The following is a 144,179-nucleotide window of genomic DNA, read 5'->3' on the forward strand; positions in this document are numbered from 1 at the left end:
CATAATCTTAAGGACCTAGCTCATGTCCAAGGCACCAAAGCCAGCTACAAATTCAATCATCAATAACTAAAACTTGAATTGTACTACTTCTTACGGGCTATTGCATCAACTTAGAAGCTTCATCTGTGTTCTACTATGGTGCTTTTAGTGTCTCCACATACCGCAGCACGCGACATAGCTTTGCAGACGATAAATGTAACCGTTTCAGACAGTAGAGCGGCCAATGTGACGATCTGGCTTTAAGTCGATTCGATAACAAATGCCGAAAGCGGACGGATTTCTAAGGTTATTACTACATATGAACACTTTTCACATTCTCCCATTCAACTCGGCTGCTAGTCCTCCTTTCATGCAGAATCTTAAGGACCTAGCTCATGTCCAAGGCACCAGAGCCAGCTAAAAAGTCAATAATCGAAAACTAAAACATGAATTGCACTACTTCTTACTGGCTATTACATCAACTTAGAAGCTTCATCTGTGTTCTACTATGGTGCTTTTAGTGTCTCCACATACCGCAGCACGCGAGACAGCTTTGCAGACGATAAGTACAACCGTATCAGAGAGAAGAGCGGCCAATGTGACGCACTGGCTTTAAGTCGATTCGATAAAAAATGACGAAAACGGACGGATTTCTCAGGTGTTTACTACATATGAACACTTTTCACGTTCTCCCGTGCAACGCGGCTGCTAGTCCTCCTTTCATGCAAAATCTTAAGTTCCTAGCTCATGTCCAAGGCACCAAAGCCATCTACAAAGTCAATCATCAATAACTAAAACTTGAATTGTACTACTTCTTACTAGCTATTACATCAAATTTGAAGTTTCATGTGTGTTCTACTATGGAGCTTTTAGTGTCTCCACATACCGCAGCACGCGACATAGCTTTGCAGACGATAAATGTAACCGTTTCAGACAGAAGAGCGGCCAATGTGACGATCTGGCTTTAAGTCGATTCGATAACAAATGACGAAAACCTACGAATTTCTAAGGTTTTCACTACATATGAACACTTTTCACATTCTCCCGTGCAATTCGGCTGCTAGTCCTCCTTTCATGCAAAATCTTAAGTTCCTTGCTCATGTCCAAGGCTCCAAAGAAGGGTAAAAAGTCAATAATCGAAACCTAAAATTTGAATTGTACTACTTCTTACTGGCTATTACATCAACTTAGAAGCTTCATCTGTGTTTTACTATGGTCCTTTTAGTGTCTCCGCATACCGCAGCACGCGACATAGCTTTGCAGACGGTAAGTACAACCGTTTCAGAAAGAAGAGCGGCTAATATGACGATCACGCTTCAAGTCGATTCGATAACAAATGACGAAAACGTACGGATTTCTCAGGTTTTTACTACTTTTGAACACTTTTCACATTCTCCCGTGCAACTCGGCTGCTAGTCCTCCTTTCATGCAGAATCTTAAGGTGTTAGTTCTTGTCCAAGGCCTCAAAGCCAGCTTAAACGTCAATAATCGATACCTAAAATTTGAGTTGTACTACTTCTTACTGGCTATTACATCAACTTAGAAGGTTCATCTGTGTTCTACTATGGTGCTTTTAGTGTCTCCGCATACCGCAACACGCGACATAGCTTTGCAGACGATAAGTACAACCGTTTCAGGGAGAAGAGCGACCAATGTGACTATCTGGCTTTAAGTCGATTCGATAAGAAATGACGAAAACGGACGGCTTTCTAAGGTTTTTACTACATATGAACACTTTACCCATTCTCCCGTGCAACTCGGCTGCTAGTCATCCTTTCAAGCAGAATCTTAATGTCCTAGCTCATGTCCAAGGCACCAAAGCCAGCTAAAAAGTCAATAATCAATACCTAAAACTTGAATTGTACTACCTCTTACTGGCTATTACATCAACTTCGAAGTTTCCTCTGTGTTCTACTATGGTGCTTTTAGTGTCTCCGCATACCGCAGCACGCGACATAGCTTTGCAGACAATAAGTACAACTGTTTCAGAGAGAAGAGCGGTGAATGTGACGATCAGGCTTTAAGTCGATTCGATAACAAATGACGAAAACTGACGGATTTCTCAGGTTTTAACTACATATGAACACGTTTCACATTCTCCCGTACAACGCGGCTGCTAGTCCTCCTTTCATGCAAAATCTTAATGTCCTAGGTCATGTCCAAGCCACCAAAGCCGGCTAAAAATCATTAATCGATAACCAAAACTTGAATTGTACTGCTTCTTACTGGCTATTGCTTCAACTTATAAGCTTCTTCTGTGTTCTACTATGGTGCTTTTAGTGTCTCCGCATACCGCAGCACGCGACATAGCTTTGCAGACTTCAAATATAACCGTCTCAGAGAGAAAAGCGGCCAATGTGACGATCTGGATACAAGTCGATTCGATAACAAATGACGAAAACAGACGGATTTCTCAGGTGTTTACTACATATGAACACTTTTCACATTCTCCCGTACAACGCGGCTGCTAGTCCTCCTTTCATGCAAAATCTTAAGGTCCTAGGTCTTAACCAAGGCACCAAAATTGGGTAAAAAGTCAATAATCGATACCTAAGATTTGAATTGCAGAAGATAAATGTAACCGTTTCAGAGAGAAGAGCGGCCAATGTGACGATCTGGCTTTAAGTCGATTCGATAACAAATGACGAAAACGGACGGATTTCTCAGATTTTTACTACATATGAACACGTTTCACATTCTCCCGTACAACGCGGCTGCTAGTCCTCCTTTCATGCAAAATCTTAATGTCCTAGGTCATGTCCAAGCCACCAAAGCCGGCTAAAAAGTGAATAATCGACAACTAAAACTTGAATTGTACTACTTCTTACTGGCTATTACTTCAACTTAGAAGCTTATACTGTGTTCTACTATGGTGCTTTTAGTGTCTCCGCATACCGCAGCACGCGACATAGCCTTGCAGACGATAAGGACAACCGTTTCAGAGAGAAGAGCGGCCAATGTGACGATGTGGCTTTAAGTCGATTCGATAAGAAGTGACGAAAACGGACGGATTTCTCCGATTTTTACTACATATCAACACTTTTCACATTCTCCCGTGCAACTCGGCGGCTAGTCCTCCTTTCATGCAGAATCTGAAGGACCTAACTCATGTCCAAGTCACCAAAGCCAGCTAAAAAGTCAATAATCAATACCTAAAACTTGAATTGTACTACTTCTTACTGGCTATTAAATAAAATTTGAAGCATGATCTGTGTTCTACTATGGTGCTTTTAGTGTCTCCGCATACCGCAGCACGCGACACAGCTTTGCAGACGATAAGTACAACCGTTTCAGAGAGGTGAGCGGCCAATGTGACGATCTGGCTTTAAGTCGATTCGATAACAATTGACGAAAACGGACGGATTTCTCAGGTTTTTACTACATATGAACACTTTTCACATTCTCCCGTGCAACTCGGCTGCTAGTCCTCCTTTCATGCAAAATCTTAAGTTCCTTGCTCATATCCAAGGCACCAAAGAAGGGTAAAAAGTCAATAATCGAAACCTAAAATTTGAATTGTACTACTTCTTACTGGCTATTACTTCAACTTAGAAGCTTTTTCTGTGTTGTACTATGGTGCTTTTAGTGTCTCCGCATACCGCAGTTCGCGACATAGCTTTGCAGACGATTAATGTAACCGTCTCAGAGAGAAAAGCGGCCAATATGACGATCTGGCTTTAAGTCGATTCGACAACAAATGACGAAAACGGACGGATTTCTCAGGTTTTCACTACATATGAACACTTTTCACATTCTCCCGTGCAACGCGGCTGCTAGTCCTCCTTTCATGCAGAATCTTAAGGTCCTAGGTAATGTCCAAGGCACCAAAGCCAGCTATAAAGTCAATAATCGATACCTAAAACTTGAATTGTACTACTTCTTACTGGCTATTACATCAACTTAGAAGCTTCATCTGTGTTTTACTATGGTGCTTTTAGTGTCTCCGCATACCGCAGCACGCGACATAGCTTTGCAGACGGTAAGTACAACCGTTTCAGAAAGAAGAGCGGCTAATATGACGATCACGCTTCAAGTCGATTGCATACAAATGACGAAAACGTACGGATTTCTCAGGTTTTTACTACTTTTGAACACTTTTCACATTCTCCCGTGCAACTCGGCTGCTAGTCCTCCTTTCATGCAGAATCTTAAGGTGTTAGTTCTTGTCCAAGGCCTCAAAGCCAGCTTAAACGTCAATAATCGATACCTAAATTTTGAGTTGTACTACTTCTTACTGGCTATTACATCAACTTAGAAGGTTCATCTCTGATCAACTATGGTGCTTTTAATGTCTCCGCATACCGCAGCACCCGACATAGCTTGCAGACGATAATTTACAACCATTTCCGAGAGAAGAGCGGCCAATGTGACAATCTGCCTTTAAGTCGATTCGATAACAAATGTCTAAAACGGAAGGAATTCTCAGGTTTTTACTACATATGAACGCTTTTCACGTTCTCCCGTGCAGCGGGGCTGCTATTCCTCCTTTCATGCCAAATCTTAAGGTTCCACCTCATGTCCAAGGCACCAAAGCCGGCTAAAAATCAATAATCGATAACCAAAACTTGAATTGTACTGCTTCTTACTGGCTATTGCTTCAACTTATAAGCTTCTTCTGTGTTCTACTATGGTGCTTTTAGTGTCTCCGCATACCGCAGCACGCGACATAGCTTTGCAGACTTCAAATATAACCGTCTCAGAGAGAAAAGCGGCCAATGTGACGATCTGGCTTTCAGTCGATTCGATAACAAATGACGAAAACGTACGGATTTCTCAGGTTATTACTATATCTGAACACTTTTCACAATCTCCCGTGCAACGCGGCTGCTAGTCCTCTTTTCATGCTAAATCGTAAGGTCCTAGGTCATGTCCAAGCCACCAAAGTCGGCTAAAATGTGTGTAATCGACAACTAAAGCTTGAATTGTACTACTTCTTACTGGCTATTACATCAACTTAGAAGCTTCTTCTGTGTTCTACTATGGTGCTTTTAGTGTCTCCGCATACCGAGGGCACGTGACATAGCTTTGCAGACGAGAAGTACAACCGTTTCAGAGAGAAGAGCGGCCAATGTGACGATCTGTATACAAGTCGATTCGATAACAAATGACGAAAACACACGGATTTCTCAGGTGCTTACTACATATGAACACTTTTCACATTCTCCCGTACAACGCGGCTGCTAGTCCTCCTTTCATGCAAAATCTTAAGGTCCTAGGTCTTAACCAAGGCACCAAAATTGGGTAAAAAGTCAATAATCGATACCTAAGATTTGAATTGCAGAAGATAAATGTAACCGTTTCAGAGAGAAGAGCGGCCAATGTGACGATCTGGCTTTAAGTCGATTCGATAACAAATGACGAAAACGGACGGATTTCTCAGATTTTTACTACATATGAACACGTTTCACATTCTCCCGTACAACGCGGCTGCTAGTCCTCCTTTCATGCAGAATCTTGAGGTCCTAGCTCATGTCCAAGGCACCAAAGCCAACTAAAAACAAAATAATCGATACCTAAAACTTGAATTGTACTACTTCTTCCTTGCTATTACATCGACATAGAAGCTTCATCTGTGTTCTACTATGGTGCTTTTAGTGTCTCCGCATACCGCAACACGCGACATAGCTTTGCAGACTATAAATAAAACCGTCTCAGAGAGAAAAGCGGCCAATGTGACGATCTTGCTTTAAGTCGATTCGATAACAAATGACGAAAACGGACGGATTTCTCAGGTTTTTACTACATATGAACACTTTTCACAATCTCCCGTGCAAGGCGGCTGCTAGTCCTCTTTTCATGCAAAATCGTAAATTCCTAGGTCATGTCCAAGCCACCAAAGTCGGCTAAAATGTGTGTAATCGACAACTAAAACTTGAATTGTACTACTTCTTACTGGCTATTAGATCAACTTAGAAGCTTCATCTGTGTTCTACTATGGTGCTTTTAGTGTCTCCGCATACCGAGAGCACGCGACATAGCTTTGCAGACGAGAAGTACAACCGTTTCAGAGAGAAGAGCGGCCAATGTGACGATCTGGCTTCAAGTCGATTCGATAACAAATGAGGAAAACGGACGGATTTCTCAGGTGTTTACTACATATGAACACTTTTCACATTCTCCCGTGCAACTTGGCTGCTAGTCCTCCTTTCATGCAGAATCTGAAGGACCTAACTCATGTCCAAGTCACCAAAGCCAGCTAAAAAGTCAATAATCAATACCTAAAACTTGAATTGTACTACTTCTTACTGGCTATTAAATCAAATTTGAAGCTTGATCTGTGTTCTACTATGGTGCTTTTAGTGTCTCCGCATACCGCAGCACGCGACATAGCTTTGCAGACGATAAGTACAACCGGTTCAGAGAGAAGAGCGGCCAATGTGACGATGTGGCTTTAAGTCGATTCTATTACAAATGACGAAAACGGACGAATTTCTCAGGTTTTTACTACATATGAACACTTTTCACATTTTCCCCCGTATAGCTCGGCTGCTAGTCCACCTTTCATGCAGAATCTTAAGGTCCTAGCTCATGTCCAAGGCACCAAAGCTAGCTAAAGAGTCAATAATCGATACCTAAAACTTGAATTGTACTACTTTTTACTGGCTATTACATCACCTTAGAAGCTTCATCTATGTTCTACTATGGTGCTTTTAGTGTCTCCGCATACCGCAGCACGCGGCATAGCTTTGCAGACGATAAGTTCAACCGTTTCAGATAGAAGAGCGGCCAATGTGGCGATCTGGCTTTAAGTCGATTCGATAACAAATTACGATAACGGACGGATTTCTCAGGTTTTTACTACATAAGAAAACTTTTCACATTCTCCCGTGCAACTCGGCTGCTAGTCCTCCTTTCATGCAGAATCTTAAGGTCCTAGCTCATGTCCAAGGCACCAAAAAAAGCTACAAAGTCAATAATCGATACCAAAAACTTGAATTGTACTACTTCTTACTGGCAATTACATCAACTTAGAAGCTTCATCTGTGTTCTACTATAGTCCTTTTAGTGTCTCCTCATACCGCAGCACGCGACATTGCTTTGCAGACGGTAAGTACAACCGTTTCAGAGAGAAGAGCGGCCAATGTGACGATCTGGCTTTAAGTCGATTCGATAAAAAATGACGTAAATGGACGGATTTCTCAGGTTTTTACAACATATGAACACTTTTCAAATTCTCCCGTGCAACTCGGCTGCTAGTCCTCCTTTCATGCAGAATCTTAAGGTCCTAGCTCATGTCCAAGGCACCAAAAAAAGCTAAAAAGTCAATAATCGATACCAAATCTTGAATTGTACTACTTCTTGCTGGCTATTACATCAACTTAGAAGCTTTATCTGTGTTTTACTATGGTGCTTTTAGTGTCTCCGCATACCGCAGCACGCGACATAGCTTTGCAGACGATAAGTACAACCGTTTCAGAAAGAAGAGCGGCCAATGTGACGATCAGGCTTCAAGTCGATTCGATAACAAATGACGAAAACGGACGGATTTCTCAGGTTTTTACTACATAAGATAACTTTTCACGTTCTCCCGTGCAACTCGGCTGCTAGACCTCCTTTCATGCAGAATCTTAAGGTCCTAGCTCATGTCCAAGGCACCAAAAAAAGCTAAAAAGTCAATAATCGATACCTAAAACTTGAATTGTACTACTTCTTACTGGCTATTACATCAACTTAGAAGCTTCATCTCTGATCAACTATGGTGCTTTTTAACGTCTCCGCATACCGCAGCACGCGACATATCTTTGCAGACGATAATTTACAACCATTTCCGAGAGAAGTTGCGGTAAATGTGACGATCTGCCTTTAAGTCGATTCGATAACAAATGACGAAAACGGACGGAATTCTCAGGTTTTTACTACATATGAACCCTTTTCACATTCTCCCGTGCAACGAGGCTGCTACTCCTCCTTTCATGCCAAATCTTAAGGTTCCACCTCATGTCCAAAGCATCAAAGCGGGCTAAAAATCAATAATCGATAACCAAAACTTGAATTGTACTGCTTCTTACTGGCTATTGCTTCAACTTATAAGCTTCTTCTGTGTTCTACTATGGTGCTTTTAGTGTCTCCGCATACCGCAGCACGCGACATAGCTTTGCAGACTATAAATATAACCGTCTCAGAGAGAAAAGCGGCCAATGTGACGATCTGGCTTTAAATCGATTCGATAACAAATGACGTAAACGGACGGATTTCTCAGGTTTTTACAACATATGAACACTTTTCAAATTCTCCCGTGCAACTCGGCTGCTAGTCCTCCTTTCATGCAGAATCTTAAAGTCCTAGCTCATGTCCCAGGCACCAAAGCCAGCTAAAAAGTCAATAATCAATACCTAAAACTTGAATTGTACTACTTCTTACTGGCTATTACATCAACTTAGAAGCTTCATCTGTGTTTTACTATGGTGCTTTTAGTGTCTCCGCATACCGCAGCACGCGACATAGCTTTGCAGACGGTAAGTACAACCGTTTCAGAAAGAAGAGCGGCTAATATGACGATCACGCTTCAAGTCGATTGCATACAAATGACGAAAACGTACGGATTTCTCAGGTTTTTACTACTTTTGAACACTTTTCACATTCTCCCGTGCAACTCGGCTGCTAGTCCTCCTTTCATGCAGAATCTTAAGGTGTTAGTTCTTGTCCAAGGCCTCAAAGCCAGCTTAAACGTCAATAATCGATACCTAAATTTTGAGTTGTACTACTTCTTACTGGCTATTACATCAACTTAGAAGGTTCATCTCTGATCAACTATGGTGCTTTTAATGTCTCCGCATACCGCAGCACCCGACATAGCTTGCAGACGATAATTTACAACCATTTCCGAGAGAAGAGCGGCCAATGTGACAATCTGCCTTTAAGTCGATTCGATAACAAATGTCTAAAACGGAAGGAATTCTCAGGTTTTTACTACATATGAACGCTTTTCACGTTCTCCCGTGCAGCGGGGCTGCTATTCCTCCTTTCATGCCAAATCTTAAGGTTCCACCTCATGTCCAAGGCACCAAAGCCGGCTAAAAATCAATAATCGATAACCAAAACTTGAATTGTACTGCTTCTTACTGGCTATTGCTTCAACTTATAAGCTTCTTCTGTGTTCTACTATGGTGCTTTTAGTGTCTCCGCATACCGCAGCACGCGACATAGCTTTGCAGACTTCAAATATAACCGTCTCAGAGAGAAAAGCGGCCAATGTGACGATCTGGCTTTCAGTCGATTCGATAACAAATGACGAAAACGTACGGATTTCTCAGGTTATTACTATATCTGAACACTTTTCACAATCTCCCGTGCAACGCGGCTGCTAGTCCTCTTTTCATGCTAAATCGTAAGGTCCTAGGTCATGTCCAAGCCACCAAAGTCGGCTAAAATGTGTGTAATCGACAACTAAAGCTTGAATTGTACTACTTCTTACTGGCTATTACATCAACTTAGAAGCTTCTTCTGTGTTCTACTATGGTGCTTTTAGTGTCTCCGCATACCGAGGGCACGTGACATAGCTTTGCAGACGAGAAGTACAACCGTTTCAGAGAGAAGAGCGGCCAATGTGACGATCTGTATACAAGTCGATTCGATAACAAATGACGAAAACACACGGATTTCTCAGGTGCTTACTACATATGAACACTTTTCACATTCTCCCGTACAACGCGGCTGCTAGTCCTCCTTTCATGCAAAATCTTAAGGTCCTAGGTCTTAACCAAGGCACCAAAATTGGGTAAAAAGTCAATAATCGATACCTAAGATTTGAATTGCAGAAGATAAATGTAACCGTTTCAGAGAGAAGAGCGGCCAATGTGACGATCTGGCTTTAAGTCGATTCGATAACAAATGACGAAAACGGACGGATTTCTCAGATTTTTACTACATATGAACACGTTTCACATTCTCCCGTACAACGCGGCTGCTAGTCCTCCTTTCATGCAGAATCTTGAGGTCCTAGCTCATGTCCAAGGCACCAAAGCCAACTAAAAACAAAATAATCGATACCTAAAACTTGAATTGTACTACTTCTTCCTTGCTATTACATCGACATAGAAGCTTCATCTGTGTTCTACTATGGTGCTTTTAGTGTCTCCGCATACCGCAACACGCGACATAGCTTTGCAGACTATAAATAAAACCGTCTCAGAGAGAAAAGCGGCCAATGTGACGATCTTGCTTTAAGTCGATTCGATAACAAATGACGAAAACGGACGGATTTCTCAGGTTTTTACTACATATGAACACTTTTCACAATCTCCCGTGCAAGGCGGCTGCTAGTCCTCTTTTCATGCAAAATCGTAAATTCCTAGGTCATGTCCAAGCCACCAAAGTCGGCTAAAATGTGTGTAATCGACAACTAAAACTTGAATTGTACTACTTCTTACTGGCTATTAGATCAACTTAGAAGCTTCATCTGTGTTCTACTATGGTGCTTTTAGTGTCTCCGCATACCGAGAGCACGCGACATAGCTTTGCAGACGAGAAGTACAACCGTTTCAGAGAGAAGAGCGGCCAATGTGACGATCTGGCTTCAAGTCGATTCGATAACAAATGAGGAAAACGGACGGATTTCTCAGGTGTTTACTACATATGAACACTTTTCACATTCTCCCGTGCAACTTGGCTGCTAGTCCTCCTTTCATGCAGAATCTGAAGGACCTAACTCATGTCCAAGTCACCAAAGCCAGCTAAAAAGTCAATAATCAATACCTAAAACTTGAATTGTACTACTTCTTACTGGCTATTAAATCAAATTTGAAGCTTGATCTGTGTTCTACTATGGTGCTTTTAGTGTCTCCGCATACCGCAGCACGCGACATAGCTTTGCAGACGATAAGTACAACCGGTTCAGAGAGAAGAGCGGCCAATGTGACGATGTGGCTTTAAGTCGATTCTATTACAAATGACGAAAACGGACGAATTTCTCAGGTTTTTACTACATATGAACACTTTTCACATTTTCCCCCGTATAGCTCGGCTGCTAGTCCACCTTTCATGCAGAATCTTAAGGTCCTAGCTCATGTCCAAGGCACCAAAGCTAGCTAAAGAGTCAATAATCGATACCTAAAACTTGAATTGTACTACTTTTTACTGGCTATTACATCACCTTAGAAGCTTCATCTATGTTCTACTATGGTGCTTTTAGTGTCTCCGCATACCGCAGCACGCGGCATAGCTTTGCAGACGATAAGTTCAACCGTTTCAGATAGAAGAGCGGCCAATGTGGCGATCTGGCTTTAAGTCGATTCGATAACAAATTACGATAACGGACGGATTTCTCAGGTTTTTACTACATAAGAAAACTTTTCACATTCTCCCGTGCAACTCGGCTGCTAGTCCTCCTTTCATGCAGAATCTTAAGGTCCTAGCTCATGTCCAAGGCACCAAAAAAAGCTACAAAGTCAATAATCGATACCAAAAACTTGAATTGTACTACTTCTTACTGGCAATTACATCAACTTAGAAGCTTCATCTGTGTTCTACTATAGTCCTTTTAGTGTCTCCTCATACCGCAGCACGCGACATTGCTTTGCAGACGGTAAGTACAACCGTTTCAGAGAGAAGAGCGGCCAATGTGACGATCTGGCTTTAAGTCGATTCGATAAAAAATGACGTAAATGGACGGATTTCTCAGGTTTTTACAACATATGAACACTTTTCAAATTCTCCCGTGCAACTCGGCTGCTAGTCCTCCTTTCATGCAGAATCTTAAGGTCCTAGCTCATGTCCAAGGCACCAAAAAAAGCTAAAAAGTCAATAATCGATACCAAATCTTGAATTGTACTACTTCTTACTGGCTATTACATCAACTTAGAAGCTTTATCTGTGTTTTACTATGGTGCTTTTAGTGTCTCCGCATACCGCAGCACGCGACATAGCTTTGCAGACGATAAGTACAACCGTTTCAGAAAGAAGAGCGGCCAATGTGACGATCAGGCTTCAAGTCGATTCGATAACAAATGACGAAAACGGACGGATTTCTCAGGTTTTTACTACATAAGATAACTTTTCACGTTCTCCCGTGCAACTCGGCTGCTAGACCTCCTTTCATGCAGAATCTTAAGGTCCTAGCTCATGTCCAAGGCACCAAAAAAAGCTAAAAAGTCAATAATCGATACCTAAAACTTGAATTGTACTACTTCTTACTGGCTATTACATCAACTTAGAAGCTTCATCTCTGATCAACTATGGTGCTTTTTAACGTCTCCGCATACCGCAGCACGCGACATATCTTTGCAGACGATAATTTACAACCATTTCCGAGAGAAGTTGCGGTAAATGTGACGATCTGCCTTTAAGTCGATTCGATAACAAATGACGAAAACGGACGGAATTCTCAGGTTTTTACTACATATGAACCCTTTTCACATTCTCCCGTGCAACGAGGCTGCTACTCCTCCTTTCATGCCAAATCTTAAGGTTCCACCTCATGTCCAAAGCATCAAAGCGGGCTAAAAATCAATAATCGATAACCAAAACTTGAATTGTACTGCTTCTTACTGGCTATTGCTTCAACTTATAAGCTTCTTCTGTGTTCTACTATGGTGCTTTTAGTGTCTCCGCATACCGCAGCACGCGACATAGCTTTGCAGACTATAAATATAACCGTCTCAGAGAGAAAAGCGGCCAATGTGACGATCTGGCTTTAAATCGATTCGATAACAAATGACGTAAACGGACGGATTTCTCAGGTTTTTACAACATATGAACACTTTTCAAATTCTCCCGTGCAACTCGGCTGCTAGTCCTCCTTTCATGCAGAATCTTAAAGTCCTAGCTCATGTCCCAGGCACCAAAGCCAGCTAAAAAGTCAATAATCAATACCTAAAACTTGAATTGTACTACTTCTTACTGGCTATTACATCAACTTAGCAGCTTCATCTCTGATCAACTATGGTGCTTTTTAATGTCTCCGCATACCGCAGCACACGACATAGCTTTGCAGACGATAATTTACAACCATTTCCGAGAGAAGAGCGGCCAATGTGACGATGTGGCTTTAAGTCTATTCGTTAATAAATGACAAAAACGGACAGAATTCTAAGGTTTTTACTACATATGATCCGTTTTCACATTCTCCCGCGCAACTCGGCTTCTAGTCATCCTTTAATGCAGAATCTTAAGGTCCTAGCTCATGTCCAAGCCACCAAAGCCGGCTAAAAAGTGAAAAATCGATAACTAAAACTTGAATTGTACTACTTCTTACTGGCTATTACATCAACTTAGAAGCTTCATCTGTGTTCTACTATGGTGCTTTTAGTGTCTCCGCATACCGCAGCACGCGACAAAGCTTTGCAGACTATAAATAAAACCGTCTCAGAGAGAAAAGCGGCCAATGTGACGATCTGGCTTTAAGTCGATTCGATAACAAATGACGAAAACGGACGGATTTCTCAGGTTTTTACTACATATGAACACTTTTCACAATCTCCCGTGCAACGCGGCTGCTAGTCCTCTTTTCATGCAAAATCGTAAATTCCTAGGTCATGTCCAAGCCACCAAAGTCGGCTAAAATGAGTGTAATCGACAACTAAAACTTGAATTGTACTACTTCTTACTGGCTATTAGATCAACTTAGAACCTTCTTCTGTGTTCTACTATGGTGCTTTTAGTGTCTCCGCATACCGAGAGCACGCGACATAGCTTTGCAGACGAGAAGTACAACCGTTTCAGAGAGAAGAGCGGCCAATGTGACGATCTGGCTTCAAGTCGATTCGATAACAAATGAGGAAAACGGACGGATTTCTCAGGTGTTTACTACATATGAACACTTTTCACATTCTCCCGTGCAACTTGGCTGCTAGTCCTCCTTTCATGCAGAATCTGAAGGACCTAACTCATGTCCAAGTCACCAAAGCCAGCTAAAAAGTCAATAATCAATACCTAAAACTTGAATTGTACTACTTCTTACTGGCTATTAAATCAAATTTGAAGCTTGATCTGTGTTCTACTATGGTGCTTTTAGTGTCTCCGCATACCGCAGCACGCGACATAGCTTTGCAGACGATAAGTACAACCGCTTCAGATAGAAGAGCGGCCAATGTGGCGATCTGGCTTTAAGTCGATTCGATAACAAATTACGATAACGGACGGATTTCTCAGGTTTTTACTACATAAGAACACTTTTCACATTCTCCCTTGCAACTCGGCTGCTAGTCCTCCTTTCATGCAGAATCTTAAGGTCCTAGCTCATGTCCAAGGCACCAAAAAAAGCTAAAAAGTCAATAATCGATACCTAAAACTTGAACTGTACTACTTCTTACTGGCAATTACATCAACTTAGAAGCTTCATCTGTATTCTACTATGGTGCTTTTAGTGTCTCCGCATACGGCAGCACGCGACATAGCTTCGCAGGCGATAATTACAACCGTTTCAGAGAGAAGAGCGGCCAATGTGACGATCAGGCTTCAAGTCGATTCGATAACAAATGACGAAAACGGACGGATTAATCAGGTTTTTGCTACATATGATTACTTTTCCCATTCTCCCGTGCAACTCGGCTGCTAGTCATCCTTTCAAGCAGAATCTTAAATTCCTAGCACATGTCCAAAGCACCAAAGCCAGCTAAACACTCAATAATCGATACCTAAAACTTGAATTGTACTACTTCTTCCTTGCTATTACATCAACTTAGAAGCTTCATCTGTGTTCTACTATGGTGCTATTAGTGTCTCCGCATACCGCAACACGCGACATAGCTTTGCAGACGATAAGTACAACCGTTTCAGAGAGAAGAGCGGCCAATGTGACGATCTGGCTTTAAGTCGATCGATAACAAATAACGAAAACGGACGGCTTTCTCAGGTTTTTACTACTTATGAACACATTTCCCATTCTCAAGTGCAACTCGGCTGGTAGTCATCCTTTCAAGCAGAATCTTAATGTCCTAGCTCATGTCCAAGGCACCAAAGCCAGCTAAAAAATCAATAATCAATACCTAAAACTTGAATTGTACTACTTCTTACTGGCTATTACATCAACTTAGAAGCTTCATCGGTGTTTTACTATGGTGCTTTTAGTGTCCCCGCATAGCGCAGCACGCGACATAGCTTTGCAGACGATAAGTAGAACCGTTTCAGAGAGAAGAGCGGCCAATGTGACGATCTGGCTTTGAGTCGATTCGATAACAAATGACGAAAACGGACGGATTTCTCAGGTTTTTACTACATATGAACACTTTTCACATTCTCCCGTGCAACGCGGCTGCTAGTCCACTTTTCATGCAAAATCGTAAGGTTCTAGGTCATGTCCAAGCCACCAAAGTCGGCTAAAAAGTGTGTAATCGACAAATAAAACTTGAATTGTAATACTTCTTACTGGCTATTACTTCAACTTAGAAGCTTCTTCTGTGTTCTACTATGGTGCTTTTAGTGTCTCCGCATACGGCAGCACGCGACATAGCTTTGCAGGCGATAAGTACAACCATTTCAGGGAGAAGAGCGGCCAATGTGACGATCTGGCTTTAAGTCGATTCGATAATAAATGACGAAAACGGACGGATTTCTCAGGTTTTTACTACATATGAACACTTTTCACATTCTCCCGTGCAACTCGGCTGCTAGTCCCCCTTTCACGAAGAATCTTAAGGTCCTAGCTCATGTCCAAGGCACCAAAGCCAGCTAAAAAGTCAATAATCGATACATAAAACTTGAATTGTACTACTTCTTACTGGCTATTACATCAACTTCGAAGCTTCGTCTGTGTTCTACTATGGTGCTTTTAGTGTCTCCGCATACCGCAGCGCGCTACTAGCTTTGCAGACGATAAGTACAACCGTTCCAGGGAGAAGAGCGGCCAATGTGACCATCTGGCTTTAAGTAGATTCGATAACAAATGACGAAAACGGACGGATTTCTCAGGTTTTTACTACATATGAACACTTTTCACATTCTCCCGTGCAACGCGGCTGCTAGTCCTTTTTTCATGCAAAATCTTAAGGTCCTAAGTCATGTCCAAGCCACCAAAGCCGGCTAATATGTGAATAATCGACAACTAAATCTTGAATTGTACTACTTCTTACTGGCTATTACTTCAACTTAGAAGCTTCTTCTGTGTTTTACTATGGTGCTTTTAGTGTCTCCGCATACCGCAGCACGTGACATAGCTTTGCAGACGATAAATGTAACCGTCTCAGAGAGAAAAGCGGATAATGTGACGATCTGGCTTTAAGACGATTCGATAACAAATGACGAAAACGGACTGAATTCTCAGGTTTTTACTACATATGAACACTTTTCACATTCTCCCGTGAAACGCGGCTGCTAGTCCTCCTTTCATGCAAAATCTTAAGGTCCTAGGTCATGTCCAAGCCGCCAAAGCCGGCTAAAATGTGAATAATCGACAACTAAATCTTGAATTGTACTACCTCTTACTGGCTATTACTTCAACTTAGAAGCTTCTTCTGTGTTCTACTATGGTGCCTTTAGTGTCTCCGCATACCGCAGCACGCGACATAGCTTTGCAGACGATAAATGTAACCGTCTCAGAGAGAAAAGCGGCCAATGTGACGATCTGGCTTTAAGACGATTCGATAACAAATGACGAAAACGGACGGAATTCTCAGGTATTTACTACATATGAACACTTTTCACATTCTCCCGTGCTATGCGGCTGCTAGTCCTCTTTTCATGTAAAATCGTAAGGTCCTAGGTCATGTCCAAGCCACCAAAGTCGGCTAAAAAGTGTGTAATCGACAACTAAAACTTGAATTGTACTACTTCTTACTGGCTATTACATCAACTTAGAAGCTTCTTCTGTGTTCTACTATGGTGCTTTTAGTGTCTCCGCATACCGAGGGCACGCGACATAGCTTTGCAGACGAGAAATACAACCGTTTCAGAGAGAAGAGCGGCCAAAATGACGATCTGGCTTCACGTCGATTCGATAACAAATGACGAAAACGGACGGATTTCTCCGGTGTTTACTACATATGAACACTTTTCACATTCTCCCGTGCAACGCAGCTGCTATTCCTCCTTCCATGCAATATCTTAAGTTCCTAGCTCTTGTCCAAGGCACCAAAAAAGGGTAAAAAGTGAATAATCGACAACTAAAACTTGAATTGTACTACATTTTACTGGCTATTACATCAACTTAGAAGCTTCTTCTGTGTTCTGCTATGGCGCTTTTAGTGTCTCCGCATACCGCAGCACGCGACATAGCTTTGCAGACGATAAATGTAACTGTTTCAGAGAGAAGAGCGGCCAATGTGACGATCTGGCTTGAAGTCGATTCGATAACAAATGACGAAACAGGACGGATTTCTCAGGTCTTTACTACATATGAACACTTGTCACACTCTCCCGTGCAACGCGGCTGCTAGTCCTCTTTTCATGCTAAATCGTCACGTCTTTGGTCATGTCCAAGCCAACAAAGTCGGCTAAAAAGTGAATAATCGACAACTAAAATTTGAATTGTACTACTTCTTACTGGCAATTACATCAAATTAGAAGCTTCTTCTGTGTTCTACTATGGTGCTTTTAGTGTCTCCGCATACCGAGGGCACGCAACATAGCTTTGCAGACGAGAAGTACAACCGTTTCAGAGAGAAGAGCGGCCAAAATGACGATCTGGCATCACGTCGATTCGATAACAAGTGACGAAAACGGACGGATTTCTCAGGTGTTTACTACATATGAACACTTTTCACATTCTCCCGTGCAACGCAGCTGCTAGTCCTCCTTCCATGCAAAATCTTATGTTCCTAGCTCATGTCCAAGGCACCAAAAAAGGGTAAAAAGTGAATAATCGACAACTAAAACATGAATTGTACTACTTCTAACTGGCTTTTACTTCAACTTAGAAGCTTCTTCTGTGTTTTACTATGGTGCTTTTAGTGTCTCCGCATACCGCAGCACGAGACATAGCTTTGCAGACGATAAATGTAACTGTTTCAGAGAGAAGAGCGGCCAATGTGACGATCTGGCTTTAAGTCGATTCGATAACATATGAAGAAAACGGACGGATTTCTCAGGTTTTTGCTACATATGAACACTTTTCACATTCTCCAGTGCAACGTGGCTGCTAGTCCTCCCTTCATGCAAAATCTTAAGGTCCTAGGTCATGTCCAAGCCGCCAAAGCCGGCAAAAAAATGAATAATCGACAACTAACTAATGAATTGTACTATTTCTTACTGGCTTTTACTTCAACTTAGAAGCTTCTTCTGTGTTCTACTATGTTGCTTTTAGTGTTTCCGCATACCGCAGCACGCGACATAGCTTTGCAGACGATAAAAGTAACCGTTTAAGAGAGAAGAGCGGCCAATGTGACGATCTGGCTTTAAGTCGATTCGATAACAAATGACGAAAACGGACGGATTTCTCAGGTTTTTACTACATATGAACACTTTTCACATTCTCCCGTGCAACGCGGCTGCTAGTCCTCCTTTCATTTAAAATCTTAAGGTCCTAGGTCATGTCCAAGCCACCAAAGCCGGCTAAAAAGTGAATAATCGACAACTAAAAATTGAATTGTACTACATCTTACTGGCTATTACTTCAACTTAGAAGCTTCTTCTGTGTTCTACTATGGTGCTTTTAGTGTCTCCGCATACCGCAACACGCGACATAGCTTTGCAGACGATAAATGTAACTGTTTCATAGAGAAGAGCGGCCAATGTGACGATCTGGCTTTAAGTCGATTCGATAACAAATGACGAAACCGGACGGATTTCTCAGGTCTTTACTACATATGAACACTTTTCACATTCTCCCGTGCAACGCGGATGCTAGTCCTCCTTTCATGCAAAATCTTAAGGTCCTAGGTCATGTCCAAGCCACCAAAGCCGGCTAAAAAGTGAATAATCGACAACTAAAACTTGAATTGTACTACCTCTTACTGGCTATTACTTCAACTTAGAAGCTACTTCTGTGTTCTACTATGGTGCTTTTAGTGTTTCAGCATACCGCAGCACGCGACATAGGTTTGCAGACGATAAATGTAACCGTCTCAAGGAGAAAAGCGGCCAATGTGACGTTCTGGCTTTAAGTTGATTCGAAAACAAGTGACGAAAACGGACGGATTTCTCAGGTTTTTACTACATATGAACAATTTTCATATTCTCCCGTGCAACGCGGCTGCTAGTCCTCCTTTCATCCAAAATCTTAAGGTCCTAGGTCATGTCCAAGCCACCAAAGCCGGCTAAAAAGTGAATAATCGACAACTAAACTTGAATTGTACTACTTCTTACTGGCTTTTACTTCAACATAGAAGCTTCTTCTGTGTTCTACTAAGGTGCTTTTAGTGTCTCCGCATACCGCAGCACGCGACATAGCTTTGCAGACGATAAATGGAACCGTTTCAGAGAGAAGAGCGGCCAATGTGACGATGTGGCTTTAAGTCGAATCGATAACAAATGACGGAAACGGACGGATTTCTCAAGTTTTTACTACATATGAACACTTTTCACATTCTCCCGTGCAACGCGGCTGCTAGTCCTCCTTTCATGCAAAATCTTAAGGTCCTAGGTCATGTCCAAGCCACGAAAGCCGGCTAAAAAGTGAATAATCGACAACTAAAACTTGAATTGTGCTACTTCTTACTAGGTATTACTTCAACTTAGAAGCTTCTTCTGTGTTCTACTATCTTGCTTTTAGTGTTTCAGCATACCGCAGCATGCGACATTGGTTTGCAGACGATAAATGTAACCGTCTCAGAGAGAAAAGCGGCCAATGTGACGATCTGGCTTTAAGTCGATTCGATGACAAATGACGAAAACGAACGGATTTCTCAGGTTTTTACTACATATGAACACTTTTCACATTCTCCAGTGCAACGAGGCTGCTAGTAATCCTTTCGTGCAAAATCTTAATGTCCTAGGTCATGTCCAAGCCACCAAAGCCGGCTAACAAGTGAATAATCGACAACTAAAACATGAATTGTACTAATTCTTACTGGCTTTTACTTCAACTTAGAAGCTTCTTCTGTGTTCTACTATGGTGCCTTTAGTGTCTCCGCATTACGCAGCACGTGACATAGCTTTGCAGACGATAAATGTAACCATTCCAGAGAGAAGAGCGGCCAATGTGACGATCTGGCTTTAAGTCGATTCGATAACAAATGACGAAAACGGACGGATTTCTCAGGTTTTTACTACATATGAACACTTTTCACATTCTCCCGTGCAACGCGGCTGCTACTCCTCCTTTCATGCAAAATCTTAAGGTCCTAGGTCATGTCCAAGCCACCAAAGCCGGCTAAAAAGTGAATGATCGACAACTAAAACTTGAATTGTACTACTTCTTACTGGCTATTACTTCAACTTAGAAGCTACTTCTGTGTTCTACTATGGTGCTTTTAGTGTTTCAGCATACCGTAACAAGCGACATAGCTTTGCAGACGATAAGTACAACCGTCTCAGAGAGAAAAGCGGCCAATGTGACGATCTGGCTTTAAGTCGATTCGATAACAAATGACGAAAACGGACGGATTTCTCAGGTTTTTACTACCTATGAACTCTTTTCACATTCTCCAGTGCAACGTGGCTGCTTGTCCTCCTTTCACGCAAAATCTTAAGGTCCTAGGTCATGTCCAAGCCGCCAAAGCCGGCTAAAAAGTGAATAATCGACAACTAAAACATGAATTGTACTACTTCTTACTGGCTTTTACTTCAACTTAGAAGCTTCTTCTGTGTTCTACTATGGTGCTTTTATTGTCTCCGCATACCGCAGCACGCGACATAGCTTTGCAGACGATAAATGTAACCGTTTGAGAGAGAAGAGCGGCCTATGTGACGATCTGGCTTTAAGTCGATTCGATAACAAATGACGAAACCGGACGGATTTCTCAGGTCTTTACTACATATGAACACTTTTCACATTCTCCCGTGCAACGCGGTTTCTAGTCCTCCTTTCATGCAATATCTTAAGGCCCTAGGTCATGTCCAAGCCACCAAAGCCGGCTAGAAAGTGAATAATCGACAACTAAAACTTGAATTGTACTACTTCTTACTGGCTATTACTTCAACTTAGAAGCTTCTTGTGTGTTTTACTATGGTGCTTTTAGTGTCTCCGGATACCGCAATAAGCGACATAGCTATGCAGACGATAAATGTAACCGTCTCAGAGAGAAAAGCGGCCAATATGACGATCTGGCTTTAAGTCGATTCGATAACAAATGACGAAAACGAACGGATTTCTCAGGTATTTACTACATATGAACACTTTTCACATTCTCCCGTGCAACGCGGCTGCTAGTCCTCCTTTTATGCAAAATCTTAAGGACCTAGGTCATGTCTAAGCCACCAACGCCGGCTAAAAAGTGAATAATCGACAACTAAAACTTGAATTGTACTACTTCTTACTGGCTATTACTTCAACTTAGAAGCTTCTTCTGTGTTCTACTGTGGTGCTTTTAGTGTCTTCGCATACCGCAGCACGCGACATAGCTTTGCAGACAATAAATGTAACCGTCTCAGAGAGAAAAGCGGCCAATGTGATGATCTGGCTTTAAGTCGATTCGATAACAAATGACGAAAACGGACGGATTTCTCAGGTCTTTACTACATATGAACACTTTTCACATTCTCCCGTGCTATGCGGCTGCTAGTCCTCTTTTCATGTAAAATCGTAAGGTCCTAGGTCATGTCCAAGCCACCAAAGTCGGCTAAAAAGTGTGTAATCGACAACTAAAACTTGAATTGTACTACTTCTTACTGGCTATTACATCAACTTAGAAGCTTCTTCTGTGTTCTACTATGGTGCTTTTAGTGTCTCCGCATACCGAGGGCACGCGACATAGCTTTGCAGACGAGAAATACAACCGTTTCAGAGAGAAGAGCGGCCAAAATGACGATCTGGCTTCACGTCGATTCGATAACAAATGACGAAAACGGACGGATTTCTCCGGTGTTTACTACATATGAACACTTTTCACATTCTCCCGTGCAACGCAGCTGCTATTCCTCCTTCCATGCAATATCTTAAGTTCCTAGCTCTTGTCCAAGGCACCAAAAAAGGGTAAAAAGTGAATAATCGACAACTAAAACTTGAATTGTACTACATTTTACTGGCTATTACATCAACTTAGAAGCTTCTTCTGTGTTCTGCTATGGCGCTTTTAGTGTCTCCGCATACCGCAGCACGCGACATAGCTTTGCAGACGATAAATGTAACTGTTTCAGAGAGAAGAGCGGCCAATGTGACGATCTGGCTTGAAGTCGATTCGATAACAAATGACGAAACAGGACGGATTTCTCAGGTCTTTACTACATATGAACACTTGTCACACTCTCCCGTGCAACGCGGCTGCTAGTCCTCTTTTCATGCTAAATCGTCACGTCTTTGGTCATGTCCAAGCCAACAAAGTCGGCTAAAAAGTGAATAATCGACAACTAAAATTTGAATTGTACTACTTCTTACTGGCAATTACATCAAATTAGAAGCTTCTTCTGTGTTCTACTATGGTGCTTTTAGTGTCTCCGCATACCGAGGGCACGCAACATAGCTTTGCAGACGAGAAGTACAACCGTTTCAGAGAGAAGAGCGGCCAAAATGACGATCTGGCATCACGTCGATTCGATAACAAGTGACGAAAACGGACGGATTTCTCAGGTGTTTACTACATATGAACACTTTTCACATTCTCCCGTGCAACGCAGCTGCTAGTCCTCCTTCCATGCAAAATCTTAAGTTCCTAGCTCATGTCCAAGGCACCAAAAAAGGGTAAAAAGTGAATAATCGACAACTAAAACATGAATTGTACTACTTCTAACTGGCTTTTACTTCAACTTAGAAGCTTCTTCTGTGTTTTACTATGGTGCTTTTAGTGTCTCCGCATACCGCAGCACGAGACATAGCTTTGCAGACGATAAATGTAACTGTTTCAGAGAGAAGAGCGGCCAATGTGACGATCTGGCTTTAAGTCGATTCGATAACATATGAAGAAAACGGACGGATTTCTCAGGTTTTTGCTACATATGAACACTTTTCACATTCTCCAGTGCAACGTGGCTGCTAGTCCTCCCTTCATGCAAAATCTTAAGGTCCTAGGTCATGTCCAAGCCGCCAAAGCCGGCAAAAAAATGAATAATCGACAACTAACTAATGAATTGTACTATTTCTTACTGGCTTTTACTTCAACTTAGAAGCTTCTTCTGTGTTCTACTATGTTGCTTTTAGTGTTTCCGCATACCGCAGCACGCGACATAGCTTTGCAGACGATAAATGTAACCGTTTAAGAGAGAAGAGCGGCCAATGTGACGATCTGGCTTTAAGTCGATTCGATAACAAATGACGAAAACGGACGGATTTCTCAGGTTTTTACTACATATGAACACTTTTCACATTCTCCCGTGCAACGCGGCTGCTAGTCCTCCTTTCATTTAAAATCTTAAGGTCCTAGGTCATGTCCAAGCCACCAAAGCCGGCTAAAAAGTGAATAATCGACAACTAAAAATTGAATTGTACTACATCTTACTGGCTATTACTTCAACTTAGAAGCTTCTTCTGTGTTCTACTATGGTGCTTTTAGTGTCTCCGCATACCGCAACACGCGACATAGCTTTGCAGACGATAAATGTAACTGTTTCATAGAGAAGAGCGGCCAATGTGACGATCTGGCTTTAAGTCGATTCGATAACAAATGACGAAACCGGACGGATTTCTCAGGTCTTTACTACATATGAACACTTTTCACATTCTCCCGTGCAACGCGGATGCTAGTCCTCCTTTCATGCAAAATCTTAAGCTCCTAGGTCATGTCCAAGCCACCAAAGCCGGCTAAAAAGTGAATAATCGACAACTAAAACTTGAATTGTACTACCTCTTACTGGCTATTACTTCAACTTAGAAGCTACTTCTGTGTTCTACTATGGTGCTTTTAGTGTTTCAGCATACCGCAGCACGCGACATAGGTTTGCAGACGATAAATGTAACCGTCTCAGAGAGAAAAGCGGCCAATGTGACGTTCTGGCTTTAAGTTGATTCGAAAACAAGTGACGAAAACGGACGGATTTCTCAGGTTTTTACTACATATGAACAATTATCATATTCTCCCGTGCAACGCGGCTGCTAGTCCTCCTTTCATCCAAAATCTTAAGGTCCTAGGTCATGTCCAAGCCACCAAAGCCGGCTAAAAAGTGAATAATCGACAACTAAACTTGAATTGTACTACTTCTTACTGGCTTTTACTTCAACTTAGAAGCTTCTTCTGTGTTCTACTAAGGTGCTTTTAGTGTCTCCGCATACCGCAGCACGCGACATAGCTTTGCAGACGATAAATGGAACCGTTTCAGAGAGAAGAGCGGCCAATGTGACGATGTGGCTTTAAGTCGAATCGATAACAAATGACGGAAACGGACGGATTTCTCAGGTTTTTACTACATATGAACACTTTTCACATTCTCCCGTGCAACGCGGCTGCTAGTCCTCCTTTCATGCAAAATCTTAAGGTCCTAGGTCATGTCCAAGCCACGAAAGCCGGCTAAAAAGTGAATAATCGACAACTAAAACTTGAATTGTACTACTTCTTACTGGGTATTACTTCAACTTAGAAGCTTCTTCTGTGTTCTACTATCTTGCTTTTAGTGTTTCAGCATACCGCAGCATGCGACATTGGTTTGCAGACGATAAATGTAACCGTCTCAGAGAGAAAAGCGGCCAATGTGACGATCTGGCTTTAAGTCGATTCGATGACAAATGACGAAAACGAACGGATTTCTCAGGTTTTTACTACATATGAACACTTTTCACATTCTCCAGTGCAACGAGGCTGCTAGTAATCCTTTCGTGCAAAATCTTAATGTCCTAGGTCATGTCCAAGCCACCAAAGCCGGCTAACAAGTGAATAATCGACAACTAAAACATGAATTGTACTAATTCTTACTGGCTTTTACTTCAACTTAGAAGCTTCTTCTGTGTTCTACTATGGTGCCTTTAGTGTCTCCGCATTACGCAGCACGTGACATAGCTTTGCAGACGATAAATGTAACCATTCCAGAGAGAAGAGCGGCCAATGTGACGATCTGGCTTTAAGTCGATTCGATAACAAATGACGAAAACGGACGGATTTCTCAGGTTTTTACTACATATGAACACTTTTCACATTCTCCCGTGCAACGCGGCTGCTACTCCTCCTTTCATGCAAAATCTTAAGGTCCTAGGTCATGTCCAAGCCACCAAAGCCGGCTAAAAAGTGAATGATCGACAACTAAAACTTGAATTGTACTACTTCTTACTGGCTATTACTTCAACTTAGAAGCTACTTCTGTGTTCTACTATGGTGCTTTTAGTGTTTCAGCATACCGTAACAAGCGACATAGCTTTGCAGACGATAAGTACAACCGTCTCAGAGAGAAAAGCGGCCAATGTGACGATCTGGCTTTAAGTCGATTCGATAACAAATGACAAAAACGGACGGATTTCTCAGGTTTTTACTACCTATGAACTCTTTTCACATTCTCCAGTGCAACGTGGCTGCTTGTCCTCCTTTCACGCAAAATCTTAAGGTCCTAGGTCATGTCCAAGCCGCCAAAGCCGGCTAAAAAGTGAATAATCGACAACTAAAACATGAATTGTACTACTTCTTACTGGCTTTTACTTCAACTTAGAAGCTTCTTCTGTGTTCTACTATGGTGCTTTTATTGTCTCCGCATACCGCAGCACGCGACATAGCTTTGCAGACGATAAATGTAACCGTTTGAGAGAGAAGAGCGGCCTATGTGACGATCTGGCTTTAAGTCGATTCGATAACAAATGACGAAACCGGACGGATTTCTCAGGTCTTTACTACATATGAACACTTTTCACATTCTCCCGTGCAACGCGGTTTCTAGTCCTCCTTTCATGCAATATCTTAAGGCCCTAGGTCATGTCCAAGCCACCAAAGCCGGCTAGAAAGTGAATAATCGACAACTAAAACTTGAATTGTACTACTTCTTACTGGCTATTACTTCAACTTAGAAGCTTCTTGTGTGTTTTACTATGGTGCTTTTAGTGTCTCCGGATACCGCAATAAGCGACATAGCTATGCAGACGATAAATGTAACCGTCTCAGAGAGAAAAGCGGCCAATATGACGATCTGGCTTTAAGTCGATTCGATAACAAATGACGAAAACGAACGGATTTCTCAGGTATTTACTACATATGAACACTTTTCACATTCTCCCGTGCAACGCGGCTGCTAGTCCTCCTTTTATGCAAAATCTTAAGGACCTAGGTCATGTCTAAGCCACCAAAGCCGGCTAAAAAGTGAATAATCGACAACTAAAACTTGAATTGTACTACTTCTTACTGGCTATTACTTCAACTTAGAAGCTTCTTCTGTGTTCTACTGTGGTGCTTTTAGTGTCTTCGCATACCGCAGCACGCGACATAGCTTTGCAGACAATAAATGTAACCGTCTCAGAGAGAAAAGCGGCCAATGTGATGATCTGGCTTTAAGTCGATTCGATAACAAATGACGAAAACGGACGGATTTCTCAGGTCTTTACTACATATGAACACTTTTCACATTCTCCAGTGCAACGCGGCTGCTAGTCCTCCTTTCATGCAAAATCTTAAGTTCCTAGGTCATGTCCAAGCCGCCAAAGCCGGCTAAAAAGTGAATAATCGACAACTAAAACATGAATTGTACTACTTCTTACTGGCTTTTACTTCAACTTAGAAGCTTCTTCTGTGTTCTACTATGGTGCTTTTAATGTCTCCGCATACCGCAGGTCGCGAAATAGCCTTGCAGACGATAAATGTAACTGTTTCATAGAGAAAAGCGCCCAATGTGACGGTCTGGCTTCATGTCGATTCGATAACAAATGACGAAACCGGACGGATTTCTCAGGTCTTTACTACATATGAACACTTTTCACATTCTCCCGTGCAACGCGGATGCTAGTCCTCCTTTCATGCAAAATCTTAGGGTCCTAGGTCATGTCCAAGCCACCACAGCCGGCTATGAAATGAATAATCGACAACTAAAACTTGAATTGTACTACTTCTTACTGGCTATTACTTCATCTTAGAAGCTTCTTCTGTGTTCTACTTTGGTGCTTTTAGTGTTTCAGCATACCGCAGCACGCGACATAGGTTTGCAGACGATAAATGTAACCGTCTCAGAGAGAAAAGCGGCCAATGTGACGTTCTGGCTTTAAGTCGATTCGATAACAAATGACGAAAACGGACGGATTTCTCAGGTTTTTACTAACTGTGAACACTTTTCACATTCACCCGTGCAATGCGGCTGCTAGTCCTCCTTTCATGCAAAATCGTAAGGTCCTAGGTCATGTCCAAGACACCAAGGCCGGCTAAAAAGTGAATAATCGACAACTAAAACATGAATTGTACTACTTCTTACTGGCTTTTACTTCAACTTAGAAGCTTCTTCTGTGTTCTACTATGGTGCTTTTATTGTCTCCGCATACCGCAGCACGCGACATAGCTTTGCAGACGATAAATGTAACCGTTTGAGAGAGAAGAGCGGCCTATGTGACGATCTGGCTTTAAGTCGATTCGATAACAAATGACGAAACCGGACGGATTTCTCAGGTCTTTACTACATATGAACACTTTTCACATTCTCCCGTGCAACGCGGTTTCTAGTCCTCCTTTCATGCAAAATCTTAAGGCCCTAGGTCATGTCCAAGCCACCAAAGCCGGCTAGAAAGTGAATAATCGACAACTAAAACTTGAATTGTACTACTTCTTACTGGCTATTACTTCAACTTAGAAGCTTCCTGTGTGTTTTACTATGGTGCTTTTAGTGTCTCCGGATACCGCAATAAGCGACATAGCTATGCAGACGATAAATGTAACCGTCTCAGAGAGAAAAGCGGCCAATGTGATGATATGGCTTTAAGTCGATTCGATAACAAATGACGAAAACGGACAGATTTCTCAGGTTTTTACTACATATGAACACTTTTCACATTCTCCAGTGAACGCGGCTGCTAGTCCTCCTTTCATGCAAAATCTTAAGTTCCTAGCTCATGTCCAAGCCGCCAAAGCCGGCTAAAAAGTGAATAATCGACAACTAAAACATGAATTGTACTACTTCTTACTGGCTTTTACTTCAACATAGAAGCTTCTTCTGTGTTCTACTATGGTGCTTTTAGTGTCTCCGCATACCGCAGAACGCGACATAGCTATGCAGACGATAAATGTAACCGTCTCAGAGAGAAAAGCGGCCAATGTGATGATCTGACTTAAAGTCGATTCGATAACAAATGACGGAAACGGACGGATTTCTCAGGTCTTTACCACATATGAACACTTTTCACATTCTCCCGTGCAACGCGGCTGCTAGTCCTTCTTTCATGCAAAATCTTAACGTCCTAGGTCATGTCCAAGCCACCAAAGCCGGCTAAAAAGTGAATAATCGACAACTAAAACTTGAATTGTACTACTACTTACTGGCTATTACTTCAACTTAGAAGCTACTTCTGTGTTCTACTATGGTGCTTTTAGTGTTTCAGCATACCGCAGCACGCGACATAGCTTTGCAGACGATAAATGTAACCGTCTCAGAGAGAAAAGCGGCCAATGTGACGATCTGGCTTTAAGTCGATTCGATAACAAATGACGAAAACGGACGGATTTCTCAGGTATTTACTACATATGAACACTTTTCACATTCTCCCGTGCAACGCGGCTGCTAGTCCTCCTTTTATGCAAAATCTTAAGGACCTAGGTCATGTCCAAGCCACCAAAGCCGGCTAAAAAGTGAATAATCGACAACTAAAACTTGAATTCTACTACTTCTTACTGGCTATTACTTCAACTTTGAAGCTTCTTCTGTGTTCTACTGTGGTGCTTTTAGTGTCTTCGCATACCGCAGCACGCGACATAGCTTTGCAGACAATAAATGTAACCGTCTCAGAGAGAAAAGCGGCCAATGTGATGATCTGGCTTTAAGTCGATTCGATAACAAATGACGAAAACGGACGGATTTCTCAGGTCTTTGCTACATATGAACACTTTTCACATTCTCCAGTGCAACGCGGCTGCTAGTCCTCCTTTCATGCAAAATCTTAAGTTCCTAGGTCATGTCCAAGCCGCCAAAGCCGGCTAAAAAGTGAACAATCGACAACTAAAACATGAATTGTACTACTTCTTACTGGCTTTTACTTCAACTTAGAAGCTTCTTCTGTGTTCTACTATGGTGCTTTTAATGTCTCCGCATACCGCAGGTCGCGAAATAGCCTTGCAGACGATAAATGTAACTGTTTCATAGAGGAAAGCGGCCAATGTGACGATCTGGCTTTATGTCGATTCGATAACAAATGACGAAACCGGACGGATTTCTCAGGTCTTTACTATATATGAACACTTTTCACATTCTCCCGTGCAACGCGGATGCTAGTCCTCCTTTCATGCAAAATCTTAGCGTCCTAGGTCATGTCCAAGCCACCACAACCGGCTATGAAATGAATAATCGACAACTAAAACTTGAATTGTACTACTTCTTACTGGCTATTACTTCAACTTAGAAGCTAGTTCTGTGTTCTACTTTGGTGCTTTTAGTGTTTCAGCATACCGCAGCACGCGACATAGGTTTGCAGACGATAAATGTAACCGTCTCAGAGAGAAAAGCGGCCAATGTGACGTTCTGGCTTTAAGTCGATTCGATAACAAATGACGAAAACGGACGGATTTCTCAGGTTTTTACTAACTGTGAACACTTTTCACATTCACCCGTGCAATGCGGCTGCTAGTCCTCCTTTCATGCAAAATCGTAAGGTCCTAGGTCATGTCCAAGCCACCAAGGCCGGCTAAAAAGTGAATAATCGACAACTAAAACATGAATTCTACTACTTCTTACTGTCTATTATTTCAACTTGGAAGCTTCTTCTGTGTTCTACGATGGTGCTTTTAGTGTCTCCGCATACCGCAGCATGCGACATTGGTTTGCAGACGATAAATGTAACCGTCTCAGAGAGAAAAGCGGCCAATGTGACGATCTGGCTTTAAGTCGATTCGATAACAAATGACGAAAACGGACGGATTTGTCAGGTGTTTACTACATATGAACACTTTTCAAAATCTCCCGTGCAACGCAGCTGCTAGTCCTCCTTCCATGCAAAATCTTACGTTCCCCCGCTCATGTCAAAGGCACCAAAAAAGGGTAAAAATTCAATAATCGATACCTAAAACTTGAACTGTACTACTTCTTACTGGCTATTACATCAACTTAGAAGTTTCATCTGTGTTCTACTATGGTGCTATTAGTGTCTCCGCATACCGCAGCACGCGACATAGCTTTGCAGACGATAAATGTAACTGTTTCAGAGAGAAGAGCGGCCAATGTGACGATCTGGCTTGAAGTCGATTCGATGACAAATGACGAAAACGGACGGATTTCTCAGGTTTTTACTACATATGAACACTTTTCACATTCTCCAGTGCAACGAGGCTGCTAGTAATCCTTTCATGCAAAATCTTAATGTCCTAGGTCATGTCCAAGCCGCCAAAGCCGGCTAAAAAGTGAATAATCGACAACTAAAAAATGAATTGTACTACTACTTACTGGTTATTACTTCAACTTAGAAGCTACTTCTGTGTTCTACTATGGTGCTTTTAGTGTTTCAGCATACCGCAATACGCGACATAGCTTTGCAGACGATAAATGTAACCGTCTCAGAGAGAAAAGCGGCCAATGTGACGATCTGGCTTTAAGTCGATTCGATAACAAATGACGAAAACGGACGGATTTCTCAGGTATTTACTACATATGAACACTTTTCACATTCTCCCGTGCAACGCGGCTGCTAGTCCTCCTTTTATGCAAAATCTTAAGGACCTAGGTCATGTCCAAGCCACCAAAGCCGGCTAAAAAGTGAATAATCGACAACTAAAACTTGAATTGTACTACTTCTTACTGGCTATTACTTCAACTTTGAAGCTTCTTCTGTGTTCTACTGTGGTGCTTTTAGTGTCTTCGCATACCGCAGCACGCGACATAGCTTTGCAGACAATAAATGTAACCGTCTCAGAGAGAAAAGCGGCCAATGTGATGATCTGGCTTTAAGTCGATTCGATAACAAATGACGAAAACGGACGGATTTCTCAGGTCTTTGCTACATATGAACACTTTTCACATTCTCCAGTGCAACGCGGCTGCTAGTCCTCCTTTCATGCAAAATCTTAAGTTCCTAGGTCATGTCCAAGCCGCCAAAGCCGGCTAAAAAGTGAATAATCGACAACTAAAACATGAATTGTACTACTTCTTACTGGCTTTTACTTCAACTTAGAAGCTTCTTCTGTGTTCTACTATGGTGCTTTTAATGTCTCCGCATACCGCAGGTCGCGAAATAGCCTTGCAGACGATAAATGTAACTGTTTCATAGAGAAAAGCGGCCAATGTGACGATCTGGCTTTATGTCGATTCGATAACAAATGACGAAACCGGACGGATATCTCAGGTCTTTACTACATATGAACACTTTTCACATTCTCCCGTGCAACGCGGATGCTAGTCCTCCTTTCATGCAAAATCTTAGGGTCCTAGGTCATGTCCAAGCCACCACAACCGGCTATTAAATGAATAATCGACAACTAAAACTTGAATTGTACTACTTCTTACTGGCTATTACTTCAACTTAGAAGCTACTTCTGTGTTCTACTTTGGTGCTTTTAGTGTTTCAGCATACCGCAGCACGCGACATAGGTTTGCAGACGATAAATGTAACCGTCTCAGAGAGAAAAGCGGCCAATGTGACGTTCTGGCTTTAAGTCGATTCGATAACAAATGACGAAAACGGACGGATTTCTCAGGTTTTTACTAACTGTGAACACTTTTCACATTCACCCGTGCAATGCGGCTGCTAGTCCTCCTTTCATGCAAAATCGTAAGGTCCTAGGTCATGTCCAAGCCACCAAGGCCGGCTAAAAAGTGAATAATCGACAACTAAAACATGAATTCTACTACTTCTTACTGTCTATTATTTCAACTTGGAAGCTTCTTCTGTGTTCTACGATGGTGCTTTTAGTGTCTCCGCATACCGCAGCATGCGACATTGGTTTGCAGACGATAAATGTAACCGTCTCAGAGAGAAAAGCGGCCAATGTGACGATCTGGCTTTAAGTCGATTCGATAACAAATGACGAAAACGGACGGATTTGTCAGGTGTTTACTACATATGAACACTTTTCAAATTCTCCCGTGCAACGCAGCTGCTAGTCCTCCTTCCATGCAAAATCTTATGTTCCTCGCTCATGTCCAAGGCACCAAAAAAGGGTAAAAAGTCAATAATCGATACCTAAAACTTGAACTGTACTACTTCTTACTGGCTATTACATCAACTTAGAAGTTTCATCTGTGTTCTACTATGGTGCTATTAGTGTCTCCGCATACCGCAGCACGCGACATAGCTTTGCAGACGATAAATGTAACTGTTTCAGAGAGAAGAGCGGCCAATGTGACGATCTGGCTTGAAGTCGATTCGATGACAAATGACGAAAACGGACGGATTTCTCAGGTTTTTACTACATATGAACACTTTTCACATTCTCCAGTGCAACGAGGCTGCTAGTAATCCTTTCAAGCAAAATCTTAATGTCCTAGGTCATGTCCAAGCCGCCAAAGCCGGCTAAAAAGTGAATAATCGACAACTAAAAAATGAATTGTACTAATTCTTACTGGCTTTTACTTCAACTTAGAAGCTTCTTCTGTGTTCTACTATGGTGCCTTTAGTGTCTCCGCATACCGCAGCACGTGACATAGCTTTGCAGACGATAAATGTAACCGTTCCAGAGAGTAGAGCGGCCAATGTGACGATCTGGCTTTAAGTCGATTCGATGACAAATGACGAAAACGGACGGATTTCTCAGGTTTTTACTACATATGAAGACTTTTCACATTCCCCCGTGCAACCCGGCTGCTAGAACTCCCTTCATGCAAAATCTTAAGGTCCTAGCTCATGTCCAATGCACCAAAGCCGGCGAAATAATGAATAATCGACAACTAAAACTTGAATTGTACTACTTCTTACTGGCTATTACTTCAACTTAGAAGCTTCTTCTGTGTTCTACTATGGTGCTTTTAATGTCTCCGCATACCGCAACACGCGACATAGCCTTGCAGACGATAAATGTAACCGTTTCAGTGAGAAGAGCGGCCAATGTGACGATCTGGCTTTAAATCGAGTCGATAACAAATGACGAAAACGGACGGATTTCTCAGGTTTTCACTACATATGAACACTTTTCACATTCTCCCGTGCAACGCGGCTGCTACTCCTCCTTTCATGCAAAATCTTAAGGTCCTAGGTCATGTCCAAGCCACCAAAGCCGGCTAAAAAGTGAATGATCGACAACTAAAACTTGAATTGTACTACTTCTTACTGGCTATTACTTCAACTTAGAAGCTACTTCTGTGTTCTACTATGGTGCTTTTAGTGTTTCAGCATACCGTAACAAGCGATATAGCTTTGCAGACGATAAGTACAACCGTCTCAGAGAGAAAAGCGGCCAATGTGACGATCTGGCTTTAAGTCGATTCGATAACAAATGACGAAAACGGACGGATTTCTCAGGTTTTTACTACCTATGAACACTTTTCACTTTCTCCAGTGCAACGTGGCTGCTTGTCCTCCTTTCACGCAAAATCTTAAGGTCCTAGGTCATGTCCAAGCCGCCAAAGCCGGCTAAAAAGTGAATAATCGACAACTAAAACATGAATTGTACTACTTCTTACTGGCTTTTACTTCAACTTAGAAGCTTCTTCTGTGTTCTACTATGGTGCTTTTATTGTCTCCGCATACCGCAGCACGCGACATAGCTTTGCAGACGATAAATGTAACCGTTTGAGAGAGAAGAGCGGCCTGTGTGACGATCTGGCTTTAAGTCGATTCGATAACAAATGACGAAACCGGACGGATTTCTCAGGTCTTTACTACATATGAACACTTTTCACATTCTCCCGTGCAACGCGGTTTCTAGTCCTCCTTTCATGCAAAATCTTAAGGCCCTAGGTCATGTCCAAGCCACCAAAGCCGGCTAGAAAGTGAATAATCGACAACTAAAACTTGAATTGTACTACTTCTTACTGGCTATTACTTCAACTTAGAACCTTCTTCTGTGTTCTACTATGGTGCTTTTAATGTCTCCGCATACCGCAGGTCGCGAAATAGCCTTGCAGACGATAAATGTAACTGTTTCATAGAGAAAAGCGGCCAATGTGACGATCTGGCTTTATGTCGATTCGATAACAAATGACGAAACCGGACGGATTTCTCAGGTCTTTACTACATATGAACACTTTTCACATTCTCCCGTGCAACGCGGCTGCTAGTCCTTCTTTCATGCAAAATCTTAACGTCCTAGGTCATGTCCAAGCCACCAAAGCCGGCTAAAAAAGAAAAATCGACAACTAAAACTTGAATTGTACTACTTCTTACTGGCTATTACTTCAACTTAGAAGCTACGTCTGTGTTCTACTTGGTGCTTTTAGTGTTTCAGCATACCGCAGCACGCGACATAGCTTTGCAGACGATAAATGTAACCGTCTCAGAGAGAAAAGCGGCCAATGTGACGATCTGGCTTTAAGTCGATTCGATAGCAAATGACGAAAACGGACGGATTTCTCAGGTTTTTACTACATATGAACACTTTTCACATTCTTCCGTGCAACGTGGCTGCTAGTCCTCTTTTCATGCAAAATCTTAAGTTCCTAGGACATGTCCAAGCCACCAAAGCCGGCTAAAAAGTGAATAATCGACAACTAAAACTTGAATTGTACTACTTCTTACTGGCTATTACTTCAACTTAGAAGCTTCTTCTGTGTTCTACTATGGTGCTTTTAGTGTCTCCGCATACCGCAGGTCGCGAAATAGCCTTGCAGACGTTAAATGTAACTGTTTCATAGAGAAAAGCGGCCAATGTGACGATCTGGCTTTATGTCGATTCGATAACAAATGACGAAACCGGACGGATTTCTCAGGTCTTTACTACATATGAACACTTTTCACATTCTCCCGTGCAACGCGGATGCTAGTGCTCCTTTCATGCAAAATCTTAGGGTCCTAGGTCATGTCCAAGCCACCACAGCCAGCTATGAAATGAATAATCGACAACTAAAACTTGAATTGTACTACTTCTTACTGGCTATTACTTCAACTTAGAAGCTTCTTCTGTGTTCTACTATGGTGCTTTTAGTGTCTCCGAATGCCGCAGGACGCGACATAGCTTTGCAGACGATAAATGTAACCGTCTAAGAGAGAAAAGCGACAAATATGACGATCTGGCTTTAAGTCGAATCGATAACAAATGATGAAACCGGACGGATTTCTCAGGTTTTTACTACAAATGAACACTTTTCACATTCTCCCATGCAACGCGGCTGCTAGTCCTCCTTTTATGCAAAAACTTAAGGACCTAGGTCATGTCCAAGCCACCAAAGCCGGCTAAAAAGTGAATAATCGACAACTAAAACTTGAATTGTACTACTACTTACTGGCTATTACTTCAACTTAGAAGGTACTTCTGTGTTCTACTATGGTGCTTTTAGTGTATCAGCATACCGCAGCACGCGACATAGCTTTGCAGACGATAAATGTAACCGTCTCAGAGAGAAAAGCGGCCAACGTGACGATCTGGCTTTAAGTCGATTCGATAACAAATGACGAAAACAGACGGATTTCTCAGGTTTTTACTACATATGAACACTTTTCACATTCTCCCGTGCAACGCGGCTGCTAGTCCTCCTTTTATGCAAAATCTTAAGGACCTAGGTCATGTCCAAGCCACCAAAGCCGGCTAAAAAGTGAATAATCGACAACTAAAACTTGAATTGTACTACTTCTTACTGGCTATTACTTCAACTTAGAAGCTTCTTCTGTGTTCTACTGTGGTGCTTTTCGTGTCTTCGCATACCGCAGCACGCGACATAGCTTTGCAGACAATAAATGTAACCGTCTCAGAGAGAAAAGCGGCCAATGTGACGATCTGGCTTTAAGTCGATTCGATAACAAATGACGAAAACGGACGGATTCCTCAGTTTTTTACGACATATGAACTCTTTTTACATTCTCCCGTGCAACGCGGCTGCTAGTCCTCCTTTCATGCAAAATCTTAAGGTTCCACCTCATGTCCAAGCCACCAAATCCGGCTAAAAAGTGAATAATCAATAACTAAAACTTGAATTGTACTACATCTTACTGTCTATTACTTCAACTTAGAAGCTTCTTCTGTGTTCTGCTATGGTGCTTTTAGTGTCTCCGAATGCCGCAGGACGCGACATAGCTTTGCAGACGATAAATGTAACCGTCTAAGAGAGAAAAGCGACAAATATGACGATCTGGCTTTAAGTCGAATCGATAACAAATGACGAAAACGGACGGATTTGTCAGGTTTTTACTACATATGAACACTTTTCACATTCTCCCGTGCAACGCGGCTGCTAGTCCTCCTTTTATGCAAAATCTTAAGGACCTAGGTCATGTCCAAGCAACCAAAGCCGGCTAAAAAGAGAATAATCGACAACTAAAACTTAATTTGTACTACTTCTTACTGGCTATTTCTTCAACTTAGAAGCTTCTTCTGTGTTCTACTGTGGTGCTTTTAGTGTCTTCGCATACCGCAGCACGCGACATAGCTTTGCAGACAATAAATGTAACCGTCTCAGAGAGAAAAGCGGCCAATGTGATGATCTGGCTTTAAGTCGATTCGATAACAAATGACGAAAACGGACGGATTTCTCTGGTCTTTACTACATATGAACACTTTTCACATTCTCCCGTGCAACGCAGCTGCTAGTCCTTCTTTCATGCAAAATCTTAACGTCCTAGGTCATGTCCAAGCCACCAAAGCCGGCTAAAAATGAATAATCGACAACTAAAACTTGAATTGTACTACTTCTTACTGGCTATTACTTCAACTTAGAAGGTACGTCTGTGTTCTACTATGGTGCTTTTAGTGTTTCAGCATATCGCAGCACGCGACATAGCTCTGCAGACGATAAATGTAACCGTCTCAGAGAGAAAAGCGGCCAATGTGACGATCTGGCTATAAGTCGATTCGATAACAAATGACGAAAACGGACGGATTTCTCAGGTTTTTACTACAAATGAACACTTTTCACAATCTCCCATGCAACGCGGCTGCTAGGCCTCCTTTTATGCAAAATCTTAAGGACCTAGGTCATGTCCAAGCCACCAAAGCCGGCTAAAAAGTGAATAATCGACAACTAAAACTTGAATTGTACTACTACTTATTTTCTATTACTTCAACTTAGAAGCTACTTCTGTGTTCTACTATGGTGCTTTTAGTGTTTCAGCATACCGCAGCACGCGACATAGCTTTGCAGACGATAAATGTAACCGTCTCAGAGAGAAAAGCGGCCAATGTGACGATCTGCCTTTAAGTCGATTCGATAACAAATGACGAAAACGGACGGATTTCTCAGGTTTTTACTACAAATGAACACTTTTCACAATCTCCCATGCAACGCGGCTGCTAGTCCTCCTTTTATGCAAAATCTTAAGGTCCTAGGTCATGTCCAAGCCACCAGAGCCGGCTAAAAAGCGAATAATCGACAACTAAAACTTGAATTGTACTACTTCTTACTGGCTATTACTTCAACTTAGAAACTTCTTCTGTGTTCTACTATGGTGCTTTTAGTGTCTCCGCATGCCGCAGGACGCGACATAGCTTTGCAGACGATAAATGTAACCGTCTAAGAGAGAAAAGCGACAAATATGACGATCTGGCTTTAAGTCGAATCGATAACAAATGATGAAAACGGACGGATTTGTCAGGTTTTTACTACATATGAACACTTTTCACATTCTCCCGTGCAACGCGGCTGCTAGTCCTCCTTTCATGCAAAATCTTAAGGTCCTAGGTCATGTCCAAGCCACCAAAGCCGGCCAAAAAGTGAATAATCGACAACTAAAACTTGAATTGTACTACTTCTTACTGGCTATTACTTCAACTTAGAAGTTTCTTCGGTGTTCTACTATGGTGCTTTTAGTGTCTCCGCATACCGCAGCACGCGACATGGCTTTGCAGACGATAAATGTAACCGTCTCAGAGAGAAAAGAGACCAATGTGACGATCTGGCTATAAGTCGATTCGATAACAAATGACGAAAACCGACGGATTTCTCAGGTTTTTACTACATATGAACACTTTTCACATTCTCCCGTGCAACGCGGCTGCTAGTCCTCCTTTCGTGCAAAATCTTAATGTCCTAGGTCATATCCAAGCCACCAAAGCCGGCTTAAAAGTGAATAATCGATAATTAAAACTTGAATTGTACAACTTCTTACCGGCTATTACTTCAACTTAGAAGCTTCTTCTGAGTTCTACTATGGTGCTTTTAGTGTTTCCGCATACCGCACCACGCGACATAGCTTTACAGACGATAAATGTAACCGTCTCAGAGAGAAAAGAGGCCAATGTGACGATCTGGCTTTAAGTCGATTCGATAACAAATGACGAAAACGGACGGATTTCTCAGGTTTTTACTACATATGAACACTTTTCACATTCTCCCGTGCAACGCGGCTGCTAGTCCTGCTTTCATGCAAAATCTTAAGGTTCCACCAAATGTCCAAGCCACCAAAGCCGGCTAAAAGAGAATAATCGATAACTAAAACTTGAATTGTACTACTTCTTACTGGCTATTATTTCAACCTAGAAGCTTCTTGTGTGTTCTACTATGGTGCTTTTAGTGTCTCCGCATACCGCAGCACGCGACATAGCTTTGCAGACGATAAATGTAACCGCCTCAGAGAGAAAAGCAGCCAATGTGGCGATCTGGTTTTAAGTCGATTCGATAACAAATGACGAAAACGGACGGATTTCTCAGGTTTTTACTACATATGAACACTATTCACATGCTCCCGTGCAACGCGGCTGCTAGTCCTCTTTTCATCCAAAATCTTAAGGTCCTAGGTCATGTCCAAGCCACCAAAGCCGGCTAAAAAGTGAATAATCGACAACTAAAACTTGAATTGTACTACTTCTTACTGGCTATTACTTCAACTTAGAAGTTTCATCTGTGTTCTACTATGGAGCTTTTAGTGTCTCCGGATACCGCAACACGCGACATAGCTTTGCAGACGATAAGTACAACCGACTCAGAGAGAAAAGAGGCCAATGTGACGATCTGGCTTTAAGTCGATTCGATAACAAATGACGAAAACGGACCGATTTCTCAGGTTTTTACTACATATGAACACTTTTCACATTCTCCAGTGCAACGTGGCTGCTTGTCCTCCTTTCACGCAAAATCTTAAGCTCCTAGGTCATGTCCAAGACGCCAAAGCCGGCTAAATAGTGAATAATCGACAACTAAAACATGAATTGTACTACTTCTTACTGGCTTTTACTTCAACTTAGAAGCTTCTTCTGTGTTCTACTATGGTGCTTTTAGTGTCTCCGCATACCGCAGCACGCGACATAGCTTTACACACGATAAATGTAACCGTTTCAGAGAGAAGAGCGGCCAATATGATGATCTGGCATTAAGTCGACTCGATAGCAAATGACGAAAACGTGCGGATTTCCCAGGTTTTCACTACATATGAACACTTTTCACTTTCTCCCGTGCAACGAGGCTGCTAGTCCTCCTTTCATGCAGAATCTTAAAGTCCTAGCTCATGTCCAAGGCACCAAAGCCAGCTAAAAAGTCAATAATCAATACCTAAAACTTGAAATGTACTACTTCTTACTGGCTATTACATCAACTTAGAAGCTTCATCTGTGTTCTACTATGGTGCTTTTAGTGTCTCCGCATACCGCAGCACGCGACATAGCTTTGCAGACGATAAATGTAACCGTCTCAGTGAGAAAAGCGGCCAATGTGACGATCTGGCTTTAAGTCGATTCGATAACAAATGACGAAAACGGACGGATTTCTCAGGTTTTTACTCCATATGAACACATTTCACATTCTCCCGTGCAACGCGGCTGCTAGTCCTCCTTTCATGCAAAATCTTAAGGTCCTAGCTCATGTCCAAGTCACCAAAGAAGGGTAAAAAGTCAATAATCGACACCTAAAACTTGAAATGTACTACTTCTTACTGGCTTTTACATCAACTTAGAAGCTTCATCTCTGTTCAACTATGGAGCTTTTTGTGTCTCCGCATACCGCAGCACGCGACATAGCTTTGCAGACGATAAATGTAACCGTCTCAGAGAGAAAAGCGGCCAATGTGACGATCTGGCTTTAAGTCGATTCGATAACAAATGACGAAAACGGACGGATTTCTCAGGTTTTTACCACATATGAACACTTTTCACATTCTCCCGTGCAACGCTGCTGCTAGTCCTCCTTTCATGCAAAATCTTAAGGTTCCACCTCATGTCCAAGCCACCAAATCCGGCTAAAAAGTGAATAATCAATAACAAAAAAATGAATTGTACTACTTCGTACTGGCTATTACTTCAACTTAGAAGTTTCTTCTGTGTTCTACTATGGTGGTTTTGGTGTCTCCGCATACCGCAGCACGCGACATAGCTTTGCAGACGATAAATGTAACCGTTTCAGTGAGAAGAGCGGCCAATGTGGCGATCTGGTTTTAAGTCGATTCGATAACAAATGACGAAAACGGACGGATTTCTCAGGTTTTTACTACATATGAACACTATTCACATGCTCCCGTGCAACGCGGCTGCTAGTCCTCTTTTCATCCAAAATCTTAAGGTCCTAGGTCATGTCCAAGCCACCAAAGCCGGCTAAAAAGTGAATAATCGACAACTAAAACTTGAATTGTACTACTTCTTACTGGCTATTACTTCAACTTAGAAGTTTCATCTGTGTTCTACTATGGAGCTTTTAGTGTCTCCGGATACCGCAACACGCGACATAGCTTTGCAGACGATAAGTACAACCGACTCAGAGAGAAAAGAGGCCAATGTGACGATCTGGCTTTAAGTCGATTCGATAACAAATGACGAAAACGGACCGATTTCTCAGGTTTTTACTACATATGAACTTTTTTCACATTCTCCAGTGCAACGTGGCTGCTTGTCCTCCTTTCACGCAAAATCTTAAGCTCCTAGGTCATGTCCAAGACGCCAAAGCCGGCTAAATAGTGAATAATCGACAACTAAAACATGAATTGTACTACTTCTTACTGGCTTTTACTTCAACTTAGAAGCTTCTTCTGTGTTCTACTATGGTGCTTTTAGTGTCTCCGCATACCGCAGCACGCGACATAGCTTTACACACGATAAATGTAACCGTTTCAGAGAGAAGAGCGGCCAATATGATGATCTGGCATTAAGTCGACTCGATAGCAAATGACGAAAACGTGCGGATTTCCCAGGTTTTCACTACATATGAACACTTTTCACGTTCTCCCGTGCAACGAGGCTGCTAGTCCTCCTTTCATGCAGAATCTTAAAGTCCTAGCTCATGTCCAAGGCACCAAAGCCAGCTAAAAAGTCAATAATCAATACCTAAAACTTGAAATGTACTACTTCTTACTGGCTATTACATCAACTTAGAAGCTTCATCTGTGTTCTACTATGGTGCTTTTAGTGTCTCCGCATACCGCAGCACGCGACATAGCTTTGCAGACGATAAATGTAACCGTCTCAGTGAGAAAAGCGGCCAATGTGACGATCTGGCTTTAAGTCGATTCGATAACAAATGACGAAAACGGACGGATTTCTCAGGTTTTTACTCCATATGAACACATTTCACATTCTCCCGTGCAACGCGGCTGCTAGTCCTCCTTTCATGCAAAATCTTAAGGTCCTAGCTCATGTCCAAGTCACCAAAGAAGGGTAAAAAGTCAATAATCGACACCTAAAACTTGAATTGTACTACTTCTTACTGGCTTTTACATCAACTTAGAAGCTTCATCTCTGTTCAACTATGGAGCTTTTTGTGTCTCCGCATACCGCAGCACGCGACATAGCTTTGCAGACGATAAATGTAACCGTCTCAGAGAGAAAAGCGGCCAATGTGACGATCTGGCTTTAAGTCGATTCGATAACAAATGACGAAAACGGACGGATTTCTCAGGTTTTTACCACATATGAACACTTTTCACATTCTCCCGTGCAACGCTGCTGCTAGTCCTCCTTTCATGCAAAATCTTAAGGTTCCACCTCATGTCCAAGCCACCAAATCCGGCTAAAAAGTGAATAATCAATAACAAAAAAATGAATTGTACTACTTCGTACTGGCTATTACTTCAACTTAGAAGTTTCTTCTGTGTTCTACTATGGTGGTTTTGGTGTCTCCGCATACCGCAGCACGCGACATAGCTTTGCAGGCGATAAATGTAACCGTTTCAGTGAGAAGAGCGGCCAATGTGACGATCTGGCTTTAAATCGATTCGATAACAAATGACGAAAACGGACGGATTTCTCAGGTTTTTACTACATATGAACACTTTTCACTTTCTCCCGTGCAACGAGGCCGCTAGTCCTCCTTTCATGCAGAATCTTAAAGTCCTAGCTCATGTCCAAGGCACCAAAGCCAGCTAAAAAGTCAATAATCAATACCTAAAACTTAAAATGTACTACTTCTTACTGGCTATTACATCAACTTAGAAGCTTCATCTGTGTTCTACTATGGAGCTTTTTGTGTCTCCGCATACCGCAGCACGCGACATAGCTTTGCAGACGATAAGTACAACCGTTTCAGAGAGATGAGCCGCCAATGTGACGATCTGGCTTTAAGTCGATTCGATAACAAATGACGAAAACGGACGGATTTCTCAGGTTTTTACTACATATGAACACTTTTCACATTCTCCCGTGCAACGCGGCTGCTAGTCCTCCTTTCATGCAAAATCTTAAGGTCCTAGGTCATGTCCAAGTCACCAAAGCCGGCTAAAAAATGAAAATCGACAACTAAAACTTGAATTGTACTACTTCTTACTGGCTATTACTTCAACTTAGAAGCTTCTTCTGTGTTCTACTATGGTGCTTTTAATGTCTCCACATACCGCAACACGTGACCTAGCCTTGCAGACGATAAATGTAACCGTCTCAGTGAGAACAGCGGCCAATGTGACGATCTGGCTTTAAAGCGAGTCGATAACAAATGACGAAAACGGACGGATTTCTCATTTTTTTACTACATATGAACACTTTTCACATTCTCCAGTGCAGCGCGGCTGCTAGTCCTCCTTTCATGCAAAATCTTAAGGTCCTAGGTCAAGCCAAGCCACCAAAGCCGGCTAAAAAGTGAATAATCGACAACTAAAACTTGAATTGAACTACTTCTTACTGGCTATTACTTCAACTTAGAAGCTTTTTCTGTGTTCTACTATGGAGCTTTTTGTGTCTCCGCATACCGCAGCACGCGACATAGCTTTGCAGACGATAAGTACAAACGTTTCGGAGAGAAGAGCGGCCAATGTGACGATCTGGCTTTAAGTCGGTTCGATAACAAATGACGAAAACGGGCGGATTTCACAGGTGTTTACTACACATGAACACTTTTCACATTCTCCCGTGCAACGCGGCTGCTACTCCTACTTTCATGCAAAATCTTAAGGTCCTAAATCATGTCCAAGCCACCAAAGCCGGCTAAAAAGTGAATAATCGATAACTAAAAATTGAATTGTACTACTTCTTACTGGCTATTACTGCAACTTAGAAGCTTCTTCTGTGTTCTAATATGGTGCTTTTAGTGTCTCCGCATACCGCAGCACGCGACATAGCTTTGCAGACGATAAATGTAACCGTCTCAGAGAGAAAAGCCCCCAATGTGACGATCTGGCTTTAAGTGTATTCGATAACAAATGACGAAAACGGACGGATTTCTCAGGTTTTTACTCCATATGAACACGTTTCACATTCTCCCGTGCAACGCGGCTGCTAGTCCTCCTTTCATGCAAAATCTTTAGGTCCTAGGTCATGTCCAAGCCACCAAAGCCGGCTAAAAAGTGAATAATCGACAACTAAAACTTGAATTGTACTACTTCTTACTGGCTATTACTTCAACTTAGAAGTTTCTTATGTGTTCTACTATGGTGCTATTACAGTCTCCGCATATCGCAGCACGCGACATAGCTTTGCAGACGATAAATGTAACCGTCTCAGAGAGAAAAGCAGCCAATGTGACGATCTGGCTATAAGTCGATTCGATAACAAATGATGAAAACGGACGGATTTCTCAGGTTGTTACCACATATGAACACCTTTCACATTCTCCCGTGCAACGCGGCTGCTAGTCCTCCTTTCATGCAAAATGTTAAGGTTCCACCTCATGTCCAAGCTACCAAATCCGGCTAAAAAGTGAATAATCAATAACTAAAAACTGAATTGTACTACTTCCTAGTGGCTATTACTTCAACTTAGAAGTTTCTTCTGTGTTCTACTATGGTGCTTTTAGTGTTTCCGCATACTGCAGCACGCGACATAGCTTTGCAGACGATACATGTAACCGTCTCAGAGAGAAAAGAGGCCAATGTGACGATCTGGCTATAAGTCGATTCGATAACAAATGACGAAAACGGACGGATTTCTCAGGTTTTTACTACATATGAACACTTTGCACATTCTCCCGTGCAACGCGGCTGCTAGTCCTCCTTTCGTGCAAAATCTTAATGTCCTAGTTCATATCCAAGCCACCAAAGCCGGCTAAAAAGTGAATAATCGATAATTAAAACTTGAATTGTACTACTTCTTACTGCCTATTGCTTCAACTTAGAAGCTTCTTCTGTGTCCTACTATGGTGCTTTTAGTATTTCCGCATACCGCAGCACGCGACATAGCTTTGCAGACGATAAATGTAACCGTCTCAGAGAGAAAAGCGACCAAAGTGACGATCTGGCTTTAAGTCGATTCGATAACAAATAACGAAAACGGACGGATTTCTCAGGTTTTTACTACAAATGAACACTTTGCACATTCTCCCATGCAACGCGGCTGCTAGTCCTCCTTTTATGCAAAATCTTAAGGTCCTAGGTCATGTCCAAGCCACCAAAGGCCGGCTAAAAAGTGAATAATCGATAACTAAAACTTGAATTGTACTACTTCTTACTGGCTATTACTTCAACTTAGAAGCTTCTTCTGTGTTCTACTATGGTGCTTTTAGTGTTTCCGCATACCGCAGCACGCGACATAGCTTTGCAGACGATAAATGTAACCGTTTTAGTGAGAAGAGCGGCCAATGTGACGATCTGGCTTTAAATCGATTCGCTAACAAATGACGAATACGGACGGATTTCTCAGGTTTTTACTACATATGAACACTTTTCACTTTCTCCCGTGCAACGAGGCTGCTAGTCCTCCTTTCATGCAGAATCTTAAAGTCCTAGCTCATGTCCAAGGCACCAAAGCCAGCTAAAAAGTCAATAATCAATACCTAAAACTTAAAATGTACTACTTCTTACTGGCTATTACATCAACTTAGAAGCTTCATCTGTGTTCTACTATGGAGCTTTTTGTGTCTCCGCATACCGCAGCACGCGACATAGCTTTGCAGACGATAAGTACAAACGTTTCAGAGAGAAGAGCGGCCAATGTGACGATCTGGCTTTAAGTCGGTTCGATAACAAATGACGAAAACGGACGGATTTCTCAGGTGTTTACTACACATGAACACTTTTCACATTCTCCTGTGCAACGCGGCTGCTAGTCCTACTTTCATGCAAAATCTTAAGGTTCCACCTCATGTCCAAGCCACCAAAGCCGGCTAAAAAGTGAATAATCAATAAGTAAAATTTGAATTGTACTACTACTTACTGGCTATTACATCAATTTAGAAGCTTCTTCTGTGTTCTACTATGGTGCTTTTAGTGTCTCTGCATATCGCAGCACGTGTCATAGCTTTGCAGACGATAAATGTAACTGTTTCAGAGAGAAAAGTGGCCAATGTGACTATCTGGCTTTAAGTCGATACTATAACAAATGACGAAAACCCACGGATTTCTCATGTTTTTACTACATATGAACACTTTTCACATTCTCCCGTGCAACGCGGCTGCTAGTCCTACTTTCATGCAAAATCTTAAGGTTCCACCTCATGCCCAAGCCACCAAAGCCGGCTAAAAAGTGAATAATCGATAACTAAAACTTGAATTGTACTACTTCTTACTGGCTATTACTTCAACTTATAAGCTTCTTCTATGTTCTACTATGGTGCTTTTAGTGTCTCCGCATACCGCAGCACGTGACATAGCTTGGCAGACGATTAATGTAACCGCCTCAGAGAGAAAAGCGGCCAATATGACGATCTGGCTTTAAGTCGATTCGATAACAAATGACGAAAACGGACGGATTTCTCAGTTTTTTACTACATATGAACACTTTCCACATTCTCCCGTGCAACGCAGCTGCTAGTCCTCCTTTCATGCAAAATCTTAAGGTCCTAGGTCATGTCCAAGCAACCAAAGCCGGCTAAAAGGTGAATAATCGATAACTAAAACGTGAATTGTACAACTTCTTACTGGCTATTGCTTAAACTTAAAGGCTTCTTCTGTGTTCTACTATGGTGCTTTTAGTGTTTCCGCATACTGCAGCACGCGACATAGCTTTGCAGACGATAAATGTTACCGTCTCAGAGAGGAAAGCGGCCAATGTGACGATCTGGCTTTAAGTCGATTCGATAACAAATGACGAAAACGGACGGATTTCTCAGGTTTTTACTAAGTATTAACACTTTTCACATTCTCCGATGCAACGCGGCTGCTAGACATCATTTCATGCAAAATCTTAAGGTCCTAGGTCATGTCCAAGCCACCAAAGCCGGCTAAAAGTGAATAATCGATAACTAAATCTTGAATTGTACTACTTCTTACTGGCTATTACTTCAACTTAGAAGCTTTTTCTGTGTTCTACTATGGTGCTTTTAGTGTCTCCGCATACCGCAGCACGCGACATAGCTTTGCACACGATAAATGCAACCGTCTCAGAGAGAAAAGCGGCCAATATAACGATCTGGCTTTAAGTCGATTCGATAACAAATGACGAAAACGGACGGATTTCTCAGGTTTTTACTACATATGAACACTTTTCACATTCTCCCGTGCAACGAGGCTGCTAGTCCACCTTTCATGCAAAACCTTAAGGTCCTAGGTCATGTCCAAGCCACCACAGCCGGCTAAAAAGTGAATAATCGACATGTAAAACTTGAATTGTACTACTTCTTACTGGCTATTACTTCAACTTAGAAGTTTCTTCTGTGTTCTACTATGGAGCTATTACTGTCTCCGCATATCGCAGCACGCGACATAGCTTTGCAGGCGATAAATGTAACCGTCTCAGAGAGAAAAGCGGCCAATGTGACGATCTGGCTTTACGTCGATTCGATAACAAATGACGAAAACGGACGGATTTCTCAGGTGTTTACTACACATGAACACTTTTCACATTCTCCTGTGCAACACGGCTGCTAGTCCTACTTTCATGCAGAATCTTAAGGTCCTAAGTCATGTCCAAGCCACCAAAGCCGGCTAAAAAGTGAACAATCGATAACTAAAAATTGAATTGTACTACTTCTTACTATCTATTACTTCAACTTAGAAGCTTCTTCTGTGTTCTAATATGGTGCTTTTAGTGTCTCCGCATACCGCAGCACGCGACATAGCTTTGCAGACGATAAATGTAACCGTCTCAGAGAGAAAAGCAGCCAATGTGACGATCTGGCTTTAAGTCGATTCGATAACTAATGACGAAAACGGACGGATTTCTCAGGTTTTTACTACATATGAACACTTTTCACATTCTCCCGTGCAACGCGGCTGCTAGTCCTCCTTTCATGCAGAATCTTAAGGTTCCACCTCATGTCCAAGCCACCAAATCCGGCTAAAAAGTGAATAATCAATAACTAAAAATTGAATTGTACTACTTCTTACTGGCTATTACTTCAACTTAGAAGTTTCTTCTGTGTTCTACTATGGTGCTTTTAGTGTTTCCGCATACTGCAGCACGCGACATAGCTTTGCAGACGATAAATGTAACCGTCTCAGAGAGAAAAGAGGCCAATGTGACGATCTGGCTATAAGTCGATTCGATAACAAATGGCGAAAACGGACGGATTTCTCAGGTTTTTACTACATTTGAACACTTGTCACATTCTCCCGTGCAACGCGGCGGCTAGTCCTACTTTCATGCAAAATCTTAAGGTCCTAGGTCATGTCCAAGCCACCAAAGCCGGCTAAAAAGTGAATAATCGACAACTAAAACTTGAATTGTACTACTTCTTACTGGCTATTACATCAATTTAGAAGCTTCTTCTGTGTTCTACTATGGTGCTTTTAGTGTCTCCGCATACCGCAGCACGTGACATAGCTTTGCAGACGATAAATGTAACTGTTTCAGTGACAAGGGTGCCAATGTGACGATCTGGCTTTAAGTCGATTCGATAACAAATGACGAAAACGGACGGATTTCTCAGGTTTTTACTACATATGAACACATTTCACATTCTCCCGTGCATCGCGGCTGCAAGTACTCCTTTCATGCAAAATCTTAAGGCCCTAGGTCATGTCCAAGCCACCAATGCCGGCTAAAAAGTGAATAATCGACAAATAAAACTTGAATTGTACTACTTCTTACTGGCTATTACTTCAACTTAGGAGCTTCTTCTGTTTTCTACTATGGTGCTTTTAGTGTTTCCACATACCGCAGCACGCGACATAGCTCTGCAGACGATAAATGTAACCGTTTCAGTGAGAAGAGCGGCCAATGTGACGATCTGGCTTTAAATCGATTCGATAACAAATGACGAAAACGGACGGATTTCTCAGGTTTTTACTACATATGAACACTTTTCACTTTCTCCCGTGCAACGAGGCTGCTAGTCCTCCTTTCATGCAGAATCTTAAAGTCCTAGCTCATGTCCAAGGCACCAAAGCCAGCTAAAAAGTCAATAATCAATACCTAAAACTTAAAATGTACTACTTCTTACTGGCTATTACATCAACTTAGAAGCTTCATCTGTGTTCTACTATGGTGCTTTTAGTGTCTCCGCATACCGCAGCACGCGACATAGCTTTGCAGACGATAAATGTAACCGTCTCAGAGAGAAAAGCGGCCAATGTGACGATCTGGCTTTAAGTCGATTCGATAACAAATGACGAAAACGGACGGATTTCTCAGGTTTTTACTCCATATGAACACATTTCACATTCTCCCGTGCAACGCGGCTGCTAGTCCTCCTTTCATGAAAAATCTTAAGGTCCTAGCTCATGTCCAAGTCACCAAAGAAGGGTAAAAAGTCAATAATCGATACCTAAAACTTGAATTGTACTACTTCTTACTGGCTTTTACATCAACTTAGAAGCTTCATCTCTGTTCTACTATGGAGCTTTTTGTGTCTCCGCATACCGCAGCACGCGACATAGCTTTGCAGACGATAAGTACAAACGTTTCAGAGAGAAGAGCGGCCAATGTGACGATCTGGCTTTAAGTCGGTTCGATAACAAATGACGAAAACGGACGGATTTCTCAGGTGTTTACTACACATGAACACTTTTAACATTCTCCCGTGCAACGCGGGTGCTACTCCTACTTTCATGCAAAATCTTAATGTCCTATGTCATGTCCAAGCCACCAAAGCCGGCTAAAAAGTGAATAATCGATAACTAAAAATTGAATTGTACTACTTCTTACTGGCTATTACTTCAACTTAGAAGCTTCTTCTGTGTTCTAATATGGTGCTTTTAGTGTCTCCGCATACCGCAGCACGCGACATAGCTTTGCAGACGATAAATGTAACCGTCTCAGAGAGAAAAGCAGCCAATGTAACGATCTGGCTTTAAGTCGATTCGATAACAAATGACGAAAACGGACGGATTTCTCAGGTTTTTACCACATATGAACACTTTTCACATTCTCCCGTGCAACGCGGCTGCTAGTCCTCCTTTCGTGCAAGATCTTAATGTCCTAGGTCATATCCAAGCCACCAATGCCGGCTAAAAAGTGAATAATCGATAATTAAAACTTGAATTGTACTACTTCTTACTTGTTTTTGCTTCAACTTAGATGCTTCTTCTGTGTTCTACTATGGTGCTTTTAGTATTTCCGCATACCGCAGCACGCGACATAGCTTTGCAGACGATAAATGTAACCGTCTCAGAGAGAAAAGCGACCAAAGTGACGATCTGGCTTTAAGTCGATTCGATAACAAATGACGAAAACGGACGGCTTTCTCAGGTTTTTACTACAAATGAACACTTTGCACATTCTCCCATGCAACGCGGCTGCTAGTCCTCCTTTTATGCATAATCTTAAGGTCCTAGGTCAAGTCCAAGGCACCAAAGCCGGCTAAAAAGTGAATAATCGATAACTAAAACTTGAATTGTACTACATCTTACTGGCTATTACTTTAACTTAGATGCTTCTTCTGCGTTCTACTATGGTGCTTTTAGTGTCTCCGCATACCGCAGCACGCGACATAGCTTTGCAGACGATAAATGTAACCGTCTCAGAGAGAAAAACCCCCAATGTGACGATCTGGCTTTAAGTCGATTTGATAACAAATGGCGAAACCGGACGGATTTCTCAGGTTTTTACTACATATGAACACTTGTCACATTCTCCAGTGCAACACGGCTGCTAGTCCTACTTTCATGCAAAATCTTAAGGTTCCACCTCATGTCCAAGCCACCAAAGCCGGCTAAAAAGTGAATAATCAATAACTAAAACTTGAATTGTACTACTTCTTACTGGCTACTACTTCAATTTATAAGCTTCTTCTATGTTCTACTATGGTGCTTTTAGTGTCTCCGCATACCGCAGCACGCGACATTGCTTTGCAGACGATTAATGTAACCGCCTCAGAGAGAAAAGCGGCCAATATGACGATCTGGCTTTAACTCGATTCGATAACAAATGACGAAAACGGACGGATTTCTCAGGATTTTACTACATATGAACTCTTTTCACATTCTTCCGTGCAACGCGGCTTCTAATCCTCCTTTCATGCAAAATCTTAAGGTCCTAGGTCATGTCCAAGCCACCAAAGCCGGCTAAAATGTGTATATTCGACAATTAAAACTTGAATTGTATTACTTCTTACTGGCTATTACTGCAACTTAGAAGCTTCTTCTGTGTTCTACTATGGTGCTTTTAGTGTCTCCGCATACCGCAGCACGCGACATAGCTTTGCAGACGATAAATGTAACCGTCTCAGAGAGAAAAGCGGCCAATGTGACGATCTGGCTTTAAGTCGATTCGTTAACAAATGTCGAAAACGGACGGATTTCTCAGGTTTTTACTACATATGAACACATTTCACATTCTCCCGTGCAACGCGGCTGCTAGTCCTCCTTTTATGCAAAATCTTATGGTCCTAGGTCATGTCATAGCCACCAAAGCCGGCTAAAAAGTGAATAATCGATGACTAAAACTTGAATTGTACTACTTCTTACTGGCTATTACTTCAACTTAGAAGCTTCTTCTGTGTTCTACTATGGTGCTTTTAGTGTTTCCGCATACCGCAGCACGCCACATAGATTTGCAGACGATAAATGTAACCGTTTAAGAGAGAAGAGAGGCCAATGTGACGATCTGGCTTTAAGTCGATTCGATAACAAATGACGGAAACGGACGGATTTCTCAGGTTTTTACTACATATGAACACTTTTCACATTCTCCCATGCAACTCGGCTGCTAGTCCTCCTTTCATGCAGAATCTGAAGGTGTTAGATCATGTCCAAGCCACCAAAGATGGCTAAAAAGTGAATAATCGACAACTAAAACTTCAATTGTACTACTTCTTACTGGCTATTACTTCAACTTAGAAGCTTCTTCTGTGTTCTACTATGGTGCTTTTAGTGTTTCCGCATACCGCAGCACGCGACATAGCTTTGCAGACGATAAATGTAACCGTCTCAGAGAGAAAAGCGGCCAATATAACGATCGGGCTTTAGGTCGATTCGATAACAAATGACGAAAACGGACGGATTTCTCAGGTTTTTACTACATAAGAACACTTTTCACATTCTCCCGTGCAACGCGGCTGCTAGTCCTCCTCTCATGCAAAATCTTCAGGTCCTAGGTCATGTCCAAGCCACCAATGCCGGCTAAAAAGTGAATAATCGACAACTAAAACTTGAATTGTACTACTTCTTACTGGCTATTACTTCAACTTAGAAGTTTCTTCTGTGTTCTACTATGGTGCTATTAGTGTCTCCGCATATCGCAGCACGCGACATAGCTTTGCAGACGATAAATGTAACCGTCTCAGAGAGAAAAGCGGCCAATGTGACGATCTGGCTTTAAGTCGATTCGATAACAAATAACGAAAACGGACGGATTTCTCAGGTTTTTACTCCATATGAACACGTTTCATATTCTTCAGTGCAACGCGGCCGCTAGTCCTCCTTTCATGCAAAATCTTAAGGGCCTAGGTCATATCCAAGCCACCAAAGCCGGCTAAAAAGTGAATAATCGATAACTAAAACTTGAATTGTACTACTTCTTACTGGCTATTACTTCAACATGGAAGCTTCTTCTGTGTTCTACTATGGTGCTTTTAGTGTTTCCGCATACCGCAGCACGCGACATAGCTTTGCAGACGATAAATGTAACCGTCTCAGAGTGAAAAGCGCCCAATGTGACGATCTGGCTTTAAGTCGATTCGAAAACAAATGACAAAAACAGACAGATTTCTCAGGATTTTACTACATATGAACACTTTTCGCATTCTCCCATGCAACGCGGCTGCTAGTCCTCCTTTCATGCAAAATCTTAAGGTCCTAGGTCATGTCCAAGCCACCAAAGCCGGCTAAAAAGTGAATAATCGATAACTAAAACTTGAATTGTACTACTTCTTACTGGCTATTACTTCAACTTAGAAGCTTCTTCTGTGTCCTACTATGGTGCTTTTAGTATTTCCCCATACCGCAGCACGCGACATAGCTTAGCAGGCGATAAATGTAACCGTCTCAGAGAGAAAAGCGGCCAATGTGACGTTCTGGCTTTAAGTCGATTCGTTAACAAATGTCGAAAACGGACGGATTTCTCAGGTTTTTACTACATATGAACACTTTTCACATTCTCCCGTGCAACGCGGCTGCTAGTCCTCCTTTTATGCAAAATCTTATGGTCCTAGGTCATGTCATAGCCACCAAAGCCGGCTAAAAAGTGAATAATCGATGACTAAAACTTGAATTGTACTACTTCTTACTGGCTATTACTTCAACTTAGAAGCTTCTTCTGTGTTCTACTATGGTGCTCTTAGTGTTTCCGCATACCGCAGCACGCGACATAGATTTGCAGACGATAAATGTAACCGTTTCAGAGAGAAGAGCGGCCAATGTGACGATCTGGCTTTAAGTCGATTCGATAACAAATGACGGAAACGGACGGATTTCTCAGGTTTTTACTACATATGAACACTTTTCACATTCTCCCATGCAACTCGGCTGCTAGTCCTCCTTTCATGCAAAATCTTAAGGTGTTAGATCATGTCCAAGCCACCAAAGATGGCTAAAAAGTGAATAATCGACAACTAAAACTTCAATTGTACTACTTCTTACTGGCTATTACTTCAACTTAGAAGCTTCTTCTGTGTTCTACTATGGTGCTTTTAGTGTTTCCGCATACCGCAGCACGCGACATAGCTTTGCAGACGATAAATGTAACCGTCTCAGAGAGAAAAGCGGCCAATATAACGATCGGGCTTTAGGTCGATTCGATAACAAATGACGAAAACGGACGGATTTCTCAGGTTTTTACTACATAAGAACACTTTTCACATTCTCCCGTGCAACGCGGCTGCTAGTCCTCCTCTCATGCAAAATCTTCAGGTCCTAGGTCATGTCCAAGCCACCAATGCCGGCTAAAAAGTGAATAATCGACAACTAAAACTTGAATTGTACTATTTCTTACTGGCTATTACTTCAACTTAGAAGTTTCTTCTGTGTTCTACTATGGTGCTATTAGTGTCTCCGCATATCGCAGCACGCGACATAGCTTTGCAGACGATAAATGTAACCGTCTCAGAGAGAAAAGCGGCCAATGTGACGATCTGGCTTTAAGTCGATTCGATAACAAATGACGAAAACGGACGGATTTCTCAGGTTTTTACTACATACGAACACTTTTCACATTCTCCCGTGCAACGCGGCTGCTAGTCCTCCTTTCATGCAACATCTTAAGGTCCTAGGTCATGTCCAAGCCACCAAAGCCGGCTAAAAAGTGAATAATCGATAACTAAAACTTGAATTGTACTACTTCTTACTGGCTATTACTTCAACTTAGAAGCTTCTTCTGTGTCCTACTATTGTGCTTTTAGTATTTCCCCATACCGCAGCACGCGACATAGCTTTGCAGACGATAAATGTAACCGTCTCAGAGAGAAAAGCGGCCAATGTGACGATCTGGCTTTAAGTCGATTCGTTAACAAATGTCGAAAACGGACGGATTTCTCAGGTTTTTACTACATATGAACACATTTCACATTCTCCCGTGCAACGCGGCTGCTAGTCCTCCTTTTGTGCAAAATCTTATGGTCCTAGGTCATGTCATAGCCACCAAAGCCGGCTAAAAAGTGAATAATCGATGACTAAAACTTGAATTGTACTACTTCTTACTGGCTATTACTTCAACTTAGAAGCTTCTTCTGTGTTCTACTATGGTGCTTTTAGTGTTTCCGCATACCGCAGCACGCCACATAGATTTGCAGACGATAAATGTAACCGTTTAAGAGAGAAGAGAGGCCAATGTGACGATCTGGCTTTAAGTCGATTCGATAACAAATGACGGAAACGGACGGATTTCTCAGGTTTTTACTACATATGAACACTTTTCACATTCTCCCATGCAACTCGGCTGCTAGTCCTCCTTTCATGCAAAATCTTAAGGTGTTAGATCATGTCCAAGCCACCAAAGATGGCTAAAAAGTGAATAATCGACAACTAAAACTTCAATTGTACTACTTCTTACTGGCTATTACTTCAACTTAGAAGCTTCTTCTGTGTTCTACTATGGTGCTTTTAGTGTTTCCGCATACCGCAGCACGCGACATTGCTTTGCAGACGATAAATGTAACCGTCTCAGAGAGAAAAGCGGCCAATATAACGATCGGGCTTTAGGTCGATTCGATAACAAATGACGAAAACGGACGGATTTCTCAGGTTTTTACTACATAAGAACACTTTTCACATTCTCCCGTGCAACGCGGCTGCTAGTCCTCCTCTCATGCAAAATCTTCAGGTCCTAGGTCATGTCCAAGCCACCAATGCCGGCTAAAAAGTGAATAATCGACAACTAAAACTTGAATTGTACTACTTCTTACTGGCTATTACTTCAACTTAGAAGTTTCTTCTGTGTTCTACTATGGTGCTATTAGTGTCTCCGCATATCGCAGCACGCGACATAGCTTTGCAGACGATAAATGTAACCGTCTCAGAGAGAAAAGCGGCCAATGTGACGATCTGGCTTTAAGTCGATTCGATAACAAATAACGAAAACGGACGGATTTCTCAGGTTTTTACTCCATATGAACACGTTTCATATTCTTCAGTGCAACGCGGCCGCTAGTCCTCCTTTCATGCAAAATCTTAAGGGCCTAGGTCATATCCAAGCCACCAAAGCCGGCTAAAAAGTGAATAATCGATAACTAAAACTTGAATTGTACTACTTCTTACTGGCTATTACTTCAACATGGAAGCTTCTTCTGTGTTCTACTATGGTGCTTTTAGTGTTTCCGCATACCGCAGCACGCGACATAGCTTTGCAGACGATAAATGTAACCGTCTCAGAGTGAAAAGCGCCCAATGTGACGATCTGGCTTTAAGTCGATTCGATAACAAATGACAAAAACAGACAGATTTCTCAGGATTTTACTACATATGAACACTTTTCGCATTCTCCCATGCAACGCGGCTGCTAGTCCTCCTTTCATGCAAAATCTTAAGGTCCTAGGTCATGTCCAAGCCACCAAAGCCGGCTAAAAAGTGAATAATCGATAACTAAAACTTGAATTGTACTACTTCTTACTGGCTATTACTTCAACTTAGAAGCTTCTTCTGTGTCCTACTATGGTGCTTTTAGTATTTCCCCATACCGCAGCACGCGACATAGCTTAGCAGGCGATAAATGTAACCGTCTCAGAGAGAAAAGCGGCCAATGTGACGTTCTGGCTTTAAGTCGATTCGTTAACAAATGTCGAAAACGGACGGATTTCTCAGGTTTTTACTACATATGAACACTTTTCACATTCTCCCGTGCAACGCGGCTGCTAGTCCTCCTTTTATGCAAAATCTTATGGTCCTAGGTCATGTCATAGCCACCAAAGCCGGCTAAAAAGTGAATAATCGATGACTAAAACTTGAATTGTACTACTTCTTACTGGCTATTACTTCAACTTAGAAGCTTCTTCTGTGTTCTACTATGGTGCTTTTAGTGTTTCCGCATACCGCAGCACGCGACATAGATTTGCAGACGATAAATGTAACCGTTTCAGAGAGAAGAGCGGCCAATGTGACGATCTGGCTTTAAGTCGATTCGATAACAAATGACGGAAACGGACGGATTTCTCAGGTTTTTACTACATATGAACACTTTTCACATTCTCCCATGCAACTCGGCTGCTAGTCCTCCTTTCATGCAAAATCTTAAGGTGTTAGATCATGTCCAAGCCACCAAAGATGGCTAAAAAGTGAATAATCGACAACTAAAACTTCAATTGTACTACTTCTTACTGGCTATTACTTCAACTTAGAAGCTTCTTCTGTGTTCTACTATGGTGCTTTTAGTGTTTCCGCATACCGCAGCACGCGACATAGCTTTGCAGACGATAAATGTAACCGTCTCAGAGAGAAAAGCGGCCAATATAACGATCGGGCTTTAGGTCGATTCGATAACAAATGACGAAAACGGACGGATTTCTCAGGTTTTTACTACATAAGAACACTTTTCACATTCTCCCGTGCAACGCGGCTGCTAGTCCTCCTCTCATGCAAAATCTTCAGGTCCTAGGTCATGTCCAAGCCACCAATGCCGGCTAAAAAGTGAATAATCGACAACTAAAACTTGAATTGTACTACTTCTTACTGGCTATTACTTCAACTTAGAAGTTTCTTCTGTGTTCTACTATGGTGCTATTAGTGTCTCCGCATATCGCAGCACGCGACATAGCTTTGCAGACGATAAATGTAACCGTCTCAGAGAGAAAAGCGGCCAATGTGACGATCTGGCTTTAAGTCGATTCGATAACAAATGACGAAAACGGACGGATTTCTCAGGTTTTTACTCCATATGAACACGTTTCATATTCTTCAGTGCAACGCGGCTGCTAGTCCTCCTTTCATGCAAAATCTTAAGGGCCTAGGTCATATCAAAGCCACCAAAGCCGGCTAAAAAGTGAATAATCGATAACTAAAACTTGAATTGTACTACTTCTTACTGGCTATTACTTCAACATGGAAGCTTCTTCTGTGTTCTACTATGGTGCTTTTAGTGTTTCCGCATACCGCAGCACGCGACATAGATTTGCAGACGATAAATGTAACCGTTTCAGAGAGAAGAGCGGCCAATGTGACGATCTGGCTTTAAGTCGATTCGATAACAAATGACGGAAACGGACGGATTTCTCAGGTTTTTACTACATATGAACACTTTTCACATTCTCCCATGCAACTCGGCTGCTAGTCCTCCTTTCATGCAAAATCTTAAGGTCCTAGGTCATGTCCAAGCCACCAAAGCCGGCTAAAAAGTGAATAATCGATAACTAAAACTTGAATTGTACTACTTCTTACTGGCTATTACTTCAACTTAGAAGCTTCTTCTGTGTCCTACTATGGTGCTTTTAGTATTTCCCCATACCGCAGCACGCGACATAGCTTTGCAGACGATAAATGTAACCGTCTCAGAGAGAAAAGCGGCCAATGTGACGATCTGGCTTTAAGTCGATTCGTTAACAAATGTCGAAAACGGACGGATTTCTCAGGTTTTTACTACATATGAACACTTTTCACATTCTCCCGTGCAACGCGGCTGCTAGTCCTCCTTTTATGCAAAATCTTATGGTCCTAGGTCATGTCATAGCCACCAAAGCCGGCTAAAAAGTGAATAATCGATGACTAAAACTTGAATTGTACTACTTCTTACTGACTATTACTTCAACTTAGAAGCTTCTTCTGTGTTCTACTATGGTGCTTTTAGTGTTTCCGCATACCGCAGCACGCGACATAGCTTTGCAGACGATAAATGTAACCGTCTCAGAGAGAAAAGCGGGTAATATAACGATCGGGCTTTAGGTCGATTCGATAACAAATGACGAAAACGGACGGCTTTCTCAGGTTTTTACTACATAAGAACACATTTCACATTCTCCCGTGCAACGCGGCTGCTAGTCCTCCTTTCATGCAAAATCTTAAGGGCCTAGGTCATATCCAAGCCACCAAAGCCGGCTAAAAAGTGAATAATCGATAACTAAAACTTGAATTGTACTACTTCTTACTGGCTATTACTTCAACATGGAAGCTTCTTCTGTGTTCTACTATGGTGCTTTTAGTGTTTCCGCATACCGCAGCACGCGACATAGCTTAGCAGGCGATAAATGTAACCGTCTCAGAGAGAAAAGCGGCCATTGTGACGATCTGGCTTTAAGGCGATTCGTTAACAAATGTCGAAAACGGACGGATTTCTCAGGTTTTTACTACATATGAACACTTTTCACATTCTCCCGTGCAACGCGGCTGCTAGTCCTCCTTTTATGCAAAATCTTATGGTCCTAGGTCATGTCATAGCCACCAAAGCCGGCTAAAAAGTGAATAATCGATGACTAAAACTTGAATTGTACTACTTCTTACTGGCTATTACTTCAACTTAGAAGCTTCTTCTGTGTTCTACTATGGTGCTTTTAGTGTTTCCGCATACCGCAGCACGCGACATAGATTTGCAGACGATAAATGTAACCGTTTCAGAGAGAAGAGCGGCCAATGTGACGATCTGGCTTTAAGTCGATTCGATAACAAATGACGGAAACGGACGCATTTCTCAGGTTTTTACTACATATGAACACTTTTCACATTCTCCCATGCAACTCGGCTGCTAGTCCTCCTTTCATGCAAAATCTTAAGGTGTTAGATCATGTCCAAGCCACCAAAGATGGCTAAAAAGTGAATAATCGACAACTAAAACTTCAATTGTACTACTTCTTACTGGCTATTACTTCAACTTAGAAGCTTCTTCTGTGTTCTACTATGGTGCTTTTAGTGTTTCCGCATACCGCAGCACGCGACATAGCTTTGCAGACGATAAATGTAACCGTCTCAGAGAGAAAAGCGGCCAATATAACGATCGGGCTTTAGGTCGATTCGATAACAAATGACGAAAACGGACGGATTTCTCAGGTTTTTACTACATAAGAACACTTTTCACATTCTCCCGTGCAACGCGGCTGCTAGTCCTCCTCTCATGCAAAATCTTCAGGTCCTAGGTCATGTCCAAGCCACCAATGCCGGCTAAAAAGTGAATAATCGACAACTAAAACTTGAATTGTACTACTTCTTACTGGCTATTACTTCAACTTAGAAGTTTCTTCTGTGTTCTACTATGGTGCTATTAGTGTCTCCGCATATCGCAGCACGCGACATAGCTTTGCAGACGATAAATGTAACCGTCTCAGAGAGAAAAGCGGCCAATGTGACGATCTGGCTTTAAGTCGATTCGATAACAAATGACGAAAACGGACGGATTTCTCAGGTTTTTACTCCATATGAACACGTTTCATATTCTTCAGTGCAACGCGGCTGCTAGTCCTCCTTTCATGCAAAATCTTAAGGGCCTAGGTCATATCCAAGCCACCAAAGCCGGCTAAAAAGTGAATAATCGATAACTAAAACTTGAATTGTACTACTTCTTACTGGCTATTACTTCAACATGGAAGCTTCTTCTGTGTTCTACTATGGTGCTTTTAGTGTTTCCGCATACCGCAGCACGCGACATAGATTTGCAGACGATAAATGTAACCGTTTCAGAGAGAAGAGCGGCCAATGTGACGATCTGGCTTTAAGTCGATTCGATAACAAATGACGGAAACGGACGGATTTCTCAGGTTTTTACTACATATGAACACTTTTCACATTCTCCCATGCAACTCGGCTGCTAGTCCTCCTTTCATGCAAAATCTTAAGGTCCTAGGTCATGTCCAAGCCACCAAAGCCGGCTAAAAAGTGAATAATCGATAACTAAAACTTGAATTGTACTACTTCTTACTGGCTATTACTTCAACTTAGAAGCTTCTTCTGTGTCCTACTATGGTGCTTTTAGTATTTCCCCATACCGCAGCACGCGACATAGCTTTGCAGACGATAAATGTAACCGTCTCAGAGAGAAAAGCGGCCAATGTGACGATCTGGCTTTAAGTCGATTCGTTAACAAATGTCGAAAACGGACGGATTTCTCAGGTTTTTACTACATATGAACACTTTTCACATTCTCCCGTGCAACGCGGCTGCTAGTCCTCCTTTTATGCAAAATCTTATGGTCCTAGGTCATGTCATAGCCACCAAAGCCGGCTAAAAAGTGAATAATCGATGACTAAAACTTGAATTGTACTACTTCTTACTGGCTATTACTTCAACTTAGAAGCTTCTTCTGTGTTCTACTATGGTGCTTTTAGTGTTTCCGCATACCGCAGCACGCGACATAGATTTGCAGACGATAAATGTAACCGTTTCAGAGAGAAGAGCGGCCAATGTGACGATCTGGCTTTAAGTCGATTCGATAACAAATGACGGAAACGGACGGATTTCTCAGGTTTTTACTACATATGAACACTTTTCACATTCTCCCATGCAACTCGGCTGCTAGTCCTCCTTTCATGCAAAATCTTAAGGTGTTAGATCATGTCCAAGCCACCAAAGATGGCTAAAAAGTGAATAATCGACAACTAAAACTTCAATTGTACTACTTCTTACTGGCTATTACTTCAACTTAGAAGCTTCTTCTGTGTTCTACTATGGTGCTTTTAGTGTTTCCGCATACCGCAGCACGCGACATAGCTTTGCAGACGATAAATGTAACCGTCTCAGAGAGAAAAGCGGCCAATATAACGATCGGGCTTTAGGTCGATTCGATAACAAATGACGAAAACGGACGGATTTCTCAGGTTTTTACTACATAAGAACACTTTTCACATTCTCCCGTGCAACGCGGCTGCTAGTCCTCCTCTCATGCAAAATCTTCAGGTCCTAGGTCATGTCCAAGCCACCAATGCCGGCTAAAAAGTGAATAATCGACAACTAAAACTTGAATTGTACTACTTCTTACTGGCTATTACTTCAACTTAGAAGTTTCTTCTGTGTTCTACTATGGTGCTATTAGTGTCTCCGCATATCGCAGCACGCGACATAGCTTTGCAGACGATAAATGTAACCGTCTCAGAGAGAAAAGCGGCCAATGTGACGATCTGGCTTTAAGTCGATTCGATAACAAATGACGAAAACGGACGGATTTCTCAGGTTTTTACTCCATATGAACACGTTTCATATTCTTCAGTGCAACGCGGCTGCTAGTCCTCCTTTCATGCAAAATCTTAAGGGCCTAGGTCATATCCAAGCCACCAAAGCCGGCTAAAAAGTGAATAATCGATAACTAAAACTTGAATTGTACTACTTCTTACTGGCTATTACTTCAACATGGAAGCTTCTTCTGTGTTCTACTATGGTGCTTTTAGTGTTTCCGCATACCGCAGCACGCGACATAGATTTGCAGACGATAAATGTAACCGTTTCAGAGAGAAGAGCGGCCAATGTGACGATCTGGCTTTAAGTCGATTCGATAACAAATGACGGAAACGGACGGATTTCTCAGGTTTTTACTACATATGAACACTTTTCACATTCTCCCATGCAACTCGGCTGCTAGTCCTCCTTTCATGCAAAATCTTAAGGTCCTAGGTCATGTCCAAGCCACCAAAGCCGGCTAAAAAGTGAATAATCGATAACTAAAACTTGAATTGTACTACTTCTTACTGGCTATTACTTCAACTTAGAAGCTTCTTCTGTGTCCTACTATGGTGCTTTTAGTATTTCCCCATACCGCAGCACGCGACATAGCTTTGCAGACGATAAATGTAACCGTCTCAGAGAGAAAAGCGGCCAATGTGACGATCTGGCTTTAAGTCGATTCGTTAACAAATGTCGAAAACGGACGGATTTCTCAGGTTTTTACTACATATGAACACTTTTCACATTCTCCCGTGCAACGCGGCTGCTAGTCCTCCTTTTATGCAAAATCTTATGGTCCTAGGTCATGTCATAGCCACCAAAGCCGGCTAAAAAGTGAATAATCGATGACTAAAACTTGAATTGTACTACTTCTTACTGGCTATTACTTCAACTTAGAAGCTTCTTCTGTGTTCTACTATGGTGCTTTTAGTGTTTCCGCATACCGCAGCACGCGACATAGCTTTGCAGACGATAAATGTAACCGTCTCAGAGAGAAAAGCGGGTAATATAACGATCGGGCTTTAGGTCGATTCGATAACAAATGACGAAAACGGACGGATTTCTCAGGTTTTTACTACATAAGAACACTTTTCACATTCTCCCGTGCAACGCGGCTGCTAGTCCTCCTTTCATGCAAAATCTTAAGGGCCTAGGTCATATCCAAGCCACCAAAGCCGGCTAAAAAGTGAATAATCGATAACTAAAACTTGAATTGTACTACTTCTTACTGGCTATTACTTCAACATGGAAGCTTCTTCTGTGTTCTACTATGGTGTTTTTAGTGTTTCCGCATACCGCAGCACGCGACATAGCTTTGCAGACGATAAATGTAACCGTCTCAGAGAGAAAAGCGGCCAATATAACGATCGGGCTTTAGGTCGATTCGATAACAAATGACGAAAACGGACGGATTTCTCAGGTTTTTACTACATAAGAACACTTTTCACATTCTCCCGTGCAACGCGGCTGCTAGTCCTCCTCTCATGGAAAATCTTCAGGTCCTAGGTCATGTCCAAGCCACCAATGCCGGCTAAAAAGTGAATAATCGACAACTAAAACTTGAATTGTACTACTTCTTACTGGCTATTACTTCAACTTAGAAGTTTCTTCTGTGTTCTACTATGGTGCTATTAGTGTCTCCGCATATCGCAGCACGCGACATAGCTTTGCAGACGATAAATGTAACCGTCTCAGAGAGAAAAGCGGCCAATGTGACGATCTGGCTTTAAGTCGATTCGATAACAAATGACGAAAACGGACGGATTTCTCAGGTTTTTACTCCATATGAACACGTTTCATGTTCTTCAGTGCAACGCGGCTGCTAGTCCTCCTTTCATGCAAAATCTTAAGGGCCTAGGTCATATCCAAGCCACCAAAGCCGGCTAAAAAGTGAATAATCGATAACTAAAACTTGAATTGTACTACTTCTTACTGGCTATTACTTCAACATGGAAGCTTCTTCTGTGTTCTACTATGGTGCTTTTAGTGTTTCCGCATACCGCAGCACGCGACATAGATTTGCAGACGATAAATGTAACCGTTTCAGAGAGAAGAGCGGCCAATGTGACGATCTGGCTTTAAGTCTATTCGATAACAAAAGACGGAAACGGACGGATTTCTCAGGTTTTTACTACATATGAACACTTTTCACATTCTCCCATGCAACTCGGCTGCTAGTCCTCCTTTCATGCTAAATCTTAAGGTCCTAGGTCATGTCCAAGCCACCAAAGCCGGCTAAAAAGTGAATAATCGATAACTAAAACTTGAATTGTACTACTTCTTACTGGCTATTACTTCAACTTAGAAGCTTCTTCTGTGTCCTACTATGGTGCTTTTAGTATTTCCCCATACCGCAGCACGCGACATAGCTTTGCAGACGATAAATGTAACCGTCTCAGAGAGAAAAGCGGCCAATGTGACGATCTGGCTTTAAGTCGATTCGTTAACAAATGTCGAAAACGGACGGATTTCTCAGGTTTTTACTACATATGAACACTTTTCACATTCTCCAGTGCAACGCGGCTGCTAGTCCTCCTTTTATGCAAAATCTTATGGTCCTAGGTCATGTCATAGCCACCAAAGCCGGCTAAAAAGTGAATAATCGATGACTAAAACTTGAATTGTACTACTTCTTACTGACTATTACTTCAACTTAGAAGCTTCTTCTGTGTTCTACTATGGTGCTTTTAGTGTTTCCGCATACCGCAGCACGCGACATAGCTTTGCAGACGATAAATGTAACCGTCTCAGAGAGAAAAGCGGCCAATGTGACGATCGGGCTTTAAGTCGATTCGATAACAAATGACGAAAACGGACGGATTTCTCAGGTTTTTACTACATAAGAACACTTTTCACATTCTCCCATGCAACGCGGCTGCTAGTCTTCCTTTCATGCAAAATCTTAAGGGCCTAGGTCATATCCAAGCCACCAAAGCCGGCTAAAAAGTGAATAATCGATAACTAAAACTTGAATTGTACTACTTCTTACTGGCTATTACTTCAACATGGAAGCTTCTTCTGTGTTCTACTATGGTGCTTTTAGTGTTTCCGCATACCGCAGCACGCGACATAGCTTTGCAGACGATAAATGTAACCATCTCAGAGTGAAAAGCGCCCAATGTGACGATCTGGCTTTAAGTCGATTCGATAACAAATGACGAATACAGACAGATTTCTCAGGATTTTACTACATATGAACACTTTTCGCATTCTCCCATGCAACGCGGCTGCTAGTCCTCCTTTCATGCAAAATCTTAAGGTCCTAGGTCATGTCCAAGCCACCAAAGCCGGCTAAAAAGTGAATAATCGACAACTAAAACTTGAATTGTACTACTTCTTACTGGCTGTTACTTCAACTTAGAAGCTTCTTCTGTGTCCTACTATGGTGCTTTTAGTATTTCCCCATACCGCAGCACGCGACATAGCTTTGCAGGCGATAAATGTAACCGTCTCAGAGAGAAAAGCGGCCAATGTGACGATCTGGCTTTAAGTCGATTCGTTAACAAATGTCGAAAACGGACGGATTTCTCAGGTTTTTACTACATATGAACACTTTTCACATTCTCCCGTGCAACGCGGCTGCTAGTCCTCCTTTTATGCAAAATCTTATGGTCCTAGGTCATGTCATAGCCACCAAAGCCGGCTAAAAAGTGAATAATCGATGACTAAAACTTGAATTGTACTACTTCTTACTGGCTATTACTTCAACTTAGAAGCTTCTTCTGTGTTCTACTATGGTGCTTTTAGTGTTTCCGCATACCGCAGCACGCGACATAGATTTGCAGACGATAAATGTAACCGTCTCAGAGAGAAAAGCGGCCAATGTGACGATCTGGCTTTAAGTCGATTCGATAACAAATGACGAAAACGGACGGATTTCTCAGGTTTTTACTCCATATGAACACGTTTCATATTCTTCAGTGCAACGCGGCCGCTAGTCCTCCTTTCATGCAAAATCTTAAGGGCCTAGGTCATATCCAAGCACCAAAGCCAGCTAAAAAGTGAATAATCGATAACTAAAACTTGAATTGTACTACTTCTTACTGGCTATTACTTCAACATGGAAGCTTCTTCTGTGTTCTACTATGGTGCTTTTAGTGTTTCCGCATACCGCAGCACGCGACATAGCTTTGCAGACGATAAATGTAACCGTCTCAGAGTGAAAAGCGCCCAATGTGACGATCTGGCTTTAAGTCGATTCGATAACAAATGACAAAAACAGACAGATTTCTCAGGATTTTACTACATATGAACACTTTTCGCATTCTCCCATGCAACGCGGCTGCTAGTCCTCCTTTCATGCAAAATCTTAAGGTCCTAGGTCATGTCCAAGCCACCAAAGCCGGCTAAAAAGTTAATAATCGATAACTAAAACTTGAATTGTACTACTTCTTACTGGCTATTACTTCAACTTAGAAGCTTCTTCTGTGTCCTACTATGGTGCTTTTAGTATTTCCCCATACCGCAGCACGCGACATAGCTTAGCAGGCGATAAATGTAACCGTCTCAGAGAGAAAAGCGGCCAATGTGACGATCTGGCTTTAAGTCGATTCGTTAACAAATGTCGAAAACGGACGGATTTCTCAGGTTTTTACTACATATGAACACTTTTCACATTCTCCCGTGCAACGCGGCTGCTAGTCCTCCTTTTATGCAAAATCTTATGGTCCTAGGTCATGTCATAGCCACCAAAGCCGGCTAAAAAGTGAATAATCGATGACTAAAACTTGAATTGTACTACTTCTTACTGGCTATTACTTCAACTTAGAAGCTTCTTCTGTGTTCTACTATGGTGCTTTTAGTGTTTCCGCATACCGCAGCACGCGACATAGATTTGCAGACGATAAATGTAACTGTTTCAGAGAGAAGAGCAGCCAATGTGACGATCTGGCTTTAAGTCGATTCGATAACAAATGACGGAAACGGACGGATTTCTCAGGTTTTTACTACATATGAACACTTTTCACATTCTCCCATGCAACTCGGCTGCTAGTCCTCCTTTCATGCAAAATCTTAAGGTGTTAGATCATGTCCAAGCCACCAAAGATGGCTAAAAAGTGAATAATCGACAACTAAAACTTCAATTGTACTACTTCTTACTGGCTATTACTTCAACTTAGAAGCTTCTTCTGTGTTCTACTATGGTGCTTTTAGTGTTTCCGCATACCGCAGCACGCGACATAGCTTTGCAGACGATAAATGTAACCGTCTCAGAGAGAAAAGCGGCCAATATAACGATCGGGCTTTAGGTCGATTCGATAACAAATGACGAAAACGGACGGATTTCTCAGGTTTTTACTACATAAGAACACTTTTCACATTCTCCCGTGCAACGCGGCTGCTAGTCCTCCTCTCATGCAAAATCTTCAGGTCCTAGGTCATGTCCAAGCCACCAATGCCGGCTAAAAAGTGAATAATCGACAACTAAAACTTGAATTGTACTACTTCTTACTGGCTATTACTTCAACTTAGAAGTTTCTTCTGTGTTCTACTATGGTGCTATTAGTGTCTCCGCATATCGCAGCACGCGACATAGCTTAGCAGACGATAAATGTAACCGTCTCAGAGAGAAAAGCGGCCAATGTGACGATCTGGCTTTAAGTCGATTCGATAACAAATGACGAAAACGGACGGATTTCTCAGGTTTTTACTCCATATGAACACGTTTCATATTCTTTAGTGCAACGCGGCTGCTAGTCCTCCTTTCATGCAAAATATTAAGGGCCTAGGTCATATCCAAGCCACCAAAGCCGGCTAAAAAGTGAATAATCGATAACTAAAACTTGAATTGTACTACTTCTTACTGGCTATTACTTCAACATGGAAGCTTCTTCTGTGTTCTACTATGGTGCTTTTAGTGTTTCCGCATACCGCAGCACGCGACATAGATTTGCAGACGATAAATGTAACCGTTTCAGAGAAAAGAGCGGCCAATGTGACGATCTGGCTTTAAGTCGATTCGATAACAAATGACGGAAACGGACGGATTTCTCAGGTTTTTACTACATATGAACACTTTTCACATTCTCCCATGCAACTCGGCTGCTAGTCCTCCTTTCATGCAAAATCTTAAGGTCCTAGGTCATGTCCAAGCCACCAAAGCCGGCTAAAAAGTGAATAATCGATAACTAAAACTTGAATTGTACTACTTCTTACTGGCTATTACTTCAACTTAGAAGCTTCTTCTGTGTCCTACTATGGTGCTTTTAGTATTTCCCCATACCGCAGCACGCGACATAGCTTTGCAGACGATAAATGTAACCGTCTCAGAGAGAAAAGCGGCCAATGTGACGATCTGGCTTTAAGTCGATTCGTTAACAAATGTCGAAAACGGACGGATTTCTCAGGTTTTTACTACATATGAACACTTTTCACATTCTCCCGTGCAACGCGGCTGCTAGTCCTCCTTTTATGCAAAATCTTATGGTTCTAGGTCATGTCATAGCCACCAAAGCCGGCTAAAAAGTGAATAATCGATGACTAAAACTTGAATTGTACTACTTCTTACTGGCTATTACTTCAACTTAGAAGCTTCTTCTGTGTTCTACTATGGTGCTTTTAGTGTTTCCGCATACCGCAGCACGCGACATAGCTTTGCAGACGATAAATGTAACCGTCTCAGAGAGAAAAGCGGGTAATATAACGATCGGGCTTTAGGTCGATTCGATAACAAATGACGAAAACGGACGGATTTCTCAGGTTTTTACTACATAAGAACACTTTTCACATTCTCCCGTGCAACGCGGCTGCTAGTCCTCCTTTCATGTAAAATCTTAAAGGCCTAGGTCATATCCAAGCCACCAAAGCCGGCTAAAAAGTGAATAATCGATAACTAAAACTTGAATTGTACTACTTCTTACTGGCTATTACTTCAACATGGAAGCTTCTTCTGTGTTCTACTATGGTGCTTTTAGTGTTTCCGCATACCGCAGCACGCGACATAGCTTTGCAGACGATAAATGTAACCGTCTCAGAGAGAAAAGCGGCCAATATAACGATCGGGATTTAGGTCGATTCGATAACAAATGACGAAAACGGACGGATTTCTCAGGTTTTTACTACATAAGAACACTTTTCACATTCTCCCGTGCAACGCGGCTGCTAGTCCTCCTCTCATGGAAAATCTTCAGGTCCTAGGTCATGTCCAAGCCACCAATGCCGGCTAAAAAGTGAATAATCGACAACTAAAACTTGAATTGTACTACTTCTTACTGGCTATTACTTCAACTTAGAAGTTTCTTCTGTGTTCTACTATGGTGCTATTAGTGTCTCCGCATATCGCAGCACGCGACATAGCTTTGCAGACGATAAATGTAACCGTCTCAGAGAGAAAAGCGGCCAATGTGACGATCTGGCTTTAAGTCGATTCGATAACAAATGACGAAAACGGACGGATTTCTCAGGTTTTTACTCCATATGAACACGTTTCATATTCTTCAGTGCAACGCGGCTGCTAGTCCTCCTTTCATGCAAAATCTTAAGGGCCTAGGTCATATCCAAGCCACCAAAGCCGGCTAAAAAGTGAATAATCGATAACTAAAACTTGAATTGTACTACTTCTTACTGGCTATTACTTCAACATGGAAGCTTCTTCTGTGTTCTACTATGGTGCTTTTAGTGTTTCCGCATACCGCAGCACGCGACATAGATTTGCAGACGATAAATGTAACCGTTTCAGAGAGAAGAGCGGCCAATGTGACGATCTGGCTTTAAGTCGATTCGATAACAAATGACGGAAACGGACGGATTTCTCAGGTTTTTACTACATATGAACACTTTTCACATTCTCCCATGCAACTCGGCTGCTAGTCCTCCTTTCATGCAAAATCTTAAGGTCCTAGGTCATGTCCAAGCCACCAAAGCCGGCTAAAAAGTGAATAATCGATAACTAAAACTTGAATTGTACTACTTCTTACTGGCTATTACTTCAACTTAGAAGCTTCTTCTGTGTCCTACTATGGTGCTTTTAGTATTTCCCCATACCGCAGCACGCGACATAGCTTTGCAGACGATAAATGTAACCGTCTCAGAGAGAAAAGCGGCCAATGTGACGATCTGGCTTTAAGTCGATTCGTTAACAAATGTCGAAAACGGACGGATTTCTCAGGTTTTTACTACATATGAACACTTTTCACATTCTCCCGTGCAACGCGGCTGCTAGTCCTCCTTTTATGCAAAATCTTATGGTCCTAGGTCATGTCATAGCCACCAAAGCCGGCTAAAAAGTGAATAATCGATGACTAAAACTTGAATTGTACTACTTCTTACTGACTATTACTTCAACTTAGAAGCTTCTTCTGTGTTCTACTATGGTGCTTTTAGTGTTTCCGCATACCGCAGCACGCGACATAGCTTTGCAGACGATAAATGTAACCGTCTCAGAGAGAAAAGCGGGTAATATAACGATCGGGCTTTAGGTCGATTCGATAACAAATGACGAAAACGGACGGATTTCTCAGGTTTTTACTACATAAGAACACTTTTCACATTCTCCCGTGCAACGCGGCTGCTAGTCTTCCTTTCATGCAAAATCTTAAGGGCCTAGGTCATATCCAAGCCACCAAAGCCGGCTAAAAAGTGAATAATCGATAACTAAAACTTGAATTGTACTACTTCTTACTGGCTATTACTTCAACATGGAAGCTTCTTCTGTGTTCTACTATGGTGCTTTTAGTGTTTCCGCATACCGCAGCACGCGACATAGCTTTGCAGACGATAAATGTAACCATCTCAGAGTGAAAAGCGCCCAATGTGACGATCTGGCTTTAAGTCGATTCGATAACAAATGACGAATACAGACAGATTTCTCAGGATTTTACTACATATGAACACTTTTCGCATTCTCCCATGCAACGCGGCTGCTAGTCCTCCTTTCATGCAAAATCTTAAGGTCCTAGGTCATGTCCAAGCCACCAAAGCCGGCTAAAAAGTGAATAATCGATAACTAAAACTTGAATTGTACTACTTCTTACTGGATGTTACTTCAACTTAGAAGCTTCTTCTGTGTCCTACTATGGTGCTTTTAGTATTTCCCCATACCGCAGCACGCGACATAGCTTTGCAGGCGATAAATGTAACCGTCTCAGAGAGAAAAGCGGCCAATGTGACGATCTGGCTTTAAGTCGATTCGTTAACAAATGTCGAAAACGGACGGATTTCTCAGGTTTTTACTACATATGAACACTTTTCACATTCTCCCGTGCAACGCGGCTGCTAGTCCTCCTTTTATGCAAAATCTTATGGTCCTAGGTCATGTCATAGCCACCAAAGCCGGCTAAAAAGTGAATAATCTATGACTAAAACTTGAATTGTACTACTTCTTACTGGCTATTACTTCAACTTAGAAGCTTCTTCTGTGTTCTACTATGGTGCTTTTAGTGTTTCCGCATACCGCAGCACGCGACATAGATTTGCAGACGATAAATGTAACCGTTTCAGAGAGAAGAGCGGCCAATGTGACGATCTGGCTTTAAGTCGATTCGATAACAAATGACGGAAACGGACGGATTTCTCAGGTTTTTACTACATATGAACACTTTTCACATTCTCCCATGCAACTCGGCTGCTAGTCCTCCTTTCATGCAAAATCTTAAGGTCCTAGGTCATGTCCAAGCCACCAAAGCCGGCTAAAAAGTGAATAATCGATAACTAAAACTTGAAAGGTACTACTTCTTACTGGCTATTACTTCAACTTAGAAGCTTCTTCTGTGTCCTACTATGGTGCTTTTAGTATTTCCCCATACCGCAGCACGCGACATAGCTTTGCAGACGATAAATGTAACCGTCTCAGAGAGAAAAGCGGCCAATGTGACGATCTGGCTTTAAGTCGATTCGTTAACAAATGTCGAAAACGGACGGATTTCTCAGGTTTTTACTACATATGAACACTTTTCACATTCTCCCGTGCAACGCGGCTGCTAGTCCTCCTTTTATGCAAAATCTTATGGTCCTAGGTCATGTCATAGCCACCAAAGCCGGCTAAAAAGTGAATAATCGATGACTAAAACTTGAATTGTACTACTTCTTACTGGCTATTACTTCAACTTAGAAGTTTCTTCTGTGTTCTACTATGGTGCTATTAGTGTCTCCGCATATCGCAGCACGCGACATAGCTTTGCAGACGATAAATGTAACCGTCTCAGAGAGAAAAGCGGCCAATGTGACGATCTGGCCTTAAGTCGTTTCGATAACAAATGACGAAAGCGGACGGATTTCTCAGGTTTTTCCTACATATGAACACTTTCACATTCTCCCGTGCAACGCGGCTGCTAGTCCTCCTTTCATGCAAAATCTTAATGTCCTAGGTCATGTCCAAGCCACAAAAGCCGGCTAAAAAGTGAATAATCGACAACTAAAACTTGAATTGTACTACTTCTTACTGGCTATTACTTCAACTTAGAAGCTCCTTCTTTGTCCTACTATGGCGCCTTTAGTGTCTCCGCATACCGCAGCATGCGACATAGCTTTGCAGACGATAAATGTAACCGTCTCAGAGAGAAAAGCGGCCAATGTGACGATCTGGCCTTAAGTCCATTCGATAACAAATGACGAAAACGGACGGAGTTCTCAGGTTTTTACTACATATGAACACTTTTCACATTCTCCAGTGCAACACGGCTGCTAGTCCTCCATTCATGCAAAATCTTAAGGTTCCACCTCATGTCCAAGCCACCAAATCCGGCTAAAAAGTGAATAATCAATAACTAAAACTTGAATTGTACTACTTCTTACTGGCTATTACTGCAACTTAGAAGCTTCCTCTGTGTTCTACTATGGTGCTTTTAGTGTCTCCGCATACCGCAGCACGCGACATAGCTTTGCAGACGATAAATGTAACCGTCTCAGAGAGAAAAGCGGCCAATATAACGATCTGGCTTTAAGTCGATTCGATAACAAATGACGAAAACGGACGGATTTCTCAGGTTTTTACTACATATGAACACTTTTCACATTCTCCCGTGCAACGCGGCTGCTAGTCCTCCTTTCATGCAAATTCTTAAGGTCCTAGGTCATGTCCAAGCCACCAAAGCCGGCTAAAAAGTGAACAATCGACAACTAAAACTTGAATTGTACTACTTCTTACTGGCCATTACTTCAACTTAGAAGCTTCTTCTGAGTTCTACTATGGTGCTTTTAGTGTTTCCGCATACCGCAGCACACGACATAGCTTTTCAGACGATAAATGTAACCGTTTCAGAGAGAAGAGCTGCCAATGTGACGATCTGGCTTTAAATCGATTCGATAACAAATGATGAAAATGGACGCATTTCTCACGTTTTTACTACATATGAACACTTTTCGCATTCTCCCGTGCATCGCGGCTGCTAGTCTTCCTTTCATGCAAAATCTTAAGGTCCTAGTCATGTCCAAGCCACCAAAGCCGGCTAAAAAGTGATTAATCCTCAAGTAAAACTTGAATTGTACAACTTCTTACTGGCTATTACTTCAACTTAGAAGCTTCTTCTGAGTTCTACTATGGTGCTTTTAGTGTTTCCGCATACCGCAGCACGCGACATAGCTTTGCAGACGATAAATGTAACCGTTTCAGAGAGAAAAGCGGCCAATGTGACGATCTGGCTTTAAATCGATTCAATAACAAATGATGAAAAGGGACGGATTTATCACGTTTTTACTACACATGAACACTTTTTACATTCTCCCGTGCAACGCGGCTGCTAGTCCTCCTTTCATGCAAAATCTTAAGGTCCTAGGTCATGTCCAAGCCACCAAAGCCGGCTAAAAAGTGAATAATCGACAACTAAAACTTGAATTGTACTACTTCTTACTGGCTATTACTTCAACTTAGAAGTTTCTTCTGTGTTCTACTATGGTGCTTTTAGTGTCTCCGCATAACACAGCACGCGACATAGCTTTGCAGACGTTTAATGTAACCGTCTCAGAGAGAGAAGCGGCCAATGTGACGATCTGGCTTTAAGTCGATTCGATAACAAATGACGAAAACGGACGGATTTCTCAGGTGTTCACTACACATGAACACTTTTCACATTCTCCCGTGAATCGCGGCTGCTAGTCCTAATTTCATGCAAAATCTTAAGGTTCCACTTCATGTCCAAGCCACCAAAGCCGGCCAAAAAAGTGAATAATCAATAACTAAAACTTGAATTGTACTACTTCTTACTGGCTTTTACTTCAACTTAGAAGCTTCTTCTGTGTTCTACTATAGTGCTTTTAGTGTCCCCGCATATCGCAGCACGCGACATAGCTTTGCAGATGATAAATGTAACCGTCTCAGAGAGAAAAGCGGCCAATGTGACGATCTGGCATTAAGTCGATTCGATAACAAATGACGAAAACGGACTGATTTCTCAGGTTTTTACTACATATGAACACTTTTCACATTCTCCCGTGCAACGCGGCTGCTAGTCTTCCTTTCATGCAAAATCTAAATGTCCTAGGTCATGTCCAAGCCACCAAAGCCGGCTAAAAAGTGAATAATCGACAACTAAAACTTGAATTGTACTACTTCTTACTGGCTATTACTTCAACATAGAAACTCCTTCTGTGTTCTAATTTAGTGCTTTTAGTGTCTCCGCATACCGCAGCACGCGACATAGCTTTGCAGACGATAAATGTAACCGTCTCAGAGAGAAAAGCGGCCAATGTGACGATCTGGCTTTAAGTCGATTCGATAACAAATGACGAAAACAGACAAATTTCTCAGGTTTTTACTACATATGAACACTTTTCACAATCTCCCATGCAACGCGGCTGCTAGTCCTCCTTTCATGCAAAATCTTAATGTCTTTTGTCATGTCCAAGCCACCAAAGCCGGCTAAAAAGTGAATAATCGACAACTAAAACTTGAATTGTACTACTTCTTACTGGCTATTACTTCAACTTAGAAGCTCCTTCTGTGTTCTACTATGGTGCTTTTAGTGTCTCCGCAAACCGCAGCACGCGACATAGCTTTGCAGACGATAAATGTAACCGTCTCAGAGTGAAAAGCGCCCAATGTGACGATCTGGCTTTAAGTCGATTCGATAACAAATGACGAAAACAGACAGATTTCTCAGGATTTTACTACATATGAACACTTTTCGCATTCTCCCATGCAACGCGGCTGCTAGTCCTCCTTCCATGCAAAATCTTAAGGTCCTAGGTCATGTCCAAGCCACCAAAGCCGGCTAAAAAGTGAATAATCGACAACTAAAACTTGAATTGTACTACTTCTTACTGGCTATTACTTCAACTTAGAAGCTCCTTCTGTGTTCTACTATGGTGCTTTTAGTGTCTCCGCAAACCGCAGCACGCGACATAGCTTTGCAGACGATAAATGTAACCGTCTCAGAGTGAAAAGCGCCCAATGTGACGATCTGGCTTTAAGTCGATTCGATAACAAATGACGAAAACAGACAGATTTCTCAGGATTTTACTACATATGAACACTTTTCGCATTCTCCCATGCAACGCGGCTGCTAGTCCTCCTTCCATGCAAAATCTTAAGGTCCTAGGTCATGTCCAAGCCACCAAAGCCGGCTAAAAAGTGAATAATCGATAACTAAAACTTGAATTGTACTACTTCTTACTGGCTATTACTTCAACTTAGAAGCTTCTTCTGTGTCCTACTATGGTGCGTTTCCTATTTCCCCATACCGCAGCACGCGACATAGCTTTGCAGACGATAAATGTAACCGTCTCAGAGAGAAAAGCGGCCAATGTGACGATCTGGCTTTAAGTCGATTCGTTAACAAATGTCGAAAACGGACGGATTTCTCTGGTTTTTACTACATATGAACACTTTTCACATTCTCCCGTGCAACGCCGCTGCTAGTCCTCCTTTCATGCAAAATCTTAAGGTCCTAGGTCATGTCCAAACCACCAAAGACGGCTAAAATGTGAATAATCGACAACTAAAACTTGAATTGTATTACTTCTTACTGGATATTACTTCAACTTAGAAGCTTCTTCTGTGTTCTACTATGGTGCTTTTAGTGTCTCCGCATACCGCAGCACGCGACATAGCTTTGCAGACGATAAATGTAACCGTTTCAGAGAGAAGAGCGGCCAATGTGACGATCTGGCTTTAAGTCGATTCGATAACAAATGACGAAAGCGGACGGATTTTTCAGGTTTTTACTACATATAAACACTTTTCACATTATCCCGTGCAACGCGGCTGCTAGTCCTCCTTTTATGCAAAATCTTATGGTCCTAGGTCATGTCATAGCCACCAAAGCCGGCTAAAAAGTGAATAATCGATGACTAAAACTTGAATTGAACTACTTCTTACTGGCTATTACTTCAACTTAGAAGCTTCTTCTGTGTTCTACTATGGTGCTTTTAGTGTTTCCGCATACCGCAGCACGCGACATAGATTTGCAGACGATAAATGTAACCGTTTCAGAGAGAAGAGCGGCCAATGTGACGATCTGGCTTTAAGTCGATTCGATAACAAATGACGGAAACGGACGGATTTCTTAGGTTTTTACTACATATGAACACTTTTCACATTCTCCCATGCAACTCGGCTGCTAGTCCTCCTTTCATGCAAAATCTTAAGGTGCTAGGTCATGTCCAAGCCACCAAAGATGGCTAAAAAGTGAATAATCGACAACTAAAACTTCAATTGTACTACTTCTTACTGGCTTTTACTTCAACTTAGAAGCTTCTTCTGTGTCCTACTATGGTGCTTTTAGTGTTTCCGCATACCGCAGCACGCGACATAGATTTGCAGACGATAAATGTAACCGTTTCAGAGAGAAGAGCGGCCAATGTGACGATCTGGCTTTAAGTCGATTCGATAACAAATGACGAAAGGGGACAGATTTCTCAGGTTTTTACTACATATGAACACTTTTCACATTCTCCCGTGCAACGCGGCTGCTAGTCCTCCTTTCATGCAAAATCTTAGGTTCCACCTAATGTCAAAGCAACCAAAGCCGGCTAAAAAGTGTATAACCGACAACTAAAACTTGAGTTGTACTACTTCTTACTGGCAATTACTTCAAATTAGAAGCTTCTTCTGTGTTCTACTATGGTGCTTTTAGTGTTTCGGCATACCGCAGCACGCGACATAGCTTTGCAGACGATAAATGTAACCGTCTCAGGGAGAAATTCGGCCAATGTGACGAACTGGCTTTAAGTCGAATCGATAACAAATGACGAAAATCGACGGATTTCTCAGGTTTGTACTGCATATGAACACTTTTCACATTCTCCCGTGTAACGCGGCTGCTAGTCCTCCTCTCATGCAAAATCTTAAGGTTTCACCTAATGTCAAAGCAACCAAAGCCGGCTAAAAAGTGTATAACCGACAACTAAAACTTGAGTTGTACTACTTCTTACTGGCTATTACTTCAAATTAGAAGCTTCTTCTGTGTTCAACTATGGTGCTTTTAGTGTCTCCGCATACCGCAGCACGCGACATAGCTTTGCAGACGATAAATGTAACCGTCTCAGAGAGAAAAGCGGCCAATGTGACGATGTGGCTTTAAGTCGATTCGATAACAAAGACGAAACCGGACGGATTTCTCAGGTTTTTACTACATATGAACACTTTTCACATACTCCCATGCAACGCGGCTGCTAGTCCTCCTTTCATGCAAAATCTTAAGGTCCTAGGTCATGTCCAAGCCACCAAAGACGATTAAAAAGTGAATAATCGATAACTAAAACTTGAATTGTACTACATCTTACTGGCTATTACTTCAACTTAGAAGCTTCTTCTGTGTTCTACTATGGTGCTTTTAGTGTCTCCGCATACCGCAGCACGCGACATAGCTTTGCAGACGTTAAATGTAACCGTCTCAGAGAGAAAAGCGGCCAATGTGACGATCTGGCTTTAAGTCGATTCGATAAAAAATGACGGAATCGGACGGATTTCTCAGGTTTTTACTACATGTGAACACATTTCACATTCTCCCGTGCAACGCAGCTGCAAATCCTCCTTCCATGGAAAATCTTAAGGTGCTAGGTCATGTCCAAGCCACCAAAGAAGGCTAAAAAGTTAATAATCGACAACTAAAACGTGAATTGTACTACCTCTTACTGGCTATTACTTCAACTTAGAAGCTTCTTCTGTGTTCTACTATGGTGCTTTTAGTGTTTCAACATACCGCAGCACGCGACATAGCTTTGCAGACGATAAAGGTAAACGTCTCAGAGAGAAAAGCGGCCAATGTGACGATGTGGCTTTAAGTCGATTCGATAACAAATGACGAAAACGGACGGATTTCTCAGGTTTTTACTACATATAAACACTTTTCACATTCTCCCATGCAACGCGACTGCTAGTCCTCCTTTCATGCAAAATCTTAAGGTGTTAGGTCATGTCCAAGCCACCAAAGATGGCTAAAAAGTGAATAATCGACAACTAAAACTTCAATTGTACTACTTCTTACTGGCTATTACTTCAACTTAGAAGCTTCTTCTGTGTTCTACTATGGTGCTTTTTGTGTCTCCGCATACCGCAGCACGCGACATAGCTTTGCAGACGATAAATGTAACCGTCTCAGAGAGAAAAACGGCCAATGTGACGATCTGGCTTTAAGTCGATTCGATAAAAAATGACAAAAACAGACGGATTTCTCAGGTTTTTACTACATATGAACACTTTTCACATTCTCCCATGCAACGCGGCTGCTAGTCCTCCTTTCATGCAAAATCGTAAGGTCCTAGGTCATGTCCAAGCCACCAAAGCCGGCTAAAAAGTTCTATAATCGACAACTAAAACTTAAGTTTTACTACTTCTTACTGGCAATTACTTCAAATTAGAAGCTTCTTCTGTGTTCTACTATGGTGCTTTTAGTGTTTCGGCATACCGCAGCACGCGACATAGCTTTGCAGACGATAAATGTAACCGTCTCAGTGAGAAATTCGGCCAATGTGACGATCTGGCTTTAAGTCGAATCGATAACAAATGACGAAAATGGACGGATTTCTCAGGTTTATACTGCATATGAACACTTTTCACATTCTCCCGTGCAACGCGGCTGCTAGTCCTCCTTTCATGCAAAATCTTAGGTTCCACCTAATGTCAAAGCAACCAAAGCAGGCTAAAAAGTGTATAACCGACAACTAAAACTTGAGTTGTACTACTTCTTACTGGCAATTACTTCAAATTAGAAGCTTCTTCTGTGTTCTACTATGGTGCTTTTAGTGTTTCGGCATACCGCAGCACGCGACATAGCTTTGCAGACGATAAATGTAACCGTCTCAGGGAGAAATTCGGCCAATGTGACGAACTGGCTTTAACTCGAATCGATAACAAATGACGAAAATCGACGGATTTCTCAGGTTTGTACTGCATATGAACACTTTTCACATTCTCCCGTGTAACGCGGCTGCTAGTCCTCCTTTCATGCAAAATCTTAAGGTTTCACATAATGTCAAAGCAACCAAAGCCGGCTAAAAAGTGAATAACCGACAACTAAAACTTGAGTTGTACTACTTCTTACTGGCTATTACTTCAAATTAGAAGCTTCTTCTGTGTTCTACTATGGTGCTTTTAGTGTCTCCGCATACCGCAGCACGCGACATAGCTTTGCAGACGATAAATGTAACCGTCTCAGAGAGAAAAGCGGCCAATGTGACGATGTGGCTAGAAGTCGATTCGATAACAAAGACGAAACCGGACGGATTTCTCAGGTTTTTACTACATATGAACACTTTTCACTTACTCCCATGCAACGCGGCTGCTAGTCCTCCTTTCATGCAATATCTTAAGGTCCTAGGTCATGTCCAAGCCACCAAAGCCGGCTAAAAAAGAAAATAATCGACAAGTAAAACTTGAATTGTACTACTTCCTAATGGCTATTACTTCAACATAGAAGCTTCTTGTGTGTTCTACTATGGTGCTTTTAGTGTCTCCGCATACCGCAGCACGCGACATAGCTATGCAGACGATAAATGTAACCGTCTCAGAGAGAAAAGCGGCCAATGTGACGATCTGGCTTTAAGTCGATTCGATAACAAAGACGAAACCGGACGGATTTCTCAGGTTTTTACTACATATGAACACTTTTCACATACTCCCATGCAACGCGGCTGCTAGTCCTCCTTTCATGCAAAATCTTAAGGTCCTAGGTCATGTCCAAGCCACCAAAGACGATTAAAAAGTGAATAATCGATAACTAAAACTTGAATTGTACTCCATCTTACTGGCTATTACTTCAACTTAGAAGCTTCTTCTGTGTTCTACTATGGTGCTTTTAGTGTCTCCGCATACCGCAGCACGCGACATAGCTTTGCAGACGTTAAATGTAACCGTCTCAGAGAGAAAAGCGGCCAATGTGGCGATCTGGCTTTAAGTCGATTCGATAAAAAATGACGAAAACGGACGGATTTCTCAGGTTTTTACTACATATGAACACATTTCACATTCTCCCGTGCAACGCAGCTGCAAATCCTCCTTCCATGGAAAATCTTAAGGTGCTAGGTCATGTCCAAGCCACCAAAGAAGGCTAAAAAGTTAATAATCGACAACTAAAACGTGAATTGTACTACCTCTTACTGGCTATTACTTCAACTTAGAAGCTTCTTCTGTGTTCTACTATGGTGCTTTTAGTGTTTCAACATACCGCAGCACGCGACATAGCTTTGCAGACGATAAAGGTAAACGTCTCAGAGAGAAAAGCGGCCAATGTGACGATGTGGCTTTAAGTCGATTCGATAACAAATGACGAAAACGGATGGATTTCTCAGGTTTTTACTATATATAAACACTTTTCACATTCTCCCATGCAACGCGACTGCTAGTCCTCCTTTCATGCAAAATCTTAAGGTCCTAGGTCATGTCCAAGCCACCAAAGCCGGCTAAAAAGTGAATAATCGACAACTAAAACTTGAATTGTACTACATCTTACTGGCTATTACTTCAACTTAGAACCTTCTTCTGTGTTGTACTATGGTGCTTTTAGTGTCTCCGCATACCACAGTTCGCGACATAGCTTTGCAGACGATTAATGTAACCGTCTCAGAGAGAAAAGCGGCCAATATGATGATCTGGCTTTAAGTCGATTAGATAACAAATGACGAAAACGGACGGATTTCTCAGGTTTTTACTACATATGAACACTCTTCACATTCTCCCGTGCAACGCGGCTGCTAGTCCTCCTTTCATGCAAAATCTTAAGGTCCTAGGTCATGTCCAAGCCACCAAAGCCGGCTAAAAAAAAATAATCCATAACTAAAACTTGAATTTTACTACTTCTTACTGGCTATTACTTCAACTTAGAAGCTCCTTCTGTGTTCTACTATGGTGCTTTTAGTGTCTCCGCATACCGCAGCACGCGTCATAGCTTTACAGACGATAAATGTAACCGTCTCAGAGAGAAAAGCGGCCAATGTGACGATCTGGCTTTAAGTCGATTCAATAACAAATGACGAAAATGGACGGATTTCTCAGGTTTGTACTGCATATGAACACTTTTCACATTCTCCCGTGCAACGCGGCTGCTAGTCCTCCTTTCAAGCAAAATCTTAAGGTTTCACCTAATGTCAAAGCAACCAAAGCCGGCTAAAAAGTGAATAACCGACAACTAAAACTTGAGTTGTACTACTTCTTACTGGATATTACTTCAAATTAGAAGCTTCTTCTGTGTTCTACTATGGTGCTTTTAGTGTCTCCGCATACCGCAGAACGCGACATAGCTTTGCAGACGATAAATGTAACCGTCTCAGAGAGAAAAGCGGCCAATGTGACGATGTGGCTTTAAGTCGATTCGATAACAAAGACGAAACCGGACGGATTTCTCAGGTTTTTACTACATATGAACACTTTTCACATACTCCCATGCAACGCGGCTGCTAGTCCTCCTTTCATGCAAAATCTTAAGGTCCTAGGTCATGTCCAAGCCACCAAAGACGATTAAAAAGTGAATAATCGATAACTAAAACTTGAATTGTACTACATCTTACTGGCTATTACTTCAACTTAGAAGCTTCTTCTGTGTTCTACTATGGTGCTTTTAGTGTCTCCGCATACCGCAGCACGCGACATAGCTTTGCAGACGTTAAATGTAACCGTCTCAGAGAGAAAAGCGGCCAATGTGACGATCTGGCTTTAAGTCGATTCGATAAAAAATGACGAAAACGGACGGATATCTCAGGTTTTTACTACATATGAACACATTTCACATTCTCCCGTGCAACGCAGCTGCAAATCCTCCTTCCATGGAAAATCTTAAGGTGCTAGGTCATGTCCAAGCCACCAAAGAAGGCTAAAAAGTTAATAATCGACAACTAAAACGTGAATTGTACTACCTCTTACTGGCTATTACTTCAACTTAGAAGCTTCTTCTGTGTTCTACTATGGTGCTTTTAGTGTTTCAACATACCGCAGCACGCGACATAGCTTTGCAGACGATAAAGGTAAACGTCTCAGAGAGAAAAGCGGCCAATGTGACGATGTGGCTTTAAGTCGATTCGATAACAAATGACGAAAACGGACGGATTTCTCAGGTTTTTACTACATATAAACACTTTTCACATTCTCCCATGCAACGCGACTGCTAGTCCTCCTTTCATGCAAAATCTTAAGGTCCTAGGTCATGTCCAAGCCACCAAAGCCGGCTAAAAAGTGAATAATCGACAACTAAAACTTGAATTGTACTACTTCTTACTGGCTATTACATCAACTTAGAAGCTTCTTCTGTGTTGTACTATGGTGCTTTTAGTGTCTCCGCATACCACAGTTCGCGACATAGCTTTGCAGACGATTAATGTAACCGTCTCAGAGAGAAAAGCGGCCAATATGATGATCTGGCTTTAAGTCGATTAGATAACAAATGACGAAAACCGACGGATTTCTCAGGTTTTTACTACATATGAACACTCTTCACATTCTCCCGTGCAACGCGGCTGCTAGTCCTCCTTTCATGCAAAATCTTAAGGTCCTAGGTCATGTCCAAGCCACCAAAGCCGGCTAAAAAAAAATAATCGATAACTAAAACTTGAATTTTACTACTTCTTACTGGCTATTACTTCAACTTAGAAGCTCCTTCTGTGTTCTACTATGGTGCTTTTAGTGTCTCCGCATACCGCAGCACGCGTCATAGCTTTGCAGACGATAAATGTAACCGTCTCAGAGAGAAAAGCGGCCAATGTGACGATCTGGCTTTAAGTCGATTCAATAACAAATGACGAAAATGGACGGATTTCTCAGGTTTTTACTACATATGAACACATTTCACATTCTCCCATACAACGCGGCTGCTAGTCCTCCTTTCATGCAAAATCTTAAGGTCCTAGTTCATGTCATAGCCACCAAAGCCGTCTAAAAGTTGAACAATCGACAACTAAATCTTGAATTGTACTACTTCTTACTGGCTATTACTTCAACTTAGAAGCTTCTTCTGTGTTCTACTATGGTGCTTTCAGTGTTTCCGCTTACCGCAGCACGCGACATAGCTTTGCAGAAGATAAATGTAACCGTCTCAGAGAGAAAAGCGGCCAATGTGGCGATCTGGCTTTAAGTCGAATCGATAACAAATGACGAAAATGGACGGATTTCTCAGGTTTATACTGCATATGAACACTTTTCACATTCTGCCGTGCAACGCGGCTGCTAGTCCTCCTTTCATGCAAAATCTTAGGTTCCACCTAATGTCAAAGCAACCAAAGCCGGCTAAAAAGTGTATAACCGACAACTAAAACTTGAGTTGTACTACTTCTTACTGGCTATTACTTTAAATTAGAAGCTTCTTCTGTGTTCTACTATGGTGCTTTAAGTGTTTCGGCATACCGCAGCACGCGACATAGCTTTGCAGACGATAAATGTAACCGTCTCAGAGAGAAATTCGGCCAATGTGACGAACTGGCTTTAAGTCGAATCGATAACAAATGACGAAAATCGACGGATTTCTCAGGTTTGTACTGCATATGAACACTTTTCACATTCTCCCGTGTAACGCGGCTGCTAGTCCTCCTTTCATGCAAAATCTTAAGGTTTCACCTAATGTCAAAGCAACCAAAGCCGGCTAAAAAGTGAATAACCGACAACTAAAACTTGAGTTGTACTACTTCTTACTGGCTATTACTTCAAATTAGAACCTTCTTCTGTGTTCTACTATGGTGCTTTTAGTGTTTCGGCATACCGCAGCACGCGACATAGCTTTGCAGACGATAAATGTAACCGTTTCAGTAAGAAGAACAGCCAATGTGACGATCTGGCTTTAAGTCGATTCGATAAAAATGACGGAAACGGACGGATTTCTCAGGTTTTTACTACATATGAACACTTTTCACATTCTCCCATGCAACGCGATTGCTAGTCCTCCTTTCATGCAAAATCTTAAGGTCCTAGGTCTTGTCCAAGCCACTAAAGCCGGCTAAAAAGTGAATAATCGACAACTAAAACTTGAATTGTACTACTTCCTACTGGCTATTCCTTCAACATAGAGGCTTCTTCTGTGTTCTATTATGGTGCTTTTAGTGTCTCCGCATACCGCAGCATGCGACATAGCTTTGCAGACGATAAATGTGACCGTCTGAGAGAGAAATTCGGCCAATGTGACGATCTGGCTTTAACTCGAATCGATATCAAATGACGAAAATGGACGGATTTTTCAGGTTTATACTGCATATGAACACTTTTCACATTCTCCCGTGCAACGCCGCTGCTAGTCCTCCTTTCATGCAAAATCTTAAGGTTTCACCTCATGTCCAAGCCTCCAAAGCCGGCTAAAAAGTGAATAATCGATAACTAAAACTTGAATTGTACTACTTCTTAATGGCTATTACTTCAACTTAAAACCTTCTTCTGTGTTGTACTATGGTGCTTTTAGTGTCTCCGCATACCGCAGCACGCGACATAGCTTTGCAGACGATAAATGTAACCGTCTCAGAGAGAGAAGCGGCCAATGTGACGATGTGGCTTTAAGTCGATTCGATAACAAAGACGATCCGGACGGATTTCTCAGGTTTTTACTACATATGAACACTTTTCACATACTCCCATGCAACGCGGCTGCTAGTCCTCCTTTCATGCAAAATCTTAAGGTCCTAGGTCATGTCCAAGCCACCAAAGCCGGCTAAAAAGTAAATAATCGACAACTAAAACTTGAATTGTACTAGTTCCTAATGGCTATTACTTCAACATAGAAGCTTCTTCTGTGTTCTACTATGGTGCTTTTAGTGTCTCCGCATACCGCAGCACGCGACATAGCTTTGCAGAAGATAAATGTAACCGTCTCAGAGAGAAAAGCGGCCGATGTGACGATCTGGCTTTAAGTCGATTCGATAACAAAGACGAAACCGGACGGATTTCTCAGGTTTTTACTACATATGAACACTTTTCACATACTCCCATGCAACGCGGCTGCTAGTCCTCCTTTCATGCAAAATCTTAAGGTCCTAGGTCATGTCCAAGCCACCAAAGACGAATAAAAAGTGAATAATCGATAACTAAAACTTGAATTGTACTACATCTTACTGGCTATTACTTCAACTTAGAAGCTTCTTCTGTGTTCTACTATGGTGCTTTTAGTGTCTCCGCATACCGCAGCACGCGACATAGCTTTGCAGACGATAAATGTAACCGTCTCAGAGAGAAAAGCGGCCAATGTGGCGATCTGGCTTTAAGTCGATTCGATAAAAAATGACGAAAACGGACGGATTTCTCAGGTTTTTACTACATATGAACACATTTCACATTGTCCCGTGCAACGCGGCTGCAAATCCTCCTTCCATGGAAAATCTTAAGGTGCTAGGTCATGTCCAAGCCACCAAAGAAGGCTAAAAAGTTAATAATCGACAACTAAAACGTGAATTGTACTACCTCTTACTGGCTATTACTTCAACTTAGAAGCTTCTTCTGTGTTCTACTATGGTGCTTTTAGTGTTTCAACATACCGCAGCACGCGACATAGCTTTGCAGACGATAAAGGTAAACGTCTCAGAGAGAAAAGCGGCCAATGTGACGATGTGGCTTTAAGTCGATTCGATAACAAATGACGAAAACGGACGGATTTCTCAGGTTTTTACTACATATAAACACTTTTCACATTCTCCCATGCAACGCGACTGCTAGTCCTCCTTTCATGCAAAATCTTAAGGTCCTAGGTCATGTCCAAGCCACCAAAGCCGGCTAAAAAGTGAATAATCGACAACTAAAACTTGAATTGTACTAATTCTTACTGGCTATTACTTCAACTTAGAACCTTCTTCTGTGTTCTACTATGGTGCTTTTAGTGTCTCCGCATACCACAGTTCGGGACATAGCTTTGCAGACGATTAATGTAACCGTCTCAGAGAGAAAAGCGGCCAATATGATGATCTGGCTTTAAGTCGATTAGATAACAAATGACGAAAACGGACGGATTTCTCAGGTTTTTACTACATATGAACACTCTTCACATTCTCTCGTGCAACGCGGCTGCTAGTCCTCCTTTCATGCAAAATCTTAAGGTCCTAGGTCATGTCCAAGCCACCAAAGCCGGCTAAAAAAAATAATCGATAACTAAAACTTGAATTTTACTACTTCTTACTGGCTATTACTTCAACTTAGAAGCTCCTTCTGTGTTCTACTATGGTGCTTTTAGTGTCTCCGCATACCGCAGCACGCGTCATAGCTTTGCAGACGATAAATGTAACCGTCTCAGAGAGAAAAGCGGCCAATGTGACGATCTGGCTTTAAGTCGATTCAATAACAAATGACGAAAATGGACGGATTTCTCAGGTTTTTACTACATATGAACACATTTCACATTCTCCCATACAACGCGGCTGCTAGTCCTCCTTTCATGCAAAATCTTAAGGTCCTAGTTCATGTCATAGCCACCAAAGCCGTCTAAAAGTTGAACAATCGACAACTAAATCTTGAATTGTACTACTTCTTACTGGCTATTACTTCAACTTAGAAGCTTCTTCTGTGTTCTACTATGGTGCTTTCAGTGTTTCCGCTTACCGCAGCACGCGACATACCTTTGCAGACGATAAATGTAACCGTTTCAGAGAGAAGAGCGGCCAATGTGACGATCTGGCTTTAAATCGATTCGATAACAAATGACGAAAACGGACGGATTTCTCAGGTTTCTACTACATATGAACACTTTTCACATTCCCCCGTGCAACGCGGCTGCTAGTCTTCCTTTCATGCAAAATCTTAAGGTCCTAGGTCATGTCCAAGCTACCAAAACCGGCTAAAAGGTGAATAACCGACAACTAAAACTTGATTTGTACTACTTCTTACTGGCTATTACTTCAGCTTAGAAGCTTCTTCTGTGTTCTAATATGGTGCTTTTAGTGTCTCCGCATACCGCAGCACGCGACATAGCTTTGCAGAAGATAAATGTAACCGTCTCAGAGAGAAAAGCGGCCAATGTGGCGATCTGGCTTTAAGTCGAATCGATAACAAATGACGAAAACGGACGGATTTCTCAGGTTTATACTGCATATGAACTCTTTTCACATTCTCCCGTGCAACGCGGCTGCTAGTCCTCCTTTCATGCAAAATCTTAGGTTCCACCTAATGTCAAAGCAACCAAAGCCGGCTAAAAAGTGTATAACCGACAACTAAAACTTGAGTTGTACTACTTCTTACTGGCTATTACTTTAAATTAGAAGCTTCTTCTGTGTTCTACTATGGTGCTTTAAGTGTTTCCGCATACCGCAGCACGCGACATAGCTTTGCAGACGATAAATGTAACCGTCTCAGAGAGAAATTCGGCCAATGTGACGAACTGGCTTTAAGTCGAATCGATAACAAATGACGAAAATCGACGGATTTCTCAGGTTTGTACTGCATATGAACACTTTTCACATTCTCCCGTGTAACGCGGCTGCTAGTCCTCCTTTCATGCAAAATCTTAAGGTTTCACCTAATGTCAAAGCAACCAAAGCCGGCTAAAAAGTGAATAACCGACAACTAAAACTTGAGTTGTACTACTTCTTACTGGCTATTACTTCAAATTAGAACCTTCTTCTGTGTTCTACTATGGTGCTTTTAGTGTTTCGGCATACCGCAGCACGCGACATAGCTTTGCAGACGATAAATGTAACCGTTTCAGTAAGAAGAACAGCTAATGTGACGATCTGGCTTTAAGTCGATTCGATAAAAATGACGGAAACGGACGGATTTCTCAGGTTTTTACTACATATGAACACTTTTCACATTCTCCCATGCAACGCGATTGCTAGTCCTCCTTTCATGCAAAATCTTAAGGTCCTAGGTCTTGTCCAAGCCACTAAAGCCGGCTAAAAAGTGAATAATCGACAACTAAAACTTGAATTGTACTACTTCCTACTGGCTATTCCTTCAACATAGAGGCTTCTTCTGTGTTCTACTATGGTGCTTTTAGTGTCTCCGCATACCGCAGCATGCGACATAGCTTTGCAGACGATAAATGTGACCGTCTGAGAGAGAAATTCGGCCAATGTGACGATCTGGCTTTAACTCTACATCTACATCTACATCTACATCCGTACTCCGCAAGCCACCTGACGGTGTGTGGCGGAGGGTACCCTGAGTACCTCTATCGGTTCTCCCTTCTATTCCAGTCTCGTATTGTACGTGGAAAGAAGGACTGTCGGTATGCCTCTGTGTGGGCTCTAATCTCTCTGATTTTATCCTCATGGTCTCTTCGCGAGATATATGTAGGAGGGAGCAATATACTGCTTGACTCTTCGGTGAAGGTATGTTCTCGAAACTTCAACAAAAGCCCGTACCGAGCTACTGAGCGTCTCTCCTGCAGAGTCTTCCACTGGAGTTTATCTATCATCTCCGTAACGCTTTCGCAATTACTAAATGATCCTGTAACGAAGCGCGCTGCTCTCCGTTGGATCTTCTCTATCTCTTCTATCAACCCTACCTGGTGCGGATCCCACACTGCTGAGCAGTATTCAAGCATTGGGCGAACAAGCGTACTGTAACCTACTTCCTCGAATCGATATCAAATAACGAAAATGGACGGATTTTTCAGGTTTATACTGCATATGAACACTTTTCACATTCTCCCGTGCAACGCCGCTGCTAGTCCTCCTTTCATGCAAAATCTTAAGGTTTCACCTCATGTCCAAGCCTCCAAAGCCGGCTAAAAAGTGAATAATCGATAACTAAAACTTGAATTGTACTACTTCTTACTGGCTATTACTTCAACTTAAAACCTTCTTCTGTGTTGTACTATGGTGCTTTTAGTGTCTCCGCATACCGCAGCACGCGACATAGCTTTGCAGACGATAAATGTAACCGTCTCAGAGAGAGAAGCGGCCAATGTGACGATGTGGCTTTAAGTCGATTCGATAACAAAGACGATCCGGACGGATTTCTCAGGTTTTTACTACATATGAACACTTTTCACATACTCCCATGCAACGCGGCTGCTAGTCCTCCTTTCATGCAAAATCTTAAGGTCCTAGGTCATGTCCAAGCCACCAAAGCCGGCTAAAAAGTAAATAATCGACAACTAAAACTTGAATTGTACTACTTCCTAATGGCTATTACTTCAACATAGAAGCTTCTTCTGTGTTCTACTATGGTGCTTTTAGTGTCTCCGCATACCGCAGCACGCGACATAGCTTTGCAGACGATAAATGTAACCGTCTCAGAGAGAAAAGCGGCCGATGTGACGATCTGGCTTTAAGTCGATTCGATAACAAAGACGAAACCGGACGGATTTCTCAGGTTTTTACTACATATGAACACTTTTCACATACTCCCATGCAACGCGGCTGCTAGTCCTCCTTTCATGTAAAATCTTAAGGTCCTATGTCATGTCCAAGCCACCAAAGACGAATAAAAAGTGAATAATCGATAACTAAAACTTGAATTGTACTACATCTTACTGGCTATTACTTCAACTTAGAAGCTTCTTCTGTGTTCTACTATGGTGCTTTTAGTGTCTCCGCATACCGCAGCACGCGACATAGCTTTGCAGACGATAAATGTAACCGTCTCAGAGAGAAAAGCGGCCAATGTGACGATCTGGCTTTAAGTCGATTCGATAAAAAATGACGAAAACGGACGGATTTCTCAGGTTTTTACTACATATGAACACATTTCACATTGTCCCGTGCAACGCGGCTGCAAATCCTCCTTCCATGGAAAATCTTAAGGTGCTAGGTCATGTCCAAGCCACCAAAGAAGGCTAAAAAGTTAATAATCGACAACTAAAACGTGAATTGTACTACCTCTTACTGGCTATTACTTCAACTTAGAAGCTTCTTCTGTGTTCTACTATGGTGCTTTTAGTGTTTCAACATACCGCAGCACGCGACATAGCTTTGCAGACGATAAAGGTAAACGTCTCAGAGAGAAAAGCGGCCAATGTGACGATGTGACTTTAAGTCGATTCGATAACAAATGACGAAAACGGACGGATTTCTCAGGTTTTTACTACATATAAACACTTTTCACATACTCCCATGCAACGCGACTGCTAGTCCTCCTTTCATGCAGAATCTTAAGGTCCTAGGTCATGTCCAAGCAACCAAAGCCGGCTAAAAAGTGAATAATCGACAACTAAAACTTGAATTGTACTACTTCTTACTGGCTATTACTTCAACTTAGAACCTTCTTCTGTGTTGTACTATGGTGCTTTTAGTGTCTCCGCATACCACAGTTCGCGACATAGCTTTGCAGACGATTAATGTAACCGTCTCAGAGAGAAAAGCGGCCAATATGATGATCTGGCTTTAAGTCGATTAGATAACAAATGACGAAAACGGACGGATTTCTCAGGGTTTACTACATATGAACACTCTTCACATTCTCCCGTGCAACGCGGCTGCTAGTCCTCCTTTCATGCAAAATCTTAAGGTCCTAGTTCATGTCATAGCCACCAAAGCCGTCTAAAAGGTGAACAATCGACAACTAAATCTTGAATTGTACTACTTCATACTGGCTATTACTTCAACTTAGAAGCTTCTTCTGTTTTCTACTATGGTGCTTTCAGTGTTTCCGCTTACCGCAGCACGCGACATAGCTTTGCAGACGATAAATGTAAACGTTTCAGAGAGAAGAGCGGCCATTGTGACGATCTGGCTTTAAATCGATTCGATAACAAATGACGAAAACGGACGGATTTCTCAGGTTTCTACTACATATGAACACTTTTCACATTCCCCCGTGCAACGCGGCTGCTAGTCTTCCTTTCATGCAAAATCTTAAGGTCCTAGGTCATGTCCAAGCTACCAAAGCCGGCTAAAAAGTGAATAACCGACAACTAAAACTTCAATTGTACTACTTCTTACTGGCTATTACTTCAACTTAGAAGCTTCTTCTGTGTTGTACTATGGTGCTTTTAGTGTCTCCGCATACCACAGTTGGCGACATAGCTTTGCAGACGATTAATGTAACCGTCTCAGAGAGAAAAGCGGCCAATGTGACGATCTGGCTTTAAGTCGATTCGATAACAAAGACGAAACCGGACGGATTTCTCAGGTTTTTACTACATATGAACACTTTCCACATACTCCCATGCAACGCGGCTGCTAGTCCTCCTTTCATGCAAAATCTTAAGGTCCTAGGTCATGTCCAAGACACCAAGGCCGGCTAAAAAGTAAATAATCGACAACTAAAACTTGAATTGTACTCTTCCTAATGGCTATTACTTCAACATAGAAGCTTCTTCTGTGTTCTACTATATTGCTTTTAGTGTCTCCGCATACCGCAGCACGCGACATAGCTTTGCAGACGATAAATGTAACCGTCTCAGAGAGAAAAGCGGCCAATGTGACGATCTGGCTTTCAGTCGATTCGATAACAAATGACGAAAACGGACGGATTTCTCAGGTTTTTACTACTTATGAACACTTTTCACATTCTCCCGTGCAACGCGGCTGCTAGTCCTCCTTTCATGCAAAATCTTAAGGTCGTAGGTCATGTCCAAGCCACCAAAGCCGGCTAAAAAAAGAATAATCGATAACTAAAACTTGAATTGTACTACTTCTTACTGGCTATTACTTCAACTTAGAAGCTCCTTCTGTGTTCTTCTATGGTGCTTTTAGTGTCTCCGCATACCGCAGCACGCGACATAGCTTTGCAGACGATAAATGTAACAGTCTCAGAGAGAAAAGCGGCCAATGTGACGATCTGGCTTTAAGTCGATTCGATGACAAATGACGAAAATGGACGGATTTCTGAGGTTTTTACTACATTTGAACACATTTCACATTCTCCCATGCAACGTGGCTGCTAGTCCTCCTTTCATGCAAAATCTTAAGGTCCTAGTTCATGTCATAGCCACCAAAGCCGGCTAGAAGGTGAACAATCGACAACTAAATCTTGAATTGTACTACTTCTTACTGGCTATTACTTCAACTTAGAAGCTTCTTCTGTGTTCTACTATGGTGCTTTTAGTGTCTCCGCATACCGCAGCACGCGACATAGCTTTGCAGACGATAAATGTAACCGTCTCAGAGAGAAAAGCGGCCAATGTGACGATCTGGCTTTAAGTCGATTCGATAACAAAGACGAAACCGGAAGGATTTCTCAGGTTTTTACTACATATGAACACTTTTCACATACTCCCATGCAACGCGGCTGCTAGTCCTCCTTTCATGCAAAATCTTAAGGGCCTAGGTCATGTCCAAGCCACCAAAGCCGGCTAAAAAGTGAATAATCGACAACTAAAACTTTAATTGAACTACTTCTTACTGGCTATTACTTCAACTTAGAAGCTTCTTCTGTGTTCTACTATGGTGCTTTTAGTGTTTCCGCATACCGCAGCACGCGACATAGCTTTGCAGACGTTAAATGTAACCGTTTCAGAGAGAAGAGCGGCCAATGTGACGATCTGGCTTTGAATCGATTCGATAACAAATGACGAAAACGGACGGATTTCTCAGGTTTCTACTACATATGAACACTTTTCACATTCCCCTGTGCAACGCGGCTGCTAGTCTTCCTTTCATGCAAAATCTTAAGGTCCTAGGTCATGTCCAAGCTACCAAAGCCGGCTAAAAAGTGAATAACCGACAACTAAAACTTCAATTGTACTACTTCTTACTGGCTATTACTTCAGCTTAGAAGCTTCTTCTGTGATCTAATATGGTGCTTTTAGTGTCTCCGCATACCGCAGCACGCGACATAGCTTTGCAGACGATAAATGTAACCGTCTCAGAGAGAAAGGCGGCCAATGTGACGATCTGACTTTAAGTCGAATCTATAACAAATGACGAAAATGGACGGCTATCTCAGGTTTATACTGCATATGAACACTTTTCACATTCTCCCGTGCAACGCCGCTGCTAATCCTCCTTTCATGCAAAATCTTAAGGTTCCACCTCATGTCCAAGCCTCCAAAGCCGGCTAAAAAGTGAATAATCGATAACTAAAACTTGAATTGTACTACTTCTTACTGGCTATTACTTCAACTTAGAAGCTTCTTCTGTGTTGTACTATGGTGCTTTTAGTGTCTCCGCATACCACAGTTGGCGACATAGCTTTGCAGACGATTAATGTAACCGTCTCAGAGAGAAAAGCGGCCAATGTGACGATCTGGCTTTAAGTCGATTCGATAACAAAGACGAAACCGGACGGATTTCTCAGGTTTTTACTACATATGAACACTTTTCACATACTCCCATGCAACGCGGCTGCTAGTCCTCCTTTCATGCAAAATCTTAAGGTCCTAGGTCATGTCCAAGCCACCAAAGACGCCTAAAAAGTGAATAATCGATAACTAAAACTTGAATTGTACTACATCTTACTGGCTATTACTTCAACTTAGAAGCTTCTTCTGTGTTCTACTATGGTGCTTTTAGTGTTCCGGCATACCGCATCACGCGACATAGCTTTGCAGACGATAAATGTAACCGTCTCAGAGAGAAAAGCGGCCAATGTGACGATCTGGCTTTCAGTCGATTCGATAACAAATGCGAGAAAACCGACGGATTTCTCATGTTTTTACTACATATGAACACTTTTCACATTCTCCCGTGCAACGCGGCTCCTAGACCTCCTTTCATTCAAAATCTTAAGGTCCTAGGTCATGTCCTTGTCACCAAAGCCGGGTAAAAGTGAATAATCGACAACTAAAACTTGAATTGTACTACTTCTTACTTCCTATTACTTCAACATAGAAGCTTCTTCTGTGTTCTACTATGGTGCTTTTAGTGTCTCCGCATACCGCAGCAAGCGACATAGCTTTGCAGACGATAAATGTAACGGTCTCAGAGAGAAAGGCGGCCAATGTGACGATCTGGCTTTAAGTCGAATCGATAACAAATGACGAAAATGGACGGATTTCTCAGGTTTATACTGCATATGAACACTTTTCACATTCTCCCGTGCAACGCCGCTGCTAATCCTCCTTTCATGCAAAATCTTAAGGTTCCACCTCATGTCCAAGCCTCCAAAGCCGGCAAAAAAGTGAATAATCGATAACTAAAACTTGAATTGTACTACTTCTTACTGGCTATTACTTCAACTTAGAAGCTTCTTCTGTGTTGTACTATGGTGCTTTTAGTGTCTCCGCACACCGCAGTTCGCGACATAGCTTTTTAGACGATTAATGTAACCGTCTCAGAGAGAAAAGCGGCCAATATGACGATCTGGCTTTAAGTCGATTCGATAACAATTGACGAAAATGGACGGATTTCTCAGGTTTATACTGCATATGAACACTTTTCACATTCTCCCGTGCAACGCGGCTGCTAGTCTTCCTTTCATGCAAAATCGTAAGGTCCTAGGTCAGGTCCAAGCCACCGAAGCCGGCTAAAAAGTGATTAATCGACAACTAAAACTTCAATTGTACTACTTCTTACTGGCTATTACTTCAGCTTAGAAGCTTCTTCTGTGTTCTAATATGGTGCTTTTAGTGTCTCCGCATACCGCAGCACGCGACATAGCTTTGCAGACGATAAATGTAACCGTCTCAGAGAGAAAAGCGGCCAATGTGACGATCTGGCTTTAAGTCGATTCGATAACAAATGACGAAAACGGACGGATGTCTCAGGTTTTTACTACATATGAACACTTTTCACATTCTCCCATGCAACGCGGCTGCTAGTCCTCCTTTCATGCAAAATCTTAAGGTCATAGGTCATGTCCAAGCCACCAAAGACGGCTAAAAAGTGAATAATCGATAACTAAGACTTGAATTGTACTACTTCTTACTGGCTATTACTTCAACTTAGAAGCTTCTTCTGTGTTCTAATATGGTGCTTTTAGTGTCTCCGCATACCGCAGCACGCGACATAGCTTTGCAGACGATAAATGTAACCGTCTCTGAGAGAAAAGCAGCCAATGTGACGATCTGGCTTTAAGTCGATTCGATAACAAAGACGAAACCGGACGGATTTCTCAGGTTTTTACTACATATGAACACTTTTCACATCCCGTGCAACGCGGCTGCTAGTCCTCCTTTCATGCAAAATCTTAAGGTCCTAGGTCATGTCCAAGCCACCAAAGCCGGCTAAAAAGTGAATAATCGACAGCTAAAACTTGAATTGTACTACTTCTTACAGGCTATTACTTCAACTTAGAAGCTGCTTCTGTGTTGTACTATGGTGCTTTTAGTTTCTCCGCACACCGCAGTTCGCGACATAGCCTTTTAGACGATTAATGTAACCGTCTCAGAGAGAAAAGCGGCCAATATGACGATCTGGCTTTAAGTCAATTCGATGACAAATGACGAAAACGGTCGGATTTCTCAGGTTTTTACTACATATGAACACTTTTCACATTCTCCCGTGCAACGCGGCTGGTAGTCCTCCTTTCATGCAAAATCTTAAGGTCCTAGGTCATGTCCAAGCCAACAAAGCCGTCTAAAAAAAGAATAATCGATAACTAAAACTTGAATTGTACTACTTCTTACTGGCTATTACTTCAACTTAGAAGCTCCTTCTGTGTTCTACTATGGTGCTTTTAGTGTCTCCGCATACCGCAGCACGCGACATAGCTTTGCAGACGATAAATGTAACCGTCTCAGAGAGAAAAGCGGCCAATGTGACGATCTGGCTTTAAGTCGATTCGATAACAAATGACGAAAATGGACGGATTTGTCAGGTTTTTACTACATATGAACACATTTCACATTCTCCCATGCAACGTGGCTGCTAGTCCTCCTTTCATGCAAAATCTTAAGGTCCTAGTTCATGTCATAGCCACCAAAGCCGACTAAAAGGTGAACAATCGACAACTAAAACTTGAATTGTACTACTTCTTACTGGCTATTACTTCAACTTAGAAGCTTCTTCTGTGTTCTACTATGGTGCTTTTAGTGTCTCCGCATACCGCAGCACGCGACATAGCTTTGCAGACGATAAATGTAACCGTCTCAGAGAGAAAAGCGGCCAATGTGACGATCTGGCTTTAAGTCGATTCGATAACAAAGACGAAACCAGACGGATTTCTCAGGTTTTTACTACATATGAACACTTTTCACATTCTCCCGTGCAACGCGGCTGCTAGTCCTCCTTTCATGCAAAATCTTAAGGGCCTAGGTCATGTCCAAGCCACCAAAGCCGGGTTAAAAGGGAATAATCGACAACTAAAACTTGAATTGTACTACTTCTTACTGGCTATTACTTCAACTTAGAAGCTCCTTCTGTGTTCTACTATGGTGCTTTTAGTGTCTCGGCATACCGCAGCACGCGACATAGCTTTGGAGACGATAAATGTAACCGTCTCAGAGAGAAAAGCGGCCAATATGACGATCTGGCTTTAAGTCGATTCGATAACAAATGACGAAAATGGACGGATTTCTCAGGTTTTTACTACATATGAACACATTTCACATTCTCCCATGCAACGCGGCTGCTAGTCCTCCTTTCATGCAAAATCCTAAGGTCCTAGTTCATGTCATAGCCACCAAAGCCGGCTAAAAGTGAACAATCGACAACTAAAACTTGAATTGTACTACTTATTACTGGCTATTACTTCAACTTAGAAGCTCCTTCTGTGTTCTACTATGGTGCTTTTAGTGTCTCCGCATACCGCAGCACGCGACATAGCTTTGCAGACGATAAATGTAACCGTCCCAGAGAGAAAAGCGGCCAATGTGACAATCTGGCTTTAAGTCGATTCGATAACAAAGACGAAAACGGACGGATGTCTCAGGTTTTTACTACATATGAACACTTTTCACATTCTCCCATGCAACGCGGCTGCTAGTCCTCCTTTCATGCAAAATATTAAGGTCCTAGGTCATGTCCAAGCCACCAAAGACGGCTAAAAAGTGAATAATCGATAACTAAAACTTGAATTGTACTACTTCTTACTGGCTATTACTTCAACTTACAAGCTCCTTCTGTGTTCTACTATGGTGCTTTTAGTGTATCTGCATACCGCAGCACGCGACATTGCTTTGCAGACGATAAATGTAACCGTCTCAGAGAGAAAAGCGGCCAATGTGACGATCTGGCTTAAAGTCGATTCGATAACAAATAACGAAAATGGACGGATTTCTCAGGTTTTTACTACATATGAACACATTTCACATTCTCCCATGCAACGCGGCTGCTACTCCTCCTTTCATGCAAAATCTTATTGTTCCACCTCATGTCCAAGCCACCAAAGCCGGCTAAAAAGTGAATAATCGATAACTATAACTTGAATTGTACTACTTCTTACTGGCTATTACTTCAACTTAGAAGCTTCTTCTGTGTTCTACTATGGTGCTTTTAGTGTCTCCGCATACCGCAGCACGCGACATAGCTTTGCAGACGATAAATGTAACCGTCTCAGAGAGAAAAGCGGCCAATGTGACGATCTGGCTTTAAGTCGATTCGATAAAAAATGACGAAAACGGTCGGATTTCTCAGGTTTTTACTACATATGAACACATTTCACATTCTCCCGTGCAACGCGGCTGCAAGTCCTCCTCCCATGGAAAATCTTAAGTTGCTAGGTCGTGTCCAATCCACCAAAGAAGGCTAAAAAGTTAATAATCGACAACTAAAACTTGAATTGTACTACCTCTTACTGGCTATTACTTCAACTTAGAAGCTTCTTCTGTGTTCTACTATGGTGCTTTTAGTGTTTCGGCATACCGCAGCACGCGACATGGCTTTGCAGACGATAAATGTAACCGTCCCAGAGAGAAGAGCGGCCAATGTGACGATCTGGCTTTAAATCGATTCGATAACAAATGACGAAAACGGACGGATTTCTCAGGTTTTTACTACATATGAACACTTTTCACATTCCCCCGTGCAACGCGGCTGCTAGTCTTATTTTCATGCAAAATCTTAAGGTCCTAAGTCATGTTCAAGCCACCAAAGCCGTCTAAAAAGTGAATAATCGACAACTAAAACTTGAATTGTACTACTTCCTACTGGCTATTACTTCAACATAGAAGCTTCTTCTGTGTTCTACTATGGTGCTTTTAGTGTCTCCGCATACCGCAGCACGCGACATAGCTTTGCAGACGATAAATGTAACGGTCTCAGAGAGAAAGGCGGCCAATGTGACGATCTGGCTTTAAGTCGAATCGATAACAAATGACGAAAATGGACGGATTTCTCAGGTTTATACTGCATATGAACACTTTTCACATTCTCCCGTGCAACGCCGCTGCTAATCCTCCTCTCATGCAAAATCTTAAGGTTCCACCTCATGTCCAAGCCTCCAAAGCCGGCAAAAAAGTGAATAATCGATAACTAAAACTTCAATTGTACTACTTCTTACTGGCTATTACTTCAACTTAGAAGCTTCTTCTGTGTTGTACTATGGTGCTTTTAGTTTCTCCGCACACCGCAGTTCGCGACATAGCCTTTTAGACGATTAATGTAACCGTCTCAGAGAGAAAAGCGGCCAATATGACGATCTGGCTTTAAGTCAATTCGATGACAAATGACGAAAACGGTCGGATTTCTCAGGTTTTTACTACATATGAACACTTTTCACATTCTCCCGTGCAACGCGGCTGGTAGTCCTCCTTTCATGCAAAATCTTAAGGTCCTAGGTCATGTCCAAGCCAACAAAGCCGTCTAAAAAAAGAATAATCGATAACTAAAACTTGAATTGTACTACTTCTTACTGGCTATTACTTCAACTTAGAAGCTCCTTCTGTGTTCTACTATGGTGCTTTTAGTGTCTCCGCATACCGCAGCACGCGACATAGCTTTGCAGACGATAAATGTAACCGTCTCAGAGAGAAAAGCGGCCAATGTGACGATCTGGCTTTAAGTCGATTCGATAACAAATGACGAAAATGGACGGATTTGTCAGGTTTTTACTACATATGAACACATTTCACATTCTCCCATGCAACGTGGCTGCTAGTCCTCCTTTCATGCAAAATCTTAAGGTCCTAGTTCATGTCATAGCCACCAAAGCCGACTAAAAGGTGAACAATCGACAACTAAAACTTGAATTGTACTACTTCTTACTGGCTATTACTTCAACTTAGAAGCTTCTTCTGTGTTCTACTATGGTGCTTTTAGTGTCTCCGCATACCGCAGCACGCGACATAGCTTTGCAGACGATAAATGTAACCGTCTCAGAGAGAAAAGCGGCCAATGTGACGATCTGGCTTTAAGTCGATTCGATAACAAAGACGAAACCAGACGGATTTCTCAGGTTTTTACTACATATGAACACTTTTCACATTCTCCCGTGCAACGCGGCTGCTAGTCCTCCTTTCATGCAAAATCTTAAGGGCCTAGGTCATGTCCAAGCCACCAAAGCCGGCTAAAAAGTGAATAATCGACAACTAAAACTTGAATTGTACTACTTCTTACTGGCTATTACTTCAACTTAGAAGCTCCTTCTGTGTTCTACTATGGTGCTTTTAGTGTCTCGGCATACCGCAGCACGCGACATAGCTTTGGAGACGATAAATGTAACCGTCTCAGAGAGAAAAGCGGCCAATATGACGATCTGGCTTTAAGTCGATTCGATAACAAATGACGAAAATGGACGGATTTCTCAGGTTTTTACTACATATGAACACATTTCACATTCTCCCATGCAACGCGGCTGCTAGTCCTCCTTTCATGCAAAATCTTAAGGTCCTAGTTCATGTCATAGCCACCAAAGCCGGCTAAAAGTGAACAATCGACAACTAAAACTTGAATTGTACTACTTATTACTGGCTATTACTTCAACTTAGAAGCTCCTTCTGTGTTCTACTATGGTGCTTTTAGTGTCTCCGCATACCGCAGCACGCGACATAGCTTTGCAGACGATAAATGTAACCGTCCCAGAGAGAAAAGCGGCCAATGTGACAATCTGGCTTTAAGTCGATTCGATAACAAAGACGAAAACGGACGGATGTCTCAGGTTTTTACTACATATGAACACTTTTCACATTCTCCCATGCAACGCGGCTGCTAGTCCTCCTTTCATGCAAAATCTTAAGGTCCTAGGTCATGTCCAAGCCACCAAAGACGGCTAAAAAGTGAATAATCGATAACTAAAACTTGAATTGTACTACTTCTTACTGGCTATTACTTCAACTTACAAGCTCCTTCTGTGTTCTACTATGGTGCTTTTAGTGTATCTGCATACCGCAGCACGCGACATTGCTTTGCAGACGATAAATGTAACCGTCTCAGAGAGAAAAGCGGCCAATGTGACGATCTGGCTTAAAGTCGATTCGATAACAAATAACGAAAATGGACGGATTTCTCAGGTTTTTACTACATATGAACACATTTCACATTCTCCCATGCAACGCGGCTGCTACTCCTCCTTTCATGCAAAATCTTATTGTTCCACCTCATGTCCAAGCCACCAAAGCCGGCTAAAAAGTGAATAATCGATAACTATAACTTGAATTGTACTACTTCTTACTGGCTATTACTTCAACTTAGAAGCTTCTTCTGTGTTCTACTATGGTGCTTTTAGTGTCTCCGCATACCGCAGCACGCGACATAGCTTTGCAGACGATAAATGTAACCGTCTCAGAGAGAAAAGCGGCCAATGTGACGATCTGGCTTTAAGTCGATTCGATAAAAAATGACGAAAACGGTCGGATTTCTCAGGTTTTTACTACATATGAACACATTTCACATTCTCCCGTGCAACGCGGCTGCAAGTCCTCCTCCCATGGAAAATCTTAAGTTGCTAGGTCGTGTCCAAGCCACCAAAGAAGGCTAAAAAGTTAATAATCGACAACTAAAACTTGAATTGTACTACCTCTTACTGGCTATTACTTCAACTTAGAAGCTTCTTCTGTGTTCTACTATGGTGCTTTTAGTGTTTCGGCATACCGCAGCACGTGACATGGCTTTGCAGACGATAAATGTAACCGTCTCAGAGAGAAAAGCGGCCAATGTGACGATCTGGCTTTCAGTCGATTCGATAACAAATGACGAAAACAGACGGATTTCTCAGGTTTTTACTACATATGAACACTTTTCACATTCTCCCGTGCAACGCGGCTCCTAGACCTCCTTTCATGCAAAATATTAAGGTCCTAGGTCATGTCCTAGCCACCAAAGCCGGGTAAAAGTGAATAATCGACAACAAAAACTTCAATTGTACTACTTCTTACTTCCTATTACTTCAACATAGAAGCTTCTTCTGTGTTCTACTATGTTGCTTTTAGTGTTTCCGCATACCGCAGCACATGACACACCTTTGTAGACGATAAATGTAACCGTTTCAAAGAGAAGAGCGGCCAATGTGACGATCTGGCTTTAAGTCGATTCGATAACAAATGACGAAAACGGACGGCTTTCTCAGGTTTTTACTACATATGAACACTTTTCACATTCTCCCATGCAACGCGGCTGCTAGTCCTGCTTTCATGCAAAATCTTAAGGTCCTAGGTCATGTCCAAGCCACCAAAGCCGGCCAAAAAAGTGAATAATCAATAACTAAAACTTGAATTGTACTACTTCTTACTGGCTATTACTTCAACATAGAAGCTTCTTCTGTGTTCTACTATGGTGCTTTTAGTGTTTCCGCATACCGCAGCACGCGACATAGCTTTGCAGACGATAAATGTAACCGTCTCAGAGAGAAAAGCGGCCAATGTGACGATCTGGCTTTATGTCTATTCGATAACAAAGACGAAACCGGACGGATTTCTCAGGTTTTTACTACATATGAACACTTTTCACATACTCCCATGCAACGCGGCTGCTAGTCCTCTTTTCATGCAAAATCTTAAGGTCCTAGTTCATGTCATAGCCACCAAAGCCGGCTAAAAGGTGAACAATCGACAACTAAATCTTGAATTGTACTACTTCTTACTGGCTATTACTTCAACTTAGAATCTTCTTCTGTGTTGTACTATGGTGCTTTTAGTGTCTCCGCATACCACAGTTGGCGACATTGCTTTGCAGACGATTAATGTAACCGTCTCAGAGAGAAAAGCGGCCAATGTGACGATCTGGCTTTAAGTCGATTCGATAACAAAGACGAAACCGGACGGATTTCTCAGGTTTTTACTACATATGAACACTTTTCACATACTCCCATGCAACGCGGCTGCTAGTCCTCCTTTCATGCAAAATCTTAAGGTCCTAGGTCATGTCCAAGCCACCAAAGCCGGCTAAAAAGTTAATAATCGACAACTAAAACTTGAATTGTACTACTTCCTAATGGCTATTACTTCAACATAGAAGCTTCTTCTGTGTTCTACTATATTGCTTTTAGTGTCTCCGCATACCGCAGCACGCGACATAGCTTTGCAGACGATAAATGTAACCGTCTCAGAGAGAAGCGGCCAATGTGACGATCTGGCTTTAAGTCTATTCGATAACAAAGACGAAACCGGACGGATTTCTCAGGTTTTTACTACATATGAACACTTTTCACATACTCCCATGCAACGCAGCTGCTAGTCCTCCTTTCATGCAAAATCTTAAGGTCCTAGGTCATGTCCAAGCCACCAAAGACGGCTAAAAAGTGAATAATCGATAACTAAAACTTGAATTGTACTACATCTTACTGGCTATTACTTCAACTTAGAAGCTTCTTCTGTGTTCTACTATGGTGCTTTTAGTGACTCGGCATACTGCAGCACGCGACATAGCTTTGCAGACGATAAATGTAACCGTCTCAGAGAGAAAAGCGGCCAATATGACGATCTGGCTTTAAGTCGATTCGATAAAAAATGAAGAAAACGGACGGATTTCTCAGGTGTTTACTACATATGAAGACATTTCACATTCTCCCGTGCTACGCTGCTGCAAGTCCTCCTTCCATGGAAAATCTTAAGGTGCTAGGTCATGTCCAAGCCACCAAAGAAGGCTAAAAGGTTAATAATCGACAACTAAAACTTGAATTGTACTACCCCTTACTGGCTATTACTTCAACTTAGAAGCTTCTTCTGTGTTCTACTATGGTGCTTTTAGTGTTTCGGCATACCGCAGCACGCGACATAGCTTTGCAGACGATAAATGTAACCGTTTCAGAGAGAAGAGCGGCCAATGTGACGATCTGGCTTTAAATCGATTCGATAACAAATGACGAAAACGGACGGATTTCTCAGGTTTTTACTACATATGAACACTTTTCACATTCTCCCGTGCAACGCGGCTCCTAGACCTCCTTTCATTCAAAATCTTAAGGTACTAGGTCATGTCCTTGTCACCAAAGCCGGGTAAAAGTGAATAATCGACAACTAAAACTTGAATTGTACTACTTCTTACTTCCTATTACTTCAACATAGAAGCTTCTTCTGTGTTCTACTATGGTGCTTTTAGTGTTTCCGCATACCGCAGCACATGACATAGCTTTGTAGACGATAAATGTAACCGTTTCAGAGAGAAGAGCGGCCAATGTGACGATCTGGCTTTAAGTCGATTCGATAACAAATGACGAAAACGGACGGCTTTCTCAGGTTTTTACTACATATGAACACTTTTCACATTCTCCCATGCAACGCGGCTGCTAGTTCTGCTTCCATGCAAAATCTTAAGGTCCTAGGTCATGTCCAAGCCACCAAAGCCGGCTAAAAAGTGAATAATCGACAACTAAAACTTGAATTGTACTACTTCCTACTGGCTATTACTTCAACATAGAAGCTTCTTCTGTGTTCTACTATGGTGCTTTTAGTGTCTCCGCATACCGCAGCACGCGACATAGCTTTGCAGACGATAAATGTAACCGTCTCAGAGAGAAAAGCGGCCAATGTGACGATCTGGCTTTAAGTCGATTCGATATCAAATGACGAAAACGGACGGATGTCTCAGGTTTTTACTACATATGAACACTTTTCACATTCTCCCATGCAACGCGGCTGCTAGTCCTCCTTTCATGCAAAATCTTAAGGTCCTAGGTCATGTCCAAGCCACCAAAGACGGCTAAAAAGTGAATAATCGATAACTAAAACTTGAATTGTACTACTTCTTACTGGCTATTACTTCAACTTAGAATCTTCTTCTGTGTTCTACTATGGTGCTTTTAGTGTCTCCGCATACCGCAGCACGCGACATAGCTTTGCAGACGATAAATGTAACCGTCTCTGAGAGAAAAGCGGCCAATGTGACGATCTGGCTTTAAGTCGATTCGATAACAAAGACGAAACCGGACGGATTTCTCAGGTTTTTACTACATATGAACACTTTTCACATCCCGTGCAACGCGGCTGCTAGTCCTCCTTTCATGCAAAATCTTAAGGTCCTAGGTCATGTCCAAGCCACCAAAGCCGGCTAAAAAGTGAATAATCGACAGCTAAAACTTGAATTGTACTACTTCTTACAGGCTATTACTTCAACTTAGAAGCTTCTACTGTGTTCTACTATGGTGCTTTTAGTGTTTCCGCATACCGCAGCACGCGACATAGCTTTGCAGACGATAAATGTAACCGTTTCAGAGAGAAGAGCGGCCAATGTGACGATCTGGCTTTAAATCGATTCGATAACAAATGACGAAAACGGACGGATTTCTCAGGTTTTTACTACATATGAACACTTTTCACATTCCCCCGTGCAACGCGGCTGCTAGTCTTATTTTCATGCAAAATCTTAAGGTCCTAGGTCATGTTCAAGCCACCAAAGCCGGCCAAAAAGTGAATAATCGACAACTAAAACTTGAATTGTACTACTTCCTACTGGCTATTACTTCAACATAGAAGCTTCTTCTGTGTTCTACTATGGTGCTTTTAGTGTCTCCGCATACCGCAGCACGCGACATAGCTTTGCAGCCGATAAATGTAACGGTCTCAGAGAGAAAGGCGGACAATGTGACGATCTGGCTTTAAGTCGAATCGATAACAAATGACGAAAATGGACGGATTTCTCAGGTTTATACTGCATATGAACACTTTTCACATTCTCCCGTGCAACGCCGCTGCTAATCCTCCTCTCATGCAAAATCTTAAGGTTCCACCTCATGTCCAAGCCTCCAAAGCCGGCAAAAAAGTGAATAATCGATAACTAAAACTTGAATTGTACTACTTCTTACTGGCTATTACTTCAACTTAGAAGCTTCTTCTGTGTTGTACTATGGTGCTTTTAGTTTCTCCGCACACCGCAGTTCGCGACATAGCCTTTTAGACGATTAATGTAACCGTCTCAGAGAGAAAAGCGGCCAATATGACGATCTGGCTTTAAGTCGATTCGATAACAAATGACGAAAACGGTCGGATTTCTCATGTTTTTACTACATATGAACACTTTTCACATTCTCCCGTGCAACGCGGCTGCTAGTCCTCCTTTCATGCAAAATCTTAAGGTCCTAGGTCATGTCCAAGCCAACAAAGCCGGCTAAAAAAAGAATAATCGATAACTAAAACTTGAATTGTACTACTTCTTACTGGCTATTACTTCAACTTAGAAGCTCCTTCTGTGTTCTACTATGTTGCTTTTAGTGTCTCCGCATACCGCAGCACGCGACATAGCTTTTCAGACGATAAATGTAACCGTCTCAGAGAGAAAAGCGGCCAATGTGACGATCTGGCTTTAAGTCGATTCGATAACAAATGAAGAAAATGGACGGATTTGTCAGGTTTTTACTACATATGAACACATTTCACATTCTCCCATGCAACGTGGCTGCTAGTCCTCCTTTCATGCAAAATCTTAAGGTCCTAGTTCATGTCATAGCCACCAAAGCCGACTAAAAGGTGAACAATCGACAACTAAAACATGAATTGTACTACTTCTTACTGGCTATTACTTCAACTTAGAAGCTTCTTCTGTGTTCTACTATGGTGCTTTTAGTGTCTCCGCATACCGCAGCACGCGACATAGCTTTGCAGACGATAAATGTAACCGTCTCAGAGAGAAAAGCGGCCAATGTGACGATCTGGCTTTAAGTCGATTCGATAACAAAGACGAAACCGGACGGATTTCTCAGGTTTTTACTACATATGAACACTTTTCACATTCTCCCGTGCAACGCGGCTGCTAGTCCTCCTTTCATGCAAAATCTTAAGGTCCTAGGTCATGTCCAAGCCACCAAAGCCGGCTAAAAAGTGAATAATCGACAACTAAAACTTGAATTGTACTACATCTTACTGGCTATTACTTCAACTTAGAAGCTCCTTCTGTGTTCTACTATGGTGCTTTTAGTGTCTCCGCATACCGCAGCACGCGACATAGCTTTGCAGACGATAAATGTAACCGTCTCAGAGAGAAAAGCGGCCAATGTGACGATCTGGCTTTAAGTCGATTCGATAACAAATGACGAAAACGGACGGATGTCTCAGGTTTTTACTACATATGAACACTTTTCACATTCTCCCATGCAACGCGGCTGCTAGTCCTCCTTTCATGCAAAATCTTAAGGTCCTAGGTCATGTCCAAGCCACCAAAGACGGCTAAAAAGTGAATAATCGATAACTAAAACTTGAATTGTACTACTTCTTACTGGCTATTACTTCAACTTAGAATCTTCTTCTGTGTTCTACTATGGTGCTTTTAGTGTCTCCGCATACCGCAGCACGCGACATAGCTTTGCAGACGATAAATGTAACCGTCTCTGAGAGAAAAGCGGCCAATGTGACGATCTGGCTTTAAGTCGATTCGATAACAAAGACGAAACCGGACGGATTTCTCAGGTTTTTACTACATATGAACACTTTTCACATCCCGTGCAACGCGGCTGCTAGTCCTCCTTTCATGCAAAATCTTAAGGTCCTAGGTCATGTCCAAGCCAACAAAGCCGGCTAAAAAGTGAATAATCGACAACTAAAACTTGAATTGTACTACTTCTTACAGGCAATTACTTCAACTTAGAAGCTTCTACTGTGTTCTATTATGGTGCTTTTAGTGTTTCCGCATACCGCAGCACGCGACATAGCTTTGCAGACGATAAATGTAACCGTTTCAGAGAGAAGAGCGGCCAATGTGACGATCTGGCTTTAAATCGATTCGATAACAAATGACGAAAACGGACGGATTTCTCAGGTTTTTACTACATATGAACACTTTTCACATCCCGTGCAACGCGGCTGCTAGTCCTCCTTTCATGCAAAATCTTAAGGTCCTAGGTCATGTCCAAGCCACCAAAGCCGGCTAAAAAGTGAATAATCGACAGCTAAAACTTGAATTGTACTACTTCTTACAGGCTATTACTTCAACATAGAAGCTTCTTCTGTGTTCTACTATGGTGCTTTTAGTGTCTCCGCATACCGCAGCACGCGACATAGCTTTGCAGACGAAAAATGTAACGGTCTCAGAGAGAAAGGCGGCCAATGTGACGATCTGGCTTTAAGTCGAATCGATAACAAATGACGAAAATGGACGGATTTCTCAGGTTTATACTGCATATGAACACTTTTCACATTCTCCCGTGCAACGCCGCTGCTAATCCTCCTCTCATGCAAAATCTTAAGGTTCCACCTCATGTCCAAGCCTCCAAAGCCGGCAAAAAAGTGAATAATCGATAACTAAAACTTGAATTGTACTACTTCTTACTGGCTATTACTTCAACTTAGAAGCTTCTTCTGTGTTGTACTATGGTGCTTTTAGTGTCTCCGCACACCGCAGTTCGCGACATAGCTTTTTAGACGATTAATGTAACCGTCTCAGAGAGAAAAGCGGCCAATATGACGATCTGGCTTTAAGTCGATTCGATAACAATTGACGAAAATGGACGGATTTCTCAGGTTTATACTGCATATGAACACTTTTCACATTCTCCCGTGCTACGCGGCTGCTAGTCTTCCTTTCATGCAAAATCTTAAGGTCCTAGGTCAGGTCCAAGCCACCAAAGCCGGCTAAAAAGTGATTAATCGACAACTAAAACTTCAATTGTACTACTTCTTACTGGCTATTACTTCAGCTTAGAAGCTTCTTCTGTGTTCTAATATGGTGCTTTTAGTGTCTCCGCATACCGCAGCACGCGACATAGCTTTGCAGACGATAAATGTAACCGTCTCAGAGAGAAAAGCGGCCAATGTGACGATCTGGCTTCAAGTCGATTCGATAACAAATGACGAAAACGGACGGATGTCTCAGGTTTTTACTACATATGAACACTTTTCACATTCTCCCATACAACGCGGCTGCCAGTCCTCCTTTCATGCAAAATCTTAAGGTCCTAGGTCATGTCCAAGCCACCAAAGACGGCTAAAAAGTTAATAATCGATAACTAAAACTTGAAAGGTACTACTTCTTACTGGCTATTACTTCAACTTAGAAGCTTCTTCTGTGTTCTACTATGGTGCTTTTAGTGTCTCCGCATACCGCAGCACGCGACATAGCTTTGCAGACGATAAATGTAACCGTCTCTGAGAGAAAAGCGGCCAACGTGACGATCTGGCTTTAAGTCGATTCGATAACAAAGACGAAACCGGACGGATTTCTCAGGTTTTTACTACATATGAACACTTTTCACATCCCGTGCAACGCGGCTGCTAGTCCTCCTTTCATGCAAAATCTTAAGGTCCTAGGTCATGTCCAAGCCACCAAAGCCGGCTCAAAAGTGAATAATCGACAGCTAAAACTTGAATTGTACTACTTCTTACAGGCTATTACTTCAACTTAGAAGCTTCTACTGTGTTCTACTATGGTGCTTTTAGTGTTTCCGCATACCGCAGCACGCGACATAGCTTTCCAGACGATAAATGTAACCGTTTCAGAGAGAAGAGCATCCAATGTGACGATCTGGCTTTAAATCGATTCGATAACAAATGACGAAAACGGACGGATTTCTCAGGTTTTTACTACATATGAACACTTTTCACATTCCCCCGTGCAACGCGGCTGCTAGTCTTATTTTCATGCAAAATCTTAAGGTCCTAGGTCATGTTCAAGCCACCAAAGCCGGCTAAAAAGTGAATAATCGACAACTAAAACTTGAATTGTACTACTTCCTACTGGCTATTACTTCAACATAGAAGCTTCTTCTGTGTTCTACTATGGTGCTTTTAGTGTCTCCGCATACCGCAGCACGCGACATAGCTTTGCAGACGATAAATGTAACGGTCTCAGAGAGAAAGGCGGCCAATGTGACGATCTGGCTTTAAGTCGAATCGATAACAAATGACGAAAATGGACGGATTTCTCAGGTTTATACTGCATATGAACACTTTTCACATTCTCCCGTGCAACGCCGCTGCTAATCCTCCTCTCATGCAAAATCTTAAGGTTCCACCTCATGTCCAAGCCTCCAAAGCCGGCAAAAAAGTGAATAATCGATAACTAAAACTTGAATTGTACTACTTCTTACTGGCTATTACTTCAACTTAGAAGCTTCTTCTGTGTTGTACTATGGTGCTTTTAGTTTCTCCGCACACCGCAGTTCGCGACATAGCCTTTTAGACGATTAATGTAACCGTCTCAGAGAGAAAAGCGGCCAATATGACGATCTGGCTTTAAGTCGATTCGATAACAAATGACGAAAACGGTCGGATTTCTCAGGTTTTTACTACATATGAACACTTTTAACATTCTCCCGTGCAACGCGGCTGCTAGTCCTCCTTTCATGCAAAATCTTAAGGTCCTAGGTCATGTCCAAGCCAACAAAGCCGGCTAAAAAAAGAATAATCGATATCTAAAACTTGAATTGTACTACTTCTTACTGGCTATTACTTCAACTTAGAAGCTCCTTCTGTGTTCTACTATGGTGCTTTTAGTGTCTCCGCATACCGCAGCACGCGACATAGCTTTGCAGACGATAAATGTAACCGTCTCAGAGAGAAAAGCGGCGAATGTGACGATCTGGCTTTAAGTCGATTCGATAACTAATGACGAAAATGGACGGATTTGTCAGGTTTTTACTACATATGAACACATTTCACATTCTCCCATGCAACGTGGCTGCTAGTCCTCCTTTCATGCAAAATCTTAAGGTCCTAGTTCATGTCATAGCCACCAAAGCCGACTAAAAGGTGAACAATCGACAACTAAAACTTGAATTGTACTACTTCTTACTGGCTATTACTTCAACTTAGAAGCTTCTTCTGTGTTCTACTATGGTGCTTTTAGTGTCTCCGCATACCGCAGCACGCGACATAGCTTTGCAGACGATAAATGTAACCGTCTCAGAGAGAAAAGCGGCCAATGTGACGATCTGGCTTTAAGTCGATTCGATAACAAAGACGAAACCGGACGGATTTCTCAGGTTTTTACTACATATGAACACTTTTCACATTCTCCCGTGCAACGCGGCTGCTAGTCCTCCTTTCATGAAAAATCTTAAGGTCCTAGGTCATGTCCAAGCCACCAAAGCCGGCTAAAAAGTGAATAATCGACAACTAAAACTTCAATTGTACTACTACTTACTGGCTATTACTTCAACTTACAAGCTCCTTCTGTGTTCTACTATGGTGCTTTTAGTGTCTCGGCATACCGCAGCACGCGACATAGCTTTGGAGACGATAAATGTAACCGTCTCAGAGAGAAAAGCGGCCAATGTGACGATCTGGCTTTAAGTCGATTCGATAACAAATGACGAAAATGGACGGATTTCTCAGGTTTTTACTACATATGAACACATTTCACATTCTCCCATGCAACGCGGCTGCTAGTCCTCCTTTCATGCAAAATCTTAAGGTCCTAGTTCATGTCATAGCCACCAAAGCCGGCTAAAAGGTGAACAATCGACAACTAAAACTTGAATTGTACTACTTCTTACTGGCTATTACTTCAACTTAGAAGCTCCTTCTGTGTTCTACTATGGTGCTTTTAGTGTCTCCGCATACCGCAGCACGCGACATAGCTTTGCAGACGATAAATGTAACCGTCCCAGAGAGAAAAGCGGCCAATGTGACAATCTGGCTTTAAGTCGATTCGATAACAAAGACGAAAACGGACGGATGTCTCAGGTTTTTACTACATATGAACACTTTTCACATTCTCCCATGCAACGCGGCTGCTAGTCCTCCTTTCATGCAAAATCTTAAGGTCCTAGGTCATGTCCAAGCCACCAAAGACGGGTAAAAAGTGAATAATCGATAACTAAAACTTGAATTGTACTACTTCTTACTGGCTATTACTTCAACTTACAAGCTCCTTCTGTGTTCTACTATGGTGCTTTTAGTGTATCTGCATACCGCAGCACGCGACATTGCTTTGCAGACGATAAATGTAACCGTTCCAGAGAGAAAAGCGGCCAATGTGACGATCTGGCTTAAAGTCGATTCGATAACAAATGACGAAAATGGACGGATTTCTCAGGTTTTTACTACATATGAACACATTTCACATTCTCCCATGCAACGCGGCTGCTACTCCTCCTTTCATGCAAAATCTTAAGGTTCCACCTCATGTCCAAGCCACCAAAGCCGGCTAAAAAGTGAATAATCGATAACTATAACTTGAATTGTACTACTTCTTACTGGCTATTACTTCAACTTAGAAGCTTCTTCTGTGTTCTACTATGGTGCTTTTAGTGTCTCCGCATACCGCAGCACGCGACATAGCTTTGCAGACGATAAATGTAACCGTCTCAGAGAGAAAAGCGGCCAATGTGACGATCTGGCTTTAAGTCGATTCGATAAAAAATGACGAAAACGGTCGGATTTCTCAGGTTTTTACTACATATGAATACATTTCACATTCGCCCGTGCCACGCGGCTGCTAGTCTTCCTTTCATGCAAAATCTTAAGGTCCTAGGTCATGTCCAAGGCACCAAAGCCGGCTAAAATGTGAATAATCGACAACTAAAACTTGAATTGTATTCCTTCTTACTGGCTATTACTTCAACATAGAAGCTTCTTCTGTGTTCTACTATGGTGCTTTTAGTGTCTCCGCATACCGCAGCACGCAACATAGCTTTGCAGATGATAAATGTAACGGTCTCAGAGACAAAAGCGGCCAATGTGACGATCTGGCTTTAAGTCGATTCGATAACAAATGACGAAAACGGACGGATGTCTCAGGTTTTTACTACATATGAACACTTTTCACATTCTCCCATGCAACGCGGCTCCTAGACCTCCTTTCATGCAAAATATTAAGGTCCTAGGTCATGTCCTAGCCACCAAAGCCGGGTAAAAGTGAATAATCGACAACAAAAACTTGAATTGTACTACTTCTTACTTCCTATTACTTCAACATAGAAGCTTCTTCTGTGTTCTACTATGTTGCTTTTAGTGTTTCCGAATACCGCAGCACATGACATACCTTTGTAGACGATAAATGTAACCGTTCAAAGAGAAGAGCGGCCAATGTGACGATCTGGCTTTAAGTCGATTCGATAACAAATGACGAGAACGGACGGCTTTCTCAGGTTTTTACTACATATGAACACTTTTCACATTCTCCCATGCAACGCGGCTGCTAGTCCTGCTTTCATGCAAAATCTTAAGGTCCTAGGTCATGTCCAAGCCACCAAAGCCGGCTAAAAAGTGAATAATCGACAACTAAAACTTGAATTGTACTACTTCCTACTGGCTATTACTTCAACATAGAAGCTTCTTCTGTGTTCTACTATGGTGCTTTTAGTGTCTCCGCATACCGCAGCACGCGACATAGCTTCGCAGACGATTAATGTAACCGTCTCAGAGAGAAAGGCGGCCAATGTGACGATCTGGCTTTAAGTCGAATCGATAACAAATGACGAAAATGGACGGATTTCTCAGGTTTATACTGCATATGAACACTTTTCACATTCTCCCGTGCAACGCCGCTGCTAATCCTCATTTCATGCAAAATCTTAAGGTTCCACCTCATGTCCAAGCCTCCAAAGCCGGCTAAAAAGTGAATAATCGATAACTAAAACTTGAATTGTACTACTTCTTACTGGCTATTACTTCAACTTAGAAGCTTCTTCTGTGTTGTACTATGGTGCTTTTAGTGTCTCCGCACACCGCAGTTCGCGACATAGCTTTTTAGACGATTAATGTAACCGTCTCAGAGAGAAAAGCGGCCAATATGACGATCTGGCTTTAAGTCGATTCGATAACAAATGACGAAAACGGACGGATTTCTCAGGTTTTTACTACATATGAACACTTTTCACATTCTCCCGTGCAACGCGGCTGCTAGTCCTCCTTTCGTGCAAAATCTTAAGGTCCTTGGTCATGTCCAAGCCACCAAAGCCGGATAAAAAAAGAATAATCGATAACTAAAACTTGAATTGTACTACTTCTTACTGGCTATTACTTCAACATAGAAGCTTCTTCTGTGTTCTACTATGGTGCTTTTAGTGTCTCCGCATACCTCAGCACGCGACATAGCTTTGCAGACGATAAATGTAAAAGTCTCAGAGAGAAGAGCGGCCAATGTGACGATCTGGCTTTAAGTCGATTCGATAACAAAGTCGAAACCGGACGGATTTCTCAGGTTTTTAGTACATATGAACACTTTTCACATTCCCCCGTGCAACGCGGCTGCTAGTCTTCCTTTCATGCAAAATGTTAAGGTCCTAGGTCATGTCCAAGCCACCAAAGCCGGCTAAAAAGTGATTAATCGACAACTAAACCTTCAATTGTACTACTTCTTACTGGCATTTACTTCAGCTTAGAAGCTTCTTCTGTGTTCTAATATGGTGCTTTTAGTGTCTCCGCATACCGCAGCACGCGACATAGCTTTGCAGACGATAAATGTAACCGTCTCAGAGAGAAAAGCGGCCAATGTGACGATCTGGCTTTAAGTCGATTCGATAACAAATGACGAAAACGGACGGATGTCTCAGGTTTTTACTACATATGAACACTTTTCACATTCTCCCATGCAACGCGGCTCCTAGACCTCCTTTCATGCAAAATCTTAAGGTCCTAGGTCATGTCCAAGCAACCAAAGACGGCTAAAAAGTGAATAATCGATAACTAAAACTTGAATTGTACTACTTCTTACTGGCTATTACTTCAACTTAGAAGCTTCTTCTGTGTTCTACTATGGTGCTTTTAGTGTCTCCGCATACCGCAGCACGCAACATAGCTTTGCAGATGATAAATGTAACGGTCTCAGAGACAAAAGCGGCCAATGTGACGATCTGGCTTTAAGTCGATTCGATAACAAATGACGAAAACGGACGGATGTCTCAGGTTTTTACTACATATGAACACTTTTCACATTCTCCCATGCAACGCGGCTCCTAGACCTCCTTTCATGCAAAATATTAAGGTCCTAGGTCATGTCCTAGCCACCAAAGCCGGGTAAAAGTGAATAATCGACAACAAAAACTTGAATTGTACTACTTCTTACTTCCTATTACTTCAACATAGAAGCTTCTTCTGTGTTCTACTATGTTGCTTTTAGTGTTTCCGAATACCGCAGCACATGACATACCTTTGTAGACGATAAATGTAACCGTTCAAAGAGAAGAGCGGCCAATGTGACGATCTGGCTTTAAGTCGATTCGATAACAAATGACGAGAACGGACGGCTTTCTCAGGTTTTTACTACATATGAACACTTTTCACATTCTCCCATGCAACGCGGCTGCTAGTCCTGCTTTCATGCAAAATCTTAAGGTCCTAGGTCATGTCCAAGCCACCAAAGCCGGCTAAAAAGTGAATAATCGACAACTAAAACTTGAATTGTACTACTTCCTACTGGCTATTACTTCAACATAGAAGCTTCTTCTGTGTTCTACTATGGTGCTTTTAGTGTCTCCGCATACCGCAGCACGCGACATAGCTTCGCAGACGATTAATGTAACCGTCTCAGAGAGAAAGGCGGCCAATGTGACGATCTGGCTTTAAGTCGAATCGATAACAAATGACGAAAATGGACGGATTTCTCAGGTTTATACTGCATATGAACACTTTTCACATTCTCCCGTGCAACGCCGCTGCTAATCCTCATTTCATGCAAAATCTTAAGGTTCCACCTCATGTCCAAGCCTCCAAAGCCGGCTAAAAAGTGAATAATCGATAACTAAAACTTGAATTGTACTACTTCTTACTGGCTATTACTTCAACTTAGAAGCTTCTTCTGTGTTGTACTATGGTGCTTTTAGTGTCTCCGCACACCGCAGTTCGCGACATAGCTTTTTAGACGATTAATGTAACCGTCTCAGAGAGAAAAGCGGCCAATATGACGATCTGGCTTTAAGTCGATTCGATAACAAATGACGAAAACGGACGGATTTCTCAGGTTTTTACTACATATGAACACTTTTCACATTCTCCCGTGCAACGCGGCTGCTAGTCCTCCTTTCGTGCAAAATCTTAAGGTCCTTGGTCATGTCCAAGCCACCAAAGCCGGATAAAAAAAGAATAATCGATAACTAAAACTTGAATTGTACTACTTCTTACTGGCTATTACTTCAACATAGAAGCTTCTTCTGTGTTCTACTATGGTGCTTTTAGTGTCTCCGCATACCTCAGCACGCGACATAGCTTTGCAGACGATAAATGTAAAAGTCTCAGAGAGAAGAGCGGCCAATGTGACGATCTGGCTTTAAGTCGATTCGATAACAAAGTCGAAACCGGACGGATTTCTCAGGTTTTTAGTACATATGAACACTTTTCACATTCCCCCGTGCAACGCGGCTGCTAGTCTTCCTTTCATGCAAAATGTTAAGGTCCTAGGTCATGTCCAAGCCACCAAAGCCGGCTAAAAAGTGATTAATCGACAACTAAACCTTCAATTGTACTACTTCTTACTGGCATTTACTTCAGCTTAGAAGCTTCTTCTGTGTTCTAATATGGTGCTTTTAGTGTCTCCGCATACCGCAGCACGCGACATAGCTTTGCAGACGATAAATGTAACCGTCTCAGAGAGAAAAGCGGCCAATGTGACGATCTGGCTTTAAGTCGATTCGATAACAAATGACGAAAACGGACGGATGTCTCAGGTTTTTACTACATATGAACACTTTTCACATTCTCCCATGCAACGCGGCTCCTAGACCTCCTTTCATGCAAAATCTTAAGGTCCTAGGTCATGTCCAAGCAACCAAAGACGGCTAAAAAGTGAATAATCGATAACTAAAACTTGAATTGTACTACTTCTTACTGGCTATTACTTCAACTTAGAAGCTTCTTCTGTGTTCTACTATGGTGCTTTTAGTATCTCCACATACCGCAGCACGCGACATAGCTTTGCAGACGATAAATGTAACCGTCTCAGAGAGAAAAGCGGCCAATGTGACGATCTGGCTTTAAGTCGATTCGATAACAAAGATGAAACCGGACGGATTTCTCAGGTTTTTACTACATATGAACACTTTTCACATTCTCCCGTGCAACGCGGCTGCTAGTCCTCCTTTCATGCAAAATCTTAAGGTGCTATTTCATGTCATAGCCACCAAAGCCGGCTAAAAGGTGAACAATCGACAACTAAACCTTGAATTATACTACTTCTTACTAGCTATTACTTCAACTTAGAAGCTTCTTCTGTGTTCTAATATGGTGCTTTTAGTGTCTCCGGATACCGCAGCACGCGACATAGCTTTGCAGACGATAAATGAAACCGTCTCAGAGAGAAAAGCGGCCAATGTGACGATCTGGCTTAAAGTCGATTCGATAACAAATGACGAAAATGGACGGATTTCTCAGGTTTTTACTACATATGAACACATTTCACATTCTCCCATGCAACGCGGCTGCTACTCCTCCTTTCATGCAAAATCTTAAGGTTCCACCTCATGTCCAAGCCACCAAAGCCGGCTAAAAAGTGAATAATCGATAACTATAACTTGAATTGTACTACTTCTTACTGGCTATTACTTCAACTTAGAAGCTTCTTCTGTGTTCTACTATGGTGCTTTTAGTGTCTCCGCATACCGCAGCACGCGACATAGCTTTGCAGACGATAAATGTAACCGTCTCAGAGAGAAAAGCGGCCAATGTGACGATCTGGCTTTAAGTCGATTCGATAAAAAATGACGAAAACGGTCGGATTTCTCAGGTTTTTACTACATATGAATACATTTCACATTCGCCCGTGCCACGCGGCTGCTAGTCTTCCTTTCATGCAAAATCTTAAGGTCCTAGGTCATGTCCAAGGCACCAAAGCCGGCTAAAATGTGAATAATCGACAACTAAAACTTGAATTGTATTCCTTCTTACTGGCTATTACTTCAACATAGAAGCTTCTTCTGTGTTCTACTATGGTGCTTTTAGTGTCTCCGCATACCGCAGCACGCAACATAGCTTTGCAGATGATAAATGTAACGGTCTCAGAGACAAAAGCGGCCAATGTGACGATCTGGCTTTAAGTCGATTCGATAACAAATGACGAAAACGGACGGATGTCTCAGGTTTTTACTACATATGAACACTTTTCACATTCTCCCATGCAACGCGGCTCCTAGACCTCCTTTCATGCAAAATATTAAGGTCCTAGGTCATGTCCTAGCCACCAAAGCCGGGTAAAAGTGAATAATCGACAACAAAAACTTGAATTGTACTACTTCTTACTTCCTATTACTTCAACATAGAAGCTTCTTCTGTGTTCTACTATGTTGCTTTTAGTGTTTCCGAATACCGCAGCACATGACATACCTTTGTAGACGATAAATGTAACCGTTCAAAGAGAAGAGCGGCCAATGTGACGATCTGGCTTTAAGTCGATTCGATAACAAATGACGAGAACGGACGGCTTTCTCAGGTTTTTACTACATATGAACACTTTTCACATTCTCCCATGCAACGCGGCTGCTAGTCCTGCTTTCATGCAAAATCTTAAGGTCCTAGGTCATGTCCAAGCCACCAAAGCCGGCTAAAAAGTGAATAATCGACAACTAAAACTTGAATTGTACTACTTCCTACTGGCTATTACTTCAACATAGAAGCTTCTTCTGTGTTCTACTATGGTGCTTTTAGTGTCTCCGCATACCGCAGCACGCGACATAGCTTCGCAGACGATTAATGTAACCGTCTCAGAGAGAAAGGCGGCCAATGTGACGATCTGGCTTTAAGTCGAATCGATAACAAATGACGAAAATGGACGGATTTCTCAGGTTTATACTGCATATGAACACTTTTCACATTCTCCCGTGCAACGCCGCTGCTAATCCTCATTTCATGCAAAATCTTAAGGTTCCACCTCATGTCCAAGCCTCCAAAGCCGGCTAAAAAGTGAATAATCGATAACTAAAACTTGAATTGTACTACTTCTTACTGGCTATTACTTCAACTTAGAAGCTTCTTCTGTGTTGTACTATGGTGCTTTTAGTGTCTCCGCACACCGCAGTTCGCGACATAGCTTTTTAGACGATTAATGTAACCGTCTCAGAGAGAAAAGCGGCCAATATGACGATCTGGCTTTAAGTCGATTCGATAACAAATGACGAAAACGGACGGATTTCTCAGGTTTTTACTACATATGAACACTTTTCACATTCTCCCGTGCAACGCGGCTGCTAGTCCTCCTTTCGTGCAAAATCTTAAGGTCCTTGGTCATGTCCAAGCCACCAAAGCCGGATAAAAAAAGAATAATCGATAACTAAAACTTGAATTGTACTACTTCTTACTGGCTATTACTTCAACATAGAAGCTTCTTCTGTGTTCTACTATGGTGCTTTTAGTGTCTCCGCATACCTCAGCACGCGACATAGCTTTGCAGACGATAAATGTAAAAGTCTCAGAGAGAAGAGCGGCCAATGTGACGATCTGGCTTTAAGTCGATTCGATAACAAAGTCGAAACCGGACGGATTTCTCAGGTTTTTAGTACATATGAACACTTTTCACATTCCCCCGTGCAACGCGGCTGCTAGTCTTCCTTTCATGCAAAATGTTAAGGTCCTAGGTCATGTCCAAGCCACCAAAGCCGGCTAAAAAGTGATTAATCGACAACTAAACCTTCAATTGTACTACTTCTTACTGGCATTTACTTCAGCTTAGAAGCTTCTTCTGTGTTCTAATATGGTGCTTTTAGTGTCTCCGCATACCGCAGCACGCGACATAGCTTTGCAGACGATAAATGTAACCGTCTCAGAGAGAAAAGCGGCCAATGTGACGATCTGGCTTTAAGTCGATTCGATAACAAATGACGAAAACGGACGGATGTCTCAGGTTTTTACTACATATGAACACTTTTCACATTCTCCCATGCAACGCGGCTCCTAGACCTCCTTTCATGCAAAATCTTAAGGTCCTAGGTCATGTCCAAGCAACCAAAGACGGCTAAAAAGTGAATAATCGATAACTAAAACTTGAATTGTACTACTTCTTACTGGCTATTACTTCAACTTAGAAGCTTCTTCTGTGTTCTACTATGGTGCTTTTAGTATCTCCACATACCGCAGCACGCGACATAGCTTTGCAGACGATAAATGTAACCGTCTCAGAGAGAAAAGCGGCCAATGTGACGATCTGGCTTTAAGTCGATTCGATAACAAAGATGAAACCGGACGGATTTCTCAGGTTTTTACTACATATGAACACTTTTCACATTCTCCCGTGCAACGCGGCTGCTAGTCCTCCTTTCATGCAAAATCTTAAGGTGCTATTTCATGTCATAGCCACCAAAGCCGGCTAAAAGGTGAACAATCGACAACTAAACCTTGAATTATACTACTTCTTACTAGCTATTACTTCAACTTAGAAGCTTCTTCTGTGTTCTAATATGGTGCTTTTAGTGTCTCCGGATACCGCAGCACGCGACATAGCTTTGCAGACGATAAATGAAACCGTCTCAGAGAGAAAAGCGGCCAATGTGACGATCTGGCTTTAAGTCGATTCGATAACAAAGATGAAACCGGATGGATTTCTCAGGTTTTTACTACATATGAACACATTTCACATTCTCCCGTGCCACGCGGCTGCTAGTCTTCCTTTCATGCAAAATCTTAAGGTCCTAGGTCATGTCCAAGGCACCAAAGCCGGCTAAAATGTGAATAATCGACAACTAAAACTTGAATTGTATTCCTTCTTACTGGCTATTACTTCAACATAGAAGCTTCTTCTGTGTTCTACTATGGTGCTTTTAGTGTCTCCGCATACCGCAGCACGCAACATAGCTTTGCAGATGATAAATGTAACGGTCTCAGAGACAAAAGCGGCCAATGTGACGATCTGGCTTTAAGTCGATTCGATAACAAATGACGAAAACGGACGGATGTCTCAGGTTTTTACTACATATGAACACTTTTCACATTCTCCCATGCAACGCGGCTCCTAGACCTCCTTTCATGCAAAATCTTAAGGTCCTAAGTCATGTCCAAGCCACCAAAGACGGCTAAAAAGTGAATAATCGATAACTAAAACTTGAATTGTACTACTTCTTACTGGCTATTACTTCAAATTATAAGCTTCTTCTGTGTTCTACTATGGTGCTTTTAGTGTCTCCGCATACCGCAGCACGCGATATTCCTTTGCAGACGATAAATGTAACCGTCTCAGAGAGAAAAGCGGCCAATGTGACGATCTGGCTTTAAGTCGATTCGATAACAAAGATGAAACCGGACGGATTTCTCAGGTTTTTACTACATATGAACACTTTTCACATTCTCCCGTGCAACGTGGCTGCTAGTCCTACTTTCATGCAAAATCTTAAGGTCCTAGGTCATGTCCAAGCCACCAAAGCCGGCTAAAAAGTGAATAATCGACAACTAAAACTTGAATTGTACTACTTCTTACTGGCTATTACTTCAACTTAGAAGCTTCTTCTGTGTTCTACTATGGTGCTTTTAGTGTTTCCGCATACCGCAGCACGGGACATAGCTTTGCAGACGATAAATGTAACCGTTTCAGAGAGAAGAGCGGCCAATGTGACGTTCTGGCTTTAAATCGATTCGATAACAAATGACGAAAACGGACGGATTTCTCAGTTTTTTACTACATATGAACACTTTTCACATTCCCCCGTGCAACGCGGCTGCTAGTCTTCCTTTGATGCAAAATCTTAAGGTCCTAGGTCATGTCCAAGCCACCAAAGCCGGCTAAAAAGTGATTAATCAACAACTAAAACTTCAATTGTACTACTCCTTACTGGCTATTACTTCAGCTTAGAAGCTTCTTCGGTGTTCCAATATGGTGCTTTTAGTGTCTCCGGATACCGCAGCACGCGACATAGCTTTGCAGACGATAAATGAAACCGTCTCAGAGAGAAAAGCGGCCAATGTGACGATCTGGCTTTAAGTCGATTCGATAACAAATCACGAAAACGGACGGATTTCTCAGGTTTTTACTACATATGAACACATTTCACATTCTCCCGTGCAACGCGGCTGCAAGTACTCCTTGCATGCAAAATCGTAAGGTCGTAGGTCATGCACAAGCCACCAAAGCCGGCTAAAAAGTTAATAATCGACAGCTAAAACTTGAATAGTACTACTTCTTACTGGCTATTACTTCAACTTAGAAGCTTCTTCTGTGTTCTACTATGGTGCTTTTAGTGTCTCCGCATACCGCAGCACGCGACATAGCTTTGCAGACGACAAATGTAACCGTTTCAGAGAGAAAAGCGGCCAATGTGACGATCTGGCTTTAAGTCGATTCGATAACAAATGACGAAAATGGACGGATTTCTTAGGTTTTTACTTCATATGAGCACTTTTCACATTCTCCCATGCAACGCGGCTGCTAGTCCTCCTTTCATGCAAAATCTTAAGGTCCTAGGTCATGTCGAAGCCACCAAAGCCGGCTAAAAAGTGAATAATCGACAACTAAAACTTGAATTGTACTACTTCTTACTGGCTTTTACTTCAACTTAGAAGCTTCTTCTGTGTTCTACTATGGTGCTTTTAGTGTCTCCGCATACCACAGTTGGCGACATTGCTTTGCAGACGATTAATGTAACCGTCTCAGAGAGAAAAGCGGCCAATGTGACGATCTGGCTTTAAGTCGATTCGATAACAAAGATGAAACCGGACGGATTTCTCAGGTTTTTACTACATATGAACACTTTTCACATTCTCCCGTGCAACGCGGCTGCTATTCCTACTTTCATGCAAAATCTTAAGGTTCCACCTCATGTCGAAGCCACCAAAGCCGGCTAAAAAGTGAATAATCAATAACTAAAACTTGAATTGTACTACTTCTTACTTCCCATTACTTACACTTAGAAGCTTCTTCTGTGTTCTACTATGGTGCTTTTAGTGTCTCCGCATACCGCAGCACGTGTCATAGCTTTGCAGACGATAAATGTAACTGTTTCAGAGAGAAAAGCGGCCAATGTGACGATCTGGCTTTAAGTCGATTCGATAACAAATGACGAAAACGGACGGATTTCTTAGGTTTTTACTTCATATGAACACTTTTCACATTCTCCCGTGCCACGCGGCTGCTAGTCATCCTTTCATGCAAAATCTTAAGGTCCTAGGTTATGTCCAAGGCACCAAAGCCGGCTAATATGTGAATAATCGACAACTAAAACTTGAATTGTATTCCTTCTTACTGGCTATTACTTCAAATTGGAAGCTTCTTCTGTGTTCTCCTATGGTGCTTTTAGTGTCTCCGCATACCGCAGCACGCGACATAGCTTTGCAGACGATAAATGTAACCGTCTGAGACAGAAAAGCGGCCAATGTGACGATCTGGCTTTAAGTCGATTCGATAACAAATGACGAAAACGGACGTATTTCTCAGTTTTTTACTACATATGAACACATTTCACATTCTCCCGTGCAACGCGGCTGCAAGTACTCCTTTCATGCAAAATCTTAAGGTCCTAGGTCATGTCCAAGCCACCAAAGCCGGCTAAAAAGTGAACAATCGACAACTAAAACTTGAATTGTACTACTTCTCCTTGGCATTTACTTCAACTTAGAAGCTTCTTCTGTGTTCTACTATGGTGCTTTTAGTGTTTCCGCATACCGCAGAATGCGACATAGCTTTGCAGACGATAAATGTAACCGGTTCAGAGAGAAAAGCGGCCAATGTGACGATCTGGCTTTAAATCGATTCGATAACAAAGACGAAGCCGGACGGATTTCTCATGTTTTTACTACATATGAACACTTTTCACATTCCCCCGTGCAACGCGGCTGCTAGTCTTCCTTTCATGCAAAATCTTAAGCTCCTAGGTCATGTCCAAGCCACCAAAGCCGGCTAAAAAGTGATTAATCGATAACTAAAACTTGAAATGTACTACTTCTTACTGGCTATTACTTCAACTTAGAAGCTCCTGTGTTCTACTATGGTGCTTTTAGTGTCTCTGCATACCGCAGCACGCGACATTGCTTTGCAGACGATAAATGTAACAGTGTCAGAGAGAAAAGCGGCCAATGTGACGATCTGGCTTAAAGTCGATTCGATAACAAATGACGAAAATGGACGGATTTCTCAGGTTTTTACCACATATGAACACATTTCACATTCTCCCATGCAACGCGGCTGCTAGTCCTCCTTTCATGCAAAATCTTAAGGTGCTATTTCATGTCATAGCCACCAAAGCCGGCTAAAAGGTGAACAATCGACAACTAAAACTTGAATTGTACTACTTCTTACTAGCTATTACTTCAACTTAGAAGCTTCTTCTGTGTTCTACTATGGTGCTTTTAGTGTTTCCGCATACCGCAGCACGCGACATAGCTTTGCAGACGATAAATGTAACCGTTTCAGAGAGAAGAGCGGCCAATGTGACGATCTGGCTTTAAATCGATTCGATAACAAATGACGAAAACGGACGGATTTCTCAGGTTTTTACTACATATGAACACATTTCACATTCTCCCGTGCAACGCGGCTGCAAGTACTCCTTTCATGCAAAATCTTATGGTCCTAGGTCATGTTATAGCCACCAAAGCCGGCTAAAAAGTGAACAATCGACAACTAAAACTTGAATTGTACTACTTCTTACTGGCTTTTACTTCAACTTAGAAGCTTCTTCTGTGTTCTACTATGGTGCTTTTAGTGTCTCCGCATACCGCAGCACGCGACATAGCTTTGCAGACGATAAATGTAACCGTTTCAGAGGGAAGAGCGGCCTATGTGACGAAATGGTTTTAAATCGATTCGATAACAAATGACGAAAACGGACGGATTTCTCAGGTTTTTACTACATATGAACACTTTTCACATTCTCCCGGGCACCGCGGCGGCTAGTCCTCCTTTCATGCAAAATCTTAAGGACCTAGGTCATGTCCAAGCCACCAAAGCCGGCTAAAAAGTGATTAATCGACAACTAAAACTTGAATTGTGCTACTTCTTACTGGCTATTACTTCAACTTAGAAGCTTCTTCTGTGTTCTAAAGTGGTGCTTTTAGTGTCTCCGCATACCGCAGCACGCGACATAGATTTGCAGACGAAAAATGTGACCGTCTAAGAGATAAAAGCGGCTGAAGTGACGATCTGGCTTTAAGTCGATTCGATAACAAATGACGAAAACGGACGGATTTCTCAGGTTTTTACTACATATGAACACTTTTCACATTCTCCCGTGCAACGCGGCTGCTATTCCTACTTTCATGCAAAATGTAAAGGTTCCACCTCATGTCGAAGCCACCAAAGCCGGCTAAAAAGTGAATAATCAATAACTAAAACTTGAATTGTACTACTTCTTACTTCCCATTACTTACACTTAGAAGCTTCTTCTGTGTTCTACTATGGTGCTTTTAGTGTCTCCGCATACCGCAGCACGTGTCATAGCTTTGCAGACGATAAATGTAACTGTTTCAGAGAGAAAAGCGGCCAATGTGACGATCTGGCTTTAAGTCGATTCGATAACAAATGACGAAAACGGACGGATTTCTCAGGTTTTTACTTCATATGAACACTTTTCACATTCTCCCATGCAACGCGGCTGCTAGTCCTCCTTTCATGCAAAATCGTAAGATCCTAGGTCATGTCGAAGCTACCAAAGCCGGTTAAAAAGTGAATAATTGACAACTAAAACTTTAATTGTAGTACTTCTTACTGGCTATTACTTCAATTTAGAAGCTTCTTCTGTGTTCTACTATGGTGCTTTTAGTGTTTCCGCATACCGCAGCACGCGACATATTTTTGTAGACGATAAATGTAAACGTTTCAGAGAGAAGAGCGGCCAATGTGACAAACTGCCTTTAAGTCGATTCGATAACAAATGACGAAAACGGACGGATTTCTCAGTTTTTTACTACATATGAACACATTTCACATTCTCCCGTGCAACGAGGCTGCAAGTACTCCTTTCATGCAAAATCTTAAGGTCCTAGGTCATGTCCAAGCCACCAAAGCCGGCTAAAAAGTGAACAATCGACAACTAAAACTTGAATTGTACTACTTCTCCTTGGCATTTACTTCAACTTAGAAGCTTCTTCTGTGTTCTACTATGGTGATTTTAGTGTTTCCGCATACCGCAGAACGCGACATAGCTTTGCAGACGATAAATGTAACCGGTTCAGAGAGAAAAGCGGCCAATGTGACGATCTGGCTTTAAATCGATTCGATAACAAATGACGAAAACGGACGGATTTCTCAGGTTTTCACTACATATGAACACTTTTCACATTCTCCCGTGCAACACGGCTGCTAGTCCTACTTTCATGCAGAATCTTAAGGTCCTAAGTCATGTCCAAGCCACCAAAGCCGGCTAAAAAGTGAACAATCGATAACTAAAAATTGAATTGTACTACTTCTTACTGGCTATTACTTCAACTTAGAAGCTTCTTCTGTGTTCTAATATGGTGCTTATAGTGTCTCCGCATACCGCAGCACGCGACATAGCTTTGCAGATGATAAATGTAACCGTCTCAGAGAGAAAAGCGGCCAATATGACGATCTGGCTTTAAGTCGATTCGATAACAAATGACGAAAACGGACGGATTTCTCAGGTTTTTACTACATATGAACACTTTTCACATTCTCCCGTGCAACGCGTCTGCTAGTCCTCCTTTCATGCAAAATCTTATGGTCCTAGGTCATGTCATAACCACCAAAGCCGGCTAAAAAGTGAACAATCGACATATAAAAACTTCAATTGTACTACTTCTTACTGGCTTTTACTTCAACTTAGAAGCTTCCTCTGTGTTCTACTATGGTGCTTTTAGTGTCTCCGCATACCGCAGCACGCGACATAGCATTGCAGACGATAAATGTAACCGTCTCAGAGAGAAAAGCTGCCAATGTGACGATCTGGCTTCAAGTCGATTTGATAACAAAGACGAAGCCGGACGGATTTCTCATGTTTTTACTACATATGAACACTTTTCACATTCTCCCGTGCAACGCAGCTGCTAGTCCTCCTTTCATGCAATATCTTAAGGTCCTAGGGCATGTCCAAGCCATCAAAGCCGGCTAAAAAGTGAATAATCGACAACTAAAACTTGAATTGTACTACTTCTTACTGGCTATTACTTCAACTTAGAAGCTTCTTCTGTGTTCTACTATGGTGCTTTTAGTGTTTCCGCATACCGCAGCACGCGACATAGCGTTGCAGACGATAAATGTAACCGTTTCAGAGAGAAGAGCGGATAATGTGACGCTCTTTCTTTAAGTCGATTCGATAACAAATGACGAAAACGGACGGATTTCTCAGGTTTTTACTACATATGAACACTTTTCACATTCTCCCATGCAACGCGGCTACTAGACCTCCTTTCATGCAAAATCTTAAGGTCCTAGGTCATGTCTAAGCCACCAAAGCCGGCTAAAAAGTGAATAATCGATAACTAAAACTTGAATTGTACTACTTCTTACTGGCTATTACTTCAACTTAGAAGCTTCTTCTGTGTTCTACTATGGTGCTTTTGGTGTATCCGCATACCGCAGCACGCGACATAGCTTTGCAGACGATAAAAGTAACCGTCTCAGAGAGAAAAGCGGCCAATGTGACGCTCTTTCTTTAAGTCGATTCGATAACAAATGACGAAAACGGACGGATTTCTCAGGTTTTTACTAGATATGAACACTTTTCACATTCCCCCGTGCAACGCGGCTGCTAGTCCTCCTTTCATGCAAAATCTTAAGGTCCTAGGTCATATCCAAGCCACCAAAGCCGGCCAAAAACTGAATAATCGACAACAAAACTTGAATTGCTCTACTTCTTACTGGATATTGCTTCAACTTAGAAGCTTCTTATGTGTTCTACTATGGTGGTTTTAGTGTTTCCGCATACCGCAGCACGCGACATAGCTTTGCAGACGATAAATGTAACCGTTTCAGAGAGAAGAACGGCCAATGTGTCGATCTGGCTTTAAGTCGATTCGATAACGAATGACGAAAGCGGACGGATTTCTCAGGTTTTTACTACATATGAACACTTTTCACATTCCCGCGTGCAACGCGGCTGCTAGTCCTCCTTTCATGCAAAATCTTAAGGTTCCACCTCATGTCAAAGCCACCAAAGCCGGCTAAATGGTGAATAATCGACAACTAAAACTTGAATTGTACTACTTCTTACTGGCTATTACTTCAACTTAGAAGCTTCTTCTGTGTTGTACTATGGTGCTTTTAGTGTCTCCGCATACCGCAGCACGCGACATAGCTTTGCAGACGATAAATGTAACCGTCTCAGAGAGAAAAGCGGCCAATGTGACGCTCTTTCTTTAAGTCGATTCGATAACAAATGACGAAAACGGACGGATTTCTCAGGTTTTTACTACATATGAACACTTTTCACATTCTCCCATGCAACGCGGCTACTAGACCTCCTTTCATGCAAAATCTTAAGGTCCTAGGTCATGTCTAAGCCACCAAAGCCGGCTAAAAAGTGAATAATCGATAACTAAAACTTGAATTGTACTACTTCTTACTGGCTATTACTTTAACTTAGAAGCTTCTTCTTGTTGTACTATGGTGCTTTTAGTGTTTCCGCATACCGCAGGACGCGACATAGCTTTGCAGACGATAAGTGTAACGGTTTCAGAGAGAAGAGCGGCCAATGTGACGATATGGCTTTAAGTCGATTCGATAACAAATGACGAAAACGTACGGATTTCTCAGGTTTTTACTAGATATGAACACTTTTCACATTCTCCCGTGCAACGCCGCTGCCAGTCCACCTTTCGTGCAAAATTTTAACGTCCTAGGTGATCTCCAACCCACCAAAGCCGGCTAAAAAGTGAATAATCGACAACTAAAACTTGAATTGTACTACTTCTTACTGGCTATTGCTTCAACTTAGAAGCTTCTTCTGTGTTCTACTATGGTGCTTTATGTGTCCCCGCATTCCGCAGCACGCGACATAGCTTTGCAGACGATAAATGTAACCGTCTCAGAGAGAAAAGCGGCCAATGTGACGATCTGGCTTTAAGTCGATTCGATAACAAATGACGAAAACGTACGGATTTCTCAGGTTTGTACTAGATATGAACACTTTTCACATTCTCCCGTGCAACGCGGCTGCTAGTCCTCCTTTCATGCAAAATCTTAAGGTCCTAGGTCATGTCCAAGCCACCAAAGCCGGCCAAAAACTGAATAATCGACAACAAAACTTGAATTGTTCTACTTCTTACTGGATATTGCTTCAACTTAGAAGCTTCTTATGTGTTCTACTATGGTGCTTTTAGTGTCTCCGCATACCGCAGCACGCGACATAGCTTTGCAGATGATAAATGTAACCGTCTCAGAGAGAAAAGCTACCAATATGACGATCTGGCTTTAAGTCGATTCGATAACAAATGACGAAAACGGACGGATTTCTCAGGTTTTTACTACATATGAACACTTTTCACATTCTCCCTTGCAACGCGTCTGCTAGTCCTCCTTTCATGCAAAATCTTATGGTCCTAGGTCATGTCATAGCCACCAAAGCCAGCTAAAAAGTGAACAATCGACATATAAAAACTTCAATTGTACTACTTCTTACTGGCTTTTACTTCAACTTAGAAGCTTCCTCTGTGTTCTACTATGGTGCTTTTAGTGTCTCCGCATACCGCAGTACGCGACATAGCATTGCAGACGATAAATGTAACCGTCTCAGAGAGAAAAGCTGCCAATGTGACGATCTGGCTTCAAGTCGATTCGATAACAAAGACGAAGCCGGACGGATTTCTCATGTTTTTACTACATATGAACACTTTTCACATTCTCCCGTGCAACGCAGCTGCTAGACCTCCTTTCATGCAAAATCTTAAGGACCTAGGGCATGTCAAAGCCACCAAAGCCGGCTAAAAAGTGAATAATCGACAACTAAAACTTGAATTGTACTACTTCTTACTTGCTATTATTTCAACTTATAAGCTTCTTCTGTGTTCTACTATGGTGCTTTTAATGTCTCTTCATACCGCAGCACGCGACATAGCTTTGCAGACGATAAATGTAACAGTCTCAGAGAGAAAAGCGGCCAATGTGACGCTCTTTCTTTAAGTCGATTCGATAACAAATGACGAAAACGGACGGATTTCTCAGGTTTTTACTACATATGAACACTTTTCACATTCTCCCATGCAACGCGGCTACTAGACCTCCTTTCATGCAAAATCTTAAGGTCCTAGGGCATGTCTAAGTCACCAAAGCCGGCTAAAAAGTGAATAATCGATAACTAAAACTTGAATTGTACTACTTCTTACTGACTATTACTTCAACTTAGAAGCTTCTTTTGTGTTCAACTATGGTGCTTTTAGTGTCTCCGCATACCGCAGCACGTGACGTAGCTTTGCAGCCGATAAATGTAACCGTTTAAGAGAGAAGAACGGCCAATGTGACGATCTGGCTTTAAGTCGATTCGATAACAAATGACGAAAACGGACGGATTTCTAATGCTTTTACTACATATGTACACTTTTCACATTCTCCCGTGCAACGCGGCTGCAATTCCTCCTTTCATGCAAAATCTTAAGGTCCTAGGTCATGTCCAAGCCACCAAAGCCGGCTATAAAGTGAATAATCGACAACTAAAACTTGAATTGTACTACTTCTTACTAGCTGTTTCTTCAACTTAGAAGCTTCTTCTGTGTTCTACTGTGGTGCATTTAGTGCTTCCGCATACCGCAGCACGCACATAGCTTTGCAGACGATAAATGTAACCGTTTCAGAGAGAAGAGCGGCCAATGTGACGATGTGGCTTTAAGTCGATTCGTTAACAAATGACGAAAACGGACGGATTTTTCAGGTTTTTACTGCATATGAACACTTTTCACATTCTCCCGTGCAACGCGGCTGCTAGTCCTCCTTTCATGCAAAATCTTAAGGTCCTACGTCATTTCCAAGCCATCATAGCCGGTTAAAAAGTGAATAATCGTTAGTTAAAACTTGAATTGTACTACTTCTTACTGGCTATTACTTTAACTTAGAAGCTTCTTCTTGTTGTACTATGGTGCTTTTAGTGTTTCCGCATACCGCAGCACGCGACATAGCTTTGCAGACGATAAGTGTTACGGTTTCAGAGAGAAGAGCGGCCAATCTGACGATATGGCTTTAAGTCGATTCGATAACAAATGACGAAAACGTACGGATTTCTCAGGTTTTTACTAGATATGAACACTTTTCACATTCTCCCGTGCAACGCGGCTGCTAGTCCTCCTTTCATGCAAAATCTTAAGGTCCTAGGTCATGTCCAAGCCACCAAAGCCGGCCAAAAACTGAATAATCGACAACAAAACTTGAATTGTTCTACTTCTTACTGGATATTGCTTCAACTTAGAAGCTTCTTATGTGTTCTACTATGGTGCTTTTAGTGTCTCCGCATACCGCAGCACGCGACGTAGCTTTGCAGACGATAAATGTAACCGTCTCAGAGAGAAAAGCGGCCAATATGACGATCTGGCTTTAAGTCGATTCGATAACAAATGACGAAAACGGACGGATTTCTCAGGTTTTTACTACATATGAACACTTTTCACATTCTCCCGTGCAACGCAGCTGCTAGTCCTCCTTTCATGCAAAATCTTAAGGTCCTAGGGCATGTCAAAGCCACCAAAGCCGGCTAAAAAGTGAATAATCGACAACTAAAACTTGAATTGTACTACTTCTTACTGGCTATTACTTCAACTTAGAAGCTTCTTCTGTGTTCTACTATGGTGCTTTTAGTGTTTCCGCATACCGCAGCACGCGACATAGCTTTGCAGACGATAAATGTAACCGTTTCAGAGAGAAGAGCGGCCAATGTGACGATCTGACTTTAAATCGATTCGTTAACAAATGAAGAAAACGGACGGATTTCTCAGGTTTTTACTTCATAGGAACACTTTTCACTTTCTCCCGTGCAACGCGGCGGCTAGTCTTCCTTTCATGCAAAATCTTGAGGTCCTAGGTCATGTCGAAGCCACCAAAGCCGGCTAAAAGGTGAACAATCGACAACTAAAACTTGAATTGTACTACTTCTTACTGGCTATTACTTCAACTTAGAAGCTCCTTCTGTGTTCTACTATGGTGCTTTTAGTGTCTCCGCATACCGCAGCACGCGACATAGCTTTGCAGACGATAAATGTAACCGTCTCAAAGAGAAAAGCGGCCAATGTGACGCTCTTTCTTTAAGTCGATTCGATAACAAATGACGAAAACGGACGGATTTCTCAGGTTTTTACTACATATGAACACTTTTCACATTCTCCCATGCAACGCGGCTACTAGACCTTTTTTCATGCAAAATCTTAAGGTCCTAGGTCATGTCTAAGCCACCAAAGCCGGCTAAAAAGTGAATAATCGATAACTAACACTTGAATTGTACTACTTCTTACTGGCTATTACTTTAACTTAGAAGCTTCTTCTTGTTGTACTATGGTGCTTTTAGTGTTTCCGCATACCGCAGCACGCGACATAGCTTTGCAGACGATAAGGGTAACGGTTTCAGAGAGAAGAGCGGCCAATGTGACGATATGGCTCTAAGTCGATTCGATAACAAATGACGAAAACGTACGGATTTCTCAGGTTTTTTCTAGATATGAACACTTTTCACATTCTCCCGTGCAACGCGGCTGCTAGTCCTCCTTTCATGCAAAATCTTAAGGTCCTAGGTCATGTCCAAGCCACCAAAGCCGGCCAAAAACTGAATAATCGACAACAAAACTTGAATTGTTCTACTTCTTACTGGATATTGCTTCAACTTAGAAGCTTCTTATGTGTTCTACTATGGTGCTTTTAGTTTTTCCGCATACCGCAGCACGCGACATTGCTTTGCAGACGATAAATGTAACCGTTTCAGAGAGAAGAGCTTCCAATGTGACGATCTGGCTTTAAGTCGATTCGATAACAAATGACGAAAACGTACGGATTTCTCAGGTTTTTACTAGATATGAACACTTTTCACATTCTCCCGTGCAACGCGGCTGCTAGTCCTCCTTTCATGCAAAATCTTAAGGTCCTAGGTCATTTCCAAGCCACGAAAGCCGGCCAAAAACTGAATAATCGACAACAAAACTTGAATTGTTCTACTTCTTACTGGATATTGCTTCAACTTAGAAGCTTCTTATGTGTTCTACTATGGTGCTTTTAGTGTCTCCGCATACCGCAGCACGCGACATAGCTTTGCAGACGATAAATGTAACCGTCTCAGAGAGAAAAGCGGCCAATGTGACGCTCTGGCTTTAAGTCGATTCGATAACAAGTGACGAAAACGGACGGATTTCTCAGGTTTTTACTACATATGAACACTTTTCACATTCTCCCGTGCAACGCGGCTGCCAGTCCACCTTTCGTGCAAAATTTTAACGTCCTAGGTGATCTCCAACCCACCAAAGCCGGCTAAAAAGTGAATAATCGACAACTAAAACTTGAATTGTACTACTTCTTACTGGCTATTGCTTCAACTTAGAAGCTTCTTCTGTGTTCTACTATGGTTCTTTTTGTGTCTCCGCATACCGCAGCACGCGACATAGATTTGCAGACGATAAATGTAACCGTCTCAAAGAGAAAAGCGGCCAATGTGACGATCTGGCTTTAAGTCGATTCGATAACAAATGACGAAAATGGACGGATTTCTCAGGTTTTTACTACATATGAACACATTTCACATTCTCCCATGCAACGCGGCTGCTAGTCCTCCTTTCATGCAAAATCTTAAGGTCCTAGTTCATGTCATAGACACCAAATCCGGCTAAAAGGTGAACAATCGACAACTAAAACTTGAATTGTACTACTTCTTACTGGCTATTACTTCAACTTAGAAGCTCCTTCTGTGTTCTACTATGGTGCTTTTAGTGTCTCCGCATACCGCAGCACGCGACATAGCTTTGCAGACGATAAATGTAACCGTCTCAAAGAGAATAGCGGCCAATGTGACGCTCTTTCTTTAAGTCGATTCGATAACAAATGCCGAAAACGGACGGATTTCTCAGGTTTTTACTACATATGAACACTTTTCACATTCTCCCATGCAACGCGGCTACTAGACCTTTTTTCATGCAAAATCTTAAGGTCCTAGGTCATGTCTAAGCCACCAAAGCCGGCTAAAAAGTGAATAATCGATAACTAACACTTGAATTGTACTACTCCTTACTGGCTATTACTTTAACTTAGAAGCTTCTTCTTGTTGTACTATGGTGCTTTTAGTGTTTCCGCATACCGCAGCACGCGACATAGCTTTGCAGACGATAAGGGTAACGGTTTCAGAGAGAAGAGCGGCCAATGTGACGATATGGCTCTAAGTCGATTCGATAACAAATGACGAAAACGTACGGATTTCTCAGGTTTTTACTAGATATGAACACTTTTCACATTCTCCCGTGCAACGCGGCTGCTAGTCCTCCTTTCATGCAAAATCTTAAGGTCCTAGGTCATGTCCAAGCCACCAAAGCCGGCCAAAAACTGAATAATCGACAACAAAACTTGAATTGTTCTACTTCTTACTGGATATTGCTTCAACTTAGAAGCTTCTTATGTGTTCTACTATGGTGCTTTTAGTTTTTCCGCATACCGCAGCACGCGACATTGCTTTGCAGACGATAAATGTAACCGTTTCAGAGAGAAGAGCGGCCAATGTGACGATCTGGCTTTAAGTCGATTCGATAACAAATGACGAAAACGTACGGATTTCTCAGGTTTTTACTAGATATGAACACTTTTCACATTCTCCCGTGCAACGCGGCTGCTAGTCCTCCTTTCATGCAAAATCTTAAGGTCCTAGGTCATTTCCAAGCCACGAAAGCCGGCCAAAAACTGAATAATCGACAACAAAACTTGAATTGTTCTACTTCTTACTGGATATTGCTTCAACTTAGAAGCTTCTTATGTGTTCTACTATGGTGCTTTTAGTGTCTCCGCATACCGCAGCACGCGACATAGCTTTGCAGACGATAAATGTAACCGTCTCAGAGAGAAAAGCGGCCAATATGACGATCTGGCTTTAAGTCGATTCGATAACAAATGACGAAAACGGACGGATTTCTCAGGTTTTTACTACATATGAACACTTTTCACATTCTCCCGTGCAACGCGTCTGCTAGTCCTCCTTTCATGCAAAATCTTATGGTCCTAGGTCATGTCATAGCCACCAAAGCCGGCTAAAAAGTGAACAATCGACATATAAAAACTTCAATTGTACTACTTCTTACTGGCTTTTACTTCAACTTAGAAGCTTCCTCTGTGTTCTACTATGGTGCTTTTAGTGTCTCCGCATACCGCAGTACGCGACATAGCATTGCAGACGATAAATGTAACCGTCTCAGAGAGAAAAGCTGCCAATGTGACGATCTGGCTTCAAGTCGATTCGATAACAAAGACGAAGCCGGACGGATTTCTCATGTTTTTACTACATATGAACACTTTTCACATTCTCCCGTGCAACGCAGCTGCTAGTCCTCCTTTCATGCAAAATCTTAAGGACCTAGGGCATGTCAAAGCCACCAAAGCCGGCTAAAAAGTGAATAATCGACAACTAAAACTTGAATTGTACTACTTCTTACTGGCTATTATTTCAACTTATAAGCTTCTTCTGTGTTCTACTATGGTGCTTTTAATGTCTCTTCATACCGCAGCACGCGACATAGCTTTGCAGACGATAAATGTAACAGTCTCAGAGAGAAAAGCGGCCAATGTGACGCTCTTTCTTTAAGTCGATTCGATAACAAATGACGAAAACGGACGGATTTCTCAGGTTTTTACTACATATGAACACTTTTCACATTCTCCCGTGCAACGCGGCTGCAATTCCTCCTTTCATGCAAAATCTTAAGGTCCTACGTCATTTCCAAGCCATCATAGCCGGTTAAAAAGTGAATAATCGTTAGTTAAAACTTGAATTGTACTACTTCTTACTGGCTATTACTTTAACTTTGAAGCTTCTTCTTGTTGTACTATGGTGCTTTTAGTGTTTCCGCATACCGCAGCACGCGACATAGCTTTGCAGACGATAAGTGTAACGGTTTCAGAGAGAAGAGCGGCCAATGTGACGATCTGGCTGTAAGTCGATTCGATAACAAATGACGAAAACGGACTGATTTCTCAGGTTTTTACTAGATATGAACACTTTTCACATTCTCCCGTGCAACGCGGCTGCTAGTCCTCCTTTCATGCAAAATCTTAAGGTCCTAGGTCATGTCCAAGCCACCAAAGCCGGCCAAAAACTGAATAATCGACAACAAAACTTGAATTGTTCTACTTCTTACTGGATATTGCTTCAACTTAGAAGCTTCTTCTGTGTTCTACTATGGTGCTTTTAGTGTCTCCGCATACCGCAGCACGCGACATAGCTTTGCAGACGATAAATGTAACCGTCTCAGAGAGAAAAGCGGCCAATGTGACGATCTGGCTTTAAGTCGATTCGATAACAAATGACGAAAACGGACGGATTTCTCAGGTTTTTACTACATATGAACACTTTTCACATTCTCCCGTGCAACGCGTCTGCTAGTCCTCCTTTCATGCAAAATCTTATGGTCCTAGGTCATGTCATAGCCACCAAAGCCGGCTAAAAAGTGAACAATCGACGTATAAAAACTTCAATTGTACTACTTCTTACTGGCTTTTACTTCAACTTAGAAGCTTCCTCTGTGTTCTACTATTGTGCTTTTAGTGTCTCCGCATACCGCAGCACGCGACATAGCATTGCAGACGATAAATGTAACCGTCTCAGAGAGAAAAGCTGCCAATGTGACGATCTGGCTTCAAGTCGATTCGATAACAAAGACGAAGCCGGACGGATTTCTCATGTTTTTACTACATATGAACACTTTTCACATTCTCCCGTGCAACGCAGCTGCTAGTCCTCCTTTCATGCAAAATCTTAAGGTCCTAGGGCATGTCAAAGCCACCAAAGCCGGCTAAAAAGTGAATAATCGACAACTAAAACTTGAATTGTACTACTTCTTACTGGCTATTACTTCAACTTAGAGGCTTCTTCTGTGTTCTACTATGGTGCTTTTAGTGTTTCCGCATACCGCAGCACGCGACATAGCTTTGCAGACGATAAATGTAACCGTTTCAGAGAGAAGAGCGGCCAATGTGACGATCTGACTTTAAATCGATTCGTTAACAAATGAAGAAAACGGACGGATTTCTCAGGTTTTTACTTCATAGGAACACTTTTCACTTTCTCCCGTGCAACGCGGCGGCTAGTCTTCCTTTCATGCAAAATCTTGAGGTCCTAGGTCATGTCGAAGCCACCAAAGCCGGCTAAATATCAATAATCGATAACCAAAACTTGAATTGTACTTCTCCTTATGGCTATTGCTTCAACTTAGAAGCTTCTCCTGTGTTCTACTATGGTGCTTTTAGTGTCTCCGCATACCGCAGCACGCGACATAGCTTTGCAGACGATAAATGTAACCGTCTCAGAGAGAAAAGCGGCCAATGTGACGATCTGGCTTTAAGTCGATTCGATAACAAGTGACGAAAACGGACGGATTTCTCAGGTTTTTACTACATATGAACACTTTTCACATTCTCCCGTGCAACGCGGCTGCCAGTCCACCTTTCGTGCAAAATTTTAACGTCCTAGGTGATCTCCAACCCACCAAAGCCGGCTAAAAAGTGAATAATCGACAACTAAAACTTGAATTGTACTACTTCTTACTGGCTATTGCTTCAACTTAGAAGCTTCTTCTGTGTTCTACTATGGTTCTTTTTGTGTCTCCGCATACCGCAGCACGCGACATAGATTTGCAGACGATAAATGTAACCGTCTCAGAGAGAAAAGCGGCCAATGTGACGATCTGGCTTTAAGTCGATTCGATAACAAATGACGAAAACGGACGGATTTCTGAGGTTTTTACTACATATGAACACTTTTCACATTCTCCCGTGCAACGCGGCTGCTAGTCCTCCTTTCATGCAAAATCGTATGGTCCTAGGTCATGTGCAAGCCACCAAAGCCGACTAAAAAGTGAATAATCGACAACTAAAACTTGAATTGTACTACTTCTTACTGGCTATTACTTCAACTTAGAAGCTTCTTCTGTGTTCTACTATGGTGCTTTTAGTGTTTCCGCATGCTGCAGCACGCGACATAGCTTTGCAGACGATAAATGTAACCGTCTCAAAGAGAAAAGCGGCCAATGTGACGCTCTTTCTTTAAGTCGATTCGATAACAAATGACGAAAACGGACGGATTTCTCAGGTTTTTACTACATATGAACACTTTTCACATTCTCCCATGCAACGCGGCTACTAGACCTTTTTTCATGCAAAATCTTAAGGTCCTAGGTCATGTCTAAGCCACCAAAGCCGGCTAAAAAGTGAATAATCGATAGCTAAAACTTGAATTGTACTACTTCTTACTGGCTATTACTTTAACTTAGAAGCTTCTTCTTGTTGTACTATGGTGCTTTTAGTGTTTCCGCATACCGCAGCACGCACATAGCTTTGCAGACGATAAATGTAACCGTTTCAGAGAGAAGAGCGGCCAATGTGACGATCTGACTTTAAATCGATTCGTTAACAAATGAAGAAAACGGACGGATTTCTCAGGTTTTTACTTCATAGGAACACTTTTCACTTTCTCCCGTGCAACGCGGCGGCTAGTCTTCCTTTCATGCAAAATCTTGAGGTCCTAGGTCATGTCGAAGCCACCAAAGCCGGCTAAAAGGTGAACAATCGACAACTAAAACTTGAATTGTACTACTTCTTACTGGCTATTACTTCAACTTAGAAGCTCCTTCTGTGTTCTACTATGGTGCTTTTAGTGTCTCCGCATACCGCAGCACGCGACATAGCTTTGCAGACGATAAATGTAACCGTCTCAAAGAGAAAAGCGGCCAATGTGACGCTCTTTCTTTAAGTCGATTCGATAACAAATGACGAAAACGGACGGATTTCTCAGGTTTTTACTACATATGAACACTTTTCACATTCTCCCATGCAACGCGGCTACTAGACCTTTTTTCATGCAAAATCTTAAGGTCCTAGGTCATGTCTAAGCCACCAAAGCCGGCTAAAAAGTGAATAATCGATAACTAACACTTGAATTGTACTACTTCTTACTGGCTATTACTTTAACTTAGAAGCTTCTTCTTGTTGTACTATGGTGCTTTTAGTGTTTCCGCATACCGCAGCACGCGACATAGCTTTGCAGACGATAAGGGTAACGGTTTCAGAGAGAAGAGCGGCCAATGTGACGATATGGCTCTAAGTCGATTCGATAACAAATGACGAAAACGTACGGATTTCTCAGGTTTTTACTAGATATGAACACTTTTCACATTCTCCCGTGCAACGCGGCTGCTAGTCCTCCTTTCATGCAAAATCTTAAGGTCCTAGGTCATGTCCAAGCCACCAAAGCCGGCCAAAAACTGAATAATCGACAACAAAACTTGAATTGTTCTACTTCTTACTGTATATTGCTTCAACTTAGAAGCTTCTTATGTGTTCTACTATGGTGCTTTTAGTTTTTCCGCATACCGCAGCACGCGACATTGCTTTGCAGACGATAAATGTAACCGTTTCAGAGAGAAGAGCGGCCAATGTGACGATCTGGCTTTAAGTCGATTCGATAACAAATGACGAAAACGTACGGATTTCTCAGGTTTTTACTAGATATGAACACTTTTCACATTCTCCCGTGCAACGCGGCTGCTAGTCCTCCTTTCATGCAAAATCTTAAGGTCCTAGGTCATTTCCAAGCCACGAAAGCCGGCCAAAAACTGAATAATCGACAACAAAACTTGAATTGTTCTACTTCTTACTGGATATTGCTTCAACTTAGAAGCTTCTTATGTGTTCTACTATGGTGCTTTTAGTGTCTCCGCATACCGCAGCACGCGACATAGCTTTGCAGACGATAAATGTAACCGTCTCAGAGAGAAAAGCGGCCAATGTGACGCTCTGGCTTTAAGTCGATTCGATAACAAGTGACGAAAACGGACGGATTTCTCAGGTTTTTACTACATATGAACACTTTTCACATTCTCCCGTGCAACGCGGCTGCCAGTCCACCTTTCGTGCAAAATTTTAACGTCCTAGGTGATCTCCAACCCACCAAAGCCGGCTAAAAAGTGAATAATCGACAACTAAAACTTGAATTGTACTACTTCTTACTGGCTATTGCTTCAACTTAGAAGCTTCTTCTGTGTTCTACTATGGTTCTTTTTGTGTCTCCGCATACCGCAGCACGCGACATAGATTTGCAGACGATAAATGTAACCGTCTCAAAGAGAAAAGCGGCCAATGTGACGATCTGGCTTTAAGTCGATTCGATAACAAATGACGAAAATGGACGGATTTCTCAGGTTTTTACTACATATGAACACATTTCACATTCTCCCATGCAACGCGGCTGCTAGTCCTCCTTTCATGCAAAATCTTAAGGTCCTAGTTCATGTCATAGACACCAAATCCGGCTAAAAGGTGAACAATCGACAACTAAAACTTGAATTGTACTACTTCTTACTGGCTATTACTTCAACTTAGAAGCTCCTTCTGTGTTCTACTATGGTGCTTTTAGTGTCTCCGCATACCGCAGCACGCGACATAGCTTTGCAGACGATAAATGTAACCGTCTCAAAGAGAAAAGCGGCCAATGTGACGCTCTTTCTTTAAGTCGATTCGATAACAAATGCCGAAAACGGACGGATTTCTCAGGTTTTTACTACATATGAACACTTTTCACATTCTCCCATGCAACGCGGCTACTAGACCTTTTTTCATGCAAAATCTTAAGGTCCTAGGTCTTGTCTAAGCCACCAAAGCCGGCTAAAAAGTGAATAATCGATAACTAACACTTGAATTGTACTACTTCTTACTGGCTATTACTTTAACTTAGAAGCTTCTTCTTGTTGTACTATGGTGCTTTTAGTGTTTCCGCATACCGCAGCACGCGACATAGCTTTGCAGACGATAAGGGTAACGGTTTCAGAGAGAAGAGCGGCCAATGTGACGATATGGCTCTAAGTCGATTCGATAACAAATGACGAAAACGTACGGATTTCTCAGGTTTTTACTAGATATGAACACTTTTCACATTCTCCCGTGCAACGCGGCTGCTAGTCCTCCTTTCATGCAAAATCTTAAGGTCCTAGGTCATGTCCAAGCCACCAAAGCCGGCCAAAAACTGAATAATCGACAACAAAACTTGAATTGTTCTACTTCTTACTGGATATTGCTTCAACTTAGAAGCTTCTTATGTGTTCTACTATGGTGCTTTTAGTTTTTCCGCATACCGCAGCACGCGACATTGCTTTGCAGACGATAAATGTAACCGTTTCAGAGAGAAGAGCGGCCAATGTGACGATCTGGCTTTAAGTCGATTCGATAACAAATGACGAAAACGTACGGATTTCTCAGGTTTTTACTAGATATGAACACTTTTCACATTCTCCCGTGCAACGCGGCTGCTATTCCTCCTTTCATGCAAAATCTTAAGGTCCTAGGTCATTTCCAAGCCACGAAAGCCGGCCAAAAACTGAATAATCGACAACAAAACTTGAATTGTTCTACTTCTTACTGGATATTGCTTCAACTTAGAAGCTTCTAATGTGTTCTACTATGGTGCTTTTAGTGTCTCCGCATACCGCAGCACGCGACATAGCTTTGCAGACGATAAATGTAACCGTCTCAGAGAGAAAAGCGGCCAATATGACGATCTGGCTTTAAGTCGATTCGATAACAAATGACGAAAACGGACGGATTTCTCAGGTTTTTACTACATATGAACACTTTTCACATTCTCCCGTGCAACGCGTCTGCTAGTCCTCCTTTCATGCAAAATCTTATGTTCCTAGGTCATGTCATAGCCACCAAAGCCGGCTAAAAAGTGAACAATCGACATATAAAAACTTCAATTGTACTACTTCTTACTGGCTTTTACTTCAACTTAGAAGCTTCCTCTGTGTTCTACTATGGTGCTTTTAGTGTCTCCGCATACCGCAGTACGCGACATAGCATTGCAGACGATAAATGTAACCGTCTCAGAGAGAAAAGCTGCCAATGTGACGATCTGGCTTCAAGTCGATTCGATAACAAAGACGAAGCCGGACGGATTTCTCATGTTTTTACTACATATGAACACTTTTCACATTCTCCCGTGCAACGCAGCTGCTAGTCCTCCTTTCATGCAAAATCTTAAGGACCTAGGGCATGTCAAAGCCACCAAAGCCGGCTAAAAAGTGAATAATCGACAACTAAAACTTGAATTGTACTACTTCTTACTGGCTATTATTTCAACTTATAAGCTTCTTCTGTGTTCTACTATGGTGCTTTTAATGTCTCTTCATACCGCAGCACGCGACATAGCTTTGCAGACGATAAATGTAACAGTCTCAGAGAGAAAAGCGGCCAATGTGACGCTCTTTCTTTAAGTCGATTCGATAACAAATGACGAAAACGGACGGATTTCTCAGGCTTTTACTACATATGAACACTTTTCACATTCTCCCGTGCAACGCGGCTGCAATTCCTCCTTTCATGCAAAATCTTAAGGTCCTACGTCATTTCCAAGCCATCATAGCCGGTTAAAAAGTGAATAATCGTTAGTTAAAACTTGAATTGTACTACTTCTTACTGGCTATTACTTTAACTTAGAAGCTTCTTCTTGTTGTACTATGGTGCTTTTAGTGTTTCCGCATACCGCAGCACGCGACATAGCTTTGCAGACGATAAGTGTAACGGTTTCAGAGAGAAGAGCGGCCAATGTGACGATCTGGCTGTAAGTCGATTCGATAACAAATGACGAAAACGGACTGATTTCTCAGGTTTTTACTAGATATGAACACTTTTCACATTCTCCCGTGCAACGCGGCTGCTAGTCCTCCTTTCATGTAAAATCTTAAGGTCCTAGGTCATGTCCAAGCCACCAAAGCCGGCCAAAAACTGAATAATCGACAACAAAACTTGAATTGTTCTACTTCTTACTGGATATTGCTTCAACTTAGAAGCTTCTTCTGTGTTCTACTATGGTGCTTTTAGTGTCTCCGCATACCGCAGCACGCGACATAGCTTTGCAGACGATAAATGTAACCGTCTCAGAGAGAAAAGCGGCCAATGTGACGATCTGGCTTTAAGTCGATTCGATAACAAATGACGAAAACGGACGGATTTCTCAGGTTTTTACTACATATGAACACTTTTCACATTCTCCCGTGCAACGCGTCTGCTAGTCCTCCTTTCATGCAAAATCTTATGGTCCTAGGTCATGTCATAGCCACCAAAGCCGGCTAAAAAGTGAACAATCGACGTATAAAAACTTCAATTGTACTACTTCTTACTGGCTTTTACTTCAACTTAGAAGCTTCCTCTGTGTTCTACTATTGTGCTTTTAGTGTCTCCGCATACCGCAGCACGCGACATAGCATTGCAGACGATAAATGTAACCGTCTCAGAGAGAAAAGCTGCCAATGTGACGATCTGGCTTCAAGTCGATTCGATAACAAAGACGAAGCCGGACGGATTTCTCATGTTTTTACTACATATGAACACTTTTCACATTCTCCCGTGCAACGCAGCTGCTAGTCCTCCTTTCATGCAAAATCTTAAGGTCCTAGGGCATGTCAAAGCCACCAAAGCCGGCTAAAAAGTGAATAATCGACAACTAAAACTTGAATTGTACTACTTCTTACTGGCTATTACTTCAACTTAGAGGCGTCTTCTGTGTTCTACTATGGTGCTTTTAGTGTTTCCGCATACCGCAGCACGCGACATAGCTTTGCAGACGATAAATGTAACCGTTTCAGAGAGAAGAGCGGCCAATGTGACGATCTGACTTTAAATCGATTCGTTAACAAATGAAGAAAACGGACGGATTTCTCAGGTTTTTACTTCATAGGAACACTTTTCACTTTCTCCCGTGCAACGCGGCGGCTAGTCTTCCTTTCATGCAAAATCTTGAGGTCCTAGGTCATGTCGAAGCCACCAAAGCCGGCTAAATATCAATAATCGATAACCAAAACTTGAATTGTACTTCTCCTTATGGCTATTGCTTCAACTTAGAAGCTTCTTCTGTGTTCTACTATGGTGCTTTTAGTGTCTCCGCATACCGCAGCACGCGACATAGCTTTGCAGACGATAAATGTAACCGTCTCAGAGAGAAAAGCGGCCAATGTGACGATCTGGCTTTAAGTCGATTCGATAACAAGTGACGAAAACGGACGGATTTCTCAGGTTTTTACTACATATGAACACTTTTCACATTCTCCCGTGCAACGCGGCTGCCAGTCCACCTTTCGTGCAAAATTTTAACGTCCTAGGTGATCTCCAACCCACCAAAGCCGGCTAAAAAGTGAATAATCGACAACTAAAACTTGAATTGTACTACTTCTTACTGGCTATTGCTTCAACTTAGAAGCTTCTTCTGTGTTCTACTATGGTTCTTTTTGTGTCTCCGCATACCGCAGCACGCGACATAGATTTGCAGACGATAAATGTAACCGTCTCAGAGAGAAAAGCGGCCAATGTGACGATCTGGCTTTAAGTCGATTCGATAACAAATGACGAAAACGGACGGATTTCTGAGGTTTTTACTACATATGAACACTTTTCACATTCTCCCGTGCAACGCGGCTGCTAGTCCTCCTTTCATGCAAAATCGTATGGTCCTAGGTCATGTGCAAGCCACCAAAGCCGACTAAAAAGTGAATAATCGACAACTAAAACTTGAATTGTACTACTTCTTACTGGCTATTACTTCAACTTAGAAGCTTCTTCTGTGTTCTACTATGGTGCTTTTAGTGTTTCCGCATGCTGCAGCACGCGACATAGCTTTGCAGACGATAAATGTAACCGTCTCAAAGAGAAAAGCGGCCAATGTGACGCTCTTTCTTTAAGTCGATTCGATAACAAATGACGAAAACGGACGGATTTCTCTGGTTTTTACTACATATGAACACTTTTCACATTCTCCCATGCAACGCGGCTACTAGACCTTTTTTCATGCAAAATCTTAAGGTCCTAGGTCATGTCTAAGCCACCAAAGCCGGCTAAAAAGTGAATAATCGATAGCTAAAACTTGAATTGTACTACTTCTTACTGGCTATTACTTTAACTTAGAAGCTCCTTCTTGTTGTACTATGGTGCTTTTAGTGTTTCCGCATACCGCAGCACGCGACATAGCTTTGCAGACGATAAGGGTAACGGTTTCAGAGAGAAGAGCGGGCAATGTGACGATATGGCTCTAAGTCGATTCGATAACAAATGACGAAAACGTACGGATTTCTCAGGTTTTTACTAGATATGAACACTTTTCACATTCTCCCGTGCAACGCGGCTGCTAGTCCTCCTTTCATGCAAAATCTTAAGGTCCTAGGTCATGTCCAAGCCACCAAAGCCGGCCAAAAACTGAATAATCGACAACAAAACTTGAATTGTTCTACTTCTTACTGGATATTGCTTCAACTTAGAAGCTTCTTATGTGTTCTACTATGGTGCTTTTAGTTTTTCCGCATACCGCAGCACGCGACATTGCTTTGCAGACGATAAATGTAACCGTTTCAGGGAGAAGAGCGGCCAATGTGACGATCTGGCTTTAAGTCGATTCGTTAACAAATGACGAAAACGGACGGATTTTTCAGGTTTTTAGTGCATATGAACACTTTTCACATTCTCCCGTGCAACGCGGCTGCTAGTCCTCCTTTCATGCAAAATCTTAAGGTCCTAGGTCATGTCCAAGCCACCAAAGCCGGCTATAAGGTGAATAATCGACAACTAAAACTTGAATTGTACTACTTCTTACTAGCTGTTTCTTCAACTTAGAAGCTTCTTCTGTGTTCTACTGTGG

The sequence above is a fragment of the Schistocerca gregaria genome, unplaced genomic scaffold (assembly GCF_023897955.1).
Source record: "Schistocerca gregaria isolate iqSchGreg1 unplaced genomic scaffold, iqSchGreg1.2 ptg000378l, whole genome shotgun sequence".
NCBI lineage: Eukaryota > Metazoa > Arthropoda > Insecta > Orthoptera > Acrididae > Schistocerca > Schistocerca gregaria.